Source organism: Sesamum indicum, linkage group LG3 (genome assembly GCF_026168435.1).
Source record: "Sesamum indicum cultivar Baizhima isolate 11 linkage group LG3, ASM2616843v1, whole genome shotgun sequence".
NCBI classification, from domain to species: Eukaryota; Viridiplantae; Streptophyta; class Magnoliopsida; order Lamiales; family Pedaliaceae; genus Sesamum; species Sesamum indicum.
In genome coordinates, this window is record NC_142659.1 from 3,707,318 (window position 1) to 3,847,955 (window position 140,638).

Genomic DNA, 140,638 nt, shown 5'->3' on the forward strand with positions numbered 1-140,638 from the left:
ACGTCTATATATGGATCAAGTCCAAATAAATAATGATCATTTCCTCCCAGCAGCACCATATGGTGCAACGTGGAACTGTAGGCACAACTTCACTCGGACAGTACAAATAACTGTCTAGGTCATAAGACATATATTGGATAATGTGCAGGATGATCAGGTATCTAATCTTAAAAAAATACATATAACTATACAAATATTAAAGACACATTACATCATTTCATTTATTACAGTTTATTTGACAACCATATGACATGGGCTTAGACAACATTATGGCCTACGTAACTGATTTTACCCCTGAGTTGTGAACGTCAACATGTCATCTAATTTTCTATGCCATTGTGGAAATGCATCATCCCGAGTGGGTCCTTCATCAATTGGGATGAGACAATATTCCCGAAATGCCAGATGCTCGGTACATGAACCTGCATCTCTCTCGTAAAGCGCATAGAGCACAAATTGGGGCTTACAATACATACTATACATTAGTAGATGGCAGAGTCGACACGACACAACTGTGCGTAGACCACCCATTTCCAACGGAAGACATACAAAACATGGATATCGAGAATGGTACAACAACATAACACATCGTTTCATTTCATCATCTACTAATAGGCATATGGAAAGTGAGTACCAACTTAGAGATGCATGCACGAGGAACATTGTGGTATGTTATATACTATAAAATACTTTATTTATATTCAAAGTTATACTAAAATTTATATTTTCTACATATTTCAGCCTCAATAGATATAATCATTTCGTCTAAGTACTCAACCTAAACCAACAGATGTTGAAGTTCTCAATAGGTTGCTGGACAAATACAGTGCTACATTAGACAATATTTGTGAGTTCACCATGCATTCAAAAGAAAATCCACCAACAAATAAAAATACTCCGTCCACGTCTACAAACAAAGGAGAAGTTGTAGTCAAATGTCTACTAGTTCAATTGAACTTGATAATGTTGGGGTGGATATAGTTGGTTGTTCTACAGCAAATACACTTCGAGATTACTATGTGCCTCAACCGACACAACAAGACGATTGGTTTCAATCAGCTCGATACATGCCATGTCATGCAGAATCTTATTCTGCACATGTTGATCTTGATCTTGGCATTAATCAATCATATACACCAAAATATAACGTTTCACTAATTTCATTTCCTCATTTAGTGCATATCGTGATCATGTGGAGTCGAGTTCTGTAACAACATCAAGTTAGTTGTATATTAATATCGATGATGATGATAATGAACAAAATGAGCCAACAGAGAATGTGATTGAGGAAATAAGGTGACCTCAACGCCACCGACGCAATTGTTGGACGGATGATCATTTTTAACATTATGTAATTATCATAATATATGTAACAGTTGACTGTATTTTTTTTTATTAATAAATTTTTAAAGTTATTATTAATTATAGTTCATAAATTAGTAAAATTAATAATTACAATAAATTTAATTATTATGTATTATAATTATTATGAGTTGGAGGGACAATGCTAAGGATACAGTTACCCCTACCGGAACCTCTTATGAGAACATCAATAAATTTATTCAAATATTATTCAAAGGTGCAAATACAGCAAATTTGACTTGTTAGTTAACAAATATTAGGAAATATTATGAATTTATAATCCCAATGTCATATATATATATATTTGAGAAAATCATCTTGTTTATTAATTATCATATATAACAATGTTCACTAATGAAATGAGTTTGATGATTTGACATTAGAGTTACATAGTTTAACACTGCATTTGAATGGAAGCATTTAAATTTTTACCAATGATTTAAAGAAAGGATTTAAAACAAATTCATAATAAAAGAATTTGAATTCATCAATTTTTTTTGTGAAATATGGTTTAAAATAAAAGTTGAAAGATTTTGAAATGCTTTGTAATATGAAATTATGTAAATAAATATGAAGAATTTGTTATTAAGGGGTTTAAAATCCTATATTCAAATGCGTCAATTCAAATACAGTATAAAAGATTAGTGCAGAGAGTGTTGTCTTTTTTACGTTGTTGTATTAAATTAGATTGGGTTTTTCATTTTATTTTATTTTTTTTACTTCATAAGTAAAAAGATGAAGCCTATAAAATATTTTCTTAAATATGAATCTAAGAACATAAATAGTACTTAAATCAATTTGAAAAAATTAAAATAAAAAATATTTCTTTGTGTTATTCATGTAAGTGGGCCTTAGCCCATTTTGTTAATATGTGGGCTTGAGAATCTCAAATACAAAATACAGCCCAATGAAGGGAATTAAAATGGGGTTGGGCCTGTTTGGATCGGGGATTTTTAACCCTTTTTGTCCGCTGCTTTACGAGATCTTCAAATTTATTTTAAAATTAAGAAATTTTGAAACATCTAATCATTTGCTTTACGAAAATTTTGAAGACAGTTTAAAAATTGATAAAACCCAGTCATATTTAGTCCTCTGTTTTACCAAATTTATGAAATTAAATGCATCGAGTTTTCTTAATTTTGAAATCATTTGAAAAATTCTATAAAATATAGAACTAAATATATTGAATTTTTTTAATTTTATAATTATTTAAAAATTTTCATAAGATAAAAAATTAAATATATTGAACCAATTCTATGAAATTAGAAGTGCAATTCGGTCTAAAATGGGCCTTCATAAAGGCCAAATAAAAAACCACAAGGTAAATTTGTTTTAATAAGTCAAGAAAACAAACAAAAAAGTCACAAATGAATAAAATATTTTAATTTCTAACACGTTCAAATTAACAAGATTTTAAATATCGAATATAATAAATTTATTTATTAATTATAGTGAAAAATGTTTTATGACTACTTAAGTCAAATTTCAATTTCTATGACTCTTTTTTTTTTTTTGAATGATTTAATGTTTTTAATTATCTTTTTTAGTTAAAAAATAATGAAGAAATTCCACTGCAATTGCTCATTCATTGCCAAGAAACACCACTTCATAAATTCAAAAATATTTTAATCATGAATGCATAGTATTCACATCATACAAATACAATATTTTTAGTTAAAATAAATATTATTTTTTAATTAAGAGGAGATAATTTTCATGGTATTCAGACATAATAGTAAGGACGTGATAAACTATTAGGCGTCAGAGACAACCACAGAAAATACTAAAAAAAAATTAATTACACAAGAAAAATAAATTTTTGGTCCCCCAACTTGATTGAAAAATGTACGAAAACCCTATTGTTAAAATACAATCTTTTTAAATTTAGACCAAAATCAACTTAACTTACCCTTAACTCGCCAATTGCAGTGCAGTTTGTGTTTGGTCCATTAATTGGGACTGTTCAAATGGTTCTCGTAAATATGATGTCTTCAAGTGAACATATTTTGGGTAGTAGAAATCGATGTCGATTGCGTCATGGGATGTTTGAGACATGTTTTTTGAAGCAGAAACTAATTGTATAGTCTCTATAAAAAAAAAAAAATTGGAAAAGACTACTTTATTTGATTTTTTTAAAAAATATTTAAAAATTATAAAATAATTCGAGGCCAGTAAAGTAAATAATCGTTCGGCATATTAGTTCTTAGAGTAATTTAAAAAATTTTAAAAAATATGTAAAATTATAATTTATAATTCATAAGTATTTTTTTTGCTGACCCACCACAAAAATTATATGAAAACTAATGAACAGACATTAAAATTAAGAATATTTGTGATTTTCTAAACGTCGATAAGATATTTATAATATGTCAAAACCCGAAAAAAATAGTTGTATTTTAACCTATTTGAAAAATGTTGATAACATACGAGATACTTGTTTCTTTGCAGTGCTGTAATGTAATTAAAGTTGTCATATGCATACCTGAATCAAAGCCATAGTTTTCTTCCACTGTTCTTAGTCATTCAGTCTCATCAAATTCCATTTTTTCTACCTAAAAAAGTGGGGAAAGTTCCTCTCTTTGATTGATTTGGGATGCTCAGGTTCATATTTATCCCAACAGAAGTCATTTTATCTCAACAAAAGTCATCGCGCTTACTTTCTTGGGCTGATTTGGTTCTTGATGTTTGCCGTAGCTGGGAAACTTTACAGGGAATCTGGCAGTATCCGAGGTATTTCCCCGAAACATTCGACAAGATTATCATCATTGACTTTGCAGGATCTGAGGTTTTCTTTGTTATATATATAAAGAGTTCATTTCGGCAATGTTGACTTCTATCCTTGGTGAAGAGAAAACAAGAACGAGACGATTGGGTAGTTGACTTCAACCCACAAAGTCAATCATACCAGAAGTTCAAGAACCAATGGATTTTGTAGGGTACGTACGTGACGACATGAGAACGTAGGACCAAGACCAAGATTGATGTCCTAGATGTGGGAGGGACGGTGTCGGCGGTGTTACAATCCACGTGATCCATTGGAGACCATTGGTGGGACGACACGTTTCTTCAGCGGGTCCATATGATTAAATACTCCAAGAATTTCGAGGAAGACGAAGCGGACTTCATAAATGTCCGAATGACCGGCCGACCCGTCATAATTGTTCCAATCTTTTCTCTAACATTTGCAATAGTTGGTAAATCAAGATTCTTGTTGTCAGTATGATGTGACCAAGTGTTTATGCTTCAAATGGTAACTCAAAATTTCCGTTTTATCTTGTTTTCATTTCTATTGAGTTCGTGGTAGTACTACAAACTATGCAATGATCACACAAAGTTTTTGCTTTTTTTGATGAGTATTCACTAAATATGTGGTGAAAGAAGATAAAGGTATAAATCCTCGTATGGGCTTGTCTTTTTTCTTTCTGTTCTTCTGCTTAGTTTCTCGTTAAGACGTTAACTATGGGAGAGATGGAACTGAAGTGATACTGATTAGTTCTTCAGGAAATTATATATGGTGTCTTTTCAGGAGCTAATGACAAGATTGCGGGTATATAAACAAAAAGTTGGATTAGTGTTGCTTGTGCAGTTCTGGGCTTCACTTGTTTCTTGAGCATTCTTGGAGATTTTGTCTGATTTTGTAGCATGGTTGACTTCCTGTAGATGAAAAGAGGATTTGTCTGTGCCCTTGTTCTGTTGGTTATTTTTCTGAGTGGTTTAGTTCTAAATTCTTTTTCATGTTCAGTTTTGATCTGGGGGACGGCAGGATGAGCTTGAAATGTGATGATCAATACAAAATAGTATCTATTGGCTTCTAAGAGCTAATAAACATGGATGAGTTGATCCACAAAATTGTAAGCTTTTTTCATGTATCTTTTGTATTTTTTGTATTTTTGAACTATTAAGGATGTCTTTTGCCTGTAAGGGTGCATGAATATGCTCTTTGGATATCTTCTTACAGTTTGAAGAGGAATTTGAATCCACAAAAAGGAGGATTTTGACTAGAATCAATAGGTGGGAGGCATTTGTTTCTCTTCACCAAGAACGTCCGCCGAATATTTATATCTTAAGAATTATTGTCTAACATCCTTAATTTTCAGGATTGTCAAAGATGGGAATCAGACTTCAGAGAGGAACATGAAACTGGAGTTCAGAAACAGGATTTCTGAAGTAATCTTGACTGGTGAGGAAATAAAAGGAGAAGGGGACACTTCTATTGAGGTGGTTATCGTTGATGAGTCTTCAGGACATGTTGTTGACGTTGGACCAGAAGCCTCTGCAAATGTTGGAATAGTTCTTCTTAAAGGAGAACCTGATGCTTTGGCAGGAGATGCTTGGACAGTTCAAGAATATAATGAAAATATTGTCCAAGAAATAGAAGGAAAGCAGCCTCTTCTTGCAGGAAAAGTACTGTTGAAACTACAAAAAGGCATCGGTTTTCTGGAGAACATTAAGTTAAGACATCATGCAAGCAAAATAAGGCCACCCGTGTTCAGACTAGGTGCAAGAGTCGTCGATACATTTGATGAGTCCCGTATAAAGGAAGCCAAGACAGTATCCTTTACTGTAAAGGATTTCCGCAACAAATGTAAGCCATCTCTGTATTTGCTCCATTGCTTTTCTCATTAGTGGTTGATGCTATAGTTTTACAATTCAAGTGAATTCCGAACAATAATATCTGTTGAAACATGCAGATTCTCAAACATCTGCATTTATAGACCTCCGAAGATGGGTAACTGTTATTAGCTTCCTTTGTTGAAGTATTACTTTGAGAAAAAAGGAAATTCTGCTTGAAATTTGGGTGCAATTGCGTCTTGTTATCATACTCGTCAGTTATAAAACATGTTTTGCTACTTCTTATCCATTTTAAGCTCTTTTCCTTTTCGTCTTTATGTCTTCAGATTACAAGAAGCATGAGACTCCGTCTCTGTCCGATGAAGTGTCCCGACTAGTCAATATCCGCAAAGGTGGTAAGATCAACAAACGTCTCCAAGATAATAAAATCTATACCGTGGAGGATTTCCTAATACGACTCCTGATAGATCCTGAAGAGCTCAGAAGCGTAACCTTTTCTCTTTTCATCTACCTTTTGACCATACCTCTGACTCATCTATGCTATTCACATTTTCAACTTTTAGCAATAAGTTATTCTGTTGCCATGTTTAAATATTTGATAAACTTGATTCTATCAGAATTAGTTAACAGTTTCATGATAAAAGGCCAAATTCAACTTCATCAGGAGAAACAGTCATAATTTCATTTTGGAGGCCATTTATGATTCGATATGCAAATCCAAATGATTTCTGTCCAAACTGGTTAGTTGGCAAGACAAGCTTCTGGCATCCCGTGACTCGGAGCTCCATATGCCAAAGGCATGTCGTCAACAAACTTGAGAATTATCATCAAATATCTTGAACGTTTAATAAAAAAAAAAAAAAAAAAGAAAATTACTAGAAGTTGCTGAGGATCGTATTTCCACAGTTTTTGGACTCTGAAGTATTAGTTTGCTGCTTTCTTGTAGATCGTTAATTTGGGGCCAAAGAAGTGGGAGCTGACAGTCAATAATGCTCGAGCAAGCCTAAGTGACAAAAGGATGTACTGTTATGTAAATTCTGAGCAGAAGATGGGGATCGTTTTCAATGTTCTTGGACAGGTTCTAGGATTGTATTTGAAAAACCAGTATGTTCCGACCAATATTTTGTCCGAGAACAACAAGGCATGCTTCAGATACACTTTTTCTCTTTCATTCTTACTCTCCACTTTCACAAGATTGTTTTCAACCAATCTTAATTGACTTTTACAACAGGCTAGTGTTCAGGAGTTGTTAGCATCTGCTTATGCACACTGGGGAAATGTAAAGCCCTTTGATGATGAGAATTCTCTTCGGCAATACTTCACTGGCTTCACTACATCCATGGACCCTCCAGATCATCTCAACCCCAATTATCGTGGTGGTGGCCGTGAAAACCCAGAAACCTCTGAAATGATAGGAGAATCCAGCAGCAGATCCTGCTTTTCGTATCAGAGCATAAGCTCAGCAATGAATTATATTACAGAAACTGAAGGTGGAGATTTCGGGTCCTTCAGTACTAATGATGTGGAGATTATTCATGATATTCCCTTGCAGCGTAGTCCTGACTGGACTTTCAATCCAGACACCATGTTTCAAGATTTTGATGAATTCCTCCACCAAAAAGATAGCTTTGACTGGCAGGTCAACTGTCCTGTAAACGAGCCAAATGCTGAAGAACAAATTGCTGAAACAGCAGTTGCATTTGCTGATACTTACATCAGTAATCCACCAAACAGGTGGAGAAAATTGTTCTGTGTATCAAGATGGTTCTCAATCAGAAAAAGGGTATCTATGGCAGGTATCCATAACCGAAAGAAGCGGAAAGTTCATTAACGAGCTGTACGTCTATGTACATGAATGGAAGTCCGACATCATTGATTTGGTGATATACTAAATTATAGAAATCTACAAAGTTTCTTGATAGACATCGGCACTCTTGTTCTGGTTTCCCTTTCTCTATGTATAGTTTCCACTTACTCTGGTTCATTTTCGATTGTCTTATTCAACATCCCAGTTATATTTTCTGAACTTGTTATTGAAACCTTGTGAAGTCTATGCTGATTACTGTTTTTTTCCTGTCTTATTTTGCTATAGTTACTACAGTGAATAAGAACTAAAAAAAAAAATTCCATCTATTATTTCCTACTTTTCATGCCTTCCCGTCACAAATGGTTATCAGTTCAAAGCATCCTTTCTACCTTTGCTTAATGCCACCAAATCAAAAGCACGTAGTTTTCTCCGAACCTGCATCTTTTCCTTCTTGTTCTCCGCTAACTATGTAATTACAGGGATTTATGGAGGTGGTATTATTTTAGTGATCTGATGTTTGGTGAAGGGAGATGCGGTTGATGTAGTGCTGGGCAAAAGATTTATCCACCACCTTCAATTGATGAATGAGTCTTGCAAATTTTGGCAGAGGCCATTGCTGTAAAAGTCACTGGAAGGGATAGACGAAGATCGGTTGTGTTCTTAGGTGGTTATGCAGAAGAGGATTTTCTTCCAATTCCAGAAGGAACCACATATTGTGTAAACATGTTGATTCTTCTGTTTGTATCAGTCCCGACAATATTTACATAAGTGCCTGTTTATGTTTTCAACTAATATTGTTACATAATCTGCAGTTCGGTTCTTGCACAGATTTCTTTTCTTTCTATTAATGCTAAACGTTGCAATTTTCCAGTTAACTTACAAATCAGAATTCGCGCGTTTGCTTTAGTTCATGTCTTACGTTCTACCATTTTTTCATTTTGAAACCGGACATTTATGCAAGAAAATGGTCCTTCCAAAGAAGGAAGTCAGAACGGCTGCTAGCTATGCTGAGTTCAACATGAGGCCTATGATTCAAGAACCAAGCGTCCTTATGCCTTATTTTCTAAAAACTCATAATAACTCTTCGACAGTACAATGCATCTAATGCTCGTTACTTTGATAGGATCAGATGTTCTTGTTCTTCATGAAGTAGAATATTACACATGAACTCTAATGTTAGATGAACATCATGGCACAAAAAAATAGTTGAAATTTGACCATCTCTTGATTGTTTCTGTCTCTTTGAATCACCATGTCAGTGTGAATGATTTTCAAGAATCCCCGGGCGTGTTTACTAACGAGTATTAGGCGGGATATACAGCGTAATCCTGGTCAGTTAGCCGTTTACTTGCTAATGAGGCGGCCTGTTACTACTCACCAAAGCCCGGGCCATGGTGTGATTAAACGGCTGATTAGAATCCAGCCAATTTGGGTGGGATTCAAACTATCCCGACGCGGCATCCTTGTCGATTTGACATTATTACCCTCAAATTAACACTTGAAATGACTTCGTTGTCCTCGTAGTCACTCCCACCGCCTCACTTCGCTTTCGGTTTTTCATTTCAAACCCTTTTTTTCCTCGAGTACTGCAAAATCCCGCTTGTACGCAAACTTGTAGCAGGTACCCACCATCATCATCGCTTAAAGGTGAGTTCGTGGTCGTCGGACAGCGTGGGTTCGTTACAATCGTTGTTGTTTGTGGGCAGCACTATCATCGTTCTCGATCTTAAGGTTGGTTTCTTTCAACCCATTACTTTCTCAGTGGAAGGTGTTTCAGTAGTGTTGTTCCTTATACTCTTTACTATCTTAAAATTTTCTATTCTGTACCTTGGTTGGTTGTTAAGAATATGCCGTTTTACTCTGTTTTGATCTGTTGTGACTTAATGTTTGGTGATTTGCACTCCTCCTTGGTTTTGCATTCGTCCAAACTACTGCCATCATCAATAAAAGTGTTTTTCATATTTAGGATGAGGTCATTTCAAAGAGTTACTCTGGCTTTAATAATTTTACAACAAATCGTCGACGAGCTTACAGTCGCTCTCACGTTGTTCACTTCTGTTACAAAACACCTGAACGCACGTAAACCTCATCGTCCCCGGACGGGACCTCCGAGATTCTTAACCAATTTTCGGGTACCAGAACAGCTTACTCACCTGCACCGGCTAGTTTCAATTAGCGATGAGTCGTGCCTTCGCAACTTACGTATGGACCGTAATGCATTCGGTCGGCTGTGCTATTTGCTCCAACATGCCGGTGGAGTTTCAGAAAGCAGGGCTTGTACCGTACCCGAGCAAGTCGCTATTTTTCTTAGTGTTGTGGCCCATCATAAAAAGATTTGTGTGGTGAAGCATGATTTCTTACGTTCCGGCCGCACGATCCACAAACATTTCCATCGGGTCCTTAGAGCAGTTATCAAACTGTACAACATACTCCTAGTCCGATCTACCCCAATTACTGACGATTGCGTCGACCCATGGTGGAAATGGTTTAAGGTACCAGTACAGAATATTACCCTTTTACTAGATTTAAGAAAGTTTGCAATAGCACCAGTCAGTTGATTGCATACATTACTACGTACATATACCTTACACTTGTGATTGACTTAATGCATCGCAGGGTTGTCTCGGGGCGTTGGATGGAACCTTCATTGACGTCCGAGTACCTGAGGCTGAGAAGGGACGGTATAGAACCCGCAAAGGCCACGTCGCTGTGAATGTACTTGGTGTGTGCAACCCTAATATGCAATTCATATACGTTCTTTCTGGTTGGGAGGGGAGTGCAGCGGATAGCCGTGTTTTGCGTGATGCAGTTCACAGACAGGGTCGACTAAGAATTCCTACAGGTTCCAACTCACCGCTATACAATATACCCATAGCTCATGAGATTACGACCTTCTCCGATCCTACATAAGGATAGTTAAAGTTGATGCGTTTAACAACACATTGTGCAGGACAATACTACTTGTGTGACAATGGCTACGCCAATGCTGAAGGTTTCTTGACGCCTTACTGAGGTGTAAGGTACCACTTATGCGAATGGGACAGCGGAGCTGGTGGCCCCCAAGATAAATTTGAATTTTTCAACTTGAAGCACTCTTCCGCCCGGAATGTAATTGAGCGTACTTTTGGTCTACTGAAAATGCGATGGGGAATTCTAAGGAGTCCATCATTCTACCCCATTAAGGTGCAAAACAGGATCATCTTGGTTTGTTGCTTGTTGCACAACTTTTTAAGGACCGAAATGCCTGATGATCCGCTTGTGAACGAGTTGCCCAGTGATGGAGCTGAAGGCGCTGATGCAGACGCCGATTGCGTGTGGAACATTGAGAGCAACCCTTCATGGAATTCATGGAGGGATGCAATGGCGACGACTATGTACAACGAGTGGACGAGTTGCTCTTGACGTAGTTTGTCCAATATAATGGCTGCATCTTCCATCATTCATAAATCTTGTTCCGTGAAGGATTAAAGTTCGGTTGTAATACCAACTGCTCTATCCCCAATGTTATGTTGGCATCTTAGCTCTGGGTGACGGTGCTGTTAATGAGGGTTTTCTACTTGTTGTTGTTTGGAACATTTATGCTACTCTTCCTCGCTTCAATTCTATTATTGCTTTTTAATGGGACGTTGTGTTGCGATGTATTCTCTGGCTACGTGTTTTTACTCATTGGTTTCCTGCTAATTGCTCTCTGATTAATATAGCCCGAAAGTTGTATGAGCCTTTTAATGTCTCATTCATTTCTTTGGTGCAGGCATCGACGAATGTGACGACGGTACTACCAGGCCTTGTGATCCGATTTGGTAAAGCTTGCTATCATGGACTTGGGATCCGACGAAGGTACTAGCAGGCCTCGACGACGCGGGCAGAAGAGAGACAAGCCGCAACATCGACGAATGTGGACGACTCTCGAAGAGGAATGCTTGGTGGCTGGACTTAGGAATCTGTTGGTGACAGGTTGGAAATGCGAAAATGGGTTTAGGAATGGTTATCTAGGCCAACTGGAGGCTTACATTGCAAGGAGCTTTCCGAACGCTGACATCAAGGCTGACCCACACATTACCTCGAAGTTGCATGTGTGGAAGAGCAGTACTCGACGCTATCAACGTTGCTCACGCGTTCAGGTTTGGGTTGGGATGAACAACGGAATATGGTCACGGTGGAAGACGACAACGCTTAGAACGATTACGTCAAGGTAATAAAACATTTGATAGCATGCATTCGTTTTCTTCTTTAACCACAAGATGTAGCCGTACTTCTATACCTATTTTAAGAGGTGACGTTATTTGATGGGTCAGATGGATCCTCACGCAAAGGGAATGCGGTACAAGACATGGCCTCTTTTCAATGCATGGCGAGAAATATTTGGTAAAGACCGTGCTACCGGTGAGCGCAGTGCAGATCCATTCAAGGATGCGAACGAAGTCAGAGATGAGGAGATTGCCGACACGCAAGACTGCAACAATCTGACTGCCGAATGGAATGCAGACGCAGGTCTACCCGGCTTCGACGAGGACCTGCCCTCTCATACGATGCGAACGTCGAATACGTTACTAATTCCTCGACTGGTGCAAAACCGTCGGGTAGCACATCATCAGGAAAATGCAAGAGAAGGGACGTCGGGAACGACATTCCCAAGTTAATTGAAATGGTATCTACATTTTGCGAGACAGCAAACACGCGTTTGGCATCTCTGACGAGGGTTCTCGAAAGCGAATTTGGTCAGCCCGAACATCGCGCGATGATCCTGGCACAGGTTAAGGAGCTTGACTTCTTGGACGAGAATGAACATATAATTGTTGCAAACAGGCTCGTTAATCACCCAAAGGAAATGGAGCTTTTCCTCGCGATGTCGGCAGAGTCTAGGGTGAAGATGGCTCGTCTCATGCTATCAGGAAGGATTTAAGTGTCAAGCTTATTTGAAAAGGTGTAGGCTTTTTTGCGTATTCGTATGTCAATGTGAAAATCTGGAAACATTTGCAGCGTTTTGTATGTAATACTTGTGTACCGGTTTTTGAGCGTATCTTTGGTCTGTAGAACATCTTGGACCAGACGCAGGTCCCTAGACCATCGCCGTTTTGCACTTATGGTGTTGCGATGACGTTTATATTTCTGTATGTAATGTACGTCGTATGTAATGAAGGCTGGTTTTAACCTGTTTCGAATGATATATCATGTCTTATTATACATTGAAATTACACATGAAAATACTGGCGTAATATAATGTTTGGTAAATTTATAAGGTTTGAAGAACATTAAATTAAATTTTGTAGGGACAAACACCATGTTCGCCTATATGAAGTCCAACATTAAGCCACACATATGTAATTCAAACCTTAAGCATCGTACAAAGTATAAAAATACTTGCCAATGTGAGCATGGTCCACTACAAAACTACCGACGTTCTCTACCCGGCTTCGAATACATTTCCTACCACCCAAAATCTTACTTGCAAGACTGGCCAATATTAGGCTACCTTCATTTGCCTTAAGAGATCACATCCCATTTGCGGTGCCGTCTGAGGATTCCGCGGTGGAGTCGTACAGTCGGGATGTATCCTCACTGGACGAAAGTATAGAATTACCTCCGAAAATTTCCTTCATTTGTTCCCACTTGCGTTCGCCACAATAGTAGTACGCCTTGGCAAAAGGCCTTTCCTGCGATAACAATGTCATTAATTTATTGTAAAGAAAGTTGATAAATTGTGCACAAACAATATCTGTAAAAAATAATTGCCGGAATGATGACCCATACTTATGTAGAGAGGGGAAGAAGACAAGTGAGTACAAGTAAGTGGTACCCGGATAATTCTGGTCCATTCCTCCCACGGCCCGCGCATCCTATTCGTGTTCTCGTTCCAAGAGATGGAACGATGTGCGATAACTTTACGGAATGTGTGATACCGAACCCTTAAGAGACACAATTTTCGTTTGATGAAATGCCCGTGCCAATTTCTACCTGCGTAAGTGTTTACCTTATCTAAGGCGAAGTTCAGCGACGGCAGATCAGCCATTCGTCGATTTGACTGGTTTCTTCCCTTCATCGCCATGAAGGAGAGGGCGTCTATAAACACATCATCCACAACTTTTGTCCAAGTTCGGGTGTAGAAGTATCGTCCCTGACCCATGGGTCTTTTCCTCCTCGGTATTTACTCCGACTGGATCGGTATTGAAGGAATGAAAACTGTGTTTGCCGTTCTGGTCGTGTGTGTAGGGAATAACCGTCGTTTATGGTAAGACTTAGTGGGTGAGTTAAAGGGACACGCCGCACGTTCGTAATTCACTAATGTCGATTCAAATGCAGTGCAAGCGTGTTCTCGGAAAGGAGCGGATTGTTTGGACATTTATTACGCATTAATGGAGTGTAAGTGTTGGCTTGTGTGATATGTGAAAAATTTAAATATAGCCCTCATGCGCCAACTCAGCTGTTCGTTTTCATGCGGGTTACAGATATGTTGGAAAAAAAGAAAACGAAGGACATAATGCAAAGTACATTTGGAGTTTGTTAGTCGCATTGCAGTATGAGTACATTATTAACTGTGTTAAATAATTTCAATCGGTTTATGTTATCATAAATTAAGCATAATTACTCATTTACTCCGTTGTTCTAAGTGGTAATAGACAAACTGTCGCGGAGGTTAAGGGATATAGAAGGTATTAGAATGCAGAGTATGGCATGAAAACGTTAACCTAATCATAACCAACATCCATTCATCATTCGATTACTACAGCCCAAAACAGTTTTTAACAAAAAAAGACAAAAAGAAAAAGGAAAGCATCATATTGTTGGTCCTGCGTCGATGCGATTTTTTTTGGCAGATTCTCCTTCTTCCCAACGACCCAAAATGCACCATCAGTTTTCATCTTCGGTAGTGACGAGATCAATCACCTCTGGCTCCTCATCCTGTTTCCAACCCAAGAACTGCACATCTGAGTTAATGGACCCATCCAGACTGAAGTCTCCCACATCCTTGCTCGTATTGGTGTCCTGCACATTGTGTTCACCACCGAATATCTCCTGAAGCTGCTCCCATTTCGGCTCCCCGAAATAGTAATACGCCTTAGCGAAGGGATGCACCTGAAAACAACATTCATCTGAGCGTGCAAATGCAAAGAGGTCTGTGAAACATATGAACAAATTTATTAGGAAAAACATACCCGTATGATTCTGCGCCAATCTTCTCCGCTGCCAGACATCCGGTTGGAATTTTGGTTCCACTTTATATTAGGTTCCTTCAGTAGAAGAGAGAAAGTATCGTACCTCAGCCCTAAAATGTGCAGTCTGGATAGGAAGAAACCGTAGGACCAGTTCCGCTTGGCGTAGTCATTGAGGGCATCACAGGCGTTTAAGAACGCAGGGTTCATCGGATGTCGTGGGTTCGTCTGAGGATTGCCCATTATGGCATGGACGTGGAGGAAGGTACAGAATGCAGCGTCCACCTTCTTCGTCCAGGTAGGAGTGTAGAAATAGCGCGACTGACCCATTGGAAATTTCCTCCGAGGCATTTCGACGATGTGCAGTGGTGAGCCGGGTAAAGACGAAGACTAGGGTTTGTGAGTAGAGTTTTGAGATTATTTCACAGTCTGGGACCAAGAAGTCCATTTATATACAGGCGGACTTCAAACGCTTTATATTTTCCAATTGATGTCAGACTCTGCATCTTTCCATCATTTGCCCGCCCTCATTAATGCAACATGCTTGGGAAAGGAGCGGATTATGTGGCGTTTGGCTCAACATATTTCTGGTTAATGCACACTTAAGATGAAAAGACGCTCTGCACTTTCATGTCCGGGCATTTACAAAGCCACTGGCACGGATTAGCCTTGTAAATGTCGATTGAAGTTCAAGAGGTAAAACACCCAGTTAAGAATTCTGTTTGGGTTTGAGGCATTAAACAAAAAAATTTTCGACAAACAAATAACTCAATATTGTGAAAAACAATAAGATAAAGAAAATGAAATGAAGCGACAATAGGTGGCAAATACGACACTACTTACTTTACTTCATTCATTACATAAACTACAGTACGCCTGCCGGGAATAACAGTTGCAAGTGGTCCAAAGAACGTATACAACCCATGCAATCATATACGAAAATACAAAAGGACCTGCAACTGTCGTGAACAGACATTCGTACCCTGATACGCATTAATGCACTATAGGCCTACTAAAAAAGGAAAGTACATTAACATGCATTTCATGCTGGTTGTGCTGCAACATACAACAATATGCCCGACAAAATTCCGCATTTTTGTAGTACATGATAAGAAAAAAATATCTACATATATATATATAGTCCGATACAACATAATATATTGCATCATAACGTCCGCATCTGAGAAAAACATTGTAGCCGACCATCTTCCTACAAACTTTGAAAACCACCTTTGACGACATGACACCTAGCATCGAACCAACATCTACTGCCTCAATCTTCCTTCTTTACCGGAGTGCGGTTTGATGCCGAGGAACTGGCTTGTGATGGAGTCTTTGCAGCAACTGGGCTGTCACAACACTTACTTATGGATTTCTGTGCAGGCATAGGCACTCCAGGGAGTGGCTGCATGGAATCGGCATCATCCTCACAACCGTAGAAATCGTCCATGAAATTCCAAAGGGAAGAGCTCGAGGTCGGACTATCTGAGATATACCCGTAAGGACACGGGTCTGTAAGTGGACCGCCCGGAGAATCGATTGCTTCGGCATCGCCATCATGAGCAGGCTGTTTGGTGGACTCATTTTCTTTAGTGTCTTGTGCATCTTCATCGCCGACAGAGACAGTATCAGAGTCAACAGGTTGAGCGAACAGCTTACATAACTCAGCCCACATGTCTTCGTACGCATTCATATAACATTTGCCTATGCGAGATTCCTGCAACGGACACGGAAATGTATCATCAAAGACAGTGGTAAAATTGCCCACACTTGTATGTAATAGAGTAATATAAGACCACAATAGACAAACATTAAAATCCACAAATCACCTTGCAGAATTCCTTCCACGTTGCGTCGGCTGCAGTTACGAATCGAAGCCTAGTGTTATGGATTACATCCCGACGGGCAATCAGCTTCCCAAACACCTCATGCCTCTCGCGGAGGAAGTTAAGGACATATTTACCCCAGCCGAAATCAATCTTGCCTCCGTGACATTTTTGCACCTCTTCCAACGCATCAGTTATTGCGAACTTGTTCTCACGATCAGGGTGAAATCGTCCTTTCTTGGCATGATACAACAATCTACTGACAAAAGTTTTTTCCATATCTTTGGTACACTTGGTACAATAAAACATGTACCGTTGATAGTAGAATCCATCCGGCCACATCATTAAATAGAGTTGGGAAATACAAGATGTTTGGGCATAAAAGCTGAAGTTGTTTGAGCAAAAAAGGAACTTTCTGATAGTTTGATGAACTGGGTTCAGCAAAAAGCTCACATTTATACTGCAAAGTTATGCATCGTGATTTGATGCGGTGGCCAATAAAATGCGAAGACTGTACATGTATTGATGACTCTTAGTAGGTCCATATACTTTGAAATGCAATATACCTATTGCATTCAATAAGGGTAGGTGGCTTAAATTAACACAAAATTCCGTCACAATCAGCAGATGTATTACACCTTAGTGGTAAATGCATATCTTGTCAATGAAACTAAGGGAGCCCGCCGCCACTTTCTTAAAACAGCATCAAATTGAAGACCCACCTCAGGTCCACAATCAATGTAAAAAGTTATGTATCTAAAGCGAAGTAGTTGGAGGATGGGCAGTTGGAGAAGTAATGAATGTAAAGACATTAAATCCGGATAGAGTGAATGGAAGGGTTGATCAGGAAAGTTAATATGCTGCTACTTTTATTAGGAAGGAGGGTAATGTCATGTCGCTCTCACCTTAAATCATTGTGGGCCATTTTTCAGTGGCAATTCCAGTAATGCAATATAGAATATAGCCATAACACAAAACTTATATGAAGAACGGTAAACATAAGCGTGTCACAATACACTAATGAATGAGTGTACTAACGCTATGGTATTCATTTTAGAGGATGCACAGTACAAACGGAAATCGGTAAACAAACTTACAACTGGCCGGGTTAGGAGAACTTACATTGTCAGATTTGCGCATGGGACAATCAACAGTGCGTCAACGAAAGGGTAGATGCCTACTGACATTAACATACGAAAAATACACACTACGTCGATTTAAGCAAGGTTAGACAAAAAAGACAATACAAGTAGTCATCAACCACACAAATATCACGACATATAAATAATTTCTTAATGTAGTACGACGCATCTCCTCTGCATGTAGAAGTTCATTTAAACTTTTAATCTGACTTTCATATTCGGAAATCATGTTCAACAGTCCAGGAATAATCTCCTTAGACCTGCGGCACATTGGGGGGTCAACCCATTGGAATGTACCGCAGTATTGTCCCTGCCAGATAAGAACAATATGTCACGTCGTGTATTTTCCAATTCATCATAAGAAGAAATACGATTGTAGCGAGAGTAAGTGTGTATGGTCTAAAGCGTAGACGAATTATCCACGTAACAAGTTTTGCCACAGTTTAAATACTGAATTTATTGATTAACAAACCTCATTGCCCGGGCACCCGCGAAACCTTCTATCCGGATTATGGGAGGTCCATGAAGTGCGTACGAGCGCATCCTTACCACAATAGCAAAAACGAAGAAGTTGGTCATTTGTGGCAGAGGAACGGTGCCTACTACCGGTTCTAGCATCGGATTCGTTACTACTGTAATCGTGTTTTGAAGCAGGGGTCTCCATGTATGTTGTCCTATAAAAGCAAAATGTAAGGATCAGAAGGGATGGTAGAAGGAACTGAATATTACTATAACATTAACGTAATAGTAACACATATTATTCACAGATTTGGCGAGATGACATTCACGGCAATAATCAAATTCGTTAACTACTTACAGTCACTTCAACTACAAGCAATAGAGAAATTGAACTAGATGTATGACGTTACACCTTAACCAGTTGTAATACGGGAAAAAATAAGACGATGTAGGCAATTAAAATGTAGAATTTTCAATGCAACGACAGCTCGAAAGTAAGGTATGCGAAATTGTAGCAGTAAATTTTAACAAATATAAAGGGGAAAACTTATTCCGAATGAGAACAGAAGACGGAAAGAAGCATAAAGAACTTGAAGACGGGGGTACAAGCTGCTTTGACAGAAATTGTTAACCTCAAACTATTGTGTGCGGAAGCGTTTAGGAACGTACCAGATTAGCCTCCTGCACAATAGGATCGGTCACTTGAGAAACCCTAGAACAACAAAATACGAAATCATCGATACATTTCACGCGATACAAAAAATGCGTACCAGGACGCGGAAGATATGGGGGTGACGATGAACTTACCCAAAATATGGAGGTTGCTGTGCTCGTTCGGAGGATTTCGGCCGGAATAGCGTGTTTTGCCAAAAAACGTCTACAAGTCGGACGCAAGGGAAAAGGGGGAGAGAGAAATGAAGAATGGATTACATGAACAAGTAATTTCTGTCTGTTGATGGGGACAAAAAAGTAAATTTATTACGAAGTATGTGTGTGAAATCACTACTAGTAAACACTTTTAGTAGGATATCTTCGCAATATTGTCATGTGTAGTAAACGCACCATTTCATTATCCAGTAATAGACAATTCCAGTACAAATCCCAAATCAATCTCGCGGCCAGATTGCGAATCCATTTGGGTAAACACGCCCTTGAAGTATTGATTTCCACAATCATGTGATTAGAATCTATGATATAGCCGGCGTCAACGAAGCATCCCATCAGTTTCCTCAGCTGTCTTTTGTCAAAAACAAGGAAACTTCCACCATTTTTCTTTGTCTGTCATGCAATAATCTGAAGTATGTAAGGTCTTTTCATGTGATAATTGGGTGGTCCTTGGCTCTTTCTTCTTTTGGGCTTACACACTATGAATCTATGTGGAATTCAGGCAGGATCCTAGGTATTTCTAGGAAACATAACCATTACATCATCTTTGAATATAGAACCACATAAACAATCATTTTTGTGTAGTTCAAAGATTCTGTGCAGCGTCATTCCACCTTTTGCATCTGCTAAGAAGGGGCCATGTCTGAAAATGGTGTTGAACTTTCCTCTCTTCACATAAAAAAGCTGGGAATAAAGAAGGAATTGCATTATTAAAAATGACAGTAGAGTCGTTGAGAGAAGCAAATAACTGCCATTAACAGAAAAAATCTTAAATCCAAAGAATCATTTTTTTTCCCCTTAACGTACGGAATTTTGAAGTCAAACAAAGATGTTGTGTGAAGTCGGTGCTGTCTTTCCTCTACATCCCATTACTCCTTTTCTTGCACCCACAGAGACCATAGGAAAGATGGTCCTGTAAGAAAGCAGCGGAATATATCTATATATTCCCAGGCATAGATTTGAATGTACTACAGAGATTAAAACCCTTTACAATTTTAGACATACCCTTTTCAAGATTCTCAAACAGAAAGTTCAAGAATCTTGTCCTGGGGTAAGCTGTCTAATATACCCTAGATTTTGCTAAAGGCACCATACAATGATCAGCAGAAGTTGGAATTTCATGGGCTTTTGTCAGTTTGAGAATATTGTTACTCGAAATGGTTTCTTTTTTGTATTTTAGGCCCTTCCACACTTTGCTGATTATATCTGTTTGCTTTCCTTTGGTTTTTTATGTCAAAATATCAGTAACTGAAGATGAACTTGAGGGAGCAATGTCCAGTTTCCCTGCAATTTGCTGCTGTCAACGAGCTAACCATCAATGATTTGATAGATAGAATCGTGAGTATATTCACCCATGTTAAATACTCGCATTTTTTTGTTGCAAGAACTATAGTTTCACCTTCAGCTCTATGAAATTGTTGACTTAAATGTGTATTTGTGTGCGTCCTTGCGTCTATCTAATGGTTGTATGTAAAGAGCAGATGTACATTTGTGTTTTAATATCCCCCTCAGACTGTTTGATGATTACTGCAGTTGATTCTTGGCAAAAATTCTTAACCAAGAAACGATCGGTCGGATCTGGAATTTTCAAGGTTCTGTTGCCATTGAGAATCCTTTAACTTAATCTATATGTTGTACGAAGCTGAACGTCTTGGTTCCCACTATAGTCAAATTCCTGAACAATGGCTAAAAGCAGTAGCCTTCTTAGTTGGACACATATATGACCGCCAATCTCACCATTGAAAATGTTGTCCTTAAAATAATCTATGAACATTGATCGATGTTGATAAATCATCTTTTATCCTTGCACAACCATGTTTCATGAAATGTTTGTTTCTTAGTTTCTAAATTTAGATCGAATATATAGCACGTACTAAGATTTTTTCATTGAGTGTTTTATCTTCTTGAATCTATATAAAAATATTAACACGGGATGGTCGCTGTCATCATATCTCTGTGTCTCTCTCTGTTGAATTTTAGTTTGAGTTGGTTGAAAAGTTTGACCATAGAAAATGTACCTGCTTGTATCTTGAACTTGGTCCAGAAAAACAATAGTAGCAGTTGAATATCCGTAGTTTCACTAATCTGCATGACCTTTTCTTTTGTCTGATTCCTTACAGGAGGAGCAAGTGAAGTCTGGAAATAGAATGGTGGAAGAAGAAATGAGATCAACAAATACAAGAGTACAAGAACTGCAGCAGACAAAGACCAGAACTGATGAGGAACTGAGGTTAACGGAGGCAAGAATAGATGAACTAAATCTGATAAAGAAGAGGGTGGAAGAGAAATGGAAAATGACAAAGACAAGGCATTTCGCAAGACTCAAGAGGTGAATGTGGTGAAAAATACTTCTTCAAATCAACCTTTTTTTCATTAACAACTTTTTATTCTCATGTACAGAATTTTTGAAGCTGGGAACTGTACTTCAGCTCAGAGAAACTTGAGGCTAGAGTTCAGGCACAAAATTTCTCAACCAATCTTGACAGGTGAGGAAATAAAAGGAGATGGGAACACTTTTATTGAAGTGGCCCTCATTGATGCCAAGGGAAATGTCGTGGATACTGATCCAGAAGCCTCGGTGGACGTGGAAATTGTTGTTCTTAATGGAAAAGCTGATTCTTGGAGAGCGGATGATTCAACAGTTGGAGAATTCAAGGATAAGATTGTCCAAGAAATGGAAGGAAAGAAGCCTTTTCTGGCAGGAAATGTGTGCCTAAAGCTACAAAGAGGTGTTGCTGTCCTAAACAATGTTAAGTTCAGAAATCATACGATCAAAATGAAGCCACCATTATTCAGATTAGGAGCCAGAGTTGTTGATAAGATCTTTGATGGGGTTCATGTAAAAGAAGCAGAGACAGAATCTTTTACTGTCGAGGGTTACCGCAAGAAATGTAAGCCCTCTCTCTGTTTGATCCATCATTTCCTTATTAAATCGATATTTATATATATATATATATATATATATATAACAACTGGAATTTTCATCAATACGCACACCAACAGACACATGTATGTATATATATGATTATGTGATTATCTCAAATTCTTGGTAAACTAATGGCAGCTGGGATTTCGTTGTGATTGCTGAAGTAGAGGTTATATAATTTTTATCAATCTCCATTCCATGTATTTTTAGTTTTCAACTTCATTTGTGCATCAGAGGACAAGTGACCTTAAACTTTTTTTGCTAAAAAAGTTTTCTGGATATTCCATAAACCTTTTGCGATTATGATAAAGATATGAGCTGATGATAGAAAAGTGTCCTGCACCTGTCTGGCACGTATGAAAGCATAAAGATGTAGAGCTACTAAAGGGATAAACGAAAAACTTGTGAACTCTTGGTTTTTGATCTTCAGATTACAGGAAGCACAAGACTCCATCTCTGTCCGATGAAGTATCCCGACTGATTAATATAGGCAGAGGTGGTGAGATTGAGAAACGTCTCCAAGAAAAGAACATATACACCGTGGAGGATTTCCTAATTCAACTCCTGATAAATCCTGAAGGGCTCAAACGTGTAATGTTTTTTACTCTTCATTATATAATGTTTTGAGGAACTGTATAAAGTCTGAAAGCAACTATTTGTTGGTTAACTACAGATTGTTAACGTAAGGGGAAAGAAGTGGGATACCACAGTGAAAAATGCTCGAGCATGCCAAAATAGCAAGAGGATGTATTGTTACATCAATCATCAGCTGAACATCGGCGTTGTTTTCAGTGTTCTTGGAGAGGTTTCAGGACTGTACTTGAAAACCCAGTATGTTCCTACTACTTTGTTGTCTGACAACCACAAGGCATGCTTCAGTTACACTTCTTCTCTTTTGTTCTTTCCGTTGCTTTCACCTACTTAAGAAATTGTTCAAAACAAATCAAAATTGAATCTTTTCTATGACAGCTTGATGCTGAAGAGTTGTTAGCATCTGCTTATAAACACTGGCGAGATGTAATGTCCTTTGACGATGAAAACTCTCTTCTGCAATACTTCACTGGTTTAAGTACATTTATGGACCCTCTGAATTCACTCAAGCCTCATCGTCATCATGGTGGTTGTGAAATGATCAGAGGGTCCAGCAGTAGATCGAACTTCTTGTTCCAGAGCATAACCTCAGCAACGAACTCGACTAGAAAAACTGGTGCAGAAGATTTCTGCTCCTTCAGTACTGATGATGTGGAGACTATTTTTGATGCTCCCGTGCAACTTAGTCCTCAGTTGCCTTTCTATCCAGAAACCATGTTATCAGATTTGGATGAATTCTTCCACCAAAACGACGATTCCAACTGGCAGGTTAACAGCCCCGTAAATGAGCCAAACCGTGCTGAACAAGTTGCTGAAACTGCTGTTGCATTTGATGATACTCACATCAGAAATCCACCGAACAGGTGGAGAAAATTGTTCTGTGTATCAAGATGGTTCTCAATCAGAAAAAGCATATCTATGGCAGGTATCCATAACCGTAAGAAGCAGAAACTTTATTAACCACAGGACAACCCATGTGCGTTGGAAGTCCAACATCATTGATTTGGTGATATACTGATTACAGGAACCGACAAAGTTGCTTGACAGAACTCGACATTTATGTGCGTTTCTCTTCTTTATGTATATTTTGGACTTCCTCTGGTTCATTTTCAATTGTTGTATAAGACTGCTGATTCTTCAGTTTGATAAATCTCATATAATATTTTATGCAAATGTCTGTTTATGTTATGAACTAATATGTGAACTATACCAAGACTCTACAGGACAACCGAGATAGTCTGCATTCGGTTCTTACGAGTTCTACATATTTAGTCTATGCTGTTGCAGATTTCCTTTCTTTCTTTTACAGCTACACACTGGAAGTTTAGAATTATCTTACACATTAAAGTTCATGTATTCTGCTTACCATTTTTTCATATGGAATCTGGGCATTAATGCTGGAAGCTATTCTTCTAAATATACATTCTATGGATGGACGGAATGATACACCTAGCAATTGTCGTTACTGTGTTGGGATAAGATATTCTTGTTCTTCATCAAGTGGAAGTTTATCAATAGCTCGTATGCTAGTTGAACACATATGCTTCCTTTAAAAATAGTTGAATTTGAATCTCTTGATTGTTTCTGTCTCTTTTAGTCATCAAACAGTGTGCATGACCTTCGACCAATCCTTGAAGCATTAATTCCCTCAATCATGTGCTCAGAATTTATCATATAGCCAGCATCGATGAAGCATCCCATGCCATCATTTTTCTTTACCTGTTCTCCAGTAATCACCTGTTGTCTTTTCATTTGATGATGGGGTGGCCATGGCCCTTTCTTTTGTGGGCTAACACCCTATGAATCTATGTGAAATTCAGGCAGGATCCTAGGTATTTCTAGGAAACATAACCATTAGATCATCATCGAGTATAGAGCCTCATGAACAATTTATTTTTATGTAGTTCAAAGATTACAGTGTTATTTCCACCTTATTATCCGGTTAGAAGGGCCCACGTCCGAAAATGTTGTTGCACTTTCCTCTGTTCACAGAAAGCTGGGAATAACGAAAGAATTGCAGTATTAAAAATGAACAGTTGAGTCGTTGACAGAAGCAAAAAACTGCTATTAACAAATATTTTTTTAATTGTTTCTTGTTTGACATAAGGAACACAGACAAGTTAAAGTCCAACAAAGATGTTGTGAAGTCAATGCTGTCTTTCCTCGACATCCCTTTTTCAGACTCTCTTCTTGCACCCACATAGACCATAGGAAAGATGGTCTGCAAAAAAGTAGCGGAATATATCTGTGTATTCCTAGGCATAGATTTGAATGCACTACTCAGAAATGAACACCCTTCACAATTTTTGCTACACCCTTTTCAAGATTCTTGACAGAAAGTTCAAGAATCTTGTCCTGAGGTGAGCTGGCTGATATACCTTACTAAGGTCCTATACAATGATTAGCAAAAGTTGGAATCTGCTGGGCTTTTGTCAGATTGAGATCAGATTCATGAACACCAGCAAAGAGCCGTAGCCTTCTTAGTTGGAAACTATACGACAACAAACTCACCATTGAAAATGTTGTCCTTAATGTAATTCAGGAACATAGAAGTCTTTGCTTTATCCATGCACAGCCGTGTTTCATGATGTGTTTTTTGCTGTATTGCAGCTCTTATTAGCATCTAGTGTTTCCTTTTTCTACATCTACGTTGAACTTATAACTACTACTATTTCTGTGATTGAGTTAGTTTTTTCTTCTTCGATCTATGTAGAAATATCAACATAGTATAATCCACGTCTTTGTATTTCTGTCTCTCCGTGAAATTTTCCTTTGGGTGATTGCTTACAGGTGGAACAAGTGAAGTCGGGAAATAGGATGGTGTAAGAAGTAAGATCGACAAATACAAGAATAGAAGAACTGAAGCTGACAGAGACTAGAATAAATGAGGAACTGACGTTAATGGAGGCCAGAATAGACGGACCGAATCTGACAACAAAGAGAGTAGAAGAGAAATGGAAATTGACAAAGACAAGGCATTTTGCAAGAGTGGCTCATATACCAGAAAAATGACAGATGCTGGAGCGGATTGTCCTTGTGTCCTTTATTCTTATGATCATTAGCGTTAATTTCTCAACAAAGACTAAAGAGGTAAATGTGACTAAAAAAATGCTTGATGTATTCTTCTGTAAAGGATTTTTGAAGATGGAAATTGTAGTTCAGCTCGCAGAAAGCTTGAGGCTTTAGTTCAGGCACAAAATCTCTATACTGATCCTGACGGGAACGCTTGTATTGAAGTGGCCCTAGTTGATGCCAGAGAAAGCGTCGTGGATACCAGGCCAGAAGCCTCAGCTGATGTGGAAAAAGTTGTTCTTAATGGAAAAGCTGATTCTTCTGGAGCCTTTTTCTGGCAGGAAGTGTATGCCTAAAGCTTCAAAGAGGTGTAGCTGTCCTAGACAACGTCAAGTTCAGACATCATAAGATCAAAATGATGATGAGAGTTCTCTTCTGCAATACTTCACTGGTTTAAATACATTTATGGACCTTCTGAATCCACTCAAGCCTCATTATCCTCGTGGGGCTATGAAATGATCAGAGGATCCAGCAGCAGATTGAACTTCTTGTTCCAGAGCACAACCTCAGCAACGAACTCAACTAGAAAAACTGGCGAAGAAGATTTCTGCTCCTTCAGTACTGCATGATGTGGAGACTATTTATGGTACTCCGCTCCCTCACTCGACTCTCAATCAAGAAACCATGTTCTCAGATTTTGATGAATTCCTCCACCAAAACGATAATTTCAACCGGCCGGTTAACGGCCCTGTAAACAAGCCAAATGCTGACAAACAGACGGCTGCAGCTGCCGATGCATTTGCTGAATCTAAGCCACCAAAAATATGGAGAAAACTGTTGCGTGTATGAAGATGGCTCTCAGTCAGAAAAGGGGTGTTTGTCGAACGTAATCATAACCGAAAAAAGCAGAAAGTTCGTCGACGAGCCATCACATAGAGAACTGCAGAATGAAGAAACACTGGGAGCAGATACTACACCCTGGAACTGATCTTGTGTTTTCTCACTTGTCTATGTATAATTTGCACTTGTTCTGCTTTCATTTTTTGTTATCATACATTGAAATTCCATTTACACTTTCTCAATATCAAGATGATGGAAATCAGAAGAACGTTGATGAAAATTGCTAGCATCACATATGGTTATGGTATATGATCTGCCCCTAGCAATCAAACGTTTGCTCTCGGCTAGGGATGTGCACAATTTGATTTACTGATCGAACCGAATCAAAATCGAAATTGTTAAGAAAAGAGACTCCGAAGCTTGTAAGCTGCACAACTCTCTCATTTGCTATCGATGTGCGACGGGAGTCAGTACCGTCCAGCATCTTCAACCCCTCAAACAAAGACTAGTCTAAACATAGCGTATGGTATTATCCCCACAGATGACATAATTACGGTACGCGGGCGCATACCATATCAGTATATTTCAAAGTTATATAAGCTTTCAATGTTTCAAATCGTAAAAATTTTTACATATAATTACACCAAATCTTATATGCGTGAGTATAATATTATTTACAGAAAATACTAAAAATATGGTCATTTTATGTAAAAATAAATATGTTTGAACGTATTTTAGTCAATATTTATTTTTCCAATAAAATTAAATTAATCTAATTTTCTCCCACTTAATAAATCGTATAGATAAATTAATCATTTTAACTTTTGACGCGTCGATTTTTTATTTTTTAATTAATTTCAAAGGAGGGTGGGGTCAGCGGCCAAAAAGTCCACGGTCACGTGCATGTTGTCAGTCAAAGTCGTTGATTAATTGCTAAAGTACGTCTTTTGTTGTACAAGTAATCATCTGTCAGGAGCTGCTTCCGCCTCCCGAGTAATAGCACTCATGATTGAAATTCTCTAAATTATAACACTATGATTGTCATTTTCTTACTCTATTTTTATATACTTATCATTTATAACTAATTTATTACACTACTACAAAATATCGAGTGACAATTTTACAATTATCGATAAATATATGAATTAAATGATGATAACTTTCATTCTATATAATTATTAGTGCGTAAAATTGTCATTATAGATAATTAGTGGCATATCTATAGAGACAGCACAATATCGATGATAATAATTATTTAGTATTATTAGTTCGTCATTGTACATATGTCACTAATTGTTTTTAATGACAACTTTTTATCACTAGTTCTTATTAATAAAAACTTTTACGGAATAATAAAAATCCTTAAAAAATTAACTGCAATAATTATTATTATAATTATTCTTAATTAGTTAAAATATTTAATTATTATAATTATTTAAAATCTTCTTAGTTAACTAAAATATATTTCAATTGATATAATTAAAATTAATTAAAAAAAAGAAAAAATGGAACGGCTTTCGCCCCTTTTCCACCGGATGAGTTTCCGACGGTCAATAGTACCATTCGAATCCTCTCTTCAAGACGGACATTTTTATACATTCAATTTGAGTTTTCGTCAATTGGAGAGTCTGGGCTCAAGCCACGGTCATCGAACATGTTTTCCATCAATTCTTCGTCGTTCGGTCGAATCTCAGTCTCGAACCACCACCATCAAACTCGTCTTTTCAAAATGATTCTAACAAGACCGACCTCACTCATTTTGGTAAAGTATTTACGGAGATATGACGATTTTAAGAATTCGGCCCTCCGCGACAGAGATGGTGGTGGGGTGGGGGGACAGCGGGACTCTGGGGTGGGGTAGTTAGTTTTTTTTTTAAATATATAATAATAATATATCTTTTTAATGTTAAATTATTTATATATAATATAAGTTAAATAATTTATTGATCTAGATCTTTTACTTTCTTAAAATCTAACAGTTGAGATTAATTGATTAAATTAAACGATCGATATTTGATTAAAGAAGATCCAACGGTCATTAAAATAAGAAATAATTTTAAGCAAGTAAGGATATAACTGTTATTTTATAAAAAAATAAATTTAACATCGTTAGTTGGATTTGACGAAAATGAACAATTGAGCTGAATTTTACGAAACAAATGAGCGTTTTAACCTATTTTTAAAATAAAAATGAGTTTTTAGCTAATTTTTTAAAACACAGTACCATCTGCACCCTGTGTATGTGCCTAAATTCTACATTTAAAATTATAAAATAATTATTAAAATCTATTATGCATCATTTATAGTGGGAAGAGGGAAAGGGTGGGGGGAAGGGAGTTAGAGAGAAACTAATTTGAAAATTTTTTTTTTATACACTAAAACTTATATAAATTAATAACTTTGGGACCATAAAATTTTATTAATTTAGAAAGATATTAATTTATTGATAAATTAATATTTTATTAATTAAAAAAGATACTTTTTAAATTCAGCAAATTTAGTATATATGTATTGAAAATAAATGAATTCATATATGTTTCATTGATTATATTCATGCATCAATCAATTCTTTGTAAATACATTTATGTATAATATCACTTCATTGTATACAATTAACTGTTATATTCATAGACGCATGTATCAATTTATTGAAATTACTTAAATATACACGTTTACATTAATTCATTGCACTTAAATAACTATTAAAGCCAATTAAATATATTCATGCATGATGAATGAAACATATACTATATAAATCTCAATTTGAAAATAAAATAATTCATAACACCCAATCATATTTTCTCATCTAAAAGACACCGCAACATCATCCATGAATGATCAAATGCGTAAAGCATTACAGATTTCATATTTTAGCAAATTACTATAATATTTATAATTGTAATATTCATGAATTATTAATTAAGAGTTTTAATGGGACCTAGTATTTATAAAAGATTTTTCAAAAAATTATTATCTTATTATCTTATCGAATTTGATGATTTTTTACAAAGACCCAAGTCAGGACCGAAAATTTTATTATTTTAGAAAGTTTATTAATTTATAGAGGTTTTACTGTATAAGGGTAGTTTTGTCAATTTATTAAAAAATATAGTAATAGGTAAAAAAAAATATTACTATGTTTTAATTCAAAAAATAGTTTCCTAAAATATCCAAAAAAATAGAAATAATTTGTATAAATAAGTTATAGATCAGGGAACGTAAATATAATTAGGATTATTTCCATTTCGCCATCCGAACTATGATCATTTTTACACTTTGGCATATAAATCTTTTTTCGTGTCAACTTACCATCACAACTTTACGAAATTTTGCATTTTATCATTTACAACTATTTTCCACCAAGTTTTTTGTCAAAAAAATGTCACATACAGCGCACGTGTGATATTTGAGGGCTATGCTATATTTTTCACATATGTACAGAATGTGATGTGTTTCCGATAAAAAATTCAACAAAAACATGATTATATATGATAAAACGCAAATTTTTCGCAAAAATAAAATGACAAATTAACACAAAAAATAATCTAAATACCAAAAAATAAAAATAGACATCATTCCAATGACAAAATATAAATTTACCCATATAATCATGGCTAGTCTTTAATCGTAGTGTCAATAGTTGATCAGATCAACGCGGCGGGACATCAATTTTTGGAGGCCAAAAATCGCGGGGACACGCCCACAAAAACATGTCATTGACTCTTAATGTGTTTAAGTCTTTAAGTTATGTTAAATTTTTTTACTTAATTTAATTTGCACTTAAATAATTAAAAATAGTCTACAAATGAAGTGTGAGGTGGCAGTTTTTGTTTGAAATTGTCAACATTTTAATGCTGGGATCGATTTTTCAAATACCAATTTGATTAATTAACTTATAAGAGAAATTATATAGAATAAAGTCATTAATTTGTGATTAAAAAGGGGTATCTCTATCTCTAGTTTATGCCTAAGATTTGAGTCTTCTTGTTTATTTTTTTGGTATTTTAATCATTGATTGTTGTTTATTGATTTTGATTTTTTTTACCGATTAACGAGGCTTTCAAGTTATTAAATCACATAAGTTATCAGGTATACTGATGTGGTTTTGTAATTCAATTTGTGTTCCGTTGCATAAGGTATTATCCGCTCTGACTTCGTATAAGCCTCATGGATTTGTCTTGAAAGGCGTCTCGTTAGGGAGAGGAGATAAATTATTTTAATAATGCAAGAAAAATAAAAGAATTATCAAAATGAAATGGTTTATAAAATTTTACAAATCTAGGTAGACCTGTCGTTTGTGACAATGGTTCTTGTCTTAAAAAAAATGGCCAAGCACCTGTAAAAATGCTTTTGGTCTGACTTGCTGAGAACCGCGAGGAGAGAAATTTGTTCTTTTGAGAATCGATGTCCTCTTGAGCAACCATGCGGATGATTTTGCATGCATGGAAGATTTATTGAATTTTATGGTATTAATATTCTGCTTCGTGCTCATTGTTCTTGTGTGAATATATTTACTTGAAGTAATAAAATTCAGTAAATTTTGCACGAATACAAAATCATCTGCCTGGTTGTCTGCCGAGGAGGACATCGATTCTGAAGAGACTTGCTCAGCAAACACCTGCTAATCTTGAAAATACACGTCAAAAAAATAATATGCAAACATGTGGGAAGACTAAATTATTTTTTAAATAAATATGTTACAAAATTGGATATATATTTAGACAAAATTAAATAAATTTTCTTTTCCATTCAAAATATTTTGACAAAAATGTTAATTTTTCCTATGCAAAATTATGTACAAGGGACTAATTTGCAATGAAAATTTAAAAATGAGAAACCAAATATAATTTATGTAAAAAATGTAAAACTTTTAGAAAGATAATTCAGAAAATCCACATTATTTGATGCAAGAAATAATGCTGAAATTCATAGAAAGGGTTTGAATTGAACTCAATTATAAAAATGGGGATGATTTTGCAAATAGGATAAGAAGTCATTTGTAAATTCACACATTCAAACCCAACATTCATTCCTTCTTTCTTCCCTTTTTTTATAATATCATGCTATCCATTATGCCATTCGATATATTTTCAAATTTAAAAATTAATTTTATACATTAATAATTCAAATCAATTAATTGTTCAAATAAAAAAATAAAATACTAATCTACTATTAAAATAAACATACATTCAAATTTGTGTGACTTATAAAATCACATGCTCAAACCTAACATTTCAAAGCAAAAAGACTTGAAAATCACTAGAAAAAAGTCGCTCAAGGGAGAGAGAGAACAAAAGAATTAGAAATAATTATATTATTTTTCTAACTTATATTTTATTTATACAAATTATTTTTACTTTTGAATAATTACTCATACATTTATCAAAAATATCAATATTATTTGTACAAATTATTTTTTTTTTTGAAAAATTATTCATACATCGCCCAAAAATATCAATATCATTACATAAACTACTCATATATTTCGACTGTCAGTGATAATTCTTATAATTATGTGAAAAACAAAAATAATTTATACAGTGAAACTATAGGTAATGGCCTATATATACCAAAGGATTAGTACAAAGATTCAAAAAGTTCAAAAAATTCAAGACCGCTAAATCCAGATGAACCTTGTACTAAATCTTGACTATATTTGTCAAGAATCTCGACATGGCAACTCCGTAACTGCCCTTAACCTTTAACCAATTTTCAGGGTATAATTGGACAATATGTTCTACTCAACAATGTCAGTGTTGGGGTGTGTATCAGTGTCTAACTACGCATCCTTTTTTCCACCAACACGCTTTTTCCTGGACCCACTATCCTCAGATATCTCTATATATACCAATGATGACTCTCCCTAGACAAATGTGAGCATTTGTAGGTTGAATATTCTTCAAAAGATTTGTGGGCTGGGCGGGGGAAAATGGAGGTTAATATGCAGATGGAGGGTGTCAATAATGGTGGATCAGAACAAGCCAGCAGTTCAGATGATGGGCAGCTTGTTGTAGCTTTAAGGGAGTAAGTCAATGTTGGAACTGGGAGTAGATGGATAAAAGTTCTCTTTTTGGGGAGTCTTTTATGATTTGTTGAAATGTGATTTTCTTAGCTGAATTTGGATTGTGAAGTTCAGAACTGAAATGGGTTGTGCTTATTTGCTCATTTATTGCTTCTTGATCTTGATTTTTACTTTTGGTGATCAATTTTTGCTCTTTGTTGTCTTGGTTTAAATTTGAGGTGTGTTTTTGTTGTTTAGCTTGATTTGGAATGTTTAGTTGAGAACTGAAACGGGTTGTGCTCATTTACTCTGAATTGTAGCTGGAATCACTTTAAACTTTTTTTTCCCTTTTGTTGATTCTTAATCTTGATATGGCTCTGAATTTCCTTTTCCCATTTTTGAAGGATGATGAGAAAGGAAATTGAGGTGACGGTGATCCGGACTGTTAAGCGAGTGATTGTGCCGCTTGTGGAGGATTTGATTCGTAAAGTTGTGAGTGCCTTTTTAAGGATTTGATTCTTCGTGTACGGATGTATGAAGCTTCATTCATATGAATATATATGCATAGATGTTGATAGGTTAGCATGTGACTACGTATATGTCAATATGCGAGGAAGCATGCAAATATGCCAATAATTAAGCTCCGCATGAGTATAATGAAAATTGTGACTGTTGAACTTGAAGATTAGCTTTCTTGAAATCCTAAATTGTTGTGGAGATCTTCTATAGATACGTGTTCTTATATTTCTGTCTCTAGATGTTGGGTTGACCACTGAGTCCCGAAATTCTTGTGGGCTATTGGTTTATATATCCTCAGTACATTCTTTTTTTAGGTAAAAGAGGAAATTCAATCAGCTCAAGAGAAGTTTTTGATTGGTGGAAAGCGGTGAGAATTTTGTATATGGTTCTTCATTTTCCTTCCTATTACAATGAGAAAGTGTCTGACATAAGTACAAAGGAGTAACAAAATGTGAAACTCTATAAATAGATACAAACGTATCTACAATGCACATGTGCGGTTGTCAGAATTCTGCTAATGCATTCTTCTATGCCTTATTCAGGAGCCATGCAAATGAGATGGCCATGTCAAAGGAAAGAAGTTTACATCTTACGTTCTTAGATGAAGTGTCTGGTCCAGTTCTTACCGGCAAGGCAATTGAAGGAAAAGGAGGTACCCCAATGAGAGTGGGTCTTGTTGACAAGATAACCGGGCAGGTCGTTGACTGTGGGCCTGAATCTTCTGCCAAGGTGGAGATAGTAGTTCTTGAGGCTGGTGACAATGATAATGAACAGAACTTGAGTCTTGAAAATTTTAACGATAGGATTATTAGGGAAAGTGATAAGAAGAAGCCTCACTTTCCAAAAAGTAACTATATATATCTTAAGGAAGGTGTCGGCATTTTATGTAATGTCAAGCTGGGACATGATTCAAGATGGATGAAGAGCTGCAAGTGCCGGCTGGGGGCAAGAATTGTGGAGAATTTTGGTGCTATTAAAGTTCAAGCAGCATGGACAGAGTCATTTATGGTCTCAGATAGCCGCAGCAAGTGTAAGTAGTTCTTCGATGCATTTTCTTCCTTACTCTCCATCTTTCAAGCGAAGCATATCTGTGGTTGGTACATGAAATAGCGATGCAGCATCAACTATGCTTTAGAGCTATTATGTGGTTAATGTAATACTTCATGCAAAAAGATTTAAATCTTTAGTTATTTGCATTTGGTGAGGATCTCTGCCTGTTATAGTAGTAATATGCTCAGAGAACCTTGAAGTATTAGGTCTTAATCTTCTCCTGTCATGGTCTGTACTACCGTAGTGCTTCTGGTTTTGATAGATAGTCCCGTCCGGAGATGAATAATATCCGATGAAGAAGGTAGATCATCAAAAACTCAAGGTTGTTTGATTAACATTTCAGGTACTCAGAGTGTAACGAAACTACCATGTAACTGTTGTTTTCTGTTTGCAGTGTATGAGAAACACTACCCTCCATCGCTTTTGGATCCTGTTTGGAGATTGGATAACATCGGGAAAGATGGCGCCCGATGTCGGCGGTTGAACAAGAACAAGGTTTTGACTGTCCAAGATTTTCTGTTTTTGCACTCTATCCATCCCGAGAGGCTCCAAAATGTAATAAGCATTGCCTTATCCTCCTCTAGTTATACATTTTCAGGATTGTTGCGATCAACTTTAGCTTCCTTCATTCCATATGATGAGCAAAACCACGCTTTATTTGCTTATGTTTGTTTCTCATTGAACATTAAACTTCTCAAACTTGCTTGTAACTTTCAGTTTGTTTTGTAGAAGCAAGCAGTCAACTTGGTTATTTGGTGCAAAATGAAATTTATCCCATAACATGGCTCTATGTGGCTCATGTTTTACTAATTTGACATGATTAAATCTGTACATTTGAACATTTGAGCAGTATATATATTCTTAATCAGTTTGAGAAGTAGGATTTTATGCCTACTCCACGAAAGGCCACCTCTCGTGATCTAAAGTAATGGACATGGATAAAGTTGATTGAAGCTTACTGATGTTTAGTTATATTCCCTGTCCATTTTATGAGCTTCAATAAATTCTTGTGTTCAAATTGCAGTTAGAGGGTGACTCGTTAGTATTTCTACCATAAAATGAAATTTACGGGACTCGAAGTTTGGACTGTTTAACTAAATTAGCTTCATCTCAATCCTTCTTTTTAATACCTCAATAGTATGAAATGCAAATTCTTGTAAGATGTCTACAGATAGTCGGTGTTGGTGCTGAGATCTTGAAGGCGACACTGGATCATGCTCGGACCTGCAATATTGATGACAAAAGGATATACTTATACTATCCTTCCTCGGAACTGAAAATGGGCGTGGCTTTTGACGTTGTTGGAGGACTAAAGGGGGTGGTAATCCATGACTCGCACTATATTCCAAATAATCTTCTATCTGAAAATGAAAAGGTTTGTTTTTCAAGAATGAATTATGTTCCTCTTCTTAGGATGAATCCCCTAACTTCTCGTGTTCTTCTTTTAACCAAGCAATAATTGTCTTCTGATAGGATTGTGCACACAACCTACTACTGTCCGCATTTGAAAATCGGCAGGATATAACTTACTTTAACGATGAAACAGCCCTTCTGCACCAATTTCCACATAGATCAAGTTACATCGGTGCAGCCTCACACTCCTCCATCGAGGATGGTCTCCATGACCAGCATCTCACCATCTCTAAAAGCACTAACGGGTATGATCCCACCGAGCCAGGTACCTCATCTCAGAGCATTAGTCCATCTGTCAGACCATATGGTAATCCAAACACTAACCATCATTTTGGCTCTCTTGGATCAACAACCATGGGACAACTACATGACCCCTATTTGGGTGTCCCCAACCAGAGCCCAACTTCCTCGTTTTGTGATCTTAATTGTCTTTTAGAAAATTTTGGAGACAATGAGAATCTAATGTCTCTAATTTTTCCTGAGAGGAACAACTCCTCCGAGTCCCTCAGGGCTGAATCACATTCTCGTCAACAAAGTAATGCTGGCAGCATCCACTTAGTTATGGCTATTATGCTTTGGATGTTTCGAGCGAGAAAGAGAGTTATGGCTTTGGGAGGTGTTCATGTTCAGAAACGGCGCAGAATTTAACAGGTTCTGCATGCAGAATGGTTTAACATGGGTTCTTATTTTCTTATGTCCTTTTGCTGTTGCACCAGAAGTTACCTAAGAAGCACAGAGAACATCAAACTTGCATCATATAAGACTTAAATGTCCATCCAGTCAGTGCAGTCAAATTTATACATTCTTGTCTTTAGTTTCTTATTACAGTTGGTTCCCTAGACCTTAAATTTGCAGATCTTGGTAAAAGTTGCATTTTCTTCCTTCTAAATTTATGTAGTTACTCATATATATGTTTCTGGTATATGGAAATGATTCTGAGACAGTTGCAGTGGACTGAAAATGGAACTCTGTGTGTGTGTGTGTACATACATACATATACAAAAAACTGCAGGAATGCTATCAGTGGATGTTGGGGAAATTTTAGCCCGGATCAGGTTTGGTTAAATGCAAGCCAATCACATGCGTGTAAATGACACTTGCATGTTGTTGGTGTACACATGAACAGGACCAACCACAATGCAAGTGCAATAGTACTTGCAATGTGATTGGTTGGTGGTGTGTCCAAGCTTGGTTCTGGCAAGAATTTCCATGAACAGCCTGTCTAGCACCTTTCATCTCCAACTGCTACAAATTTGAATACATTTCCTTTCATCAGGTGCAGTATATAGTCAATATCTCACAACAGGAAAGTGCAATTTGGTTTGGAAAATGCAGTGGCAGACTTATATATTCTTTTCTTTAGTTTCTTATTACAGTTGGCACTAGCATTTATACATGCATATCCCCGTGAAACTTGCACGTATTATTTCCTTCTAAATTAATGTAGTTACTGATACGTATGCTGATATACAGAAATGATTCTGAATTTCTCAATTTCTGAGACATTTGCTGTGGACTGAAAATGGAACTATCTGTGCGTGTGTGTAGATACCTATACATACAAGGAAACAACTGTTAGAATGCTGTCAATGGAAGTTGGGGAAATTCCATCCTGGATGGGGTTTGGTTAAATCCAAGCTGATCACATGGCGAGTACATTGCACCTGTCACATTGGTGTACAATTTAAGAGAACGGCCAAAATGTGATTGGTTGGGTGTGCCAACCTGGTTCCTTGGTGGATTTGAGAAGGCAGCTTGGCTAGCGCCTGCGGATCTCCAACTGCTCCAAATCTTAATACATTTAATTCCGTCAATGGAGCCTGTGGTCTGAGATCGTTATTACATTTCATGCATGCTAAGTGTACAAGGAAGGGGAAAGAATGGATCTCCGTTATGCACTCAAGAACACTACAGCATAACTTCATTACCTCTCGGCTGCTGATTGTGAAACTTGAACTTGTGAAATACGGTTAAGCGTTGCACTTGAGACTGTCTATGAGAAGCATCATGCAAACTAGTCAAACACCCTTTGTAGAGACCATCTCCCAGAAGTGATGCTTCTGAAGAGTTTCCTGTTTGTGTTTGATGACGGGCGGTTTTGTATACAATCCTACATTTCACAAGACTTCTTGCATGTGGGATGCAGTTTGAAGATGCATTTGCAGGAATTACCCGGACCAAAGAGAGACGTGAAGAGTGTGCAGGATGCAGTTTTACATGGAACGGCTGAAGCGTTCTTGAACTGAAAGACGGAAACCGGCTGCAGAAAGAGCTTCAGGGTATGTTTTATGCTATCCATCTTTGAGTCCGGAGAACAAGAAGCTGCAAACTTCTTGTCTTATTGGTAATATGACATTTAGACATAGTGAAAACCAATGTTAGTTTCTCTTTCAAAGACTTGTTTGAATGTTGAAATATGTAAGCAAGGACCTGAGTTTGCTTAGAAGCCAGTTACAGCATTCTTTCTTTGAACTCCAGCTTTATGGTATTTCGGAAACTTGTTTGTTGGGCAACCAAACATGGTATTAAGAGGAAATTAACATACTGGTCCGAACCTATGTTTAACCCGATCAAATATCTTTGCAGGATTGACCAAAAAGAGTATAAGAGGGTGTTTGGAATTAACTTATTTAAAGTTGCACTTGGATTGAATGATTTGCAATTATAATATTTATTTGGATAATTCTAAATTTAAAAAATTTCAAATATTTTGAACTATGCTTTATTGATGGATTTCAAATTATTTTCAATTCGAGTAATTTTGAAATCATTTCTCCAAATTTTTCCCTCAAATCCAAATCTATCAACACAAAAAAATTTTCGTATCAATTTTTAAATATTTCAATTTATCCTTTAGTTTAATTATTCTTTAAAGAAATAGTCATAATAATAATTTTAATATTTTCACAATTATAATTTTTTTCTCTGAATGACTTCTTTTTATCCCCTCAAACCGTGAATTTTTTTTTAACAAATTTATTTTTTTTTCTCTTTTTTTACATACCATAATTTTTTTTATATATTCATGACGATGATTTTTTTTATTTGCTCGTGGGACGAAGACTAATTATGAGTAGTGCAAATCTAATTAGCAAAAGTTTTAAATAAAAATTAAAAAAAATAGAGCATAATTGGATTTGGATGGAAATCTATAAAAATGACAAAACAATCCCTTCATATTCATGCTGGCGTAATTTTTTGGAAACAAAAGTCACTGGCCAAGAGTACATGAATGTTGAAATTGAAGGGTGTCAAGTTCTATTTTTATAAGTTTTGGTAAATTACGTTGGCACCCCCTTCTTTTTATAATATTATAAATATACCATCTCTTTTTATAAAATTATAAACACTCTCTCCAAAGTTATAATTGTAATACAACTACATTTCTTGAAACAAATCTTGCACGATTGATCCTGAAAATATTACACTGATCTAGCTGTAATTTTACAAAATGCATGATGTATTTGTATATTTTAACTTAATCTGAAGAATATTAATATAATTTAGAAATAATTACACTCCCATTTCCTGAGGTTTGATGTAATTACACGTAGACTTCTTGTAGTTTGGGAAATTACACCTAGTACTACTGAAGTTTGCTTCGGTCTAACAAACAAGTCCATCCGTTAGTTAAGATTCACCTAATTTGCTGATATCAACAAAAAATCTATATTAACTACTGATCGACTTATTACTGATTTATTGCAAATCAAATAAATCTTTTTATGACCAAATTACCCTCATACATGTTCAAGTATTAATGCATATGATGAGGTATATTTTCACCGTTAGAAGGGTAGTTTAGTTCAAAAAAATTATTTAACCATTAGTCAATCTAGGGTAAGTATTAATTTTTATTTAGTTTTTTATTAAAATCGACAAATTCAATTAATTTTAATTAACTGATGGATTTATTTATTAGGCGAAAATAAACTCCAGAAATATTAGCTATAACTGATGAATCTATGTATAATTATATGAAATTTGAGAGGGGAAAGTGTAACTATCTTGTAATTTATCCCATAATTTAAGATTGATTTGTACGAATACATTATAATTTCAGGTTGTAAACCCCCAATTTTCCCCTCCCATGCTCTAATAATTTCAGGAAAAAGTCTCACGCTGCCATCTAGTTCTGTGAATTCATCTCAATACATTTTCTGTGACCTTTGTGTGTAAAGAAATGGCCTTTTTACTCAATAAAACTGCTCTATCCGCTCTCAGGCTCCGTTCCCAGGTACGCCATTTATACTGTTATGTCTACTTATTGTTTTTTCCTATTTTTGCTTTGGTTAAATGTGGATTTGGGCTGTGAAAATTGATGGGTTTTTGTGTGAATCTTGATTTACTGCAGAAGGCTGACGATTCGTTAATGCTATCAAGGCGTGGATTTCATGTCGAGCCTGGCGCTCGGGAGAAGGCTGTGAGTATTTATTTGATTTTCCCTTTTTCTCTTTATTTACGGTTTTTTGGGTATTAACTTCAATATGATTTTTGGATCTTTTTTGATCGATTTTAGTTAGAATTATATTGATGATTAGGTTCTGAATGCGTATGTGCGTTGAGCAAAGAATTTGTTTTGATGGTCAGGTTTGAAGTGTTAAAATCAGGACAGAAAGCTAAGAGAGTAGATGATGTTTCGAGGTTACCTTTTTGCCTATCACTCCATGTCCTGAATTAGTGTCCCATTCTTGAGGCTGGCCAATCAATTTGATTAATTGTGGATTGAAATGGGGAATGATTTAGTGAATTTACTTAAAAAAGTACTCTTAGTAATATTAACAACGTTAAAAGTTATTAATTAAGAATTTTCAATATCAAAATTGAAAATTCTTGACTAATAAACGTATTAAGTTGATCAAGCGATGAGATAATTTGATTTTGTGTTTTGTAAACAAAAGCAGTAAACTTGGGACTCATGGATTTTCTGCTGGTTGATGTCATGTTTGCGGTGAGTAACTTCATTGGCAATGGTTGTTTGCGCAGGCAATGAAACAGCCAACATACACAGTATTATATTTTTCGCCTTCCATTTTGATCTGCTTATGGCAGTTTCTCTGGTTATGAGTCTGAAATAATTTCAGATGCATGAATTCAATGCAAACGGAGTTTAAAGATCTCGTGATAAAATTGGAATCTTGATTTAAATTTACATCTGAATTTGAGTTAATAAAGTTCTCTGTCAATGATCCAAGTATCATGACTGTGATTCTGAATTCAAGTTGGAGCTCGACAGTTCCACTCCTGAATTATTTCTGTCATTTTTGTATACAATCTGATTGTTGTAGGCTAACACTTGAAGACAGGAACCATGATATTGAAAGTAAATGATATCTTTATTGTGAGAGAGTGGATAAGAAACACCATTCATATGGTTAGGACCACTTATAAGAGGATTACCAAATTCTTTTCAAAATATCCTTGTATGATGCTTTTGATATGCTTCTTTCTTCCTTTCATAACTTAAATGGATGCATATTGAGTATAGTATTCTGTGGCCTCAAGGTTCCTATGTTGGAGCACATGCTTATTTTTAAACTCGTGTGTGCATCACTTACATCAACTACATTGTTATTTTGCTTGGTACATGGAATGTCCTAGCAGTCATATCACAACTTGTAAAATTTTGGCAGTCCGACATGTAATTCACCATACAATGTGATTGAGTTGGTTTTATTGTTTTTCAGCTCTTGGCGGAGGATCCATCTCTAAAACGCTTCAAATCACATAAGAAAAGTCTGAGGAGTCTCAAAATGGTGGGAGATGTTCTTACCATTGTGGTGGTAGCTGGTATGCTTATCTTTTCACCAAAAATTGAGTTATCCGTTTCTAGGTTGTATGGATGTTGTTAACAACCGCTGTCCTAAAAGCATTTGATTAACTTGTAACATGCTTTTCCAGATGATATATTAAAGCAGATAAACTTAAAAGCTAGTATAGGATAACTTTGATACTTACAACTCTATTTTATCTGAACCTAAATCAAGTGGAGTTGCAGCAATATGTAGGAGGTTCCTGGAACTTGTCGTATTCTTATTGACCAGTTATTATCATATTTTTTCTGACTGAAGTTAGAGGTTATATGTAAAGTTGCACGAGCTTCTCGTGATTCTTTTGCCACTGGTCGAAGAAAATAAAAAAGGTATACACAACTTAACCTTTATTGAAGTTGAAATCAGTATAAATTTAGTGGTGTCACCTACTGGTCCTGGAAACAGGTTCTCAAACCACTCAAACTGAACATCAAGAGTGGTATGTCTAGACACAATTTGAAAATGCAAATCTGGCTCAAAAAGATCCCTTTGTTGTCTTTGATTGAAGGCAAACTTGCACCACCAAATACATACACACACACACATATATATATCTTCTTTAGAAAACAATTGCTGATACTCTGACCATTTTTACACTTTGGCATCTGTACCTTTTTTTTCGTCAACTTGCCATTTCAACTTTACGAAGTTTTGCATTTTGCAATTTATAACTGTTTTTCAACCAAGTTTTTTGTTAAAAAAAATCACATGCAATGCACATGTAATGTTTAAAAGTTATGTGATGTGATATTTTTCACATATGCACATTTGATGTTTTTCCGGCAAAAAATCAACAAAAAATCCCTCATATATGGCAAAGTGCAAATTTCGTATAGTTGAGATGACAAGTTGATACAAAAAAAGTTTAGATGCCAAAGTGTACAAATGGGCATAGTTCAGATGGCAAAACATAGTTTACCCTTTAAAATATACGTTGTATTTGTATAAACACCATTGTAAAATATACAAGTTTATAATATAATTAATCTATAATATTTTATATCTTTTTCGAGTAATGATATGATGTATTAATCTTGAACATAAATAATTTACTATATAATATATATTTTTATATATCGAGCTTGTAAATATTTTTGTATTACATAATTTGTAAAGGGTTATAAATTTTAAATATCTGCAATTAAAACTGCTGCGGACCTCTCTTGTTAGTTGAACAAACATGCTACTGGGAAATGAATTTGACAGTTCAATCTTTTTTTTTCTTTTTTAATAATTTGGGTTTGTTAAAAGCAACCCCACACATGATCTGATAAATGCTGCTTCAGTATTATTTGGCCCAAGGAAATCTTATTTGCATATGCAGAGCCATTTATATAGTCAATTGAACTTCTGTGGAACACTACATCATAACAATAAGCTTCAAAAGGCAATTCTTGATTACTCTTTGTATTATTTTAATTGTTTATTCGAATGCTTTCGAGTCTTGTACAACCATGATACTGTTGCTTACAGGATGCTGCTACGAGATCTACGTTAGAGCAGTCATGCGAGAAGAAGCCCGGAAAGAAAAATCGAGTGCATAGGGGTAGAAGCTATCCACATGAATGCAGGATTGAGGGCAGGAAAACACTTGAAATTTCTGGTGCAGCAGAACTATGTTTGAACTGACTTGGTCATGTGTTGGAATAAAGTAATCCAATATACTTCACATATTTCAAATGTCAAAAATCCCTGGACATCCCTGTGGAATGTATCATGCACTAGTTTCTTGATTTTACTTAATTTTATTAGATTGAAGTGCCAAAATTTGTTTATGGGCTCTTCAGATTGTGAATCTCTGATGCTTCATTTTTGGCAGAAAGTGTGTTTTGGTTCAATCTCTCTGTCTCTGCCCCCATTCCCCCAAAGGTGTGAAGGTAGGTGATGCCTTTACAACATTTTCTTTTGTTCAAAATTTGAAAAGAGTATATGATTATTAGTTGAGAGAAGAATATGAGTTGTACATTAATAATGCATCTGTCTCACATTATATAATGCCAAAAGGAAAAAGAAAATAAGTTAAATGAAAGCACACCTAATGATGATTTTGATTTTGAGTTGTGGCCCCACTCCCAACTTTAAACATGATCATCAATGTTATTTTTATTTATTTCTTGGGTTAATTACAACATTCTCCTTTAAAGTTTGTATCCTACTTATAAATAGGGATAATGATTCTACCATCTTCTGCAATTTGATGTTATTACACATAGACATCTTGTAATTTAGAATATTATATTTAGTACCTTTGATGTTTGCTTCTATTTAACAAATAAATATTTTTATTAATCAAAATTCTTCGAATTTGATGATGTTAATAAAAGGAACCTCGATAAATATATTTAGCATCGATTGACTTATAATTGATTATTGTAGGTCAAACCAATATTTTTTATAACTAAATTATACTTATACATCTTCATTTATTAACGTAAGTGAGAAAGTATATATTCACCGTCATAGGGGTATTTTAGTTACAAACAATTTATTTGACCTTCAATGAGTTACTCTTCAGTAATAAGTCAATGAAAGGTAAATATTGATTTCCATTCAATTTGTTTTTACATATCAATAAATTTAAGAGGTGAGGTAAGAGATTATTGGTGAATACTGAGTAATTCAATAGCATCAACCAAGCAAATTATAATTTTGTTAGCAAAGTAAAACAGAATTGACAAACAAATACCACCAAATTTGGATTGCTTTAATTTGAAAGGATATTTTAGTGTCACTACTATATAAATAATTTAATTGATGATGAGTTCAATATATTAAATTCCAACATTAAAATACCATGCCCCTCCTATAGACAGCTACATACAATGCATGCATAATTTCATACTTTGTCAAAAAGCCCAGCACTGCTGTACACATGGTAACGCTCCACCAGCCGACCTGTACAAATAAATATATACATACATATATACAGACATATATATATATAGAGAGAGAGAGAGCGCTCTATGAGACAGAAGTTTGTTGTGTTGATTTCTTGAAGTGGTGTGTTTTGAAGTTTCTTGGGGTGGTGGTACAGAATTGAACATCTGAGTATTATTAAGAAGGTGAAGATTGAAGAATATGGCAAGTTTTGCAGGGACAACACAGAAATGTAAGGCCTGTGAAAAGACTGTATACTTAGTGGATCAACTCACTGCTGACACCAAGGTTTATCACAAGACCTGTTTTAGATGCCACCACTGCAAAGGGACTCTCAAGGTCTGATTTTTGTTTTTTTTTGTTTTTGTTTTTGTTTTAGCCCTTTTGCTATTTTTTTTTTCTCGTGATTTGCTTGATATGTGCAAGAAAGGTGGTGTTCCTAAAGCCCTTTTGCTGCTGTAATGTATAGTTCTTGTGTGTGTGTTTATTTGCTATATTCAAGAAAATTGTTTGTTTCTTGGACCCAGAATTTTCTTGTTCTGATATGAGTTTCCTGTAAATGCTTGTTCTAAGATCATGGGTTCAAATCCGACCAAACGGGTGGGTATTTGTGAGGTATTGCAATTTGTTTGCAGTCATATTGATGTAGTAGTTGAATCGAAACTTATTATAATTTTTTGGTAATTTATATTAGTATATTGATGTAATGTTTGAATCGATTTAACATTCAAAAAATTTAAGAGTCTACTTGTATTTTCAATTTCAAAAAAAGATATTAACATTTGTTATTATGAAAGCTTTCTTGATTCTTGATTGGATCTGCCTGATGAAAGTTTGGCTGTTTGATTGGATGATAGTTTGGCTGAGATCATCTGAATTTCCAGTCCTATTCCAGCCATGAAGATTTAGTTATATTTTTCAAAATTCCAACTGTTAAGGCCATAGTTTATGTTTATTTTGAGTGAATGTTATGTGCTATAGCTGCAAATTTGGCTCAATGATGTCAAGTTTCTTGTTATTCTCTGAATGTCATCTATACTTCAGTGACTTGCTTTAAAAAATTAGGATTACCAGAAGCTTAAAAGAGTATCCAAATGGTCATCTTACATGTTTGATAGATCAAGAACCTAATCCATCAGATGTGAGCCGGTTACTTATATATGCATTCGTCATACCCATGAGTTGCGAATGAAGTTGCAAATGTTGAGTACAAATTACCGCGATGCTGATTAGTGTCCGAAAACCATTTTATTGCATCTTTTTGCCTCGGAGCATTGAAGAATGTAAACGATGTTATCTGGCTAGAATCATTAGATACTTCAACATTTTCTTGTTCTTGATCTCAGAGTCTGTTAATATTCATGTTGTTTCACTCACTTTCCAGTAGTTGTTCAAGTATGGAGGTTTATGATTTCAAACTTCCTTGTTTGATCTTCTTTGTCCTAAGTCGAGATTCTCATGACACGTTTTCTGTCTCTGCTTTTTCAGCTCTATATGCATTTCTTATGGAGATGGCTAATATGTCAAGTTTTGCTCTGCAGCTGAGTAATTACTGTTCCTATGAAGGGGTCCTGTACTGCAAACCACATTTTAATCAGCTATTCAAGATGACTGGGAGCTTGGACAAGAGCTTCGAAGGTTGTAGCACGATTTGAGTTGATTCTCACTCTCTGCAGCTCATCGTTTTCTCTAGCTTATCTGATTTCCTTTCTCATTCACAGGCGCCCCAAGAACTGCTAGAGCCGATAGGTCCACCGAGCAGGCCCCAACATATAGCAAATTTTCGAGTTTGTTTGCAGGAACTCAGGATAAATGCGTTGCTTGCAACAAAAAAGTTTACCCCCTTGAAAAGGTACTCAAGAATTTCAAGGAACTCAATCCGAACTCAAATTCCCCAATGAGATTTCATCTCACTCTGCTAATGGCAAAATACTACAGGTAGCAGTTGATGGCTCGTCGTATCATAGAACTTGTTTCAAGTGCAGTCACAGTGGCTGCGTGATAAGCCCGTCAAATTACATTGCCCACGAGCACCGGCTCTATTGCAGGCATCATCACACTCAGCTCTTCAAACAAAAAGGTAACTTCAGCCAACTAGACAAAGTAAACGGAACAGCCTGAATCGACGTTAGCAAGTTCGACAAATGTGAAAAATACGCCATATCAGATTTAGACACTTCAGCATTCTGAGCTGCAGGTGCATGCAGCTCCTATGTCTATATTACAGAAGTTAAAACTGGATGATTCATTCTGTTACTTGGTGACATTCTATGCATATCTTCTTTTCAAATGCTTGTTGATGCTTAAGAAGGGATTTCTGATACGGGCCAACGAGCTTTTCTTGTTTCGAGTTTGCTTCTCGTGTCGATTCTTTTTCGACTGTCATGTACTGCTTGCATTCATGCTATATAGTTCTTCTTTCATTTTCTTGATCCAGATTAGAGCCAACATGTTATGTAAGCTGAAAGTTTGTTTAATTGATTACTCCCTTTGGTTTTATTGATGATCACGTTTGTTAACAACTACGGGTGATGCTTTCGAGTCGGAAGTAATTGTGTTATTGTCATGTTTTACATTACAAATTCTTCCTCTGAAGATTTGATCATTAGGCGGATTGGATTTTCTGTTACAAATCGTATTCCATCGCCTACTCCATTCAACATACATACACCACGTGTATAAAAAAACATTTAAGTAAAAGACATGATGTCATCTTTATACACATGACTTGCATATATTGAATGAAGTAGGAGATGTAATACGGTTTACAGTAGAAAATTCAACCATAATATTATGTAGAGTTCAACACACAAAAGTATGAAAAAAAGGAAGGTAAAAAACACAAGGTTTTTTCAGTTGAAAAAGGATAATTGTTCATGTTTCTCTTAAATAATTTTTAGGATAAATGAAATCAACACTCCCTGAAATTTAATATAATTATAAATACATTCTTGTTTGATCAAAATTACATTTATTCTCCTTGAGGTTTGTTCAATTTATATTTGACTCCTTTCCAGTAAATTTATCACATATTATTTTCAAAATATCCCTGATAAAAAGTTTGATATGATTTGACCAACTGAAAATGCCCGTTGAACCAAATTGTAATGTTTTAAAATATTGAGGGGGTTAAAATGTTATGCTCTCACATACTTTGTACTTAACTGTAATATTTTTTTTGTTTTGTTTTGCTAAGCTAACCATTTTTTATCCATTAAATATTGTGGAATTATTTTATATATTAGGGTAAATTACATCCACACCCCCTAAAATTTAGTATAATTACAATTATATTCTTATTAGATAGAAAATAAGTGTGCAAATGCAAAAAACCCCTTTATTTTTCTGACAAAAAATAGTGTGTATGTAATTTTCAATAATAAGGATGTATTTGTAATTATACTAAACTTTAGGGGATGTAAATGTAATTAACCATAATATATAAGATAATCCTCACGATATTAATAGACAACAATGGCTAGTTTAGCAAAAAAAAATTATTACATTTAAGTATAAAGTATGTGAGATTATAGCATTTTAACCCCCTCAATATTTTAAAACATTACAATTTGGTTCAAAGGGCATTTTCGTTTGAAAAGTTGGTTAAATCATAGTCAAACTTTTTATCAAGGGTATTCGGGAATAACATATGATAAATTCACCGAAACCCCACCAGTGGAGTTAAACGTAAGACGGAACAAACCTTAAGGAGGATAAATGTAATCTTTTTTATTTAAAAGGAATGTATTTGTAATTATGTCAAATATCAGAAGGTGTTGGTGTAATTTACCCTTTTAAATAAGGAGCCATATATTGCCTGATGATATGACATCGTCTGAATTTCGACTCAATTTATGTAAAAAAAGTCTTTTTTTCTCGACCTAACATGCTTATTTAGATATTTTTATGTGTTCTGATCCTCTATCTAATAATGTGAGAAAAATGTAAGAGTTTTGTTTCAAAATTTTAAATAAATTTTGATTGCACCATTGTCTTCTGATATTTGATGTAATTATACGTAAATCGACTGTAGTATGAAAAATTACATCTACTACCTCTAATGTTTATTTCCATTTAACAAAATTGATCCATCCGTTAGTCAAAATTAATCGAATTTATTGATATTAGCAAAAACATTCAATGAGAATTCATATTTACTTCAATTCACTTAGTACTGACTTATTTGGAGGTCAAACAATTTTTTATTATTATAAGGATAACAATTAGCCCAAATTCATTAGCTTCAGTTAAATTTTCGTCCATTTTTTATAGTGATATGACCAAAATGTATTATTGAATTAGAATTTTGCTTATTTACTTATGAAGTAAGTGGATAATTTATTTTTATCATTTTTGGAAATTTTTCATCCATGTTGTCCAATTCTTTTATATTTTTAAGAAGAAAAATAAACAATAACAGTATAGTCGACAATTCTTAACTTCCGTACAAGAATTACACAATTTGATCAAATATAAGACGTATTTGTAATTTTTTTAGATAATGATTAATATTTGTAATTAGGACAAATTTATTAAATAAAAAAAACTTATTCTAATTTATCTTTTATCGTCCCTTCTAAAAGAGGAAATTCATTTCAAGTCCCCGAATTCAACCTCCCACACTCAGGGGGAAGATCCAACCTTTTCCCGCCATTACCAAAACCATCCAATGCAACCCCATGTCTGCGGAAGATCGCTCTCTCAACTCCTTAGCAGACGCCCTCCAATCTCCCAGATCAAGCAAATTCACGCGCAGATCATCGCTAGGTCACTCGCATTATCACGTTGTTCTCTGACTGACTCACTCATCCACTGCTACCTTCACTCCAAGAACCTCAGTGTTGCGAGGACCTTATTCGACTATTATCCTTCGCCTTCACCGCCAACTCTGTTATGGAATCTCATGATTCGGGCCTACTCAAAACTCCAGTATTGTTCAGAGGCCATCAGTCTTTTTCGCCAGATGCTCACTGCTCGATCTGTACCTGATGAGTATACCTTCACTTTTGTGATCACTTCCTGTGCTCACCAAGAACTGGCTGTACATGGGCAGACTGTTCACGGGATGGTGATAAAAAATGGGTCTTTGTTGAATTTGTACGTGGCTAATTCTGTGATCAGTGTGTACAGTGTTTTCGGTATGGTGGATGATGCGTACAGCGTGTTTGACGAAATGACTGAGCGAGACGTGTTTTCATGGACTAGTTTAGTGTCTGCGTATGCTAAGAATGGGAATATGCGACGAGCAGGTGAATTTTTTTGGGAAATGCCGGTGAGAAATGATGTATCTTGGGCTGTGATGATTTCGGGTTTTGTTAGTTGTGGGAGGTACACTGATGCCCTTAGATATTTTCATGATATGTCTTGCGAACTGAAGCCTAATGAGGCTGTTCTTGTTTGTGCGCTCTCTGCGTGTGCTAAGCTCGGATCGTTGGACCAGGGAAACTGGATTCACGTTTACATGGATAAAAATTGTATTTCAGAAACTTCTAATATTATGACTGCGCTTATTGATATGTATGCCAAGTGTGGGAGGATCGACTGTGCATATCGTGTTTTTGACAAGATTCCGAGACGAGATGTTCACAATTTTACTAGTATGATATCCGGGTTAGCAATTCATGGACTTGGTGAAGAAGCTATACGTGTGTTTCAGCAAATGTTAACTGACAAATTAATCCCTAATGATATTACTATTCTGGGGGTTCTAAATGGATGTAGCCATTCTGGTCTTGTGCAGCAGGGCTCTTCAATTTTCTATAACATGGAGATTTTGTGGGGAATTGTGACTAAGATCGAGCACTATGGTTGTTATGTTGATTTGCTCGGCCGTGCTGGCTATTTGGCAAAGGCATTTGGAATAGTCAAAACCATGCCCCTTAATCCAGATATAGTTGTATGGAGGGCTTTGCTTAGTGCTTGCAGAATTCATCGTGATGCTGATTTTGGGGAACGCATAATTAATCGTTTAGAGCAACTTGACCCTCAGAGTTGTGCTGGAGCTGATGTGCTGCTTTCCAACTTGTATGCTTCGCTAGGAAAATGGGAAAAAGTTGCTCTTCTTAGGAAAACGATGGACAAGCAGAAGAACCAATCAGATATTGGATGTAGTTGGATAGAGGTAAATGGTGCTGTTCATGAGTTTCGAGTTGCAGATTTGCTCCATCCACAGATAAGAGACATTAGACAGAAGTTAAGTGAAATACTGAAGAGAGTTGGGCTAGTTGGCTATGCTGCTGATGCCACACATGTATCATTTGATTTGAGTGAAGAAGATAGAGAGCAAGCAGTAGCTTGGCATAGCGAAAAGCTAGCAATTGCTTTTGGGATCATGAATACTCCGCCTAGGACTTCTATAAGAATAGTAAAAAATCTAAGAACATGTGAGGACTGTCACACTGCTCTGAAGGCCATTTCCAAAGTTTACGACAGAGAAATTGTTGTTAGAGATCGTTCTCGTTTCCACACTTTTAAAGAAGGAAAGTGTTCGTGTAAGGATTATTGGTAGTGGTCAGTTCCCAAACATGACCAAGGAGAATTGGTGCACACTGTATATTCAGCTTCATTTGGTTGCTATTCCTCAGTGGTCAAGTGGATCTCGGTTTAACACAAGTTTGAACTGTCTGGCAAAAGTAGTATTGCAGAGCTGTCTGGGGCCGAAAAGTTTGTAGAACCCATCAAGAAGAATCTATTGCAGACACTGCATCATGAAAGTTGCACGGCAGATCTACTACTGCTCCACTGATTAGGTAATAAGTTTTGGGTTGTAATAAAACTTCCATCTTGAATAGTAGTTCACTATTCATGACAATCTGCAATTTTGCAGCTTGTTTATGCTAACAGGACAAATATTTGTGTTGTGTAACTCATCCTTCTCCAACTTCAGACATCTTTGAGCTACTTCACAGGTAATCTTTTCTCCATTTGGCTCTAACCTTTTCTTAATACACTACTTTATGGTATGCGTATTATGGTCTCTCCTTGATGTCTTTCAGATTCACTTTGGAATATTCAAACTGTCTTGCTGTAATATGCTCAATTTTCATCATTTGGACAGGAAAGGTTGGCACTATTATGTCTCAATACCAGGTGGGATCTTGAATCCTTTGCCGTTTCACTGAAGACTGGAAACGAGAGAACTAGTAAGCCCGACTAAACCTCACATCAGCCATTCAAGAACTTGAAGTCAAAACTTTCCCAGATGTATGACACCATATCTTTTGGCTATTTTACAACGTGCTTTGTTAAGGGATCAATCTGCTCACTCAGTTCTGTTGAAGCTCAGGTAAATGTTGTATCCTTCGTCTCTTCGACTTGATGTTTTATTAATTCATTTCTCTTATTGATAAACTCAGCGTAGATAAATCATTTATCGCAGATTTAAGGCCTATCGATTTCTTCTGAAAGAATTGGATACGAAGATTATTAATTTCTTACATTAGCATATAATTTTAAGATTTGTACCTAAAAGTTTCATTTAATTTAGGTACATAGTTCAATCAAATGAGACTTTGACTCACTATTGAAACATATATATTCATCACAATCAGATGTTTACAAGATTTCTGACTTGTATTATTATTTTGGCTTCCAAAAGAACTGCAAACTGATGCTACATTAGTGCTAACTTAAAAGGGTTGGTGGAACCCTTTGGTTATTTTTTCATTTTCAGTTTTTGATTTTCGAAACAGTAATTAAAGTGAAAATATGTTTGTTTATACATATATAATATTAATTTGACATTACAGTCTAATATAAAACACAATTTCATTGATAATCCAAATATATTTTTATTTTCACACGATAACCTATACAAAATAAAAGACCATATTTTCCACTTAAAATTAAAATATAATATAGTGAAGGTGAACTTGAACTTAAAACATTGACATTACATTTCAATAACATAGGGATCATTACAAAAAGAAATTATTATAGTTTAATGTTTATGTTGGAATATATATATATATATGTATATATATAAATTGAGAAAAAAATGAAGGATAATTATTATAAGATTGACTATATATTTAATGATTCCCGAATAATATAATTCACATTAGTTCAAGAGTTAAATATATGTTTCCATAAATGTAGTGATGTAAAAGTTTTAATATTTCTTTTAATCAAGCTTGAATTTGAATTGAGTAGTGGGGTAGAGGTCTCCCAGCCACCAGGTCGTAAGTTCTCGAGTCACACGGATGTGGGTATGTTGTCTATTTTTTTTATAGTAGTCTCGTCTTTTTGTTTGCGTTAAATAGGTTTATTGATTTATATATTTCGATATATTAGATTTGTATTTGAATTTAAATATTATCAAATAATATAATAATGAATCTTATTGCCATTTATCAAAACAACTGCAAAATGATCATAATTATAGATTTAAGTACAAATTTAAGCGTTGGATTGATGCATTAATAATGTAATTTATACGATCATTAATTAACATACACATTTATTAGGGAAGATTAAAAGAAAAAACAAATGTAACGTATTAGAAGGTGCCTATAAATTAGAAATTCAGCCAAGAGAATAATCACAAAAAAGAAAAAGAATATAAAACAAATAAGAAGAAGAAAATGAGTTTCTCCAAATTTGTGCCTCTTATCCTCCTCATCACTCTAATTCTCCCCATTGAAGCTGCTTGGTGGAACCCTTTTGAGAGATGGGGTACCATTCATTCTCTCTCTCTCTCTCTCTCTCTCTCCCTCCCTCCCTCCCTCCCTCTCTCTCTCTCTCTGTATATATAAATAGTATTAGATAAATTCACAACTCGAGTATGCGTCGACTGTTAGTTTATATATATTTAATTAGCTGTCGGAGTATATTCGATGCATGTGTATAATTTAATTTATTTATTTTTTTGTACTGTTTAGCCGCTTTTCCCCAAAATCACTTTTTGGCGAAAATCGTATTTTGATAAAAGCTAGAATTTGTAGCATCTTTTAATCGCATCGCAATTATTATTTAATCCGATTGCATTTTATACTCATTAATTTATTACTTGGTGGAATTCTTGACATAAGAATGATGTTAGTTTTGAAATTTAACTCCAGTAGGCCGTTTATAATCAATTATGAATAGAAACCTCATAACTCGTTTTTCAAAAATCAATTATGACTATTTGAGTTCGGGGCATTTAATATTAGATGTAATTTCCAATGGGTCGTGTTTGATTGGTAAGGTCGAAGTCCACAACTAAAAAATTGTGAATTTAAGTTCTAAGAATGTGAGTTTATGTCTATTTTTATAGTCGTTTATTGTTTATTCGTCTCAGTCGAATATTCAACTTTGAATATTGATGTCTTTAAATCAATTATTAAATTAAAATATATTGAATAATATAATAAATTGAGATAATTGACAGGAAAAAAGCATATATACACGGAAGAAGTAAAATGCTCGCACGCATGGGGAACGGTGGATTGGCTGAACAGAGGGGACGCGTGGTGCAAAGATAAGTGCAACGACTACGGTGCGATTGGGATATGCGTTTGGGACGCCACCCAATTGTTTTTGGAGGGAGATTGTGAATGTTGGAAATAGGGTTTTTTAATTGCTAATAATAATAATAATCTCATTATTATTATTAAGAAATATTTCTCAGAATTATTTTACTAATTTACTCTCTCATTTCGTTGGAAAAATAATGAATTTTTATATTTATTTATTGTTCGATCGCGTATTCACACACTCGCGATGTATTTACGTGTTATATTAAAACATAAGATATAATAAAGTTTTATACGTTTGTAAAATATAAACGAGGTCGTTGTGAAATGAGGGTCGTTTTTGTACAAGTCATGCAAATATTATAAAGAAATGAAGTACTTTTTTGAATTTTATTTACAATGGTGTTTGATCTGTTTACACAAATTATTCTTATATTTTGAATAACTAAACACATCCATAAAAATGTTAATAATATTTCCATAAATCATTCTTATCTTTTAGAAAATTACATATACTTTTCCAATAAACAGCGACATTATTACATAGATTATTAATATTCTCGATTTTATAATTGTGCAACAGATATGGGTGGTTTGTGTATTAATCTCCCTATTATAAATGACCGAGCTTAAAAATCGTTGCAAAATTAATATTATCCACCATGATTATATGAAATCAATATGAAAATTTTGATAACAGTTGATGAACATTTACATTAATTTTTAGTTCTGACTCATATTTTGATCTAATTTTATAAAAACAACGGCTAATACTCATGTACGACCGTAGTTAATCAATTTGAATTTAATCAAATGACCTAAGAATTTGGAACTAACGAGTACTAAGAGAAATCTTGATAGTCTTTGGAGACGAGGGGTATAATTTGTGGATAAGTACATGATGTAGTAGTTAATGAGGCTTAACTCAGTTGGCGAAGTTGAGACCCCATGATTTTAGATGTCGTGGGTTGGAACTTGGAACCTCGCCATGTACGTGAGATATTGTCTACTGCATAGTGGAAGTTGCTGTCTATTGTCTTTGTTAGATATATTAATGTCGATATGAATAATTGTAATTATAATCGATTTATTTCAAAAAAAAAAAAAATACATGATGTAGTAAACTTACACGTGCTCAACCAACCATGGGATGCTTATGCGCTTCTTTTTTTTTTTTTGTAAAAAAAAAACATAATGATGCAATTATATGAATATTTTAATAAATTAACAATATATCAATTCAACAATACATCAATAAACTACAATTTGTAGGTCTTTTAATATGTGAATTTAAAAATGTCAATGTATTGAATTAATCTTTAAATTTTAATATAATGAATGATGTTTTTTAACGAATCGAATCTTGTTCAAACAATAAAAAAACTCAACGTCGAAATACAACCCTATACATTAAGGTTGCATTTGGACGGAGATTTCAAATCCTTGGTAACAGATTCTCCGAATTTGTTTAGATAATTCTAAAAATTTTAAAAATTTCAAAATCCCCCCACTTTAATTTCGAACTATATTTTATTAAATATTAATAAACTTTTAAATTTTTTTTAAATTGAGTCATTTGAAATATTTTTTTCAAATCTTACTAAGATTCCAAAAGGGTGTCATCTCTGCTTTTCGATTTTTGTGATCGCCCTCGTACCAAAAAAGGAAAAAAAATAAAATAAAATAAAAGACCAACAGTAAGAGATGATAAAAGTTATCTCTGGTTTGCATTACACTATGAAAATGTTGTCCAAAATAGGATCTGCATTTCTCTGATAAAATTTAGACAATTATCCATATGTTTCAAGGACACCTCAAATAAAATTTAAAAAAAAAAAAAAGAAAAAAGGTCAGGTTCCAGCTTCAGAGATGCTGTTTAATGATGGCTGCCAGCCCCTGGATTTGGACACACCTGAATTTACTGCTCTATTCTTTCTTGACCTCTGCCTTTCCTCCTTTACCTGAATTTCAAGAATCACATATTAAATAAATTACAACCACTCTTATAATATTTATCGTAATTATAAATATTTCTCGTGGAATTAATACCACTGTAATGAGCCGTTACGAGCGGTATTTGTTAGACGACTTTATTTCTAAGGGGTTGTTTGTAATTTTTTAAATAATAATCAGGTATTTATTTTTTTGACAAATTTTAAAAGAAACCGTTGTACTGGTGCACGTTCCGTGCACGTGCTTTTTATTATATTTATATAAAAATAAAGAGAAGAAAAATAAACTAAAGAATTGGGGTGGAGTGATAATTTCTTTAAATATATTTTTTAATGTGCATGAATAAAATATGATTGGTGGAAAGAGATGATAAAATTCAGATATTTTAATAATTATTTAGTAGAAGCATAAAAAAAATAATAATTATGTTGAGATGTTGATAATCACTTTGTTGAACTGTATTTTGTACTATTTTTGGCTTTCTTTAATTACTTTATAATAATTGAAGCAAGAATGATTTTGAGATCTGCTGCTGATTCTTAATCCAACTCATTAATTAATTAATTAATTATTCTTATAATTCTTGTAATTAATTAACCAAAAAAATTAATTAATTAATCTTGAAAAAGAAATTGTGAAAAAAAAATAAAGAAATATTCACCTGCTTGCTCTTCATCTCCACATCATTTTTCCTAATTACTGCTTCAAAATCTGGATTTATTAGTGTTTCGACGGCCGTGATCTTTCCGTACTTGTCAGGAATCAATCCCGGCCGTTGCTGCTTCATCTTCGCCTGCTTTTTTGCCCACAACCCTTTCATTACTTCTGCAAGAAATTAAAAACCCATTTCAAAAATGAGTTTTTTTAAATAAAAAAAGACATTTTTTTTGTACCCAAAATTAAATAAATAAAAAAAATGAAGAAACCTTGAGATGTGAGGAGTCTGTAGACATGGCCAAGAAGAAGAGTATCAGTTGGGCGGAGGAGTTTAATCCTGGTTATGCGAAGTGGGGTGGTGTTATTATTGCCGTTCTTGGCGGCGGCGGCGGTGGAGGAGTAGAGGGTGGTGGTGAGGAGGAGGGCGACGTAGTGGCCGGGATTCATCTTCATGATTTCGCTGGCGGCGACGGGCCAGTAGAGCTTGTCGGCTTTGCCGTTGGGGTGTTGGATTACCAGAGTTGCACTGTCAATGGCTTGGCAGTTGCCCATTTCTTCAAATCTCTCTCTGTGTGTTTGTGTGCGTGAATGAGTGTGTGTTTATGGTGTGAGGAAGAGAAGAAATCCGGAGGAAAGTAGGAGGAAGAGAGGAGACTGCAGTTGTCTGTGTTTTGGCAGAGTCTTTATAGCCACACCCCCCACCACCTCAACTCAACCCTCTATTTATTAATCCAACCCCCCCCCCCCCACCCCCACCCCAACCACTAAAAAAGGAAAAATATTTACTGAAGAAAAAAAATCCCAGCATTTTGAAAATTTATACTAAAATCTTTTGTAGTTATAATTTATATTAGGGTAAATTACACCGAGTTCTCTTGAAATATATCATAATTATAAATACATTTTTGTTATTTCAGAATAATAAATACCCCTATAATTAACGATCATCTATTTGCTAGGCGATCGTTTTTTTTAGAGGATATTTATAATTTTTTAAATAACAAAATAAAATATTTGTAATTACGGAAAATACCAGAGGATGCGTTGTAACTTATCCTATATATTTTAAATTTCACCTACCCCAGAAAAAAGTAATTACATAAATATCTCCAAATATCTTCGTAGAATTCAAAAAAAAAAGAATATTAAAAATATATAATGATATTTTCGACAGTCATGTTTTACATTCCTAATATTTGGTATAATTAAAAAAAATAGCGTTTTCAATATTTATAATAATATTATTTATAATTATATTTTACATATAAATTTCTCCTTGTTAAGTGGAGATATTCTTCTTTTTATCATTTTTTTTAAAAAATAGTAATCCAACTATGGATATATAAATTAAAAGGGGTTCTTATCTAATTTTTATCAAATTTAAATAGTTTGTAATTAATATAATTTTTTTAAACTAAGAATTCTTGCTAATATACTTAAACTTTAGATAGAATTAACTCAATCATTTCTAAATAAAATAATATCAAATTAAAAAAAAAGAATACATGTTTATTTAAAAAAAAATCAGATTGAGGTGCGATAATTCTAATTCAAATCAGATTCGATTAAAATTTGAACTAATTGTATAATAATTATAATATTTTGTCGTGTAATACATTTCTGAAGAGTATCTGGTATTTTTAGAATATTGGAATAATTTATATAAAAAATATCAATATTTGCTTATGATTATATGCATAATTTTTTAAAAAATATATTTATTCCGTACATTATTTATATGTATATATATATGTGTGTGTGTGTGTGTTTACCAACATTCTAAGTAAGAATTACTTTGAGTCAAAAGTTCACGTGGGGTTGATGATGCAATAAAATTGGTGTGGGGAGAGAGAGAGAGAGAGAGATTTCTCGTTGCTCACCAAACCAAGCGTGAAATCCCATACAACACACTCCCAACATTTTGTCCAAAGGACCACACTCTATTTATTTAAATCAAATTTGGCCAATTTAATAATTATATAATTAATTTATATATATAAAATACATAATCAAAATGTAATAAGAATGGTAATAAAAATATATAAAATAATTGGGTATCACTTGTAATATATTCGGGGTGTTTGTGCAAAATTTCACTGTAAATCAAGGACGTACTTGTAATTATAATTACAATATCAAGGATGCACTCGTAATTTTATAAATAATCGAAAATTTTTATATAATTAGATGTAATTTCAAGGGTGTCAGCATAATTTACTATAATTACTATATATATATATAGAGAGAGAGAGAGAGGAGAGAGAAGTGCAATAAGTGAGTGTGGCATGTGAAGGTTTTGAGCACTCATTCAGCTGTGTGGGTTGAAAATAAAAAAGAAAAGAGGAAAGCAGGTTTTGTCCAATTGCATGCTTTCTTTACCAAACATTTCTGCCAATTTCAGGACTCCCATTTCCCAGAATTACTAACAATTCTCTGACTCCACTCCTAATCTTGTTTCCCAAACAAGGAACAACCTCCCTCTTTCTTTTTTAACTATAACTGACGCACATTTTCATCTCCTTTTACTTTGTAATAAAAAAACTTTGCGTTTGGATTTAGGGCGTTGTTTGGGTGAGGACACAGATTTTTTGCACACCTATTGTTGGACAATTCATTATTGCTCATGCTCCAATGTGTGGTGGTGTGTGATATGATGACCATCATCTCTTTTTTTACTTGAATTATTTTTTCAAGAATTCTTTATCAATTTTTATTTTTTTATACTTTGTGTGTGCCCATTTTTTAAATATCGATGAGTTATAAATATTGAAATTATTTAAATCAAAATATCGTCTGGTTCAGCTAAAAGGAGTTGTGATGTCATACACAAAACTATCAAAACATGTACGGATCGACGAACGAGTCCCATTGAAACGGAAAAATGTGAAGCACTGTAAAGAAAAAAAAATTCAAAAAATTATTGAAAATAACTTTAAATTTAAGGGGTAAATAATAAACGGGTCACAAATAATTTCTGTAATTATACAAAAATAATAATAATAAGAATAATTTTATATAAACACATAATAAATTAAGGATATAAATATAATTATTCTAAAAGAAATTTAGGCATAAGTCAACACCAAATGAAGATGCAATGAATTGAAAGGCCTAAATAGGTCAAATGGACCTATCATCAATAGGTCCCAATTAAATTAGATATTATTGGAATTGAATTATTGTGAATGTGAGCTCTATTAATTAATTATATATGAATCAATACATACATACATATATATATATAGGGCCATGCTTATATTTAAAGCATTCACATATGAAAATGCATGTGTAACTCCATCCATTTTCCTTTTCTTGAAAGAAATTCATCCTACCATTCATCAAAACACTAGTTATAATCATCCTATAATTAGATTGATTGATTCAACATTTGAATCCTCTCCGTGAATATATGGAGAAAATGCAAGCAACCCTCTTGTGATATTACAAAACGAGTAAATTATCCCCTTATAAAAAGACAAATAGCAATTTACCTCCCTGTATTTTTGAAATACAATAATTTACCGCCCTATGATTTTTAAAATGAAGCAATTTACCTCCCTATTTAGGGAGGTAAATTGCTTCATTTTAAAGAGTACAGGGGTAAATTGTTATATTTTTTTTCATAGTGGGATAATGTGCTCATTTTTAATATTACAGAAGAGTAAATTGCTATTCATCCATATATATATATATATATATATATATATGTGTGTGTGTGTGTTTGGCATTTGCAAGAAATTATTGATACATTCAATTGGTGAAGTTGAGGTCCCATAATTTTAAAGTCATGGATTCGAACTTCACTAACATGTAGGATGTTATTGTACTCTAATAATAGGTGTCGTTATACTTTAATACTAGTCGTCAATTAGATATAATTATCTTATATAGATTATCAGTGTATAATTGTTATAATTGTTGATAGTTGTTATATATATAATATTGTAATTCTGATCGATTAATTAAAAAATAATAATTCATCACTCTCACTTTAAAAAAAATAAAAAGGAAGAATTTTGAAAATTCATAATTCAATATATATATGACAAGGATCCATTTGAAAAGACAATTAATGGTATGAAAGAGAACACATGGCATCTTCAATATAATTTAATTTAATTTGACTATATCTACATCTATATATATATATATGTGGTACGGATAAGTACTTTTGTCTTTTGTTTTTATAATGAGAGATAGTGAAGGGTGTTTTTATAAAGAATAACTAAAGGGTACCTCAATAAATAAATACCTTTATTTTTTTATTTTTAATAAATAATATAAATTATTGATGAAATACGTTAACAATATCTGAGATTAGGTCTAATTATACAAACAATCAGTGTCCTTTGCAAAACTACAAATGCGTTCCTTGAAGTTGTAACTATAATTACAAGTATACATCTTATTCAATGACGAAATTTTACACAAAAACGCTCCCTGAAATACGTTAAATGGCTAAGACCCTCTCAAATATTTTATCCGTAATTTTAGAAAAGATATGGAGTATATCTATACTGGTCCCGTAACAAGCATTTTTTGAGTGCATATAATAAATAATCTTTTATACTTTAAAATATACTATAAAATACAAGAATAGAAAATATAAACCAACAAACAGATCTCAAAAAACAAAAAGGACAGAAAAGAAACAAACAAAGGAAAATCAACTTAACATATTATCGATACAACGAAAGAATTGATGTGGTGGTGTTAAAATTACAGGGAGTCGCTTTTATATACATAAAAAAAAAAGTAATACAATTAATTTTAAAATCATCTAATTAAGGTTTATTGTCCTACCTAAAAAATTATGCGACGGTATCAGTAACCATCGTTTGCTAGTGTAAAAAAATCTTATTTTTTTCTTTTTCCCAACCTCGCATTCTCTCTCTCAACTTCCACGTTTCTTTTTCTTCTGCCATTTTTTTTTTTCTAAATAATTTCTCGCAACTTTTATCTTTTTACTATTTTATGTTTATTTAAATAAAATATATATTTGAAAAAATAATAATTATATTATTTAAAATTTAAATTAATTGCGCATACACTAGAATAAATTATTCAAAAGGGGAGTGTGAAAATGATAATTATTGGTATATTTCAAAAAAATAAAAATATAAAAAAAACAAGAGGAACAGATGAAGAGGCTTCCTTTCACACCCAAAATTGAGAACAAGAAAATCAAATAGGGTGGGGCCAGTTCCACTGTAACGTTTTGCTGTCCTCAAATCGGACGAATGACAATTCATAGTGGTCCACTTTCTTTCATCTGATTTTCTGTCATTTAGCAGCAAAGTGTGTTTATTTATTTGGAAATAAGATCGCAAAGTAGTAGAAAAAAATCTCTTGAATCTGTGTGTTTCTGTACTTGTACCACTTTTCAGTTTAATGGCTCTGATTTTCTCAGACAAAGCTGCACAATTGCATCTTCTTTTCTTGATGCAATGTATTTTGGTAGGATAATTATTTATTTGGATAATAATAATAATAATAATAATAATAATAAATTTTAAAGGCACAGTACATTGACATCCGTTGAAATTAAATTTAAATAAAAAAATATTTGGTTATTTTTACTTTAGTCCTATATTTTCAATTGATTTTCTAAATTGTTCTATTTTGTTTTTTTGTAACTATTTTTCAATCTCGTCTTTTCTGGTAAAAAATTGGTTTTTTTGTAAAAAAAAAAATGCACCTAAAATAATAGAAAATACCGTGTTATTTTTAGTTTAGTCCCTGAGTTTTCAATTAATTTTGAAAATCATTCTATTTTTTTTTCAATCTCATCCTTTCGACAGAATTCCGATCACTTTTCTAGCAAAAAATGATCTTTATCAAAAATGATACCCCTTTGAATAAAATGATACGTACATTTGAGTAAAGTGATATGTCGTTTGGGTGAAATGATGTGTCTATTCAGACGAAATGTTATAACCTTTTGAAGGCATCTTTTCTGATCGGATATGATCATTCAATGATACTTTTCCAACTTCTATAAATAGGCCCTCCCATTTCATTTCATTGACTCAATTCATTCGATATCATTCTTAAACAATAAAAGCATTATGCAAGTATAGTTTTAGTAAGAGAGTTCGAAAATATTTTTTGGTTCGTTGTTCACAAAGTTTTTAGTGCTACTACTTTGAGATTTTAAGTCGTATCTTGGGAGACAAATTGCTATTTCCGTGAGCATCAGAGCAGGACAATAATTGTCTTAAAGATAAAGAGTCTAACTCTTGCCTCGACTTTATAATACACAAATCCCACATATCCTTATTTTTAGGGACATTAATTTTTACAAAGATCAATATTTTGCCAGAAAAGTGGTCGGAATTTTGCCGAAACAACGAAATTGAAAAATTAAAAAAAAAAAAAAAGGGATTTGTACGATTCTAAAACTTTTCCAATCGAATAGGGGTGGTGAATTTGTAATTATAATTACAACCTTAAAAGGTGTATTTATAATTTTGTAAACGGCGTGGAGTATTTGTTCATTTACAGCTACCTCAAGAAGTGTCAATGTAATTTACCCCGACTTTATATTTCATATTATTTCGCAAGTGAATTTTAATATTTAGGTTAGATTATTTAAATTTGAAATCCAAATGTACGTTTCATTCACAAAGTCGATTAAAAAACGGAAATATGTATGATTTTTTCCTAATTTATTAGAAAAATACTTAAATAATTTCAAAACTCGAAATAAGTTTAATCAATCGATCAGATTTTAACCTAACAGTTGAGATTGGTTCTATAATATAAAATGGATTCAAATTCCACCCAACATGTAATATTTATCGCGCTATATTTAAATTTTATTATAAATTTATTAATAATATCATTATTATTTGTATTAAATAAAAACAGAAAAATGACGTTAAAGAAGCTGGTAAATGGATAACACAAACACTTGAAAACAAGGTAGAATGGCCAAATTCTTGATCCTGCAGCCCTTCTGCCTGAAACAGTTATGGACAAATACAACAAAATAAATAAGTAAAGTACATATGATTCTGTCAGAAAATCCAAAGCCCATCATCCTTCATCCCTTTCAATCCTTTCCACGACCATTGTCGACGTCGTTCACTTGATTTTGTAATCACATCAGATATGGATCGTTACATTGCAAATGTGTTAAATGTATTTTACCTCTTTATATGTGAAATAAATAAATATTTTTTTAAAAAATTTAATAAAGTATCCGTTTTATTTATCAAAATAAAGCAAATTGCATTCCTATTAATGGTTTGATATAGGGGTAATTTGCTTTCTTTCTTTCTTTTTTTTTTTTTTCAAAATATAGGGAATAATTTGCTATTTTATTTTTTATAGGGAGTCTTTTACTCATTTATCGTATCACAATGGGGTAAATTGTATTTTTTTTTTTCTATCGCAAATAATATCATTATTATGTGTTTATTCGACGATCCATGGCTCATGTAGCATCAAATTTTCTGCCACGGATCATCAATTTGGATGTTTTATTACAATATGACATTGGATCATAATTATACACGTTACGTGTGTATAAGGAATAGAACCGCCCCCGCCCCCCCCCCCCCCCTAAAAAAATATTAATAAGGTAAATCAAAATGAGTTCATGGCATAATTATGAATGTTCCTTCATTAATGAATAGAACCGTCCCCGCCCCCACCGTCCCTAAAAAAATATTAATATGGTAAATCAAAATGAGTTCATGGCATAATTATGAATGTTCCTTCATTATTTGAAAAATTACAAATACCTCCAAACATTTAATGAAATTATGTGATCCTTGGATGACGCTTGTAATTGTCAATTTTGTCCTTATTGTATTGTTTAAAAAATATAAAATATTATAAAAAGTTCAAACGAGATGGATGAAAAAATTTAAAAAATTGCAAAAAATAAAAAATAAAAAATCCACTTAGTACATAAAAATTATAATAAATTAATATTATTTACCACGTCCAAATAAAATCAACACGAAAGCTTGAGTTTTGACAAGAATTATTGAGCTTTCGGTAGATGTTATCTATAACAAAAATATTTTACCATAAATTTTAATTGTAGCTAATGTTTTCCCTTCACCTAAAAAAATGATAATTACATTTATACTCCTTGATCTATGGTTTGTTTACACAAATCATCCATATCTTTTAGATAATTACACATACATCTACTAAAATATTATTATCACTTACACAAACCACTCCTTACTTTTTGAAAAATTACATATAGGTCCCATAAAAGTTTTAGCATCATTACATAAACTACCTCTATTTTTTTACTGTCAGTGATAGTTTCTATAGTTATCGAAAAAATATGAATAATTTATATAAATATATAAACCATGGATTAAAAAACAATGACCAGTAATGGTTGTGTGAACTTAAGAGAGTTGGTAGAGTAAGAGAAGAGGAATGAGGAGGACAAGGACTAAAATTGTAGCCACAAAAAGGGAGTTCAAACTGGAATTATTAGGGTTTAAGAATGATGCAATAATAGGAGTGGTTGACCGGCCAAGAACACCTGCAAGAATTCTTTAACATAAATGAACAAGTGATCATCTGGATGGATGTTCCCTTTTTCTTACATAATATAATATATGATATTGATATGATGATGATGATGCATACACAGCATGCTTGTTTTTTAGTTCAAAATACATGCCCCTCTAAGTTTCTAACATCATCATCATTCATTGCAACAACATCAAACATCATGCATGCATGCTATTGCAGCTGGAAAGGTATCAGCCACCAACTCTTACATCATGTGGATCATCACACTTTGGGCATTATAAGTCAGCAGATGATTGAGAAGAATCATCACAAAACTCCTTCCCTTTTCCATGCATTAGGTCCCAATATCACCGGCAACGGCTGATATGTGTGGGTATTAGTCTATTTTAATAGTAGTTGTTTGTCCTTTTCGATAGCGTTCGCTGGTTACTGTATGTAGATATCATTAGATAGTGATAATGATATGATCATTGATACAGTTGTTAATGATTGAGATTTATGCTATTACTGCAACCGACTCGTTTAAAAAGAAAAAATTATCTCCACCAAATTGCATCTAATTAGTGGGAGGGTTATCAGGGTCAGGTAAATCGGGCTCACGCCCTGAATGGGATGGATTCGGGGTTGAATAATGGGTATAAAGATGGGTTTTTTAGTTGGATCAGACCTACTGCATATTCGTTATTATCATAACACTGATATATATTACACCTACGTATGCATATATTGTATGCAACTCGGCTTTAAATTATGATATAATATAATTATAATTTTTAGTTTGAAAAAGAACATGTATCAATCTTAGGATAACAGTAATATATGTGGGATACGAAAGTATGATAAAAAATACACAATATTACAGCATTGTGGCATTCACATTTCTAACCACCTCCCCCCTCCCCACCCCTGAAAGAAGAAAACAGAAAAGCTAACAAGAAGAGTGTGGGATTCTGTGAGGGGCAAAGAGGCAATAAACCTCATGCTTTGGCCATTTGAACCTTTCAAGAGGGACAAGACAATCTTGAGACATACCCTGAGGTTATCTTGTTCGTCTCAAGTGTAGACAAGATATATTAGGTTGTTTGAATAGAAGATATGGGGGTTAAGGATTTCTATTTCATAATAACAAAGTTGTTGGACTTGTTTGAATAGTTTTAGATTACAATGAATTTCAAGTTTCTCAGTACTAGTGATCACATGGTTCTCGGTGGGCATTAGGAGAGGGTGTCGGGTCGGATTTTGCGGTTCTGATAATTCGGGTTTGGTACCCGTAAATTTTAGTGATCATAATAGGATAAGTAAAATAATTTATGAAATTTTAAATACCCGATTTAAATTATCCATACCTGCAAAATCCAACCCGACACTCACCCCTAGTGGGGCATATAAGAATGTAGGTTAGTAAGTTCACAGTCTACAATGAATGAGAAAATTGGTCTACTCTATACTTTTTAAATGGACCAAATTTTCTGTTTTAAAACCTATTACATTTTCTATTTCATTTAATATATATACGTGATTTAGTTTTTGTAAATATGATCTGTGTATTAAATAGAACAGTTGATGGAAATATGATCTGAAATATAAAATTTGAATCCACTTTTCAGGACATGGAAGATGGTGTACAACCTTAACCCACCTTAAAGGGCCAAATGTTTCTAAATCTTTCCAAAATCACGTCCCAACATCTTGAAAAATTGCTATGATAAGAAATATAATCTGGTATTAAAAAAATCACAAGATGACAATTTTTTTCTGGGCAAAGTGAAAACCATGTGGTTTTAATCAATATAGAGACTAAAAATGCAAATGTCGAAAAAATTATTTTTTAAACACGTTAATATAAAACTTTGATTATTATTTTTTAGATTTCAGACTTAATAGGCTAATATAGACCCAAGCCAAAGCCATACCCCGTTGGCCGCTAGGGCTCGACGGGGCTTGGCTCCGTCCCTGCATATATATGCACATAAACACGACCCAATAGTATAATGCAAGCCACGTCGGTTCAATATAAATAAGGGCTGTTGATGTAGTCTAATTTTTTACAATTTAATATTTTCACACTTGATACATATAAGTGATTCTTGCTTCTTACACATTCACATACATATATATACGATCAAACAGTGAGAATCAAATCACGTCATTACAATATAAATACATATTAGTGATTCTTGACTTCTCACACAATCGTATGCATGTGTACACAAACACGACCAAATAGTCGAGCCACGTTAGTACAATATAAGTAAGGCTGCTGAAGTAGCCGACTTCTTACCATTTGATGTTTTTACACTCGACGCACATAAATAAAAACCCATTTTTCAATATATTTAGCTCATGTATGTCTTGATATGTGATAAACCAAAAGCAGCAAACTTGCCTCATTGCTGCTAAATTTATATAACCAGCAAAGTTTACATCAAACAACAAAGAGACACTAACAAATAATCCAAGGCATCTTTGGGGCTATTTTTATATTTCTATTGCCACATAGCAAAATGCAAGTCAAAGAACAGCCAATGAGGCACATACTTAAGTTTTTTCAGAGCTACTCAATGAGCAAGAATTGAGGAAAACTCCCTCTTGTCCTTTCAAACATAGAAGAATTACACAGATGGGAAGTACTTGTTGAGGTTGAAGGGAAGGGAGTAGAATTCCTCGCTTCTTGTATCGGTCTTGAACGAACGGAACTTGTCCCACCAGTGCTTGCCTCTGTCTTTCCTTATCTGTGGGTCCTTCTTGTCGAGGGTGTTGTCGAAGAAAAACGCCAGTATACCGGCCACGAAAGCTTCTGACGAGAAGGGGACGTTTACTATGTCGTTAAACTGCAAGAAAAGATTCGAATCAAGACAGCAGTTTTGTAAGCCAGTAGTTAAAAGAAACATATTCGATTGAGAATCTTGTAAGAGATTCAGAAGTTTGTGATTTGTTTGTTTACCCATCGGGCATGTGTGTGGGCTGGACCGTATCCATTTATAGCTGTGTACTCGTTGAAGTACTGAGGCACTGACAAGCCCAGAAAGATAGAAACGGCTAATATGAATTTGTTTCGAAAACTGTTCAGCTGGCAGAACTGGAGAAAGCTTAAACCACCAACACCTGCGTATGCGATGAGAAAAACAAGTCATGTTATGAATCAGTTGTAAAAGGGTTGTTTCTCTCAGTGGATTTTTCTAGTATTATACACATACCGACGTAGGCGAAGAAGACACAGTACAATGCAGCTGTGATGGATGGTGGGATTGAAGCAAAAACAGCCCCAAATTTCCCTAGGAAGACATACTTTGTTGTTAAAGATGAGATTTGCAACACAAATTCGGTGACAAGAATGGAAGTGGAGAATAGTTTTTACCAAGAACAGAAAAGAAGAGCATGAATCCAGCAGATATCTGCACGACTCTTCGACTGCCGACGCGCGTTAGTCCCAATAGGCCAGCATTCTCACTGCATGGGACCGGAGAATCGACTTGTATTGTAAGTGAATTCTGAATTGATTACAACAAATAATCATGTGGAAATGAATAGTGGAAAGTCTTACATAGATACTGACGATCCGTTCGCAGTTCCAAACAATCCAGACAACAAGATTCCGACACCCTGGCATACGTAGGCAGTTCAGAAAAGAACAATCACATCTTAACCTAAGATTGCAAGCTCTTTCGTGCTTAATATTTGAAACTGTTGGCTGTTACGATAGGTAATATCCTAATCTCAGGAAAGAGGAAGATTTGAACATCACTATCATAAATGTCGAACACTTTGTCGCTGCGTAGAAGCATATATTTCATTATATAAATATTATGACAAATGTGACATCACATATAATTTGTTATCGCTCGGCTCCTGGTGGAGCTCGAGCGGTTAAGTCTTAGTCTTAGCAAAGTGGTGATTTCATAAAGCTGCGTGCCTTGTTCACACATTTCAAGAACTCATTTGCCTTCTGTGTTTCTGCTAACAAGATACAAGTGTTTACCTGCCAACCTACACCACGGCTGAGGATCGATGGTGGTAACGGGGTTGCACTGGCATGTCTGGAAGCACCAATCAGGGCACCAGTTGACTGCAAGTACCGTTGCAAAATGCACAGAGAAAACATTAGAACAATCAATAAATTTGTAGGTTGAATATAAGCGGTTTTGGTTTAAGTCTTTTTGGTGCATGTGTGTGTGGCAGGCGAAAGGTGGCGGCTCATATTTATGCACTTGAGTACAACTGATCAATATATATATATGTATAAAAATGTCTGTGTGTGTGTGTCATCTGAGATCTTGTATGTAATTTGATCTAATGGTTTAGAAAGTATGATAGAAACACGGAAACAACCTCTACAAGAGCAACAAAAGCAGCCATCATCATAGCAAATGCTTCACCGGCATCAAACGAAGGTGCTCCCCATTGGAAGGGATATGGGATTCTTATCCTGCACGGCAAACCCATAAAACTCGAGTAATTTTTTCAGAACGAAAAATTTATAGCTATTAAATATAGTAAATGCATTTAAAGCGACAACCCATGCAGCCGCTAACTAATATGTATATCCGTATGCTGAAGATCAAACTACATACATTAAATTCAATTGCATTATGACCAAATCTAAGTGCAAGAAAATCCACTAAGTGCAAAATATTATTACAACAATATAAACATTAATGATCTCTCTTCATTATCTTAATACAAAACTGGATTATATCTTTGAAGCTCGTTATCTAATGAAAAAGGTAAGCAGAAATCTGAACTCACCATGGAGCAGCATCAATAAGTCCAGCACGATCAGTTCTGCAGCTTGTTTGCGTCTTTAGGGACCTTCCATTGTAGGCTCCACCAACAGTAAGTAAATGGGCGTAAATCCACACAATCACCACAGTGATAATAACTGCAAACCGGTCAAAGATATGCTTTCCGGGGCGTATCAAGTGTGGCAGATACTGCAGTAAACAATATATTAATTTTACCCAAAGTTCCAGTTGAAGCTAAAACTGAGCTGATACCTTCACTTTCAGCATTTTACCGGGCCATGTGGAGTAAGTCCTTTATAAATGAGAAAAACACACAAAATGGACTGCAATTTAAACTGTTACCTGAGAAAAGAAAACCAGAAGCACGAGCTCCGGCAACCCAATCTCCACACATTTGGCAACCTAAAGAACCACGGGAAGAGATCAAATCCAATGGTCTGTAAAATCCAGGAGAGTTGTATACAGGAGGATCCAAGTGAATAGCTGCACATACCCCAGGAAAACCGAATTCGTAGAGCCCAAAACCAGCAAGCGCGACCAAAGGAACAGCTGAAATAGGACTGAGAAACCTGTTTGTTACACATTGTGGATTAGTACTAGAAGAAAACACCAGCCACATATTAAATGCTTGCATGAGAAATGACTTGCATAAGTCAAACGGCATAATAAATGACTATAACTTGAGGAGACACATGTATAAACCTTGCAATATTGCGCCAAAGACCGCTGAAACCAAGCACTATTTGAATGGTTGACGCAACAATAAGTGCACCCTGAGTGGCTCGCATCGTCTTCTTGAACCTCTACATGGTTATTTACAGATAGGTATGTGTAAGACAAGAAGTTCAGTAAAATTAATAAATATTATTTATACACTTATATGTCGTGTAGCAGAAATTTAATGCATGGTAACTGGCTGGTCAGGTTGTGTGATGATCGTAATCCTATGTAAAACAAGCACTTGGAACACAAGGTTAAACAGCAATAGGATCTCGATCACAAACCGATATAGGATCCGGGTCATTCCATCTACCCGACAGGATAATTGAAATTGTTGGCGCGACAAAAGTGTATGAACCTCCTATCACAACTGGTAATCTGGTTCCAAACCATGTTTGCAACAGAGTGTTCAACCCGGCAACGAACAGCAGAGTCTGAATAACTTGTGCTTTCTCCTCCTGGAAGAAGTGCAAGCAGGTAGAAGGAGTTGGTAAAGGAATGATAAATCATATAAAATCGGTATTCAGATACTGAACTGCATATGAGCACTTACGTTTCCTCCTCCCATTTGAGGAACGAGCGCGGTGGGTATGATTACCGTTGTGCCAAGCATTACCAGATAATGTTGGAACCCCAGAAGGATAGCCTCAGCTGCAAAATCGAAACACCAAACCGTTGAAACAACTCCTTCCTAGACCATTTCTCATGCAAACGTGCATGAGGAGACATTAAGAAGATGTTAAATGCGAAAACATCCAAAGTTAATAAATTCAAATAAAAACACAAGACAAATTTCTTTAAAGTACAGTATACCTCAATTATGGAAAGTATTTCCTGGAAGTTCATACCAGATGATACGAGGTTTATCTTATATTGAACATAACGGAAAATCTGAATTAGGACATGAATAAATGAACAACAATAACTAAATCCAAACAGACCCAACGACCGATCAAACTAACAAAAGAGAAACAAAACAACAATTTATCTTAGGTCACTGTCTGACGTTATCTTATTCGATGTTCATATAGCCAGAAACGAATACTAGAGCCCAAGAAATCCACAGCAGACATGCTATCAATGAATCATAATGCATACAGTGGGTACAAGTATTAGTTTAAAGAAAGTTGGATTGAAGTTCAATAACACAATATTCCAATGTAAAGCAGACAGAACAAGAATCACAAAAAGGTAAATATAAAAACAGAACAACGACGACAAAGGGCCAAAAGGAATAGGTATCCAAAAGAATCAAAACACATTAGTAATAAGCTGACTACTCAAGGATATGCATTAACAGAAAACACAGACTTCAAACAACCGGCTTCAGCAAATATTCTCCCACACCAAGAACACAATTAACCCAAAAACTCCAAGTACATGCACAAAATCCACAAAACAAATGAAATAAAAAAGAATTAAACTTTAATTACTTCACCATCTTAAAATGAGAAAAAACAACATGGCTCAAGGAATCCACCAAAAGTTTACACTAAAATTTAAAAAACAAACACCAGAATATACTAAATACTGAAATTAACATTAACAAATTTCATGAGGTACTGACGCCATGGAGGAGGACTAGTAATGCAGTAATGAACATTGGGAAGCTGATCTTTAGGTTGGTGTGGCGGCGGGTCATCCTTTGATACAGCAGCTCCACCTCCTGCCATCTCTTACTCTTCCTGTTTCCCTTCAATCCCTGCAAAGAATTAGTGAAGAAAAAACAAAAAAAAGAAAAATTCAAGAACTGTTCTCACTGTACTTCTTGTGAAGCAAAAACGCAAAAAACCCGGTACCCAAAACAATGCAGATCAGAAATCATTCAGAAAACGTTGGAAAGACAACAGAAATGTGAACAAAACAACAACTTTATGAGTAGCCCAGAAAGACAAGATTCAAGAGAAATGCTCATACGATGAATGAAACCCCAAATAACAACAGCTCACATGTAAGTGTGCACCATAACCACCCCGACCTCACCTTTTTTGCAAACAGTAAAAAGAAGTAAAGAACAGAAACTCAGGGGAAATGAGGGAAGCTATACAAAATGAAACAGTAGGCTAAGAACTCTGTGTGTGTGTGTGTGTGTGTGTGCGCTTGGGAAGTGTCATTACTTCAAGAAAATTAAAACTATATAAAAACAGCAGCCCAGAAAACAAAAGGATGAAAGGAAAAAAAATAAAATAAAACAAGGTACCCAGATGAGAAATGAAGAAGCTTTTTAAGAATCAAAAACCAAGAATGTTAAGTTAAACCAAAAGAAACCAAAGACCCCACCTCAAGAAAGGTTTCAGGGAGAGAGGGAAAAGGAAAAAGATGAAAACTTTATAGAGAGGGTACAAATGGTAACGGCAATGGGGTAATTGGTATATATTTTTCCGCACAAAGGGCAAGAAAAAGAGGTGTTGGATTTTTATTACAGCATTTAATGTCACCTTCACGCGTGTATTATATATAATCTTATTTTCAAATTATTATTCAAAAAGAACTAATTATATGTTAATATTTCATTAAAATATAACATGAAAATATGATAAAAGATTAGCATTCCGCGTAAGAAAAAGTATACAAAAAAGTTGGAAGCAGAATGTGAAGATAAAAAGATAGAGAAACTGGACCATGTTTCTAGTTTAATACTCTCTCTCTCTCTCTCTCTCTCTCTCTCTGAAATTCTTGAGAAAAACGGACACATATACTGAAGAGAATCTTGAACAAGGTAGAGTTAAATACTACGTTGTAATGTTTCCTTGCGCTGATTGTTTCCTTACTGCACTCACTCACAAACACATATGCGCTCCAGATAATATAAAATAATTAAGAAAAAAATACTGCCAAGAATTCTTTAGTAAGTATGATTTAATATTTTATTACTTAGGTAATCTTTTTATACTTTTTTCCAGAATTTGTGAGTACTAATAATGGCTGAGAGCAAATTCAGGCAACCTGGTTTGAAACTAGTTGGCAGTATTAATGCACTTCACCTAGTCTTTTTTCTATGGTGATTGGCTGATTTACCCTTCAAAACTACAGCACATAGAGATGACATTTTGAAAACATTTTTGTGCTAAAAAATCTTGCTTAGTTGGCGATGTAATAGCCACGAGTTTGAATTCCATCAATGCATGTGTTAGGCTATTTTAATAATAATTATTACTTAGTTATAAATATTTAATATTGATATCTGATGGGCAATTTTTCGCTAATAAATAAAAAACAATTATTTGCATTGTCATATTAAAATATTACTTAATAATTTAATATACTTATAAATAATTATCAAAACAAAAATAATTTAATATACTTCTAACTCAAGTCATGAATTATCATTATATTAATGGATAATTTGTAAGCATTTCTATTAGTGACTTTATAGTTTTCTAATTTATACTAATATGTAACGACGACTAGAGTCGAAATTACCTATTTTTGTATGCACCATCAGTTGTATTCAAATTCATAATTTAAAAAAAAAAAAAGAAACAAAAAATAAAGAATATAATAAGTGTCCGACATTGATTGCAAACGAGAAGTATGAATGATTTATAAGCCCCAGGACTTCTCTCCCAAGCGAAGCACCTTTTCGACACTGATCGAATCTAGCAAAATGATGTGGATTGCGACTTGATCAATACCCCATTGTACAAAGTATATTGTTTGCCCCAATTTCGTATGGGCCTCACAATTTTGTTATGAAAAGGCGCCTCGCCATGGAGAAAATTTTGAAACTTATAAGTCATGCAAATACTTTATTTGCAACTAATGTAAAACACTTGCCTACGTTAGCGAGTAAACTCCAATTTTTGTTTAATTACTATCTCAAAGGGAAATGGATTTCAAGAATCACAAATTAAAATGAGTAAAATTCATTTTAATCCCCCACATTTGATTTCAACTTCAAAATAGTTCATATCTTTTCAACTAACTTCAAATTAGTCTCTCTAGTAGTTAATTATTCCATATTACCCTTATCAAACTTTTTTTTTTAAATAAAAATTATTTTAGTGCGTCATTTTTCATTTCTTTATTGCAAGTTGGTCTCTTATACATTAACTTAGAAAATATAATTATTTTAATTGAAAAATGTTATCATTAAAAGTTTATTCAAATGTTTGTGTACATTCAATTTTAAACATTTTAGATATTACTTATTTTTTTAGAAATATATATGTTAATTGAATAAATAAAAAGTATTAAAAAGTAGAAGAAAGTTATGAAAAATTATTGAAAAAAAGAAAAATTGAGAAGAATAAAACACAAATTAATAAAATATTTTTAAAAATAAAAAATGACAAACAAAAAAAATTGAAGATAATAAAATGTTGATATTTAATTATATAAAAGTACAGATAATAATTTAATCAATGACATATGAACATAATTGTCATGAATTTATTAAACTTCTAAAATTTTCATATAAAAGAATATTGCCGGAATGAAATAAGGAGTTTTATATACCCCATTCTGAAGAATATTTATATTTATATTTAAGTTTTAACTGATATATTTATATTCTTAATTTTTTCCTCTAATTTTAAAAGTTTTTTATTTTTAAATATTTTTTATCTATTTTTTAATTAAACTATATTTTCCAATTTATTTATTTAATTATTTTTATTCGAAAAAATCAATAAGTTCATTAATTCACAATAATCATATTAATTTATCATTAGATAAATTATTATTTGAGGGCCAACAATAAATTATTTCAATTAAAACGAGTTTTATTATTCTAAGTTTAAAAAATAGAAGTTCCAAATTGTAATTAAAAAATAAAAAGTTAAAGCATGATAAAAAAAAAAAAGAGTTTCATAAGGGTAATATAGGAAAACCACGTATTGGAGTGACTAATTTAGAGTGAATTGAAAAAAATAAGATCTATTTTGAAATTAAAATCAAAAGTCAGGGATTAAAATTAAAATTAAAAAATCCTTATCTCACATTAAGAATAAAATTAAATTTATTTGGGATAGGAACGAAAAAATCAAATCTTTCCCAAATAATATGACTTTGGGTTTTCAAAAATACGACTCAAAATTCAGCTCATTTACCACTGAAACAATAATTTATAGCTATAAAAGGAATATTGGGATGTCAAAAATGTTAATCGGACTTTGGGATAGCAAACAAAATCACCGACACATTATTTTTATACCATAATAACAATTCAAATTTCTTATTTATTAATTTTATTTAACTATTTTATGGTCAGTATAATTACAATTTATTTATTTACTTATTTGGTCGAATCCATACTTAATTATAATTTAATTACATTTTTCTATATGGGCCTTTCATATTCACTTTCCTATTCTAACTCAACTCAATTTTTTACTAAATTATGATATTATTATTTTTATTATATTTCATATACTATATATTATATAATTTCACATGAATCATATACACGAAAATAATCGAATAATCACGATAAATCCATACATATAATATTATATCTTATACTGACCCAAATTGTGCAGCACGAGTCTAGAGATGTCTGTATTTTAAATTTGAAAATTGGGACGTATGTCTTGAAACGATCTTTAGGAGATCTTTCTGCATCAATTATAAACTTAAATTTTCAATGCGTATATAGAGTTTGACACTTTATGTGAGATTTTATAATGTTCAAGACAATAAATGAACACCTTTTATTTTAAATAATCTTTGTTTCGCCTTAAATTTTTTAAGTTTTTCAGACAACGAGTATATTATATTAGTTAATTAAATGTAAATTAGATAAAAGTTTTAATTTTATGAGCAATTAATTAGTATTATTTGAACTACAAGAAAACAGGGTATTGGAAATGAAATTCTTTATTAATAATATATATTGCATTTTTCTATGTAATTTTCAAGAAGATGTATTAATTAAAATTCTTAAGAAAAATGTAATAATCGGATTAATTATTTTTTTATTATAAAAAAATAAACTAATAAAACATATAATATTAATATAGCAAGTCGAGGATTATCACTCCCGGACAGTGTCTTCAACAGTTGAGTAGACTTGTTATATTAATATTATTTAAATATATTTTTTATTATTTTATTTTTTTAATAATAAATAATAATTAAGCCTGTAATAATTGGGCTTTAATTTTACTATTTCAAATTGTAGTAGTAAAATAAATAGTGAGCATCCAGCATAGAACATGATGAATTTGATGGATTTGATGAAGTCGCGTTTCCCAAACATCACTTTTCAGCATCTTCAAGCTTCATTCTTGGATTTCCAACCTTTTCTAACTGCCACATCAAGGGAATGCCAGCAAGAGTTTTCGAGATAAGTATTTTTCAGCTTATAAATTCCACAAAACACTTTTAAAATATTTAAAATATCATCTTTTTTTTTATAAAAATGTTAAAATAAATATTTGAAATAATTACGTCTTCCTCTCTTAAAATTTAGTGTAATTACACTTAGACCTTGTTGGTTTAGGAAATTACTTCTAGTACCCCTAATGTTTAGTTCCATCTAACAAATAAATCTCTCGATTAGTCGAAATTCACCGAATTTGCTGATATTAATAAAAAATAAAAAAAAATCTATATATGCCCACGTTTGACTTTTACTGACTTATTATAAATCAAATAAATCTTCTTATCATCACATTACCCCCTACGTCTTCGCTCATTAATGCATATGAGGGGGTAGATCTTCAGCGTTATAAGGTTGTTTAATCTAAAAAAATTATTTGACCTGCAATAAGTCATTAATAAGTTAATTGAGGGTAAATATCAATTTTCATTCAGTTTTTTCGTTAATACAACAAATTCAGTGAATTTTAACTAACGGAGGGACTTATTTGTTTAAGTGAAGCAAACCTCAAGGGTGTTAGATGTAATTTATCAAATCACGTGGAGTCTACATATATTACACCAAACCTCAGAAAAGATGAGTGCAATTATCCCTAAATATCTTTATCAAAAGCTAAAAGCACTTTGAAATGTGTTTTTAGCTGCTTTGAATTTTTTTGTAAACAAATTCAACTTTTCTTTGGATTACTTCACTGCCATTCTTATAATTTGATTCGAATTTATCCTTTTTAATCTATTTTTAAATTTCGAATCTAATTAAAGTTGATATAAGAGTTTTTAAATAATTTAAATAATTTAACATAATATTAAATCTATATTCTCACATATTTAATATTTTAGAATTTTTATATTTCAATTGGTATATTAAATGATCTTATTCCAATGTCATAGAAAAAAATATAAATTAAATTTATATAATTAATTAATAAAAATATATTTTGACAATCATGCAAATCTATTTATTATTTATGAATGGCCAATTATATTAGTTAGAGGGAGAATTATTGAATTAAAGATTTCAATATATAAATGACAAATATTTTTGTAAAAAAACTAAACATGAAATAAAATATATTATTTTTTTAGAAAAAAATAATTATTATTAACAAAAGAGAAATGCAAATATTCAAGAAAATAATTTTTTTTTCATATGGGGACAAAACGTCTTTAAACCATTTTTTCCCAAACACTATCCAATTTAGCTTCTATCTGCTTTTTAATTTTTTTACAAATACCACCCACTTTTAATTCTTCTACAACTTTCAACTTTTTCGACAAAAATTAATTTTGTAAACATATAAGTTTTCAAGCAAATAAATTAATAACACACCCAACTTTTTTATCAAACATTTTTGTATCACTATTTTCCTATTTTTAAATTAATATTTTTCAAACACTTTTCTATTTACATCTTCTTTTTTTAACTTTTTCTAAAAATGGTCTCTTTTTGAAAAAATAAATTGATTTGCAAACACTCCCAATTTTTCACCATGCCACTAATGAACAAAAAGAGCCAATTAATCATGATGGAAACTTAATTTTCAGCTGCTAATTATTTGATTAGTGTCACTAATCACATTTTCCTTGGTGCGGAAACATGTGATATATAGGGGAAAAGTATTATTTTAGTTCGCTAAATATGTTTAATTTTAATTTTAATTCGATAATTATGTTCATTTTTATTTAGGTCCAGTAACTTACGAAATTGCTTACTTTTAGTCATTTGGCAGATTTTCGGATAATTTTACCCCTATACTACTTTTGAAAGGCAGTTTTAGTCCATATGCACTCATAGGGGTAATATTGTCCGAAAATCTGCCAGAGGATTAAAAGTAAGTAATTTCTTAAGTTACTGAACCTAAACAAAAACTGACATAGTTATCGAACTAAAATTAAAATTAGGCATATTTAGCAAACTAAAATAATACTTTTCCCTGATATATAGGTCATAATTTCAAAAACTCAATTATCGCAGGTATATCACCTCAAAGTAAATTTTTTTCCAAATTTAAATTTAAATTAATCATATGGCAAGAACTTTTGTATTTGACAAATGATTAATTACTTATTTTAAATTATATATTAATCACGTGACAATTATAATATACTTATTATATAATGGTCTAAGTTCGACATAGTCCAATTCAAATCAAAACCCCACCCGATTTCTATAAACTACATTTCGACTGATTTTTCGAGTCGAAGGAATAATTTGAAAAAAAAATAGAAATTTTAAATAATTTTATATTAATTTTGAAGAATTTCAGGTAAATATCTTTGTTTTTGGATTGTAGATAGTTAGCTTAATTTAAGTTGCTCAATTGCAAAGGCCACACATAGAGCAACTTATCCTCTCCATAGCATGGTGGGAAAATGGGGCTACTTTGAAATTTTGTCCCTTTCTTTCTTTTTTAGATCCCTTGGTGATATATATATATATATGTATGTATATGTAGGAAAGATTTTTATTCCAAAATGATCAAAAGGTGAAAATAAGATAATTTTTCAAACTGGCATAAGAAATTGTGTCAATTCATATTTGTGAAATTACTTAAAGAGGGTGTTTGGGCGAGCTGATAAATATTTTAAAATATTATTTTATAAAATATTTGACAGTTTATAATATTCGATAATAATATTTCTTATTTAATAACTTATTTAAAAAGATAATGGACCAAATCACGACTTTTCTTAAAGGGTAAAAAACGCCATACATGTATAATTATATGAACAAAATTACAATATAGCCAACATATTCGTTTGCAATACAGTTCGTGTAATAATATTCGCGCTTGAAAGGAGAGAATTACAATAAAAATATAATATCAGGGCTGCAATATCATTTACAGATTTCAACCGGATCAATGCTATCAATTATAGCTTTTAACATAACAAAAGATGTCCACTCTTGGCAATTGGTATTGGAGCTATAACCGTCAGTACCCATGACACTATATAAAGCAACCAACCGAGAGAAAATTATTAGCCTGTGTGATAATAACTGCTCTCGTCATAAAAAGACAATTAAAACTCGAGAAGAGATTGATAAGTTGTACGAGAACATATCGCTCGCATAACGGAACCACAATCCAAACTCATCTCTTGAACTAGTGTACAGTTTAGATTTTTTAACTTGCGGTTGTTATCGTCAACTGTAACTTTTGACACAACAACAAACGTCGAACGCGACGTAATACAATTGTATGCTCATCCAACAATTAGTAAATTCAATTTTAATAATACAACAACAAATAGCCTGGAATTTTCCATAATGGGGTTTATATATGAGTTGAGGTTATAAGAAACACATGAAAAGTAAGAGATAAGAGTAGATGGAGAAAGAAAAAAAGAAAATGTCAAAGAACATAACATGGGAGTTGCTTTGGATCTTTTTTAATTATTCTATGGGTATAAATAGATATACCAAAAAGGTGGGGGGCCACTTTGCAACTCACAAATTCCCTACTTTTGAATATCTTCCTTTCTTTTCTTCTCACTTTCCCTAAAAGCATGCAGAGACAAAAAGTTTGTAGACCTATTCCAACTTTATTTCTCTCAATTTTTAAGTAAATAAATATATTTTTTTCTTTGAAAAAATACTCTTCTTTTGGTAACATGTTTTGAGGGGTGTTTGCAAAAGTTTATCCTTTTTAAAAAGTGTTTAATTAAAAAAAAAAAATCAAAAGTGGATAAAGAAAAATTCTTGTTCGAATCAGGTCTTCCCGAATCAATCCAACCATAGAGCAAGTGTGGTACACTTGTCATGTGATTGGTCGATTTTATGAACTACACAACATTCATACTACAAGTGTATTATATTTGCCATATAATTGGTTCAGGTCCGATCAAAACCAGTATGGATTAGAATTTCTCGATGAATAAATGGTGAAAATGTAAAAGTTGGGAGTGTTTGACATTATATTTTCAAACACCTTCATTTAGGGAGTGTTTGTGAAAATTTCTGCTTTCAGAGAATTAAATTTTATAGAAAAAATTAAAAGTTGTAACAAAATCAAAAGTGGGCTGTGCTTGTAAAAAAAAATAAAACATAAATAAAAGTTAAATTGGGCAGTGTTGGGGAAAAAACACTTCCAAAATAAGCTTAATTGGATAAAGATCGTTTTGTTTTCATGTATTAAAAGAATACTGTTTCTACTTAATATTTGCACTTGTCTTTTGTTAATAATAAATTATTTTTCTCGAAAAATAAGACATTTTATTTCAATTATTATATTTCGTATTAATAAAATAAATATTTATCATTTATACAAGATAAATACTTGCATGATTGCAAAAAAATATTTTTTTATTAATTAATCATGCCAAAATTTATATTTTCTATGATATATGAATAATATAAATTTAGAAATAAAATTTAAAAATTGTAAAATAATGAATATGTGAAAGCAAACATTTTATTAGCTTTAAATTATTGAAATTATTTGAGAACTCTAATATTGACTTTAGATGTGCATTTTTTTTAATATAAATTAAAATTAAAATTATTATAATAAAGATGAAGTAGTCCGAAAAAAGTTAAATTTATTTACGGAAAAACCAAAGTAGCTAAAAGCACCCACCAAAATTCTTCTAAATTTCGACTCAAAAGTACTTTTTTTAGCAGTTTTAGAAGCAGAAACTGGTAATCCAAACATCTAAAAAATTCTTTAATTTTGTCAATAAATTACAAAAAGTTGCTGGAAATAAGGTTATAATGTTTGGCTCCAAGGTGCAATTTAAATTGTAAATAAAAAACTTCAAAAAGCTGATAAATCAGTTATATTAAACTACTGCAAATACCCCTTTAAAATATTTCTAGTTAATAATCCAAAATTTATTTACAGACAGTTTCTAATTTTTTTCCTACTTTTTTACTAAAAACTCCCAAACTTTAGATTTTTATTCCTCACTGCTTATTTCAAAATATTTTCTAATTTTACTTTTGCTTCAAAAATTAATTTTATCTTTTTTCTTTTCTTTTAATTACAACTGGAGTGGGGATAGGAATGACAATTGGCCCCAAAAAATTGGGGCCCTAACCCAAACCCACCCCACGTGGGATGGGTTTGGGATGTATTTTCCCAGATCGGGGTGGGTTCAGGGCTTTTTGGGTGTGAACCGACTAGGTCCGGAGCGATGTACAGGTCTTGTCCTAAACCCGCGCGTAGGCCAAGGCCCCGCCCCCGCCTGTGTAATAAATTTTGTATTTTGTATTATTTATTATTAATATATAATATATTATTAATAAAATAGTATAGTATTATATATAAATTCTAAATAATTTTTGCATATACCCAACTCTATATAAGAAATACAAAAAATAAAAAAATAGTTGATAAGAAAATTAATAATTTAGATGAAAGTATTCTTGTCTTATACAATTCATTTTAGATTGAAAACTATATTAAAGTGTTTTAATTTGAACTGATATTATTTATTAAAATATTAATTGAATATATTCTTTGTATAATATATTTTAAATCGTAAAATTATATTAGTTGATGAAAAAATTAATAATTTAGTTGAACGTAGTTTTTATCTTATACAATTTATTTTAGATTGAAACTATATTAAGGTATTTAAATTTAAACTGATATTATTTATTAAAAAATAATATATTAGTTGAATGGATTCTTTGTATAATATAATTCATTGTAAATCGTAAAATGATATTAGTTGATGAGAAAATTAATAGTATAGTTGAATGTATTCTTTGTCTTAAATTTTGTATTTTCATTTTCAATAATAATTATTTTTTCACAAAAAAATAATAATTTTATTTTGATTAGTATATTTCATATTTGATCTTTTTTTATATATTTATAAAGAACTTAATGTTTAATTTAATAATACTCCCACTAAGTAATATAATTGTTGATTCATACACAATAATTAGATGATTTGTATGATTGCAAAAAAAATATTTTTTATTAATTAATTATAGCCACTTAATTTATAATTTTTAAATACGTGCACGTGTAAATTTGATTATTATTAAATTATTTAAAAATTTTAATACCAGCTTTAAACATACAATTTTAAAAATAAAATAAAAAAATAATAAAGTATTATTAAGATTATCATAATGAGACTAAAGTATAAAACAAAATGAATTTATTTAAAAAAAAAAGACAAAACAACTAGAAACACTCTGGTCTAAAATACTTTTCTTAGCAATTTAAGAAGCGGACGTTGTCATCTCAAATATTATAAAAATAATCTTTTTAAAACCATAAACTAAAAAATACTTTTTCGAAAACTCTCGCAAACACTCCCTCAACCTCAATATTAATGGTAAAATTGTAATTTTATCCCAATTCTCCCAAAGTAGTTCTTACAAACACTCCTCCACTTTGAATTCATCTCCACCTACCAATGGGCCGACATGGGCCATGGGACAGCTCAAATACAACACAAAAAATTGGAAACCTGTTATTGGGCTCGCCCAAGTTCGGCCCAAATTAGAGAAAAATGGCCCGTCAGCCCAAATTAGAGAAAAATGTACCTATCATAATATTTTATAAAAAAAAGAAGATTTTTTTTACTAAAAAATGACTATTTGTAATATTATTGTATTAATTTTTTAATATATATACAAAAGAACCAATTTCGATTAATGAAAAAAGAACCAATTTGGATTAAACCTTATTCCAACTTTGTTGGAAAAACATCTCATGCTCTCCGTCTCCCCGGCCCTCCGGCTCGTGAGCTTTTTTTGTTTTTAAAAAAAGTGTATAATTTTTATTTTTAAAATTTTTATATTTTTAATTTCATATATAATATTTTTCAATTTTATACTCAAAATTGAATGTATATTAAAATTATTAATCAATACCATATATTTTAATTTTATATAATAATAAACTATAGTATTTTTATTTATACATTTAATCTTTATACAAAAATAAGTTTAATCAACAATTTAGTAAGTTCTAATTTTTTCAATTAATTATTCCATATGACACATATAAATTTTGTGTTATATTTTAGTATCTATTTGTAATCTCTTATATTTTTTTAAACTGACAAGTCCGAACAATTAACTTATAATTTTTATATCTATTTGTGAGTTTTATATTTCTATCAAGATATATAGCATGCATTTTTTTTACACTTATAAATTTATGTCTAAATTTCGTGATTCCGATGAATTAATCTAAAGATGATGATAATGATAATAATAATAATAATAATAATAATAATAATAATAATTGATGTGTATAAAAAGCCCAAAGAGGCCCAATGAGAGGTCTGTAACATCTTAGAAGGTACAAAAGAACCTGACGGGTGCCCCCAAAGAACAAATTGGCGAAGGGAAGACGCCTAGAACATCCCCTACTCGAACCATGATCAAAGCTCAACAAAACATTCGGCCCAAAAGACCCCTATGGCTACCCATACTCCACCATGGCATCCAGTTGACTTAGATATCAATAGCCACCTTGAAACCACTTCACTCTAATAAGGAATGACTCCCTCCAATTAGGACTTCCTGACGGTTGCGACTCCTTGCAAACTAGGGTAGTCCCCTCAAAGCCCTCCACTCTTTAGTGGATAGGACTCTTTAGCAGTTAAGAGTCCTTGCTAATAAAGGGTACTCCAACTCAAAGATAAACATTCAACAGTAAAATTAATAGAAGATAAGAACATATTATGACTTATCGAAACGGCTCTTATCCATTTCTCACACCTTTAACGGAAACACTCCTTAACGTCTCACACACTTTCTTGACACCTTTCTCACTCTCAGAACGTTTTCTTTATGTTTCTCTTACTTTCTAAATCACTTCTCTTACTCTCTAAATCACTTCTCTCACTCTCTAAGCACTCTACTTATCATGTGTTCTTACACTTTTCATCGAGTTCATTCACCATATTTTGGTTTCAATTACATTTAATTACTTTTTAACTTTATTCAATCTCGAATCAAATACTAAATTGGACGTTGGAGTATTAATGCTTTTTTTTATAGGTCCCCCTTTAGGATTTGCATTCGCTTTGGCCCAAGTATCGAACTGTAATTCATATCCATTGGACCCGTGTGTTTTTTGAATGCATCAATAATAATAATAATAATAATAATAATGACGTTGATGATGATGGTTGAATAATTTTAACTATTATTTTATTATATAATGAAATTAATCACTATTTTGTATTTTGATTTAAAAAATTCATCTTTTTTTTTTTGTATATAATAAGATCAACAAGTTCTAAAAAATAATTTATGTTTAATTTTTTTATTACTATTAATGACTATACAAAATTATATATAAGTATTTTTATAATTTGATAAATATATATTTTTAAACTTTTATAAATTATATTAGTACTAAACTAATTAATAAGTTATATTTATAAAAATAAATTAAAATATTATACCATATATTTAATACTTTTTATTTAATATAATAATATGTAATATTATTTATAAACCCAACAATTTTAATATCACCAACAATTTTATTAAAAAAATATTCATTCTCTCTTTCTCTTTCTTTCCCACTCTTTTTTTTCTGTTCTTTCTTCCCAATTTCCAAATCTAAATCCTAAAAGGCTAAAACCCTAGCCCTAAACCAACGATTGCAAGCCCCAATCCATCTACTACGGCAACGAGGAAGCCGATTGCTGTTGTGTTGGCCAAGCAAGAAGCTCGAACAGGTTTGCCATTACATCTCATAGTCTTGGTCTCACCGTTGGGTTCTGTGTGTGTGGGCGGCGCCTATGAGGAGAAAATGGTTCTTTAATTTTTGTGTTGTTGTTCTAGTCTTTTTATACTTGTTAATACTTTTGTTTGCAATCAGCACTAATTCATATTATTGAATTCTCCAAAAATCTCCAATTGCATTTCGAGCTATTATGGAGAAACCCTTTTGGGTGTTCGCAAGAATAAAAATAAACTCTACAATCAGCACCTTTTTTTGGGTTTTGAACATATATTTAAAGTTTATCATTGTTAAATCTTTGTTATTGGAGATATATGTAATTCTTGAATGCTAGAATATTATTTTTATACACCAATTTGAATTTTCTGTGTTGGTTTGGTGCTTCAAGAAATGAAAATGGATACTGAACTGATTTGGTATGTGAAGGAGAGACTGTTGGGATGTATGCTGGGCTCGAACTAAACAATTTGCTGAGCTCGATTTCGAGCTCAAGCTCAAGCTCGTCAGATTGAGCTCGAAGTTGAGGTCTAGCTCGAACCATAAGAGCTCGTCGTGCTCGAGTTCCATGAAAAATAAAATCAAGCTCAAGCTCGAGCCAATAAAAAATGGTTGAGCTCGGCTCGAGCTCAACTCGTTTACACCCTAATAAACCTTATATCAAATTAGTTGGAAAAACATTTCACGCTCTCTGTCTTCCCCTTCCATTCCTGTGCGGCGCCCATCTCCGGTCAGCCTTCTTGCTCTCAATCGCCATCTCCGGCGAGCATTTTTCATTCTTGTGATCGTCTATAATAGTAGTTTCATGTATAATTTACACGTGTTTCTATGTTCATGTATTGGGGAGTGTGAAAAAGGAGAATTGGAGAGAAGGATTTTAGTGGGATTTAAGCACACCACTTGCCATTTTTGGTTAAGATAGAGACACCCATTTTGTATTTTCGGGCAAGGAGCGATGGTTCGTTCAGAAACATTTATCTTTGTTTCATTTTCGGACAGTTTTGGTTTATTGTAAAGTACGTTTGAGTAATGTTCATTTCAGTTGTTCAAAAGGGTTTTAGGGTTTGTGTCTTTTATTTATTTGAGGTGGTGATTTTATTATTTCCATTCTTTCTTGTTTGGTGCAGAAAGGTTTTAGCTTGGATGTGATGTTTTTGACAAGGATTTTTGGGAGGACACTCTTTGCTGCGGCCAAATCCGAGGCTGCAGCTGCAGCTGCTTCTTCTATGACTCGGCGTAACCCACTGGAGGAGTTCTTTGAAGCTGATAGAAACCCAGAGGATGAGAAGCCTGTTGTCTATGGTACAAATGTTGCCTTGTCTTTCCATTCACTATTAAGGTTGTTTTTTTCTATTGTTTACTGTGATTTTCTTATCGCCCAGGATTCTTGGATTAACTGAGAGAGCATGGGTTCTTTCTAATGGAAAAAACATTCATTGTGTTAAGCAGTTGAATGAGTTCAAATTTACTCTCACAAACTTCTTAGCTGGGTTTAGGATTAAGGCATAGGTATTTTGAATTTTCACTTAGATGAGGTGATTGTGTTGGTAATAGTTGGTTGTTCTCTAATTGGTGGATGTATTAGTGTTGTAAATAAGATGGGAGAGAGTTGCCTGAGCCCACTGGTTTGTTTAGATGGTGTGAAACTTTTGAATCCAGCCTGCAGCAAGTTATTAGAAAGTTTTTATATGTTTTGGATGCTTCAATTATGAAATTTGATATGACTATGTTCTTTTGTGTGTATTTGATGGATATTCTTCGGGAAGAGTTGCATCATTCACTTTCTCAAATAAGATATCGTTAATTGGATATTTGATTTTAATTCAGGTAGGAGTTGGAAGGCATCTGAACTGCGACTCAAGTCTTGGGATGACCTTCACAAGCTCTGGTATGTTCTTCTTAAGGAAAAGAACATGTTGATGACTCAGCGCCAGATGCTGCATGCTCAAAACCTACGTTTCCCCAATCCAGAGCGTGTTCCCAAGGTATAGCTTTGTTACTCTGTTTACGTTCGTCTGGACATTTTGATGTGTTTCTGCTTCACACGCTCTGAAAAAGGAAAAGCATCGTCCACGGCTGTGCCTGATTGCATGTTGGCAGATTCTTGCATGTTTGTGGTGAATGTAGAATGTGATACCTGGTACAGTATCATTGCAAGGTCCCCTAATTAACAGAATAGCTAAAGTAAATGGGTTTTTCCCATTGTTAATATTCTGAAAGATCCATCTATTTTCCTGGACTGAGCATGCACACAGTTAAAAAGAAAATCAAAAGTAGATAAAAATGTTCAGACTGTTCAGTCTCTACCCAATTTACATATTTAAGTACGTCAATGTCTGATATTGACTTGGAAACTTCATTGATTTTGTTTTAGATGCTTGTTATTTTATGATGCCATTTATTCATGTTGACAGACTCTGATAACAATTTTGGTCTTGCTCTCTCTTTGTGAGAAACATTAGAAAACTGGTTGATTCAGTTTTCCTGAAACATTATAGTGACCTATTTGATTAAGGAAATTAAACACTGGATCTGTTAAAAGTGTTCAATGGATTTGGTGAGTGGAAGGAAAAGGGAAGTGAAAGGAGGGTGCGCAACGGATATGTTGATATGATGAGGGGAAAAAATAAAAGAAATAAAATCATTAGATATCATGGATTTCAACCCTATTTCATTCCCTCTAAAATTTGAGGATAAGGAAGGGAATGCAATTACTTCTATTTAAATGTATCGACGTCCAATTTATGCTACCATTGATCTTCTCCATAGTCTTAATAATATAAAACAAGTGTGACAAATGATCTAATAATAATGCATGCTAGGTTCACGTAGGTGAATATGAATTGTTGCTTTCTGAGATCTAGTAATGCAAATAAGATAAGAGGATGGACATTATGCCTTTTCAATAACTTATATCTTAACACCTGACGCTATAGAAATTTGTCCTCCTTTCCATACTTCACAAAGTAAAGTTAGTTTTATGATTGTAAGTTTAAGGATTTACCAAAGTGTGATTATAGATGTTTATGTTGTATTGATATTTTTCTCCACCTATGTATTATGGGATAAAAGCATAAGTGGAGAAGATTGCTTTCAGTAAACAGAAAGTTGACATGACTTTTATGTGAAATATACAGCCACCTTTTCGACAAAGGTATATCTAGGTTCAATCTTATTAACTTTCTTTCGATGATTCTGGTATTGTGATCAGTTCTTCTGAACTGACCATTAACCTCATAACTTCGACTCATGAAATAACAAGCTGTGGTTTATGGTGTTAAATTTTCACACGACACTCTGTCAGACAGCAAAAGGCATACTAGAACTTGCCCAGTTTCTTCATTATAATGGGCCTGAAACATCAGAAAAAATTATGTTAACATGGTCATTCCATCTTTAACTTTTCATACCGTGTATTGCTATGTAGCCCTGAATTATCCTCTCCACATTCACTTTCCCTTATACCGGCATTATAATGACTGAACAGGTGCGGAAATCAATGTGTCGAATCAAACACGTGCTAACTGAGAGAGCGATGGAGGAACCAGACCCCCGGAGGTCTGCTGAGATGAAAAGGATGATAAACGCCTTATAATTTTCTGGACTTCAGTCTTTACACCAGAGCTGGATGACTATTGTTGCCGTGCTTCTTTCCATCTTTCCTCTTTTCTTTTCATTAGGCTGCTCTTGTCACCTCGACCCCGTTTTGTGACACAAAGAGTGTAATTGATACCAGTTGATCTATGCTTTCGACAAAAGAACGTTTTCAACCTTCTTGAGGAGGTGAATGGAAACATGAAAACAGATTTGATCTGAAGGCACATGACAGAGTTGTGAACTTTATGAAGTTTACCATTGGTTTACGATGTTTAGTATTCTTACACTTACTACAAGTTCTCAGAGAATATTTATCAATAACATCGTATTAAATACTATTCATATGTCAAGAAAAATACGTACAAATACACATTAGAAACATAGAATGAGAGCAAAAGCTTAAAGGGTTTAAAGCAAGACCGTAGATATGGACCTACCCCTTCTGTAGATGTTTTGATTATGTTGTTTGGAAACATTGTAATGATTGTTTTATAACTTACAAAAATCCAAAAATTTATAAGAATCAATTTCAATATCCAATTCTAGTTAAGTTCAAATTATCTTAATAATTTACTAACAAAATGCTTTACAAATTTATATCTATATACAACAGAATGATGGTTGATCAAAATTATGTAGTTTTGATTGAATATTAATGTTTGATGATTTTGAATTTTTTTTTATTGTTAAGAAAAAAATTTATTGGCTACAGACATTATCTATTTAAATATATTAGATACTTACTTTGCATTTATTCGTGACTTTATCTCAAAAATTATAATTGAATTTTTTAGTTGTCAAAAAAAACTTTATTGGTTAAAAATATTATCTATTTTAAATATTTACTTTGTATCTATCCGAAATCTTATCTCCAATATTATAATAGAATTTAAATTATAAATAAAACATCAGTTAGAAACATCACGTATTTTAAGTATTTTGATATTCTTTGGTATTTATCTGAAATTTTATCATCAATATTATAATTGAATTTTTTAATTGACTAAAAAATTCTTATTTGTTGGAAATATCATATGTTTTAAATATAGTAAATATTTATTTTGTATTTATCCAAAACTATTATCTTCAAGATTAAAATACTAATTGAATTGTAGTGTAGTTTATCTTAAATAACATTAAGTTTTATTTGATATTAATTCACTATGTATTTATGTTGTTTATGATTAAATTTTATTTAGTAACAATAAAAATGTCCAAATCAAATAAAAAATTTTAAAATATATTATTTATGTGTATCCAAACTCGAGGTGCAATTTGAGCGGAGCCAGCTCACGAGCATTCGAGCTCGAACTCTACAGTTTATGTTCTTGAGCTTGCGAGCTTGCCCCCTTTTTTGTTTTTTTATAAATATTATTTAAGTGCATATTCGATATTATATCAAGTTTATATTCAAAATTCACCACATATTAAAATTATTAGTCAATATATCTCTTATTTTAATTTTATATAATAATAAAATACAAAATTTTTATTTCAATTGTTTAAAAATAAGCTTAAGTAATAATTTAGTAACTTTTGATACTTTTTTTGTAAATAAATATTAAAAATTCACAATCAATTAAAATTATTAGTTAATATCTCATATTTTAGTTTTAGATGATATTGAAATATGGTATTTTGGTTTATATTAAAAACAAGCTTAATAGGCAATTTAGTATGTTTTGATAATTGTTTTGTATATGCATATAAATATTCTCGTTTCAATTTCAATCTATTACAACAAAATGCATTTATTCACTATATATTAGAATTATTAGTCCATATCTCATGTTTTAGTTTTAGATGATATTAAAATATAATCTTTTAGTTTATATTATCTAAAAAAAGATTAATCAATAATTTAGTACATTTTTATAAATTTTTTGTAAAATAAATATTTAATACAATACATATGAATTTTATCGTTATAATTTCAATATCGACTACAACAAAATGCGTTTATTTTAAAAATTCACCATATATTAGAATTGCTAGTCAATATATCATATTTTAGTTTTAGATGATATTAAAATATAGTCTTTTTATTTATATTATCTAAAAATAAGCTTAATCAACAATTTAATACGTTTAGATAATCTTTTAATAAATAAGTATTTAATATAACATATACATTTTATCGTTACAATTTCAATTCATTACAACAAAATGCATTTATTCACCACATATTAAAACTATTAGTCCATATCACATTTTAGTTTTAGATGATATTAAAATATGGTATTTTAATTTATATTATCTAAAAAAAGCTTTGTACATTTTGATAATTTTTCTGTAAATAATATATATGAATTTTATCGTTAAAATTTTAAAATCTACTACAACAAAATGCATTTATTTTTAAAATTCACCAAAAATTAGAATTATTAGTCAATATATCATATTTTAGTTTTAAATAATATTAAAATATGATAATTTGGGTTGTATTATCTAAAAAGAAGCTTAATCAATAATTTAATATGTTTTGATGATTTTTTTGTAAATAAATATTTAATATAATATATATGAATTTTACTGTTCTATTTAATATCCACCACAATAAAATATATTTGTTATTAATTATTTTAATTCTATATTTATTTAATGTATATAAATAAATATATTAGTTATTTCTATATTTATTAAATAAATAATTCAATCAAAAAATTCATTAAATAAAATTAGAAATAAAAAACAAAAGCTGAAAAGGTAGTAAATGTAATGTGAGAAACTGAGAAATGAGAATTGCCTATTGAGAAATGAGAACGCTCTCTCTCGCTCTCTCTGGCGCCAAGTGAAGAAAAAATTGCAGAACTCGAGAATTCTATCTTCACGTCCACGAGTCCATCCGCACATCCCACACCTTCGCTCCGGCTCCACCATTAACAGGTGGGTTTTCTTTTTTGTAGATTTCTTTTAGAGTTTGCGGAAGAAATTTTCTGAGCAAGTATTGCTTTCAAGGTGTTTGATAAAATGCAATTTTGTTGGCTTTGTTTGATTGTGCTTGGACTTTGGCTGGAATTTTGTTATCGTTCTTGGTTTCAGAATCCCGACTCCAAGTCGGGAAATTTTGCATTTTTTGGCTAATATTTAATTACGAGTCGCGATTTGAAATCGCGACTCAGTCGTGTTTTTGTTATATATTTAAAAATAATTATGATAAAATAATTTTTTTTTATAATAAAAAAATAATTAACTCAACTAATAATTAGTTTTTATTTATGTTTAAATATTTATCCTTTTTTATTTTTATAAACTTTTTTTATATATATAATTTTGTTCATTAAATTTTTATTTTATAATTTAATTTTTTTGTTCTTATTTATATTTTTCATCTGTTTTGTTTTTGTTTTGCAACCAAAAGGAATAAAATCATTTAGTGCTAATAGGTATATATTCTATTTAATATTATTTTGTATAATTCTACTCAAACTATCATTTATTTTTTTTTATTTTTGTTTAAATATTTCTTCCTTTATATGTTTTCTACACTATTTTTTTTTATGTATTATAGTTTAATCCATAAATTTTTATTTTTGTAGTTTAATTCTTTTGTTTTTTTTTTACAGATTTCTTTTCTTTTTTATTTTTGATTTTTTAAACAAAAGAAACAAAATTATTTAGTGCTTATAGGTACATATTTATTTAATATTTATTTGTATGTATGATTCTACTTAATCTGGTATTTAATTTTATTTTTATTTAAACTTTTACCATTTTTTTAATCTTTTTATACACCTATTTTTTTAACATATTATAGTTTCATCCATTAAGTTTTTAATTTATGGTTTAATTTGTTGTTCCTTCTCAAATTTAATTATTATTAGTATTTATTTGTCTTCACATGATGTTGTACAAGATGGAAGTAATCACCGGATATCATTTTACATATAATTTATTTCTTGAGCTATCTAAATATGATTAAACTAAACTTATGATCATATATACTTCTTAATTCTTACACTTACATGTATATATATATATATATATTTATGTATGTATAGTTCAAGTTAGTTTTTGAAAAAATCTTGTTCGTGAAAATCTTATTTTATGCCGTTGAAAGACCTTTTCTTCTTCATGACCAGTGATAATATTGTTATATTTATAATTTAATTGAACTTAGTAATTTTAATTTTTATTTATACTCGTTTTATTTTTCTTATTTCATGATAATATACGCCTTTTTTTATTCAAATTGATGAAATAATATTGAGATTTAAAATTATTTTCTTAATAGTCCATCTTTCTCTATTTTATTTTTTTTTCAGTTGTCTTTCTTATAACTTATTAAAAGTAAGTTTCTATTCATTTTTATATTTTATTTTATTTTTTACAAAGTAAAATCATTTTAGATTTATGTATTTTTGTATAGATTTTGTGGGAATATTAATTATAACAAACAATGCATTTAACTAATTTTTTATTTTTTATATTTTTCTATAGAGTTGGACTTTAATTTGTAAAATAAGTAATGTACATATTTAATAGAATGTCATAAATTTTATGAAAGTAATCCTCATAAAATACAAATGTTGGTTATGAAAATATATTGTATGTGTAGGAAAATATCATTTTCGATAATAATCAAAATAGATTAATAATTCACAACTCCTATGTTTTTCTTATTAAGCAATATATTATAAAAGATTTTATTTAATAATTTTTTTAAAAAAATTATATAACTATACTAAGAAAAAATTTCATTGATTAAAAAATCTAATTTTTTTTAACTTAATAATTTAATTTGTATTTATCTACAAAATCATGTACACAATATTTTAATTGTCGAGAAAAAATCTATGGGTTAGAAATATCATCTATTTTAAAATATTTAATATTTATTTTATATTTATCCTAAATCTTATCTTCAATATTGTATTTGAATTATTTAATTATCGAGAAAAATATTTAATTGGTTCGAAATGTTATCTATATTTTAAAATATTAATATTTATTTTATATTTATTCGAAATCTTATCTTCAATATTGTATTTGGATTATTTAGTTGTCGAAAAAAATATTTAATTGGTTATAAAGATGATCTATTTTAAATATATTAAATATTTATTTTGTATTTATCCAAAATTTATCTCCAACATTATAATTAATTTTATTTTATATTAAATAATTACCTAATAATATTTTAAATGTAAAGTATTTATGTTGTATACACCAAAATCTTATACGAATATAATAACTAATTTAATTTGTATTTATTCTACTTAATGATCATGGACCAAAATCTTATACCAACATTATAACTAATTTAATTTATATTTATCCTACCTAATGATCATTGTCTCTAGAAATATGATCTATTTTAAATATATCATACATTTATTTTGTATTTATTGAAAATTTTATTTGTAAGATTATAATTAAATTGTTTAATTATAAGAAAAATCTTATTGGTTAGAAAAATAATCTATTTTAAATATACTAAATATTTCTTCCTCATTTATCCACAATCTTATTTTCAAGATAGGATACTAATTTAATTTGAATTTATCTTAAATAATTACCTAATAATCATGGACTCCATCAGGTGTGTATTTAAACATAACGAAATCTATGCTGTCAAATTTTATTTCTCCATTAAACAGTTTCAAAACTTAACATTCTATGCTGCAGTGAGCATCTTACTATTTTTCATGATATTTTTTTTCATGGTTATTGAAGTTATTCAATTAGTAATCTCCATATTTTAATTTTTTTTATTTTATGTTTTACACTCATCTCAGGTGTGGCTAGACTATTTTTTTGTTGTTTTATCATGATGTTATTTCATATTTTATATATTATTTTTCATGATACTTGAAAGTTATTGAGGTAATAGTCTCTGCAATTTTAATTATGTTTTCTTTATTAAATTGTAATATTTGTTTCTCTTATGGAGTTAGTTTTTTAATTTTTGTACCAGATGAAATAGATTTATTTGGTGTTAATAGATTTATATTTTACTTTAATATTTATTTGTTTAATTCTACTTAAAATTTCATTTAGTATCTGCTCGTGTTTAAAAGATATTTACTCTTTTGTATCTTTAAAGACTAATTTATTTTTTATATCTTATAGTTTCATCTATCAATATTTTTTTATAGTTTAATTTATTTGTCTTTTCATATTTTATTATTTTTATTTTTTTATAGAAAGAAACATTTATTTAGTTTTCTTAACATGTTTATTTAATATTAATAGGTGCATATCACACTTAACATTTATTTTTATGATTATTTTTCATTCTCCATTGAATAATTTTAAAACTTCATACTCTATATGGTTATTCTCATTATTTTTCTATGCTGTAGTGGGTATCTTATATTTTTCTATGATACTTTTTTTCATGTTGTTGAAGTTAATAATCTCTATCCTTATTAAATTTTATGACTTATTTATGTTTTACACTCATCTTTAGTGTGGCTAGACTATTATTTTTCTATTTATCATGATATTATTTTATTTTTTTTGTATATTACTTTTCATGAAATCTGAAAATTATTGAGGTAATAACCTCTACCATTTTCTTATATTTTTTTATTAAATTTTAATATTTATTTCTCTTATGGTGTTAGTTTTTTTTTAATATATATAATATATATATATATATTTCTATGATGGTTGCTTGATTTAATTTTTGTACAAGAAGAAATGGATTTATTTGGTGTTTAATTCTACTTAATATTTTATTTTATATTTATTTATTTTTGAATACGTACTCTTTCATATTTTTGTACACTAATTTTTTTCTATATATTTTAGTTTAGAAAAAAAAGCAATTCCCCCCCCCCCCCCCCCCCTTAACATCCTCAAATCGTAATACATAATTATCAATTATTCGCATAATGTTATGGATAAGTGGTGTGATGATGTATATCATATTTTGTGTGTGAAATTAGAAATTTCTATTGGCATGATAAATTCTTGAAGGTGAGTAAAAAATTGAAAAAATGAAATTGTGGGAAGTAAAAAGGGATATTGTAAATATGGGCGGAAATAAGTAAAGTCTTAAAATAATATAAAGAGATACGAGAACTAGATAATAATAATATATATATATATATATAGTATACAACAAAAGAGATCATCCTTATCAATATTATTTTATAATATATTATATTAATACATATAGATACATACCCACTTGTATATATATATACATAGACATTTATACTTATATATATATACAGAAATATTAGCATTAGAAGGATATAGAACCCACAATAAATAAAGAAAAACAAAAAGAAAAAGAGAGGAGTGAGGCGGTGGAGAGGTGTATATAAACATCAAGTTGTCTTTGTTCTTTCTTTAGCAAAACATCACTCTAGCACCTCTTTGAAGAATCACTCTATAGTTGAATTTGGTAAGTTTTGTTCATTTTCCATTTTTAAATTCGTATAGGAGCTGATATTAGTTGAAATTGAAGCAATAACCAATTGAGATGGAAGGAAAACACCAGGAGAGGCTCCGTCCGAACAATCTATGTAAAAATGGATTCTCTAGAGTTACACCGGTCTAAATCTAGTGAATTTTGAATCTGTGGAAACTTTGAGATGTGTACTAAAACTTTGTAGTTTTCGGCCGAATCTAAATCAGTCGTTAGCATGGGTAAAAATAAGAAAATATTATGTTTCTCTGTTCCTGCTGGAAATCTGACAAAGTTTATTTAAACCCTTGTAACTTGAGCTCCACTGGTTCAATTTGCATGATTCTTTTGTAAAATGAAAATAGACAGATAGGAGATTATATTCCGAAAATATGGTGATTTTTGGAAGAGTCTGATTTTTTAGAGAATTTTAAAGTAATAGATTAATATCTGTTCAAATCTAACCAGGCTGTACTAATAACTCTTACATAGAGATCCAAGTTGTAGATTCTTGTTGTAAATAAAACTAGACATAAATAAGAATATTTGGAGTGAAAAATGAAGCCTGTATTAGCTATATTTTGGTCAGGGAAGAATTTGTAAGTAAAACAGAGTTGCTATAAAAAAGTGTGCAAAAAAGATTAAGGAAAAATAGAGAGATAAATATTTATATTTCATTCTTATTTGCTAAAAGTGTGAATTTTAAAATAAATATATATGAAATATTATTAGGAGCTGAACCAATTGAGAAAAAGCTCACAACGAACTAAGACCATCTACGATATATATATATATATATATATAAGGTAAGTAAACGATTGACGTCGTCTATATGTACTGTTTTATCTTGATATTACCTTTATGAAAATCTATGATTTGATTTGCTAATAATGATGAAAGGCTATACTTGATGCATTGTTAAGTTGGATGATTATGTGGGAAGTAAGGTAAGTAACAATTATAATCATCTATATATATGTGCTCCATTTTCCTTTTTAGTAAACATATGATTTGTGTTGCTAATACTTGGAAAGAAGGTATATTTGATGGATGGTTTAAAGTTGAATGATTGATTGATTATATGCTCCACTGTGAATGTTGATATCGTGGAAGTATGATATGAAGTGTATTTTTCATGCCCCAAGAGTGTATGGTTGTAACCATATGAATGTGATTGAAGAGATGTGATGATGTGTGGTTTTACGTTACTAGTTGCTTACAAGAACGGTAATATGGGGACATGAGTGAGTAATGAAAACTGAATATAATGATTATGTGGATACTTCTTTGATAATCAACTCTAGCCTGTGTGGCAACTCTAGCTTGTGTTGCACTCAAGGGGATTACTTAAATATAAAATATAGAAAAGTGAGGATGAGTTGGTGGAGAAAGACCCTATATCACCATCTTGTAAGTATACTAGAAAGGGAGAAGCTTGATTGATTATCTTGTTGTGAGATGTTTGCCTCATTAGTCAAATGAGATGTGATGGAATCTAATTGGTGATATGTGTTATTTGTTGCTACTGTTGTCTTGTTGAACTAAAGATAAAATTTTATGTATAGTTGGGAGAAATTATTTACTAATTGAGTCGCAGGCTCAATCATCTGCAATATTTTTCAGGTATAGACCTTGGGGGTGTTCACTCTTGAAGAATAGGTCCACGTTGTTCATACGAAGTCTTGTCGGGCCAGCATGCAGTGTTCCGCTCACAAGTTAATAAAATTAGAAGTTTTGAATTTGGGAATGTTAATGATATACTAATATAGAGGATATTCTGCGAATAAGAGTAATAGTTTTGTCTTGCTATATGTGACTAGCAAAACTTTTACAATTTTCTTGAATTTTAACACTTTTGTTTATTTATTTTGATTAGCATGATCATTCAAAAAAGTAAAAGTGTTTATAATAATATAATTTATTTTCCACCAAAAATCAAAAAATTATTTTTCTATAAATAACATTGCTAGTTAATTTTGATGAATTTTCATATATAAAATTAAAATCTTGAAAAGTGATATTTGTTTGAATATTTTGGAATATATTGTATTAGTAGTGACAATTTAATTATTTAGTAGAATGAACTATTCAAAAGATTAAGTATCTCAAAGTTCAAATTTTGTTTTATAAAAATTATGCTACAAAATAATAAATATAGTCAAATAATTAATTAACAAAATTAAATTAAGAAATTGAATTAACCTTTGTATTTAATCTTAATTTAACACATGTCTATAAAATATTCAATTAAATTAAAGTACACAAAAGAAGAAAATAAAATTCAAACAACTGTGCGTGGATTTTTCTGGAAACGAGCTCGAATTACACACACATTAAAATACATATGCTTGCATGTAAATATATTACAAAACATATATTGATCATTAAATTTTGTATAATTATATTAAGATACTTTAAGAAACTAATTACAGAAAAGCTAAAATGTAGTTATTCTTTTCATCTTGTAAAACATCATTAGTACACAAAAACAGAAATCTAAAAATTAAACTATAAAATAAAAATTTAAAAGATAAAACTATAATGTGTAAAAAAAATGGTGTGTAAAAAAATACAAAAGGATACATATTTAAACAGAAAAAAAAACTAAATGACAAGTTAAGTATGATCATACAAATAAATATTAGACAAAATGTGTACATATTTAGAGTTAATAAATGTGTTTCTTATTGTAGGAAAATAAAAAAATAACAATAAAATTAAACTATAAATTTATAATTTAAAAGATGAAACTATAATATATACACACATAAAATGGCGTAAGATGCAAACGGATAAACTTTTAAAATAAAATATAAAAAGCAGATTAAATAGAATCATACAAATAAATGTTAAACATGATATGTAGTTATTGATATTAAATAAGTATGTTAAAAACTAAATAAACATGTTTCTTTTTGTAGGAAAATATAAATAATAATAAAATATGAGAAAAGACCAATAAATTAAACTAAAAAAAATAGTTATGATGAAAATATGAGAAAAGACCAATAAATTAAACTAAAAAAAATAGTTATGATGAAATTAAAATAGGTTAAATGCAATTTTTTCCTCATGCGTTATGTAAAATGAGAGTATTTCCCTTGTGAAAAACGAAGTAAATTACCCCATGTGTTTCAAAAAATAAAGCAAATTACTCCCTCTTCCCTATCAATGGTTTAGATATGGGGGTAATTTGCTATCAATAAGGACAAAATGCATAAAATCTCCCTGTGTTTTAAAAAGTCTGCAAAAAAACCCCCAATATTTTCAGAATAGGTTAAAAGCTCCCATGTGTTTTGTAAAACTCAGCTCAATCACCCCATCTCCGTTAAATCAAACTAACGGTGTTAATTTTTTAAAAAATAATTGTTATACCCTTACTTAATATATATTATTTCTTAGTGTAATGACCGTTGGATCTTTTTTGATCAAATATTGATCGTTATATCTAATTAAATAATCTCAACCGTTAGATTCAACAAATTATTTAACTTATATTATATATAAATAATTTAAAATTTAAAAAATATATTATTATTATATATTAAAAAAATTAACTATCCCACCTACCCCCTTACCCCCCACTGCCTCCCGCCCCCCCACCTCCACCCCCTTACCCCCGACTTCCCCCCCCCCCCCCTCCCCCCATCTCGTTGCCGGCAATGAGATTTTGTTAAAATTTTCATATCTTCGTAAATTCTTTACCAAATTGAGTGAGGCCGGTCTTATTAGAATCATCTTGAAAAGATAAGTCTGATGGTGGTGGTCTGAGGCCGAGATTCAACCGGACGGAGACAAATTGACAGCAAACATGTTCGACAGTTATTGCTTGAGCCCACTCTCTATGATTGATGAAAACTCAAATTAAATGTATGAAAATGTTCATCTTGAAGAGAGGATTCGAATGGTACCATTGACCGTTGGAAATTCGTCCGAACGACGCCGGAAACTTAGAAACAAGTTTCCAACGAAAAAAGGGCGAAATCGTAGTTTTTCTTTCTTTTTTTAATTAATTTTAATTATATTAATTAAAATATATTTTAGTTAATTAAGAACATTTTAAATAATTATAATAATTAAATATTTTTGGCTATTTAATAATAATTATTGTAATTAAAAGTAATTTTAGATTTAATAATTAACAATTATAAAATTATTTGAATTTAAATATAATTTAATTTAATATTTAATGTTAAATAAATTAAATATAATCTACTATGACAAAATTTAATACTTATGTTTTAGGGTTTGAAATGACAAAAGAAAGACAGAAAACAAGTCAAAAAGCCCTTTGTATGTTATATAGACCAATAGAGGGGTATTTTAGTCCAAAGTGTCATTAAATATGAATCTAAACCGCATAAAATGACTACTAAACGCAGCAGACACACGTCTCCTCCACTTCCCGTTAGTTGCTAACAAAATGGGATTTTTTTGCTGACTAAATCAAAATAGGAGGGGATTTTTAGCCTATTCTAAAAACACGGGGTGTTTTTTGCATACTTTTTAAGACACATGGGGGTTTCATGCATTTTATCCCTTATTTTTTACAGAGGATTTTCTGCTCATTTCTTATATCACAGGTGTGATGCTCCCCAGTGGTAATACTGTTTTATGCTAGTTAAGTACCCCACATAATTAAATTTAATTATAAAGATAATGTAGAAAGAGTGTGAGTGCGCAGAGAAGCCATAGATTCAAGAAAGCAAAAAATTCAAGTATATTGAAAATTAGTGTGTTACAGAGGTGGAAGACGAAGTCTTCCTTTTATACTGTGGTGTTCTGCAGTTAACTAACCTAACTACCTCTCATTAACAGATTAACTAATAAACTAACAAGGTGTTAATTTGCAAAGGGAAAAAGCGTACGAGTGCTTTTATAAGTGAAATAGCAACATTCCTTAACGACTATAAAAAGGCATGAAAATACGACAAACAAAAAACGTGAGAACAAAATGCGATGGCAAGAGTTCTTCTATTCTTCTGTAGATCATCTTCTCCTTCTTCGCTGGGACTCCCTCACTTTCATCTCTTCTGTCAAGGCAGTGTTTCTGCAGGTAAGAACTTCCATCACTTCTGTAGTTTTACAGATAATATAAGCATGTAGTCAGTTATATCACATACTCTGTCAATACTACCAGTAGGAGTATCACCTCATTCACAATCTTTAAATTAATAAGTATGTGATTTAATGAAAATTGATCAAGGTTTTTTGTCCTAAAATATGGCAAGAATTAACAGTTGAAAATGAAAATTTGACCAATGATTCTTTTAAATCTAAGTTTAATTTATAAAGTTCTCTAAATATATAATAATATATCTCTGTGATTTCCTTTTATTAAAAAAAAATATATGATCTAAATATTAGTAAGTTATTATGTTTAAATCTTTTAGTTCACTTGAAAAATGAGCCATTCATTAAAGTTTTTTATGGAGACAAAGTTTTATATTTTGTCCTTTAAAAGTCACTATGAGTTATATCTCCATGTATATTTTACAGTGTCATATTGCTCTAAAAAATTATATTAAAAATAATATACTTTACAATTTGTTGTAAGCTTATATAGCATATCACCACCGTCCCCTTTTTTTTAATAATTAAAATGTAGTCGTTATTGTCTAATTATACATTTCAATATATTTTGTATTCAAAACTTTTGCATACTTTATCTTTTTATTATTATGATTTTTATTTTCTTTTCTATGGCTAACCCTTTTTATCAATGCGTTCAGGCTTTTAGAGAAATGTATGATAAATATTTGTTATTTTAATACTAATTGGTTTATGTTTTTCCAATTCATTCATTTGTTTGCTCATTAAACTTTCATCTTTTTAAATTTCTTTTTGTGATAAAAGTTGTTTATTTTTTCATCACTGACGATAACGTTGATATATTTATAATTTAACTGAACTTAATTATTTTATTTGTATTTGTATGAGGAAAATGAATTATATAAATAAAAAATGCATTTAAGTAATACTTTCTTTTTATTTTTATATAGGGTTAAATATACGTAAAAGTTAACCTATCTATTTAAAACTACTATATTTTAACCATTGAAAATGAAAGTTTTATTTTGTGTAAAAGATTCATTTATTGCATCATATATTATTATTTTTTATTAAATTTTTTAAAAAATATAACGGTGCATAGTACGAGTTCCAGACTAGTATACAATTATATGATGAACATATGAGGGTTAAAATTAGTAATTTTTTCCACATTTATTATTTGGTAATAGAAATTTGGGGTTGACAATTTCTCTCTCTCTCTCTCTCTCTCTTTTTTTTTTTTTTTAAAAAAAGGAAATACCAAATGGAAATGAGGTCAACAATTTCTTTATGATGTGGTGATGGTAACTGCAGGGGCTGAAATGAGATTTTGCAAAGTGAAAGGACATGTTCATAATTATATCGAAATTACATGCGCTCAGAGTGAGAAAATAAAACTGCGTCGTCCTCTTGCCGTCTGCTCATTTATCAAAATTTCGCTTTTATCTGTCTGCGGATTCATCAAATCCCTAAGGCCTACTGCCCTTAGTCTCTCTGTAGATTCGGCAAATCCCCGGAAATTGCTCCTTTATGTATGCAATTGAATTCTTGTGTAAACTTTAAATCATTTGTTTAGCTTTATATATTACATGTCCGATTGGATCGGAAGGTTGTGTGACGTTGTAAATTTTGTGTTTTGCAGATCGCAGAATTGAAGCCCCTTGTGGACTTCAGAGGTTGAGGCTGTTAGTTATCAATAATTTTGAGGGATATAGGGTTTTTTTTTTTCGATTTGGTGATTGGGGATTTCTAGGGTTTTTGTGAAGAGGTTGAATTGGTGGTTTATTAGGGTTTTTTTCCAGTTTGTGAGAAGCGGAAAAGGTGAAAGTTGGAGGGAATTGATGGTTGAAGCTAGGGTTTTTAGTTGTTCAAAGTTTGGGAAAAATGCAAAGAAGGGAGTTTTATTATGCATGGGAGGGTTCAGACGGAAGGTGAGGGGAGTTGGACAAGTCCACAAAGGAGTATCCGTTGGCATATGCACCCTACTGTAATAGCTGCGGATTCAAATTCATTCTGTAAGGTGGGCATTTTGTTCTTCTTCCTTGTCTTCTCTCTCTCTCTCTCTCTCTCTCTCTCTCTCTGTCTGTCTCTCTTTCTCAGACTTCTGAGTTTTTACCCGGGTTAGCTGATTATTTTGAGTAAAATAAAGTTTTGATGAATTAGTTGATCTCATTGGTAACCTGTGGTTCCATGCTGCTGATGTTGTTGAATGCTGGATATGTTGGGTGGCAATTTATTTAATGGGAATGTATTATATTAAATGGAAATTATGCTATGTGTTTATGTATGTATATATGCATGTCCAACATGGTCTTTCACAGGAATACTTGATTTGTTTGCCTTGTTATGGATTTAGTAAATAACTAGTGTTTCAATTGTTGTGATGCATATACATTCTATTCAATTATGTGAAATGTCTTCCCAAACTCTCCAATTGTATGTGCTGTAAATGATTTAAGGATTTTGGTGGAATTTTATCACCGTAATACTATTGTAAATTCTTAATTCCAGACAATTGAATATTAGGTAGGCTCTCTGCTTCATATGTGTTTCACTTGGAGTTCTTCCCTTTGCTTTCTTGGGCATGTGTGTGTGCGCGAGCTTGCGCATGTGGAAGGTAAACACCACTCATTTCCCCCAATTACCTAGTAAACCTAAATATTTATTATAAAGGGTTGCTCAAAATTTAATACCTAACACTCCCTTTATTAATTTCCTCTGAACTTCACCACAATCAACGACAGAGAAAATCAAGGGTGTTCAGGAACCTTGTTTTGATGATCATGTATGTGATTGGTAAACATGGTCTTTAAGTGGGCTTTGTGCTTGTTTTTTGACAACCCTGACATTAGTTTCTTTGATGGCAGTCATTACCTGTTTTATGAATTAAATGAAGGGGCTTACTGGCTTGTAGCAGGAATAAGTGAAGTTGTCTAGCATGCTGGAAATGTTTTATTTGCATGCATGTATGTACATGTTGATACACTAAACACCTTGCTATATCCATAGATATCTGTGTCTGATACAAATTCTTATGCATTGGGAAATTCAGTTAATCACCAATAGATCTCATTATACTTGATTTTGGAAGCTTACCAAATATGTTCCTATTATGGTGATGCTTTTGTGCACTGTTCTAAGAAAAAAGCATTACTTTGGGACTAAGTATAGTGCTGCTGAACTATCAAACCAAAGAAAGTCACAAAACCTGTTTCAGTAAAATTAAGAACTTGTCAACTTCAGGTCTTTTGTAACTGAAAAGATTCTTGATCTTAATTCTTTAATTTCATGGGCAATCAAGTTTTTCTTCTTCTTGCAGGATGGACGGAAAATCAGTGTTGGTGATTGTGCTCTTTTCAAACCTCCTCGGGATTCTCCACCTTTCATTGGTTTAATTCGCTGTTTGACATTAAGAAAAGATAATAACTTGCAGTTAGGAGTCAATTGGCTTTATCGACCAGCTGAACTAAAGCTTGGGAAAGGCGCTTTGTTGGACAGTGCACCAAACGAGATATTCTATTCATTTCACAAGGACGAGATACCTGCTGCCTCTCTGTTTCATCCGTGTAAAGTTGCATTTCTTCCTAGAGGTGCAGAACTTCCCACAGGGACATCCTCCTTTGTTTGTCGACGTGTCTATGACATTGAGAACAAGTGTTTATGGTGGCTAACAGATCAAGACTACGTTAATGTTAGTGGTCTTTGTCAACGAATTTCTCTACATTTGTAGTTCTTTGATTTTTTGCCTAATGGAGAGGGTTGTGGGTAAGGTGGGCTTGAATCTTTTATATTCATAATTGTTTCCAGGATAATCATTTGCACTAAATGATTTTACAGGAGCGACAGGAAGAAGTAGACCAGCTTTTATACAAAACGAGAATAGAAATGCATGAAACGTCGCATCCAGGTGGTCGGTCTCCGAAACTAATTATTGGCCCAACTTCGGTTTCACAATTGAAACCTGGGTCAGATAATGTTCAAAATAGTGGGACTTCCTTTCCTTCTCAAGGAAAGGGCAAAAAGAGGGAAAGAGGGGACCATACTGCCGATCCTGTCAAACGAGAACGTTTTTCAAGGACAGATGAAGGTGATTCTGCTCAGTACAAAGCTGAAAGTAGCTTGAAATCTGATATTGCAAGAATAACGGAGAAAGGAGGAGTTGTGGATTTGGAAGGGGTAGAGAAGCTTGTCCAATTAATACAGCCAGATAGAATCGAGAGAAAAATGGATTGGATTAGTCGTTCCATGCTTGTTGGTGTAATTGCTGCCACTGAGAAGGTCGAGTGCCTTAATCGTTTTGTTCAGCTCAGAGGTTTACCTGTCTTGGACGAGTGGCTCCAGGACATCCACAAAGGGAGAGGTGGTGGTAATAGTTCCAAGGATGGTGATAAATCTTTAGAGGACTTCCTTTTGGTTTTACTTCGTGCACTTGATAAACTTCCAGTGAATCTTCATGCCCTACAAACTTGCAACATTGGCAGATCTGTGAATCATTTACGATCACATAAAAATGTAGAAATCCAGAGAAAGGCACGGAGTTTAGTTGACACATGGAAGAAACGTGTAGAAGCAGAAATGATTAGTATTGATGCAAAATCTGGTTCAACCCAAGCTACATCTGTGTGGTCATCCAAATCACGCCTTCCAGAGGCTTCCCATGGTGGAAAAACAACAAGCGGGTCTGATGTGGCCATAAAAAGCTCAATCACTCAGCATTCTGCATCTAAAACTACTTCAGTAAAGTCCTCCCATGGGGAAAGTATTGCGAAGTCTGCATCTTCATCTCCTGGGCCAGTGAAACCAGCATCACCCCGTGCATCTGGCAAGGAGAGCCAACCTGGGATTTCTGTTGGTGGCACTCTTGATGCACCTCTAATTAGGGAGGATATGAGTAGTAGTTCTAACCGGTCTCATAGTCATAGTCAGTCAATCTCCGGGAAGGAGGAGGGAAAGAGTTGCACTGCAGCTTCTGTGGGTGCTAGTAAGATATCAAGCAGTAGCTCTCGCAATCGTAAAGGTAGTGGGTTTCTCTCAGTAACTGCAGGTCAGAAAGAAAACAGTTCAGGCAGAAGTTCTTTAGCACAAAGAAATACTGCTTCAGATAAGTTATCGCAGTCTGCTGTAATAAGTGAAAGGGTTGCTGAGGGACCTGTTGTTGAAGCATGCAGTCATAAGCTTATAGTTAAGATACCAAACCAAGTTCGGAGTCCCACACCAGGTGCCAGTGGAGTATCCCTTGAAGATCCTTCTATTATGAGCAGCCGAACTTCTTCTCCAGGTCTTCCAGATAAACTAGAGCAGTTTGACAATAATCCGAAGGAGAAGAGTGATGCATATCAATCTGACATGAATACTGCTTCTTGTCAAATCAGTGATAGAAAAGATGCATTGACTGGATCTCGTGATGGTGCTGGCTCTCCTGCAGCCCTTCCTGATGAAGAGAAAAATATGATAACTGAAGCCTCCAGAAGATTAATTGAAGTCCGCAAGAAGAACCAAGTGAAGTCTGGAAAGTTGCATGATACGTCTTTCAGCCCCATGAATGCTTTAATTGAGAGCTGTGTTAAATATTCAGAAGCACATTCTTCATTGTCCCTCGAGGATGATGTCGGAATGAACTTACTTGCTAGTGTGGCAACTGGGGAGATGTCCAAATCTGAATTGGTTTCACCAACTGATTCTACAGAAAGAAGCACCCCTGCAGTTCAGGAAGCTTGCTTCGGTGATGAGGCAAGATCAAAGTGTTCTCCTGATCCAGGAAGTCGAAGTCAGTTTGTCAATGATGCTGAAAGTGATGGTAAGAAACAGGCTGTTTTAGATGGTAGTTCACGGTCTGAAGATGGATTAGATATGCCCAGACAAGCATCACTTACATGTTCGTATGATGGAATCTCTGCTCGAACCTATACTTCTGCAGATATACCAGTTGGAGAGGCCAATAAACCTTTTGAATCTGTTTGCACTGATTTGAGAAGCACTTGTGATCCTATGAGGGAGGTTGAGAAGTTGAAACAGAATACAGATGCTGGTGATGGGATAAGAGATGGTGAAGTGAATAAAGAACTTCAGGAGGAAAAGGCTCCATCAAGTAATGTCAGCGCTGATAACATTCTAAACTGTAAAAGTGATGGAACTATTGTTGCTGGTACTGCTGACCAGGCTGATATGGATCCTTTAGATACAGATAAGGTGAAATTAATGGTTGAAGTTGCATCATCAAATCAATCATGTGATGAGGACTGTACGGCTGATGTGAAGCAAGGATTGGAAATGGGTACTAACCCACAGCAGAAATTTACTGCTCCAATTGTAAATTCTGAATATGCTGAAAGAGCTAATAATGAAAAGCCACAACAGACTGCTCCTGGCCAAAGTCCAGTGTCTGAAGCCAGTCATGAAGTCAAAATTAGTGAAAAGGGTGAATTGGATACCAAGAGGCATATTACCGAGGCTGAAAGAGAGAAATTAGATAGGACCGTGGACAAAAACACAGCTGTTGCTGGCCATAGTCTAGATGATTCATGTTCCCGTAGCAATGAACTCAGGAGTCAAAATTCGGAGCCCTATGTGGAAAAGAAAGAGATTCCTGAAAATAATTCAGTCCCTGAGGGAGGATTGCCTGCACCTGTGGCCCATGAAGCACAGAAAAAAGATGAGCTGAGAGGATCAAAGTCTGCTAGAATCGAAGTGGCTGAAGTGGCATCTGCTTTGACTGTTGCAGAGGCTTCAACTTCTGCTATCACAGCTTCAGGGCCAGATACAAAAATAAAGTTCGACTTAAATGAAGGTTTTATGTTTGATGATGCAAAATACGGGGAGCCAGTTGGTTTAATAATGTCTGGTTCAACAAATGGTCTGGTGTCATTTTCTGTAGATTCTGTTCCCAGTAGTCATCCTTCCTCCGTTACAGTGGCTGCCGCTGCTAAAGGCCCCTTTGTTCCTCCGGAAGACCTATTGAGAAGTAAAGGGGAGCTTGGATGGAAGGGCTCTGCTGCCACTAGTGCATTTCGTCCAGCTGAACCCAGAAAAGTTCTTGAAATGCCATTGTCTTCAACAAATTTCTTATATGATGCTTCAACCAGTAAAAATGGCCGGACTCTGTTGGACATAGATCTGAACGTGCCGGATGAAAGAGTTATTGAGGAAATGGCTTCTCGAGATTCTGCTTTGAGTCTTGGTATCAAAACTGATTTGGTAAATAATCATGCTGCATTGCTGAGTGAGAGCTCAGGTTCTGTGCCAGTTCTTGGCTGTGGGGGCCTGGATCTTGATTTGAATAGAGTTGATGAAGCAAATGAGATTGGCCAATGCTCCACCAGCTGCAACCTTAACGGAAAGGATTCCATGGTGCTTGTAAAACCATTAAGTGGTTTACCTTCTACTGATGTTCAGAGGGACTTTGATCTCAATGATGGGCCTGGGGTTGATGAGTCTAGTGCGGAGCACTTAACGATCAGCCAGCAAGTCAAGGTTCATATACCACCGCAGTTGCCTTCTGCTGGCGCTAGAATGAATAATCCTGTTCTGGGGAGTTTCTCGTCTTGGTTCCCACCGGGGAATACATACTCAACTGTGGCAATTCCGTCTATAAGACCTGATCGTGCCGATCAGCCCTTTCCCATCATTCCACCCGGAGCGCCCCAGAGATCATTCGGGGCTGCTGGATTAACTCCATTTACTCCTGATGTTTATCGGGGATCAATATTGTCATCATCTCCTGCAGTGTCATTTCCGTCAAGTCCTTTCCAGTTCCCCGTGTTTCCTTTTGGGCCCACTTTTCCTCTTCCATCTGCCAGTTTTCCAGTTGGAGCAACCTCCTATGCTGATCCCTCATCTGGCACGAGGCTGTTTGCACCTCCTGTAAATTCTCAGTTGTTTGGATCAGTTGGTGCAATCTCATCCCAATTTCAGAGACCATATGTGGTTAGCCTTCCGGACAGTAGCAGTAATGGGGGGTTGGAGAATAACAGAAAGTGGGGTAGACAGGGTCTAGATCTCAATGCTGGCCCTGGAGCCATTGAAAGTGAGGTCAAGGAGGATATGTTGCCTCTGTCATCAAGCCAACATTCTGTTGCCAGTTCACAACCTCTAACAGAGGAGCAAGCTAGGATATATTCAGTGTCGGGTAGTATTTTGAAGAGGAAGGAGGCTGAGGGAGGGTGGGATAGTGAAAGCTTCAGATATAAGCAGTCTTCATGGCAGTAGGATTGTGAACTGCTGGACTGCAGCATGCTTGTAAGTCCTGTAAGTTCTTTTCCCCATGTAATGCGTAATACAATGCTCAGAGGTGTTGGATTTTTATGACAATAAAATCATTTGTTGTGATGCAAACTATTCAGTTTGGAAAATGAACTCTGACAATTTGATTTCTGAAATGAAGATTTTGCATGTGCTTATATATGAACAGTGGATACTGTTTAACTTGCTTGTTTTAACTGGCAATTTAAATTGAGCGTAAAAAATCTATTAAGACACTTCCTATATGGTCAGAGTTTTTAATGGGATGTTTACTGACACTAGACCAGTGTCCGCCTTCGATTTGGATCTCATGTATGCCGTATACTTGCTGGACAAAAGTAGAGTTAAACATGTTATTTCAATAAGTAAGAAGAGCTTTGTCCAGATTTTTGCAGAAATCTTCTTGTCCCAGACCAATTTGTCCCCATTGGCCTATGGGCCTGCTCTGGGATGTGAATCTCTGGGTCAAACATGCCTCTTTGACGTTATTGTGCCTTCTAATCCTTCATGTCTGAGGAATGTGTTATATAACTCGCAGAACCACCATGATATTCTACTATACTGATGATGCCAAAAATACTTTTTCTGCAACATTATCTCCAGATGCTTTTAGTTTTTACTTAAACTCTGTATATTGCATGGAAACAGCTTTTTCATATTTTGCAGCCTGTTGACTCATGCACGGAGATAATATTCACTTTACTTGAAAAAGGGGGAAAAGTTCTTGTTCTTCACTTTTTATAAGCAATGCTACACATCTTAGTGCACTATCAGAGGTTTTAGTTTCCAAACACCCAGCACTTGACTGTTATGCAGAAGGTGAATGTTTAGCGGCGTATAATCTTTTTTATTAAGTTGTCTTACTGCTGTGCATATCTTTATTAAGTTTTTATTATTATGGAAATGGACTCTGCAGTGTAGAGGAGCAGAATTATCTTGTTCTATGCAAATCTTGTTTATGTGATTGTCCATGACTGATGCAGCTTGATTTTATACTGCAATGAAGGAATAAGGCATCCAGGATTCTGAGATGAACACATGTGGCGAGATTTGTGTATAATTTGTCACCTGCTTTACCGTGAGATGGTAAGGTTTTCTCTTACTAGGCTAAAAGAGAATAATTGTTATAGGTAATGACAGTAACAGTTGCCTGGATATCAAAATACCCGGGCTGAATTGGCGTGACAACTACGATGTAGAATATATGATGGGCATAAACAACTGGATCATAATTTCAGGTTCAGTTGGTTTTCAATTTTAGCACTTTGACGAAAATTCTTACCTGTAACTGGATGTTTTTGCGAGTGATGGTGATGGCACATTGTTATTGACCCCTATCCTGTTGAAGTGACATGGTCCTCTTTTTGTGTGGAACACCCAGTTTAAGGGAGTGGTTTCCTTTTTACTCTTTTACAGGAAATAGTAACTTGAAGGAATGTTAAGCTATTATTTTTGTGGGAGATAAAAATTCAGTAATGAGAAAGTTGAATTATTCAACTAGAATTACTTTGGAAGGAAGCAGACTGTCCTATTTCCACTGTAACATCTTCTTGTAATATATCCCTCTTTAGTTCTTGCATTTGGGGGAGTAGATGTCAAAGTTTCACAGCAAGTGTAAACGAGATCCCAAACTTTTCCTTCAATGGTTTGAACTATTGCTACACTTTGACTTATCCATTTCATGTTCAGCAGTCAGTCTACGAATCTTTGTTCTTTGGCAAAATGATTTATCTGTCTCCTGTTCCGGTTGGCTGTCCACAAACTTTATTTTAGGTCTTTGCTTCAGCCACACGGTCACTTTCATTGTGATATTGCTGAAAACTTCTTCCTATATGCTTTATATTTTTTGTTTCTTATGCAGGTGTATTGGACTTTCTTTACTATGGTTCTAACTTAAATAATTGCTTTTCCTAGTTTGGAGCAAATCTTGAACCATCTACGTGCTGGGATACTCTGTTCAGACCATGGGTTGTTCTTTGCAAGTAGATTGTTTACATGTCCTTTTCTGATGTGCCTCTCTTCTGCACATCTAGTTATATGATAAAGCCATCTGATGTATATGCATTTGAACTATCCTGTGTTGAAAAGACATTCTTATGCACCTGTATATAGTTTAATTGTCGGAAAGCTTGAACCTCTTGCACTTGCATACTGAAGTTGATTTGCATAGCGGTTTCTGCAACGTCTTTGGCCGACCATTCTGAGGAGGCTGGATCTTGAATTTGTTGAAGCCGCTCTGGACTTGAGGTGGCTGTTCATCACCATCATCCTTTGTGCTTCATACATCATGGTTATTTTCAGATACATACTTAGAAGCAGGTCTCTGCTGAGCTTTGATGTAAAGCCTTCCATCATGCATGATTTGGTTGGCACGGCCAGTGTTGCACTTCTAATCATTCTGATGTTAAACCAAGATTGAATTTTCTATTACAAATTCCTATGGTACCTTGTGTTCTGTTGAACATAATAAATGCCACATTATATCATTTGTATATATAGGGCGGAATACGAGATGCAATAGGAATTTGCAATAGAAATCTGATGTGGTTTCAGCCTCAAGATTAGATTTATATAAAGATGATGTCGATGTAATCTGATCCCTCTTAAATCTTTCTCAAGCATACTGCTGCTTCTCATGTGGGTGAGTTGTCGAATGTTGGAACTGATGTATATCCTGTTGAGCATATAGATATGTTAGTATATCCTGTTGAGCATAGAATCTTATTTTCAAGATTAGGTCGAATGATTACCAGTTTGACAAAATATGTTGCATCTTATTCCGAATTATAGGTAACAATGATGTAACGGCGACATTAGACAAGATCCTAAGTTGATATCTTGTTTTTCGCCCTGCAGCTTGCTTAAGTCCAAAGGGTAAAGGAGTCAGTTTCCGACCTTTAAATTCTAGTTTGTAATAAAAATTATTTTAATTAATATATGAAGAAAATAATACATTAGCTATATAAATCACCAGTCCCACGTGGTTTCTCAAACTTATCTACCCGCGTGCATTATAACGAAAATGGAAGATGAATTACGAGCTGCCATATCCTACCACTTTGTTGCTATTATGCGTGAACCTCTTGGCTCACAAGCTCCAGCTCATCTGCCAGAAAGTATAGCACATCAAATCCTAGCATGAATCGTGATGGTACAAATCTGACTAGACATGGTGAATCTCAATCATAAGCGAGCTCAAGCTCGAGCTCATCAGCCAACAAGAGTATAGCTAGACATGATGCATCTCAATCATCAGCAAGCGCCACATCGGGATGTACAAACAGAACTTCAGCTATAGCAAATAACGTATCATTTGCACGGAATAAAAGGACAAATTACAATTATTCTCAGGAAGTTGCTCGAATCTTACTTATCGAACAGATGCAGGTGACAAGAAACCGATTGTTAAGGTGAAAAAAAATCATGCCATGCGTACTTTATGGTCTCTCGTGACACTGATGGAACAGACATTTAATTACCACAATCCTACAAAAAAAAGCCAGTGAAGATTATGAAGAAAAACGTTCATCTTTATGGCATGAGCACCTAGATGACTGATACAAATTTTCTACATCTTGCTCTCTTCAACACCACCAAGTTGCTGGAGGACTGGTTAAATAATGTACAATGATGGCGGCAGATGTCATGGTGCATGAGAAGCAGCCATTTGCTTTTCTTTGTTGCAAAAGTCATAAAAATATACAATAGCATGCCGAGGATCTTTGTAATACATTTAATAATGCAGGGGAAACACAAAAGTATAGTCTGCACATAAAAAGGCCTAAAAACAATTATATCATCATTGCTATGTGAACCTGATCTTGAGTTGTGGATTAACACTTGGCAATGAACCTGCAACGGTAGTAAGACAGTCAAAACAAACTAAAACTTACAAAGAGGCCATAAAAACTAAACCATGCGAGATGAAAAGCCTTAGTATCAAAACTCGGTAGAAATCTAATTATAAATATGTTTGCGAGAAATAAGGAAATTATAAAGAGCAAAAGATGATGAACAGCAAGTTCAAATTCAGAAGGGCTTCTATAAATTCAAGATCCAGCCTCCTCAGAATGGTTAGACAGAAAATGTTGCAGAAACTGTTATGCACATCCATCTTCAGTATCCAGGTGCCAGAAGTTCGAGCTTCCCGGCAGTTAAAATATATACAGGTGGATAAGGATCTCTGTCCTCCCAATACAGTTTGTAAAGCATACACATTGAATGCTTCAGCATATAGCTCGATGCCCAAAAGAGATGAACATTGGGAAGCGGACATGTAAAAATCTACTTGATAACCACCCATTGGTTGAGGGAGTATCCCAGCAGGATGATGATTCAGTAATTACTCCAAAAACTAAGAAAAGCAAAATATAAAAGTTAGGTCCATGTTAACGAGTCAATTTTAACTAGAAAATACAAACTGAAACAGAAGAAGTTTTCAGCAATATCAGAATTAAGCTGAAGTAAACACCAAAATTAAGATTTGACATATTGGACAGACAACAGGGAGAAGACAGATTTTCCACTGAGTTCAACCTTGTTCTACATACCATTATACAATAAGCTAAACCAAACACCAAAAATAAAAAATTAACATGGTTGGACAGACAACAGGGAGGAAACAGATTTTTCACTGCTTTCAACTCCTGTTCTACAAACCCTTATACAATAAGCTGATACTTCCCCTGTCACATCACACGTCATTCAATTACCCAAAACTACGATCGAGGTGTTTTTGCTTATCATATATTTTAAATCCTAATTATTACACCAATTCAGCCTAGATACTTCAAATCAAGGGAATTCTAACCATATTTTAACTCCTAATCATCACACAATTCAGACTAGAGACTTTAAATCTATGGACTTGTTATTGTCATTGCCTATAACAATTATTCTGTTGCAGGCAAGAGAAGACCATACCATCTTCAAGGCAGCTGTGAATCTATACACAAATCTTGCATATGTAGTCTCATAATGTTGGATGCCTGATCCCTTTCACTACGATTGACATTAATTAAAAAAAGCAACAAATCAGTGCCAGGCAAGTTTTACAAACAAGATTTTTGTATGACAAGATTATTCTGTTTTCTGAACTGCAGAGTGCATTTTTCATAAACAAGTAGTTTTACATAATCATAGACCTGATTGAAGATTGCACAGCAATAGGAACAAAACATTATGAAAAAAGTCAAAAGCAGTTGAATGTTAACCTTCAACGACGCGATCAACTGTGGTATTCGAGAACAAGAAAGTCCCATTGTGCATTAAGTAAAATTGCTAACAAATGTCAAGTATAGGTGAATTTTTCCTTCCCCGAGTAAATTACATGTTATTCAGTGCATAATTTAACAGGATGCAAAATGAACATGCTACTTGCGCAATATACACAGTTTAAACAAAAGCATCTGGAACTCAAGTTGCAGAAGGAGTATGTTTGGCATCAATCAGAACAGTGGCATATCATGCATTCCTCACTAAGGACAGAAGCATTAATGTCAAAGACGGATATCCAATTCTGACCTAGAAGTACAAATCCTATACAGGTTTATACTCGATGGGATTGTCTGACTGGGAATATAGAAGATTTCCCTGAACTTTTGACAAAGCCATTGTTAACTGTAGCACTTCAAAGTCTCTCTCCAACTTTTATCCAGTGAGTATTTCAGAGATTCAAGAAGAAATCACAAAATGTTCTAGTGTCTGCCACCCTCGTTATGAAGGCTGGCCTAAACTACTGTGCTAGTATCAGCTTAGAACAACACATTCCTTAAATAAGTCTAAGAGACTCTGAGCATATAGCATAGCATTTCAAGTCTTTATCGACTAACCAATCATTTTATCGGAAAATCTAGATCAAAATCAAGTAGAAAGATGAATTTTCATTCTTCAAACTGAACATCATTCATCCAGAAAACAGATGACTTATGGCAATAAAAAGTGTAACATTACCAAATATCATAGTCCACATTAAATGGGGGAAAAGACTTACAGGACTTACAAGAATGCTGCAGTAGAGCAGTGTACAGTTCCTACTGCCATGAAGACTGCTTATATCTGAAGCTTTCATTATCCCACCCTCCCTCTGGCTCCTTCCTCTTCAAAATACTACCTGACATTGAGTAAATCCTAGCTTGGTCCTCTGTTAGAGCTTGTGAACTGGCAACTGAATGTTGACTTGATGGTGGAGGCAACATGTCCTCCCTGACTTCACTTTCAACGGCTCCAGGGCCTGCATTGAGGTCTAGACCCTGTCTACCCCACTTTCTGTTATTCTCCAATCCACCATAACTGCTGCTGTCCGGAAGACTAACCATAAAAGGTCTCTGAAATTGGGATGAGATTGCACCAACTGAGCCCAACAACTGAGAATTCACAGGAGGAGCAAACAGCTTTGCTCCTGAAGAGGAATCAGCATAAGACGTTGCTCCAACAGGAAAAGTGGCAGATGGAAGAGGAAAACTAGGCCCAAATGGAAACACAGGGAACTGGAAAGGACTAGATGGGAATGAAACTGCAGGAGATGATGACAAGACTGATCCCCTGTAAACATCAGGATTGAACTGAGCAATACCAGCGGAGCCAAATGTTCTCTGTGGTGCTCCAGGTGGAATAACTGGAAAGGGCTGGTCAGCACGATCAGGAATTATTGTTGGAATTGCCACAGTTGAGTTAGTATACCCAGGGGGAAACCAAGATGTGAAACTCCCAAGCCCAGGATTACTCATTCTAGGGCTAGCAGAAGGCAGCTGAGATGGTATATGAACCCTGACTTGTTGATTGATGGATAAATGCTCCATACTAGCATCATCAACCCCTGGCCCATCATTGAGATCAAAATCCCTCTGAACATCAGTAGTAGGTAGACCACTTAAAGGTTTCAGATGCACCATGGAACTCTCTCCAATACGGTTACTGCTGGTGGAGCATTGGCCAGTCTCAGTCTCAGTTGCTTCATCGATTCTATTCAAATCCAGATCCAGCCCTCCGGAGCTGAGAACTGGTATAGACCCTGAGCTTTCTTTCAGCAATGTGGAGAATTTATTTACGGAATCAGTTGCCATACCAAGGGCCAATGCAGAGTCTCTAGAAGCAATTTCCTGAAGAACTCTTTCATCTGGCACATTCAAATCTATGTCCAACAGAGTGCGACCATGTTTGCTGGTAGAAGCATCACATGACAAACTTGTGGAAGTCAACGCCATTTCAATAACTTTTCTAGGTTCAGCTGGCCGAAATGCGCTAGTTGCAGCAGAACCCTTCCACCCGAGTTCCACTTTACTTCTCAATAAGTCCGCTGGAGGAACAAAGGGACCTTTGGCAGCAGCAGCCACCGTAATGGAACCAGGATGGCAACTAGGGATGGGATCTACAGAAAATGGGGGAGCGTTAATCATCGAACCACTGGTTGAATCAGTAGCTATTACACTGAAAGGCTCCTCATATTTCCCATCATCAAAGATGAGACCTTCATTTAAGTCAAACTTTATTTTTGAATCTTGAGCAGATGCGGGTGCAGCAGAAGAAGCCTCTCCAACAGTGGAAGCAGACTCCGCTTCATCCACTTCAACTCCAGCAGCCTTCGATCCTCTCAACTCATCATTCTTTTGTGCTTCATGGACCACAGGCACAGGAAATCCTCCCTCAGGGAGTGAATGATCAGCAATCTCTTCCTTATCAATGTTGACCTCCATATCATGACGCTTGAGATCATTACTACTGAAACACGAATCAGCAACACTATTGCCTTCAGTAGCTGTGTTTCTGTCAACTGGCCTACCAAAGTTCTCTCTTTCAGCACTGGTCATGGGACTCCTTGAATCCATTTCATCCATTTCTCTAACTTTGACTTCATTGCTAGCTTCAGACACTAGACTCTGGACAGCTGCAGTTTGTTGTAGCTTTTCATTACTAGCTTTCTGTGTAGCAGTAAATTTCTGCTGAGAGTGGGTTCCCATCTCCAATCCTTCATTTACATCATTCTTGCAGTCCTCAACACACGATTGATTTAACAATGCAACTTTAACCATTAAGCTCACGTTGTCTGTATCTAAAAGATCTTTACCAGCCTTGTGCTCAGTGTCAGTAGCATTAGTTCCATCACCTTTACAGTTTAGAATATTATCAGCACTAACATTATTTGGCGGGGCCTTTTCCTCCGGAATTCCTTTATTTCCCTCACCACCACTTATCTTGTCATTGGGGTCTGTATTTTGATTTGACCTCTCTGTAGTGGGGAACACAGGGTCCATGGTGCTTCCCAAGTATGTACTGACAGAGTCAAGAGGTTTATTGCGCTCTTTAACAGGTAGATCTGCAGAAGTATGGGCTGGACCATAAATTATATCAGTAGAACACACAAGTGATACTTGTTTAGGCAAATTCGAACCGTCTTCACACCCTAAACTACCATCTAAAGCAGCTTGCTTCTTGTCGTGACTTTCAGCATTATTGACAAGCTGATTTTGAAATCCTTGAACCTGATCTTCAGGTGACGACTTTGATTTTGCACTAAAGGAGACTTCCTGGACTGCAGGGGTGCTTCTTTCTGTTGAATCAGTTGGTGAAACTAATTCGGATCTGGACATTTCCCCAGTTGCCACACTAGCAAGTAAGTTCATTCCAACATCATCCTCAAGGGACAATGAAGAATGTGCTTCAGAATATTTAGCGCAGCTCTCAATTAAAGCATTCATGGGGCTGAAAGAAGCTTCATGCAACTTTGCTGACTTCACATCATTCTTCTTCGGGCCTTCAATTAATAAACTCCTGGAGTCCTCATTTGACATACTTTTCTCATCATCACGAAGACCTGCAGGTGATGCAGCACCATTACGAGATGCATCTTTTCGGTCATTGCTTTGACAAGAATCCACATTGATGTCAGATCGATATGCATCACTTTTCTCCTTCGGAGTAGTATCAAACTGCTCGACTTTGTCAGAAAGACCGGGAGAAGAAGTTCGGCTGCTCATAATAGAAGGATCCTCAGGACCACTGACACCTTGTGTGGGACTCCGCACCAGGTTTGGTATCTTAACAACAAGCTTATGATGGCAAGCTTCACTGGTGGGTCCCTCAAGAACCCTTTCACTTGTTAAAGCAGACTGCGATAACTTATCTGAAGCAGTACTTCTGTGTGCTAAAGAACTTCTGCTTGAACTGTTTTCTTTCTGACCAGAATTTACCGCTGCAAAACCACTGCCTTTTCGGTTACGAGAACTACTGCTTGATATCCTACCAGCAATGGCTGAAACTGCAGTGGAACTCCTGCCCTCCTCCTTAATAGAGATTGACTGACTATAACTATGAGACTGGTTAGAACTACTGCTCCTATCTTCCCTAGTTATAGGGGCATCAGGACTGCCACCAACAGAAATTCCAGGTTGGCTCTCCTTGCCAGATGTATGTGGTGATGCAGGCTTCACTGGCCCAGGAGATGAAGATGCAGATTTTGTGATATTTTCCCCATGCGAGGACTTTATAGAATTAGCTTTAGATGCGAACTGCTGTGTAATTGAGCTTTTCATGGCAACATCAGACCCAGTTGGAGTTTTCACGGCATGGGATGCCTCGGTAAGGCGTGATTTTGAAGACCACACAGATGTCCCTTGGGTTGAACCAGACTTTGCATCAATACTAATCATTTCTGCTTCAACACCTTTCTTCCATGTGTCAACTAAACTCCGTGCCTTCCTTTGAATTTCCACGTTTTTATTTGAACGTAGATGATTCACAGATCTGCCAATATTGCACATTTGAAGGGCATGAAGATTCACTGGAAGTTTATCAAGTGCACGAAGTAAAACCAAAAGAAATTCCTCAACAGATATATCACAATCCTTTGAACTATTACCACTGCCAACTTTTCCTTTATGGATGTCCTGGAGCCACTCATCCAATACAGGTAAACCTCTGAGCTGAACAAATCGCTGAAGGCACTCAACCTTCTCAGTGGCAGCTATTACACCGGCAAGCATCAAACGACTAGTCAAATCCATTTTTCTCTCCGCTCTATCAGATTGCATTAATTGGACAAGCTTCTCAATCCCTTCCAAATCCACAACTCCACCATTTTCTGTTATTCTTGCAATATCAGATTTCAAACTACTTTCAGCTTTGTACTGAGCAGAACCGCTGTCTTCTGTCCTTGAAGAACGATCTCGTTTGACAGGATCAGCTGAATGATCTCCTCTTTCCCTCTTTTTTCCCTTAACTTGAGAAGGAAAGGAAGTACCACTATTTTGAACATGATCAGACCCAGGTTTCAATTGTGAGAGTGAATTCGGGCCATTAACTTGTTTTGGAGAACGACCACCAGGCTGCAACATACCATGCATTTCTGACCTTGTTTTGTATAAGAGCTGGTCTACTTCTTCCTGTAGCTCCTGTGAAATCATTTAGTACAAATGAGAATTCTGAAAAAATTATGAACATCAACCATATTGCTCACCCACTTATTCCCACCTTTGCCATCACGGAAAAAACAAAAAACTACCAATTGAGAAAAAAATTGCAAATGACAACTAACATTAATGTAATCTTGATCTGTTAGCCACCATAAACACTTGTTCTCAATGTCATAGACGCGCCGGCAAACAAAAGAGGATGTCCCTGTGGGAAGTTCTGCACCTCTAGGAAGAAATGCAACTTTACACGGATGAAGTACTGAGGCAGCAGGTATCTCGTCCTTGTGAAATGAATAAAAGATTTCGTTCGGAGCACTGTCCAGCAGAGAGCCTTTTCCAAGCCTTAGCTCAGCTGGTCGATAAAGCCAATTGACTCCTAAATGTAAGTTATTGTCTTTCTTTGAAGTCAACCAGCGAATTAGACCAATGAAAGGTGGAGAATCCTGAGGAGGTTTGAAAAGTGCACAATCACCAACACTGATTTTGCGACCATCCTGCAAGAAGATTACAAACTTGATTGTCCTCGACATTAGAGAATAAAGATTTAAGTTTTCAGTTATAAGACAAGTGAGGTTGACAAGTTACTAAGATTACTGAAAAATGCATATGAGGTTTCTTTGGTTTTCATACGTCAGTATATTGTTTTGCACTTAACTAAGTCACAAAGTAACACATTCTTCTTCAAGCAATTTCCTAAATATCCGAATCCTGACAGGTTCCCTAAATAATTATCATTTGAGATTGATTGGTAATAAACTGCATTTCCCAAAATAAGAATTAGTATCAGACACAGATATCATATGGATATGATCAGATGGTTGGCGTAGTAAATTTTATACATTCGTGCAAACAAAAACACTCATTTACAGCACTTAGACAAGCAAACTTATTCCTAGTACAAAACAGAAAGGCCCTACATCTAGTTCACAAAACAATGAATGACTATCATCAAAGAAAATATTATGAATTACTGATCATATAAAAAACACAAAGCCCACATAAGGACCATGCAATTTTAGTTGCATGATTGTCTAAGATATTTCTTAAGACCCTTTCTTTTCTAAATCATTGGTTGTGGTGAAGTTGTAGGGAACTTTGAGGATGGCAGTGTTAGATATTATTTTACCAGCAACTTTCTAAATATAAAGGTCCACTCCATAGTTAAGGAACTGAGAACAGTTGGTTCCATCCTCATGTGTTCTGGTAAGGATTTTAATGCTAAGCGGTAATGATATCATTCAGTTGGATTATTGTTGCCTTGGGTTATCTTGGTTTGCAATTTTGGCCAGGGTGGTGCCGATGGGCAAATGAGCCACTGACAAAGGAAAGTGCAGAAAGAGCAACTTGGCAGGGACCCAAAAGGGGACTAATAAATCATCGGCAATTTGCACAAGACTAGTAGCTGTGCACAGAGAAATACATAGTGAAACACATATGAAGCAGAGGAAGTCAGGAACACTTGAAGTTTAACTGCATAGGATTAAAAATTTACACTTGGTCTGGTCAGAAAGCAAAAATGATGAATTCGGGAAGACACTTCACATGATTGGGTAGAATCTACATACATCATCAACACTAGAACACTTATTGATGCCAAATCACAAATCAACAAGGCAAATAAATCTTCTGAAGAACTACACAGGCATTCATATGAACAATCATAAAATACATACATATAATAGATATTTAATATAATAACTCCAAATGAATTAAAGTTTCCACGTGGTATATGCAACATTTTACAAACAGCGGATGCATAACAACCACAAGTTATCAATGGAATCAACTAGTTCATCGGATTCTAATGTATTTATTCTAAAACAACACGAAAAAAATAAAAAACCCGAGAGACATAGATAGAGAGAAAATGGGGGAGAAGACAAAAAATACCCACCTTAAAGAACGAAGTTGAATCCGCAGCAATTACAGTTGGGTGCATATGCCAACTGCTACTGCTTTGTGAACTTCTACAACTCCCCTCACCTTCCGTCTGAACCCTCCCATGCATAATAAAAACTCCTCCTTTGCATTTTTCCCAATTTGTAAACAACTAAAAACCCTAGCTTCAACCATCAATCCCGGGAATTTTCACCGTTTCCGCTTCTCACATACCCAAAAACCCTAATAACCACCAATTCAACCTCTTCCCATAAACCCTAGAAATCCCCAATCACCAACTCGAAAAACCCTGGATCACCCGAAATTACTGATTACAAACAGCTTCAATCACCGAAATTCTCAAGCGCCTTCAATCCTGCGATCTGCACAACACAAACTACTTACTCACATAACCTTCCGATCCAATCGAACATGCAATATGTACATAAAACTGCTAAATGAATGAATTGACGTTTAGACACGAATTCAATTGCATACATAACGGAGCAATTCTGCGGGATTCGCTGAATCTACAGAGAGATTAGAGGCAGTCCTTAGGGATTTGATGAATCTGCAGACAGATAAAAGAGGGAAAATTTTCAGAAATGAGCAGATGGCGAGAGGAAACACCGCAGTTTTTATTTTCTCACTGGGAACACGGAACTTTGGTATAATTATAATTGCGCCCCTCTTATTTCCCTAAGATCGCGTTATCACCCCTGCAGTTACAGTCATTACAAAGAAATTATTTGACTTTTTCTTTCTCTTTTTTGCATTTTCTTGAATAAAACTAACTATTAACCTCTATTTATTGGAATTGAATTTTCCATTTCAAACTATATTACATATTTTGATCTAATTATTATATCATCAACAATACAAAAATACTTTATTTTATGAACTTTTCATTTTAAAATACTAATTGTTGTGACACGTTATTTCTGTATGTATATTTTAAATAATTTATTATATTTATTATAAATAAATACGTTACGTTAAAAGAAACAAAGAAAATAAGACTAAATTATCAATATGTAGAATTTAAAAAGTCGAATAAGTTGGTTATTTTACCGGCTCATGGTGTCCTAGAAGAAGCTTGGGGCTCTTTAGCTATCTATAAGGCAGCCAAGAAGACTCTTATAGGACAGATAAAGCTCTTTAAGCAGGAACTCAATAGCTCAATAACTCATAAGACTAGCTCCTAACTCATAGCAGCCAACTCACACATACGAACTCAGAACTCCTAGCTACTAGTCCAAGAGGGATAGAGTCAGTTGAAATACATTTTTGTTTAAAAAAAAAAAGGTGCAACAATGTCATTAACCGCCTTTGTGGTAAGTTGTTTCTGCATCATATAATAAATAATATTTCACGCTTTAAATATATTACATATAAGAGTAAAATATATAAATCATATTATATTTTTTTTAAAAAAAGAAGATAAAACTAATTTATCAATTAATATAAATTTTAAAAAATTTAATAAATTAATTATCTTATTAGTTGAAAGGTATTTTTTTATTAAAAAAAAATGGAGCGGTAATTTTGCGATTGTGGAGTGCCTTTCTTATTTAGTATAGATTCAATAATTAACTTTTATCCCCAACACCTGCAAATACAATGAATTGTCCATAACTTCTTAAATTAAAGAATTTAAATTTATTCACTTTTTTCTATATATAATTTTTCCTTGGGTTTTTCAATTTAATAATTGTACGAAAACATTAGAGTTAAAAATAAATTTATAATTGAAAAAATTCTATCTTTTAGAAAATAAATAAATAAACTAAACAATGTTAAGATCACGTTTGTTGTATCCCGTGCGTACCAGCTTGTACTGAAATGTAGTACATGTTGCATATGTATGACACACGTAACTCATAAATTAGGTGAATTTTTATAATTTTATTGTCGTTTATTATTATAAATTATGCAATTATCTTAGGGTTCAACGTTTTTTTTTTTTTTTTTGTAAATGTTGGTATTACTATTAAGACTAAGATTGTAGAACTTATTATGCCAATTTATCGAAAAATAACGTAATACAATCAGTTGAGTATTTGCCCTTCAGCGGAAGCACGAGAAATCCTAACTCAACTATTACAAATTTATGGATTTTGAATCCTTAAATAATACAACTAGATTTACAACAAATAAATTACTTACAGAAGTGTTAAATAATGAAAGAATGCAGTAGATAAATATATAGGCTCAGGGAGCCAAAGATCCGGAGGGGTCAAATACACGGCTACGAGAAGGCTAGTAACCCGACACTCACGGTTGCTCTATTTCTCATCAAGAGAAACCCCACAAGTTCACTCAGGACCAGCCACAAAGAGGATTAAACCAACCACTACGGATTTTCACGAAGAAAACTCACGAACTCAAGGTATTTTTGTGCTATTGTGTTTAGATAATTATCGACAAAAAAAGGGGAATATTTATGCTAATGAAGAAGACGATGTAAGGGGAAGAATGGCGGTGGAGGATATTCCCAACACCCTAGAGAAGGCTCCATTGAAGAACTAGAGGATGAGGGGAAGACTAAGAGGTGAGTGAAGAAGGAGAGAGGGGACGATCGGCTGTTGTAAAAAAAAGAGGAGAGAAATTAGTGAGTAATATTTTAGGGTTAGGTTTTGGGGGTTAAAAGCTAACCGGGTCGGGTTATGGGCATGGGTTAATGGGTTATGGGTTGAGTAAGTGAGTTGGGCTCGGTGGAAGAAATAGAACCATCCAGTAAGTGTCTTTCGGCCTCCGTCAATTGGTCATGGGCTAAAATTATTTCACATTCTCTATCTTGGATCAGGACCCAATTGAGAATCTGACCCAAAGCCGGATCTTTGGCGTTCATCATATCCGAGAACTTTTACCTACGAAAGAGATGTTAGTAACATGATATCACAAGATATAGCACATAGCTCATTTTGTAATTAGCACTAAGCACTTTTAACAATCTACAATAATTAACACTAAGTTAATTTATAAGTAAAAAAAAAAACCAAGCTACAGCATATTGTCACCGAGGCACATTCAAAGACTCAACAAGCCACCAAGGCTACATCAAATAAAGATTTAGGCTCTTTCAGCCTCTTAGGCTAATCCATGCAGCTGCATAAGATAAAACTGTCACTAAGATATATAAAGACTCAACTAGCCACTTAGGCACACACATATGGTCACTAAGGCACAATCACACAACCACATAGGCAAAATTAAATATCCACATAGGCTCATTTTTAAGGACATTTAGCCACTTAGGCTAATCACACAAAGGCTTACTTTATTCACGAAGGAACATTGCACTTAACAAAAAAATTACACAAAGTGATCATAAGACGAAGAATTATAGATTGATACAAAATCAATAAACACTTAATTCTTCTTCTTCAAGCACTAAGTTTGTTTCTTCTTTATTTTTATTATTGTTAAACCTTTTTTGTCTTTTATAATTTTTTATGAAGTGGCCCTTTTTGCCATAATTGTAGCATCTCCTATCTTTATTTCTTTCTTCCTTAGCTTCTTCTTCGTTATCACTAGGCTCAGAATTTCTGTATTTTGTTTTTTCTGTAACAAAATTTACCTCATTTTGTTCCATATACGGTTTATTAGTCTTTAGATCAATTTCTTTACTCTTTAAACCGTTGATAACGGTTTCAAGACTAATATTATCTCAATTGTATTTAATAGCAGCTTTAACATCGCTATAATTATCAAGGATTGCATTTAACAAAACAATGGCAGAATAATCATCAGTATTTTTATCACCTGTTAATTTAATATCTTGAATCAATTTTGTGAAATCATCTATATTTTTGGACGAATCCAACTTATAACGAAAAGCTTTTCAAGTAAAAATAATTTACTTGGCAAGGATGTTTTCGTATATAATTTCTCTAATTTTTTCCACAAATCTTTTGTCGAAACTTGTTTTCCAACTTTTCTTAAAACAGTGTCAGATAAATTCAAAATAATGGAAGAATATGTATACTCGTCAATTTCTAATTTCTTTTCTTCATAAATATTTTCAGAGTATTTTCCTGCCATATTTTAAAACAATTTATTAATAATTTTAGAAACTTTATTTTAAAGATTTTTACTGTTAAAAAAAAATCTTCAGAAAAAACCGCTAAAAAATCGAAAACAGTTTTTACAAAAAAGTGATAGCTTCAATTTTTTTTTTTTTTAAATTTTGGTTTCTTCAAAAACAGTTTCCAAAAGTTTGAAAATTTTTGACAAGAAAATACAAACAAAATTCAACACAATTGCACACAAGAAATTCAAAGGCAGTAAATGGGTTTAAGCCAAAAAATTCAACCAAGCAAAAATGCTTATTCACAATAACAACAACAATACTCAGTATACAAAAAATAAATTATTCACAACAAATTCCCGAGAAAAATTACAGAATTTCCGGACTTCAAAAAAATCGAGGCCTTCCAGCCTAATTCTCGACTAGATACCTGGAGACCTCAAGGGTCCGGCCAGGTGGGAGAATAGGGGAATTAAACCGCGGTTAAGAGTAATAACAATAATAAAATTTCAACAAGATAATAGCACAAAGCAGAGAATAATTTCCAACAACTATAGAGGATATTTTTCAAAAATTTTGCACAAAAAGCAGCCAGAAATAGCAGCAAATTTCAACAGAAAACGTGGCAGAATTTTCAGATAATTATCGCCTAAAAATCGATAATAATAGCAGTCAAAAAATATCGGCAAAAGACAGATATCATCGGTAAGCAAGAAATCACCCAAAAATAGTCAATAGATCAACAGTAATATTTTGCGAAAAAAGTAAAGAAGGAGTTTAGAGAAGATTACCACCATTGAGGCGAAGAATCAGAGACGAGGCTTTGATACCACATTTGGGTCGGGCACAGGTGTTCCATGACTGGTACAAAGCCCATACCTTATGACATTCCAGCTTGTGAAAGGGTTTCGGGGCTTTGCTGTGCTCCCTGAGCCTCTTGCTGGACTTGATTTGGAATGGTCCTATCCAGTTGGGGCTTCGACTCGAATCTTCTCGGCTTAGGTTGAGGCCCTATGGAACCCGAAGACCCGTTATGAGTGGCTTGGAATACCTTCCACTCCTCAGGAGATCGACATTTCTATTCAAATGGAAAAATAATTTAAAAAAAAAAAGAATTTGAATTTTTTATTGCAATTTAATATTTCATCATTACAAGAAATAGAATATTTAATTATAATTAATTATCATTTATATAATTTTTGTATCAAAAGAACCCAAAAGTTAAATTTCGATCAACCCTGGATCACTCTAATTTCATCAAAACCTTGATTTTTCCTTCTGGCTCCTATTCTCCCATCAAAAACTTACAAAGATTGAAACAGTATGATCGAATCATTCAACACTATCAATCAAATATACATCCGCACATGCGCGAAAAAGAACTCCCGTCTATTTAGTTGCATACACAGAGAGGATTAGAAAGATAAAGGGGGGGGGGGAGAGAGAAGGAATGACTGGTAGAGAGAGAAAGTGGTGACTCATTGTTGGTGTAGATAGAGAAAATAGGGAAAGAAGAATATCGTCTGACTAGTGAAAAGACCACTTGGAGGGGGGGCAGATGGGGCAAAGAACGAGCATCATCAACAATCTCATACCCAAAGGCAGGGAAAAGCAACATAATGCGATCGTAGTGAAAAGTGTAGCAAGTTGACCGCATGGATTGGGGAATTTTCTACTCTAGGGACTTGTTCTTGTCAGCAATAGATAAGGTTTGGGCCTCCTCCAAGGGCGATTTTGGAATTACGACCACGATTCAAGAAAACATGAGACCCACTGTGGGGTTGGGGGTGGGCATGCGACAGGGCATTAAGGCTATTCCCCAAAATCCGAGGTGAAGTAGGTCATATAATTTTCTGCACATGAATTGCTTGAAAAAAGGGTGGCAGAAGATGTCGTTGTTTGTTTCATTTACTAGGCATCAAGGCATCATTTGATGTGGGGAGAGGGGGGGGGGGGGAGGCATCAAGTGGGCTGGCGGGCAGGGTGCATATGTTTCAAAACAGAAATAAAGAGGTATGTGGGCTACATTAGACTAAAGATATGTAGTTAGTGTAACAACTTCTTCAAGTCCTCTTGGCATTATTTTATTTCATTGCATTAACCTATATTTATGCTATCAACATTTGTTTTCTATCTGCATTGCTTTTTTCTTTTTTGAGCAAAAAACTTTATTACAATATGTCAATTATAAAAAAAATGACCATCATGAAACAATTTTCGTTGAATCAAACATTGTTAACCGGCAACTCAATTTTTACTAGTTAATTGCTATTAGTCCATACTAGCATTGGCATAGAAACTAAATATTTGACCATTAAATCACAATACTGGAGGTAGATATACCTATTATGAGATTAAAACGATAAAACAAAGATGACCAGAATCACTTGAATGTACAGTTGCCATTGCAACAACAACTGAACCCTTGAAGATTTCTCCTTCAATGCTTTTATCATACGTTATAGAGATATATGGAACTTTGCTAGGCAATTTCTATTATAGCGCATAAAAAATCAATACTCTTAAACTAAATGGAGGGTCTTTGGAATCCATTCCACATGGATAATGCGCATAAGTATATATAGTGCATAAAAAAAGACTAACTAAACATACAATATCATATTGTTGCTGGTGAATCTAAACTCGGAGAAACATGCACATCAATATTCAGTATCCAGGCGCGCCAAGTTTCATGCTTTCCGACAGTTAAAGTATGTATAGATGGTTAAGGATCTTTGTCCTCCCAGTACGGTTGAAACAACATACACAGAATGAAGCATCATAAGGTTTGATGTGCATCAGAGACTGGACATATAAATCTACTCGAGAACCATCCACGGCTTGAAGAGTATATCAACAAGGTGATGGTTTTGGATTTGCTCCAAAACTTGGAAAACCATACACTAGAAAGTAAGACGAAAAGCAGTTGAATGTTTAACTCCCATAAGAACATTCCCCAGTGGATATCCAAGAACTCAAGCGTGTCTGGTAATGCTTTAGAGCATACAGGCTTGCTTATAAATGTCACATTGAAATATATCCCTCCTTTTAAGTACGTCGGATGTCATTTCAGTGCATAAATCAATAGGCAAAAAAATGTGAATATCCTATTATTAAGTTATATTAAAAGCCATGTAGCTTTAACATTTGTGGCAACTATTTTAACTAGTAGAATATCACAGCGATATTATGCATTCCTCACACAAAACAATATTGTCAAGCTCTTACTATCTACAATAATACAAAATCAAACTCTTAACTTCTATGCAGTGTGGTTGTTGAATGTTGGAACTGGAGCAGCATCCTATTGAGCATAGATATCTTAATTTCAAGATTAGGTCGAATTTGACAAAATATGTTGTTTCTTATTTTGAATTATAGGTAACGATGACGTAACCGCAACATTAGACAAGATTTGAAGTTGATATCTTGTTTTCCGCCCTGCAGCTTGCTGACGTCCAAAGGGTAAAGGAATCAGTTTCTGACCTTTAAATTCTAGTTTGTAATAAAAATTATTTTAATTAATATATGAAGAAAATAACACATTAGTTATATAAATCACCCCTCCCTCATATGGTTTCTCAAACTCGACTCCCCGCGTGCATTATAACGGAAGATGAATTACGTGCTCCCACATATTCTACTATTTTGTTGCTGTTGATATCGCTCAACTGGTTGGTTCTCATCAGACAGCAAGTATAGCACATCAAATCCTTGCAAGAATCATGTCGATACACATCCAACTAGACTTGATGCATCTCAATCATGAGTGAGCTCGAGCTCAGCCAGCAAGTGTAGCTAGACATGATGCGCCTCAATCATGAGCAAAACGCTACAACATCGGGTTGTATGAAGAGAACTTCGGCTATAGCAGATAACATATCACTTGTGCTGACTAAAAGGAAAAATTACAATTATTCTCAGGAAGTTGCTCAAATCTTACATATAGAAAGATGCAGGTGACGCTGATGTCGCTAGAAACCAATTATTAAGGTCCCAAAAAATCACACCTTGCGCACTCTATGGTCTATCGTGCATCGGTGTCAACCAATGGAAGACATTTAATTACCACAATCATACACAAAAAAGTCAGTGAAGATTACAAAGATAAACGTTCACTGTTATGGCACCGAACACCTAGCAGAATTGATGACTTATAAATTCTCTACATCTTGCTCTTTTCAGCAACACCAAATTGCTCAAGGACTGGTTAAATGGTACAATGATGGAATTTAATAACCTTATGCTGGCAGATATCAAGATGCTTGAGAAGCAGTCGATTTGCTTTTCTTTGTTGCAAAGGTCAGATAAAAATATACAACAGCATGGGGAGGATCTTTGTAATACATTTCAAGAATGAGAGGGGGAAAGACTTGACCAAGGACATAGGTTCGTCTCCATAATGCAGGGGAAACACAAAAGTATAGTCTGCACATAAAAAGGCCTAAAAACAATTATATCATCATTGCTATGTGAATCTGATCTTGAGCTGTGGATTTAACATTAGGCAATGAACCTGCAAAGGTAGTAAGACAGTCAAGACCAACTAAAACTTACAAGAGAGGCCATAACAACTAAAACATGTGAGATGAAAAGCCTTAGTATCAAAACTCGGTAGAAATCTACTTATAAATATGTTTGCGAGAAATAAGGAAATTATAAAGAGCAAAGGATGATGAACAGCAGGTTCAAATTCAGAAGGGCTTCTATAAATTCAAGATCCAGCCTCCTCAGAATGGTTAGCCAGAAAATGTTGCAGAAACTGTTATGCACATCCATCTTCAGTATCCAGGTGCCAGATGTTCGAGCTTTCCGGCAGTTAAAATATATACAGGTGGATAAGGATCTCTGTCCTCCCAGTACAGTTTGTAAAGCATACACATTGAATGCTTCAGCATATAGTTTGATGCCCAAAAGAGATGAGCATCGGGAACCGGACATGTAAAAATCTACTTGATAAACCACCCATGGATTGAGGGAGTATCCCAGCAGGATGATGATCCAGTAATTGCTCCAAAAACTAAGAAATGCAAAATATAAAAGTTAGGTCCATATTAACAAGGCAATTTTAACGAGAAAATACAAACTGATACAGAAAAGTAGTTTTCAGCAATATCACAATTAAGCTGAAGTAGACACCAAAATTAAGATTGACATATTGGACTACACAACAGGGAGAAGCCGGATTTTCAACTGAGTTCACCCTTGTTCTACATACCAATGTACAATAATCTAAACCAAACACCGAAAATCAAATATTAACACGGTTGGACAGACAACATGGAGGAGACGCATTTTTCACTGCTTCCACTCTTGTTCTATAAACCCTTATACAGCAAGCAGATACTCCGGTCATATCGCACGTCATTCAATTACCCAAAATTATGATCGAGTAGCTTTTGCCCATCAGATATTTTAATTCCTAATTATCACGCCAATTCAGCCTAGATACTTTAAATCAAGGGAATTCTTACTATATTTTAACTCCTAATCATCATAACAATTCAGCCTAGAAACTTTAAATCAAGGGACTTCTTACTGTCATTGCCTATAACAATTATTCTGTTTCAGGCAAGTAAGAGAAGACCTTACCATCTTCTAGGCAGGTGTGAATCTATACACAATTCTTGCCATATGTAGTCTCCTAATGTTGGATGCCTTATCCCTTTCACTAAGATTGACATGAATATAAAGAAAAGCAACAAATCAGTGACAAGCAAGTTTATAAACAAGATTTTTGTATGACAAAGATTATTCTGTTTTCTGCACTGCAGAGTGCATTTTTCATAAACAAGTAGTTTTACATATTGATAGGCCTTACTGAAGATTGCACAGCAATAAGAACAAAACATTATGAAATAAGTCAAAAGCAGTTAACTGTTCACCTTCAACAACGACGATCAACTGTGATATTTGAGAACGAGAAGGTCCCATTGTGCATTAAGTAGAATTGCTAACAAATGTCAAGTATAGGTGAATTTTTCCTTTCCTGAGTAAATTGCATGTTATTCAGTGCATAATTTAACAGGCTGCAAAATGAACGTGCTACTTGAGGGTTTAAACGAAAGCATCTGGAGCTGATGTTGCAGGAGTATGTTTGGCATCAATCAGAACAGTGGCATATCATAGTGCTTTAGTGAATTATATTATAAATTCCTCACTAAGGATGGAGGCACAATAATGTCAAACATGCATATCCAAGTCCGACCTAGAACTACAAATCCTATACAGGTTCACACTCGGTGGGATTGTCTGACTGGGAACATAGAAGATTTCCCTGAAATTTTGACAAAGCTATTGTTAACTGTAGCACTTCAAAGTCTATCTCTAACTATTATCCAGCGAGTATTTCCAGAGAATCAAGAAGAATCACAAAATGTTCTAGTGCCTGCAACCCTCAAAATGAAAGATGCCCAAACTACTGTGCTAGTATCAGTTCAAAACAACACATTCCTTAAATAAGTCTGAGAGACTCTGAGCATATAGCATAGCATTTCAAGTCTTTATTGACTAACCAATCATTTTCTTGGAAAATCATCATCAAAATCAATTAGGAATTTTCATTTTTCAAGCTGATCACCTTTCATCCAGAAAACAGAAGACTTATAAAAGTGTAATATTACCAAACGTCATAGTAAACATTACTTGGGGGAAAAGAACTTACAGGACTTACAAGAATGCTGCAGTATGGAGCCGTCTACAGTTCCTACTGCCATGAAGACTGCTTATATCTGAAGCTTTCATTATCCCACCCTCCATCTGGCTCCTTCCTCTTCAAAATACTACCTGACATTGAGTACATCCTAGCTTGGTCCTCTGTTAGAGCTTGTGAACTGGCAACTGAATGTTGACTTGACGGTGGAGGCAACATATCCTCCCTGACTTCGCTTTCAATGGCTCCAGGGCCTGCGTTGAGGTCTAGACCCTGTCTACCCCACTTTCTGTTATTCTCCAACCCACCATTACTGCTGCTGTCCGGAAGACTAACCATATAAGGTCTCTGAAATTGGGATGAGATTGCACCAACTGAGCCCAACAACTGAGAATTCACAGGAGGAGCAAACAGCTTTGCTCCTGAAGAGGAATCAGCATATGACGTTGCTCCAACAGGAAAAGTGGCAGATGGAAGAGGAAAACTAGGCCCAAATGGAAACACAGGGAACTGGAAAGGACTAGATGGGAATGAAACTGCAGGAGATGATGACAAGACTGATCCTCTGTAAACATCAGGATTGAATTGAGCTATACCAGCAGGGCCAAATGTTCTCTGTGCTGCTCCAGGTGGAATAACTGGAAAGGGCTGGTCAGCACGATCCGGGATTATTGTTGGAATTGCCAAAGTTGAGTTAGTATACCCAGGGGGAAACCAAGATGTGAAACTCCCAAGCCCAGGATTACTCATTCTAGGGCTAACAGAAGGCAGCTGAGATGGTATATGAACCCTGACTTGTTGATTGATCGATAAATGCTCCATACTAGCATCATCAACCCCAGGCCCATCATTGAGATCAAAATCCCTCTGAACATCAGTAGTAGGTAGACCACTTAACGGTTTCACATGCACCCTGGAACCCTCTCCAATACGGTTGCTGCTGCTGGAGCATTGGCCAACCTCAGATGCTTCATCGACTCTATTCAAATCCAGATCCAGTCCTCCGGAGCTAAGAACTGGGATAGACCCTGAGTTTTCTTTCAGCAATGTGGAGAATTTATTTACGGAATCACTTGCCATACCAAGGGCCAATGCAGAGTCTCGAGAAGCAATTTCCTCAAGAACTCTTTCATCTGGCACATTCAAATCTATGTCCAACAGAGTGCGACCATTTTTGCTGGTAGAAGCATCACATGACAAACTTGTGGAAGGCAACGCCATTTCAATAACTTTTCTGGGTTCAGCTGGCCGAAATGCGCTAGTTGCAGCAGACCCCTTCCACCCGAGTTCCACTTTACTTCTCAATAAGTCCGCTGGAGGAACAAAGGGACCTTTGGCAGCAGCAGCCACCGTAATGGAACCAGGATGGCAACTAGGGATGGGATCTACAGAAAATGGGAGAGTGTTAATCATCGGACCACTGGTTGAATCAGTAGCTATTAAACTGACAGGCTCGCCATATTTCCCATCATCAAAGATGAGACCTTCATTTAAGTCAAACTTTATTTTTGAATCTTGAACAGATGCTGGTGCAGCAGAAGAAGCCTCTCCAACAGTGGAAGCAGACTCCGCTTCATCCACTTCAACTCCAGCAGTCTTCGATCCTCTCAACTCATGATTCTTCTGAGCTTCATGGACCACAGGCACAGGAAATCCTCCCTCAGCGAGTGAACAATCAGCAGTCTCTTTCTTATCAATGTTGACCTCCATATCACGACGCTTGAGGTCATTACTACTAAGAAACGAATCAGCAACACTATTACCTTCTGTAGCTGTGTTTCTGTCAACTGGCCAACCAAAGTTCTCTCTTTCAGCATTAGTCATGGGAGTCTTTGAATCCATTTCTCTAACTTTGACTTCATTGCTAGTTTCAGACACTAGGCTCTGGACAGGTGCAGTTTGCTGCAGCTTTTCATTACTAGCTTTCTCTGCAGTAGTAAAGTTCTGCTGAGAGTTAGTTCCCATCTCCAATCCTTCATTTACATCATGCTTGCAGTCCTCAACACACGATTTATTTAACAATGCAACTTTACCAATTAAGTTCACGTTGTCTGTATCTAAAAGATCTTTACCAGCCTTGTCCTCAGTGTCAGCAGCATTAGTTTCATCACCCTTACAATTTAGTATACTATCAGCATTAACATCATTTGACGGGGCCTTTTCCTCCTGAATTCCTTTATTTCCCTCACCACCACTTATCTTGTCATTGGTGTCTGCATCTTGATTTGACGTCTCTGTAGTGGAGAACACAGGGTCGATGGTGCTTCTCAAGAATGAACTGACAGAGTCAAGAGGTTTATTGCGCTCTTTAACAGGTAGATCTGCAGAAGTATGGGCTGGACCACGAATTACATCAACAGAACACATAAGTGATGCTTGTTTAGGCAAATTTGAACTGTCTTCAGACCCTGAACTACTATCTAAAGCAGCTTGTTTCTTGTCGTCACTTTCAGCATCATTCACAAACTGACTTTGACATCCTTGAACCTGATCTTCAGGTGAAGACTTTGATTTTGCACTAAAGGAGACTTCCTGGACTGCAGGGGTGCTTCTTTCTGTTGAATCAGTTGGTGAAACCAATTCAGATCGGGACATTTCCCCAGTTGCCACACTAGCAAGTAAGTTCATTCCAATATCATCCTCAAGGGACAATGAAGAATGTGCTTCAGAATATTTAGCGCAGCTCTCAATTAAAGCATTCATGGGGCTGAAAGAAGCTTCATGCAACTTTGTTGACTTCACATCATTCTTCTTCGGGCCTTCAATTAATAATCTCCTGGAGTCCACAATTGACGTACTTTTCTCATCATCAGGAACACCTGCAGGTGATGCGGCACCATCACGAGATGCATCCTTTCTGTCATTGCTTTGACAAGAATCCAAATTGATGTCAGATCGAGATGCATCACTTTTCTCCTTTGGAATCGTGTCAAGCTGCTCGACTTTGTCAGAAAGACCGGGAGAAGAAGTTTGGCTGCTCATAATAGAAGGGTCATCAAGACCACTGACACCTCGTGTGGGACTTCGCACCAGGTTTGGTATCTTAACAACAAGCTTATGATTGCAAGCTTCACTGGTGGGTCCATCAAGGACTCTTTCACTTGTTAAAGCAGACTGCGATAACTTATCTGAAGCAGTACTTCTGTGCACTAAAGAACTTCTGCTTGAACTGTTTTCTTTCTGACCTGCATTTACCACTGGAAAACCACTGCCTTTTCGGTTACGAGAACTACTACTTGATATCTTACCAGCAATGGCTGAAACTGTAGGGGAACTCCTCCCCTCCTCCTTAACAGAGATTGACTGACTGTAACTATGAGACTGGTTAGAACTACTGCTCCTATCCTCCCTAGTTATAGGGGCATCAGGACTGCCACCAACAGAAATTCCTGGTTGGCTTTCCTTGCCAGATGTATGTGGTGATGCAGGCTTCACTGGCCCAGGAGATGAAGATGCAGATTTTGTGATATTTTCCCCATGCGAGGACTTTATTGAAATAGTTTTAGATGCGGACTGCTGGGTAATTGAGCTTTTCATGGCAACATCAGACCCATTTGGAGTTTTCACAGCATGGGATGCCTCGGTAAGGCGTGATTTTGAAGACCACACAGATGTGCCTTGGGTTGAACCAGACTTTGCATCAATACTAATCATTTCTGCTTCAACACCTTTCTTCCATGTGTCAACTAAACTCCGTGCCTTCCTTTGAATTTCCATGTTTTTATTTGAACGTAGATGATTCACAGATCTGCCAATATTGCACATTTGAAGGGCATGAAGATTCACTGGAAGTTTATCCAGTGCACGAAGTAAAACCAAAAGAAATTCCTCAACAGATTTATCACAATCCTTTGAACTATTACCACTGCCAACTTTTCCTTTATGGATGTCCTGGAGCCACTCATCCAATACAGGTAAACCCCTGAGCTGAACAAATCGCTGAAGGCACTCAACCTTCTCAGTGGCAGCTATTACACCAGCAAGCATCAAACGACTAGTCAAATCCATTTTTCTCTCCGCTCTATCAGATTGCATTAATTGGATGAGCTTCTCAACACCTTCCAAATCCACGACTCCTCCTTTTTCAGTTATTCTTGCAATATCAGATTTCAAACTACTTTCAGCTTTGTACTGAGCAGAATCACCATCTTCTGTCCTTGAAGAACGATCCCGTTTGACAGGATCAGCTGTATGATCTCCTCTTTCCCTCTTTTTTCCCTTAACTTGGGAAGGAAAGGAAGTCCCACTATTTTGAACATGATCAGGCCCAGGTTTCAATTGGGAGACTGAATTCGGGCCATTAACTTGTTTTGGAGAACGACCACCAGGCTGCAACATACCATGCATTTCTGATCTTGTTTTGTATAAGAGCTGGTCTACTTCTTCCTGTAGCTCCTGGGAAATCATTTAGTGTAAATGAGAACCCTGAAAAAGATTATGACCAACAAAAATAATGCTCACCCACTTACTCCCACCCTTGCCAATCAAGTAAAAACAAAAAATTATAAACTGAGAAAAAAAATTGCAAATGATAACTAACATTAATGTAATCTTGATCTGTTAGCCACCATAAACACTTGTTCTCAATGTCATAGACGCGCCGGCAAACAAAAGAGGATGTCCCTGTGGGAAGTTCTGCACCTCTAGGAAGAAATGCAACTTTACACGGATGAAGTACTGAGGCAGCAGGTATCTCGTCCTTGTGAAATGAATAAAAGATTTCGTTCGGAGCACTGTCCAGCAGAGAGCCTTTTCCAAGCTTTAGCTCAGCCGGTCGATAAAGCCAATTGACTCCTAAATGCAAGTTATTGTCTTTCCTTGAAGTCAACCAGCGAATTAAACCAATGAAAGGAGGAGAATCCTGAGGAGGTTTGAAAAGTGCACAATCACCAACACTGATTTTGCGGCCATCCTGCAAGAAGATTACAAACTTGATTGTCCTCGGCATTAGAGAATAAAGATTTAAGTTTTCAGTTATAAAACACCTGAGGTTGACAAGTTACTAACATTACTGAAAAAGGCATCTGAGGTTTCTCTGGTTTTCATATTTCAGTATATTGTTTTTCACTTAGCTAAGTCACAAAGTAACATTTTTCTTCAAGCATTTTCCTAAAGTATCCGAACCATAACAGGTTATATGGATAAGGTTCCGTAAATAATTATCAATTGAGATTATTGGTAATAAACTGCATTTCCCGAAATAAGATTAGTATCAAACACAAGTATGATATGGATATGATAACATGGTTGGCGTATTATATTTTATACATTCATGCAAACAAAAACAATCATTTACAGCACTCTAGACAAGCAAACTTATCCCTGGTACAAACTGAAAAAGGCCCAAACATCTAGTTCATAAAACAATGAATGACTATCATTAAAGAAAATACTATGAATTACTGGTCATATAACACAAAGCCCACATAAGGACCATGCGATTTAGTTGCATGATTGTCATCGAGATCTCTTAAGACCCTTGCTTTTCTAAAACATTGGTTGTGGTGAAGTTGTAGGGAACTTTGAGGATGGGAGTCTTATATATTATTTTTTCAGAAACTCTCTAAGTATAGAGGTCGACTCTATAGTTAAGGAACTGAGCTCAGCTGGTTCCATCCTCAAGTGTGCAGGTAATGATTTTAATGCTAAGCGGTAATGATGCCATTCAGCTGGATTTATGTTGCCTTAGTTGTCTGGGTCTGCAATTTTGGCCAGGGTAGGGCAGGGTGGGCAAATGAGACACTGATAAAGGAAAGTGCAGAAAGACCAACGTGGCAAAGGACCCAAAAGGGGACTAACAAGTCATTGGAATATTGCAAAAGACTAGTAAACATGCCTGTGCACAGAGGAATTCATAGTGAAACACATATGAAGCAGAGGAAGTGAGGAACACTTGAAATTTAACTGCATAGAATTAAAATTTACAGTAGGTCTGGTCACAAAACCCATCAAAGTCTCAAATCATTTAAGACAAACAAAAATGATGAATTTGGGAAGACACTTCACATGATTGGGTAGAATCTACATACATCATCAACACTAGAACACTTATTGATGCCAAATAACAAATCAACATGGCAAATAAATCAAGCCTTCCGAAGAACTTCACAGGCATTATTATGAACAATCATAAAATACATACATATAATAGATATTTAATATAATAACTCCCAATGAATTAAAGTCTCCACGTGGTATATGCAACATTTTACAAACAGCGGATACATGACAACCACAAGTTATCAATGAAATCAACTAGTTCAGCGGATTTTAATGTATTTATTCAAAAACAACACGAAAAAATAAAAAAATCCGAGAGACATAGATAGAGGAAAAAGGGGGAGAAGACAAAAAATACCCACCTTAAAGAACGAATTTGAATCCGCAGCAATTACAGTTGGGTGCATATGCCAACTGCTACTGCTTTGTGAACTTCTACAACTGCCCTCACCTTCCGTCTGAACCCTCCCATGCATAATAAAAACCCCTCCTTTGCATTTTTCCCAATTTGTAAACAACTAAAAACCCTAGCTTCAACCATCAATCCCGGGAATTTTCACCGTTTCCGCTTCTCACATACCCAAAAACCCTAATAACCACCAATTCAACCTCTTCCCATAAACCCTAGAAATCCCCAATCACCAACTCGAAAAACCCTGGATCATTCAAAATTACTGATTACAAACAGCTTCAATCACCGAAATTCTCAAGCGCCTTCAATCCTGCGATCTGCACAACACAAATTACTTACTCACATAACCTTCCGATCCAATCGAACATGTAATATGGACATAAAACTGCTAAATGAATGAATTGACGTTTAGACACGAATTCAATTGCATACATAAAGGAGCAATTCTGCGGGATTTGCTGAATCTACAGAGAGATTGAAGGCAGGCCTAAGGGATTTGATGAATCTGCAGACAGATAAAAGAGGGAAATTTTTCAGAAATGAGCAGATGGCGAGAGGAAACACCGCAGTTTTTATTTTCTCAATGGGAACACGGAACTTTGGTATAATTATATTTGCGCCCCGCTTTTTTCGTAAAATCTCGTTATCACCCCTGCAGTTACAATCATCATAAAGAAATTACTTGACTTTTATTTTCTTTTTTAGATTTTCTTGAATAAAAGTAATTATTAACCTCTATTTATTGGAATTGAATTTTATATTTTAAATTATATTACGTATTTTCATCTAATTATTTTATCAGCAACAATACAATATATACCTTATTTTACGAATTTTTCATTTTGAAAGACTTAATCGTACAAAACTGAATTAAAAATATATTTATAATCAAAAAAATTTTATTTTTTAGAAAATAAATAAATAAACTAAATAATGACACAGTAATGTTTATTGCATCCCGTGTGTACGTGTGCTAGTGCTTGTAGTGAAGTATAGTACATATTGCCCGTGTTCGACACATCTAATTCTTAAAATTAGGTGAAATTTTATAATTTTATTGACGTTGATTATTACATCTATACAATTATTTGAGCATCCAACATTTTCTTGTAAATGTTGGTATTACTATTACGATCAAGATAGTTGAATTTATTACGCAAATTTATCGAAAAATAATAGAATATAATCGGATGATTATTTTAAAAATTGAAATATCAAGAATCCTACCGAATTTATTAAAGTATGGAGGATAAGCTTTATCAAAGTCCATATCTTCTCCCACAACTTCAAAAAGAGGATGTCACCAAAAAAAATTTTAAAAAACTATATAAAGTCATATATAAATTCACTTATAAACATATTTATTTTGATTATAAAAGTAAAACCTTGATTGTTTAGATAAAATAAAATAATATAACTTATGAAATGTGTAGAATAGTTATTTTGTTTTTAAAAATTTAATAAAACCTCTTTAATGAAGTCGTAATAGACGATATTTTTAAATAAAGTTCTTTTTCTGAAAATATATTACTAAACAATTTTCAATGTTTTATAAGATCTTATAATCATATTTTTAGAGAAAAAAGAAAATTTGAAGATTTAAAAACTCATCACCGGAAAACAATCTTGGGCTCATTTTACCCCCAATTTCCATATTGAAAAAGCCCAAAAATTTGAGTTTGAATGAACCCTAGATTAGTCCAATTTCATCGACACCCTGATTTTTTCTTCTTGATAGGATTCTG

The 140,638-nt window shown here is 34.0% G+C and overlaps 13 protein-coding genes, 1 long non-coding RNA gene and 1 pseudogene across 57 annotated transcripts; 10 read left to right on the forward strand and 5 right to left on the reverse strand.

Annotated features, from left to right (window-relative positions):
* Window positions 1-3,799: 3,799 nt before the first annotated feature.
* Window positions 3,800-8,008, forward strand: LOC105157172 (calmodulin-binding protein 60 A). Of its 6 annotated transcripts, none has more exons than XM_011073491.3 (8): window positions 3,800-4,092; window positions 4,172-4,612; window positions 5,105-5,213; window positions 5,321-5,373; window positions 5,460-5,947; window positions 6,261-6,421; window positions 6,881-7,075; window positions 7,166-8,008. In XM_011073491.3, the coding sequence occupies exons 3-8, from the start codon at window positions 5,190-5,192 to the stop codon at window positions 7,763-7,765; spliced, it is 1,521 nt and encodes a 506-aa protein (XP_011071793.1). In that variant the 5' UTR covers window positions 3,800-4,092; window positions 4,172-4,612; window positions 5,105-5,189; the 3' UTR covers window positions 7,766-8,008. The 6 variants fall into 6 exon arrangements, with proteins under 6 accessions (XP_011071793.1, XP_011071794.1, XP_088735365.1 ...); XM_011073492.3 differs by having other exon boundaries at window positions 4,211-4,612; XM_088879239.1 differs by having other exon boundaries at window positions 3,800-4,612.
* Window positions 8,009-11,556: 3,548 nt separating this feature from the next.
* On the forward strand, window positions 11,557-12,381 carry LOC148788595 (uncharacterized). The gene is made up of 2 exons (XM_088879095.1): window positions 11,557-11,862; window positions 12,037-12,381. The coding sequence occupies exons 1-2, from the start codon at window positions 11,557-11,559 to the stop codon at window positions 12,379-12,381; spliced, it is 651 nt and encodes a 216-aa protein (XP_088735221.1).
* Window positions 12,382-15,850: 3,469 nt separating this feature from the next.
* LOC148788596 (uncharacterized) lies at window positions 15,851-19,461 on the reverse strand. The gene is made up of 5 exons (XM_088879063.1): window positions 19,127-19,461; window positions 18,989-19,031; window positions 18,333-18,534; window positions 16,722-18,170; window positions 15,851-16,609 (listed from the first exon to the last, which is right to left on the reverse strand). The coding sequence occupies exons 4-5, from the start codon at window positions 17,061-17,063 to the stop codon at window positions 16,166-16,168; spliced, it is 786 nt and encodes a 261-aa protein (XP_088735189.1). The 5' UTR covers window positions 17,064-18,170; window positions 18,333-18,534; window positions 18,989-19,031; window positions 19,127-19,461; the 3' UTR covers window positions 15,851-16,165.
* A 451-nt stretch (window positions 19,462-19,912) lies between these two features.
* LOC105157394 (calmodulin-binding protein 60 D) lies at window positions 19,913-26,995 on the forward strand. Of its 4 annotated transcripts, XR_016064454.1 has the most exons (9): window positions 19,913-20,255; window positions 20,450-20,542; window positions 21,325-21,533; window positions 21,605-22,095; window positions 22,561-22,721; window positions 22,804-22,998; window positions 23,100-23,782; window positions 25,512-25,811; window positions 25,884-26,995. XR_016064454.1 is itself a non-coding variant. In XM_020692701.2 (7 exons), the coding sequence occupies exons 2-7, from the start codon at window positions 20,459-20,461 to the stop codon at window positions 23,119-23,121; spliced, it is 1,125 nt and encodes a 374-aa protein (XP_020548360.1). In that variant the 5' UTR covers window positions 19,913-20,255; window positions 20,450-20,458; the 3' UTR covers window positions 23,122-23,262. The 4 variants fall into 4 exon arrangements, 2 of the variants coding, with proteins under 2 accessions (XP_020548360.1, XP_020548359.1); XR_002286784.2 differs by having other exon boundaries at window positions 25,512-26,995; XM_020692701.2 differs by lacking the exons at window positions 25,512-25,811; window positions 25,884-26,995 and having other exon boundaries at window positions 22,804-22,961; window positions 23,100-23,262.
* Window positions 26,996-32,367: 5,372 nt separating this feature from the next.
* Window positions 32,368-38,028, forward strand: LOC105157173 (calmodulin-binding protein 60 A). Of its 3 annotated transcripts, XM_011073495.3 has the most exons (8): window positions 32,368-32,597; window positions 32,979-33,066; window positions 33,408-33,460; window positions 33,636-34,123; window positions 34,538-34,698; window positions 35,315-35,518; window positions 35,617-36,207; window positions 37,105-38,028. In XM_011073495.3, the coding sequence occupies exons 1-7, from the start codon at window positions 32,503-32,505 to the stop codon at window positions 36,202-36,204; spliced, it is 1,677 nt and encodes a 558-aa protein (XP_011071797.1). In that variant the 5' UTR covers window positions 32,368-32,502; the 3' UTR covers window positions 36,205-36,207; window positions 37,105-38,028. The 3 variants fall into 3 exon arrangements, with proteins under 3 accessions (XP_011071797.1, XP_020548364.1, XP_020548363.1); XM_020692705.2 differs by lacking the exon at window positions 33,408-33,460 and having other exon boundaries at window positions 32,545-32,597; window positions 35,617-38,028; XM_020692704.2 differs by lacking the exon at window positions 32,368-32,597 and having other exon boundaries at window positions 33,004-33,066; window positions 33,392-33,460; window positions 35,617-38,028.
* Window positions 38,029-39,603: 1,575 nt separating this feature from the next.
* On the forward strand, window positions 39,604-43,207 carry LOC105157174 (succinate dehydrogenase subunit 7A, mitochondrial). The gene is made up of 4 exons (XM_011073497.3): window positions 39,604-39,793; window positions 39,911-39,979; window positions 41,244-41,346; window positions 42,843-43,207. Exons 1-4 carry the CDS (start codon window positions 39,740-39,742, stop codon window positions 42,911-42,913), a joined length of 297 nt encoding a protein of 98 aa, XP_011071799.1. The 5' UTR covers window positions 39,604-39,739; the 3' UTR covers window positions 42,914-43,207.
* Window positions 43,208-43,960: 753 nt separating this feature from the next.
* Window positions 43,961-46,768, forward strand: LOC105157175 (LIM domain-containing protein WLIM1). 2 transcript variants are annotated; one of them, XM_011073499.3, is made up of 4 exons: window positions 43,961-44,585; window positions 45,735-45,884; window positions 45,968-46,098; window positions 46,185-46,768. In XM_011073499.3, exons 1-4 carry the CDS (start codon window positions 44,558-44,560, stop codon window positions 46,365-46,367), a joined length of 492 nt encoding a protein of 163 aa, XP_011071801.1. In that variant the 5' UTR covers window positions 43,961-44,557; the 3' UTR covers window positions 46,368-46,768. The 2 variants fall into 2 exon arrangements, with proteins under 2 accessions (XP_011071801.1, XP_011071800.1); XM_011073498.3 differs by having other exon boundaries at window positions 44,048-44,585; window positions 45,788-45,884.
* Window positions 46,769-48,840: 2,072 nt separating this feature from the next.
* Window positions 48,841-53,919, forward strand: LOC105157176 (pentatricopeptide repeat-containing protein At3g62890 pseudogene; annotated as a pseudogene). 2 transcript variants are annotated; one of them, XR_016064402.1, is made up of 5 exons: window positions 48,841-50,995; window positions 51,073-51,154; window positions 51,304-51,531; window positions 51,625-52,919; window positions 53,617-53,919. The product of XR_016064402.1 is annotated as a pentatricopeptide repeat-containing protein At3g62890 pseudogene, transcript variant X2 (transcript). The 2 variants fall into 2 exon arrangements; XR_016064401.1 differs by lacking the exon at window positions 51,625-52,919.
* Window positions 53,920-55,406: 1,487 nt separating this feature from the next.
* LOC105157396 (uncharacterized) lies at window positions 55,407-57,021 on the reverse strand. Its single transcript, XM_011073808.3, has 3 exons — window positions 56,581-57,021; window positions 56,316-56,479; window positions 55,407-55,662 (listed from the first exon to the last, which is right to left on the reverse strand). Exons 1-3 carry the CDS (start codon window positions 56,861-56,863, stop codon window positions 55,552-55,554), a joined length of 558 nt encoding a protein of 185 aa, XP_011072110.3. The 5' UTR covers window positions 56,864-57,021; the 3' UTR covers window positions 55,407-55,551.
* A 10,161-nt stretch (window positions 57,022-67,182) lies between these two features.
* On the reverse strand, window positions 67,183-72,715 carry LOC105157177 (nucleobase-ascorbate transporter 6). Of its 5 annotated transcripts, none has more exons than XM_011073503.3 (15): window positions 72,562-72,715; window positions 71,849-71,983; window positions 70,835-70,932; window positions 70,566-70,739; window positions 70,264-70,364; window positions 70,055-70,130; window positions 69,904-69,963; window positions 69,566-69,750; window positions 69,149-69,245; window positions 68,799-68,885; window positions 68,364-68,422; window positions 68,178-68,269; window positions 68,017-68,094; window positions 67,764-67,924; window positions 67,183-67,650 (listed from the first exon to the last, which is right to left on the reverse strand). In XM_011073503.3, the coding sequence occupies exons 2-15, from the start codon at window positions 71,952-71,954 to the stop codon at window positions 67,432-67,434; spliced, it is 1,593 nt and encodes a 530-aa protein (XP_011071805.1). In that variant the 5' UTR covers window positions 71,955-71,983; window positions 72,562-72,715; the 3' UTR covers window positions 67,183-67,431. The 5 variants fall into 5 exon arrangements, with proteins under 5 accessions (XP_011071805.1, XP_011071806.1, XP_088734913.1 ...); XM_011073504.3 differs by having other exon boundaries at window positions 72,482-72,610; XM_088878787.1 differs by lacking the exon at window positions 72,562-72,715 and adding an exon at window positions 72,199-72,473.
* Window positions 72,716-85,087: 12,372 nt separating this feature from the next.
* LOC105157178 (ribosomal protein L29 family protein) lies at window positions 85,088-89,128 on the forward strand. Of its 2 annotated transcripts, none has more exons than XM_011073507.3 (4): window positions 85,088-85,263; window positions 86,397-86,567; window positions 87,093-87,250; window positions 88,753-89,128. In XM_011073507.3, exons 2-4 carry the CDS (start codon window positions 86,414-86,416, stop codon window positions 88,858-88,860), a joined length of 420 nt encoding a protein of 139 aa, XP_011071809.1. In that variant the 5' UTR covers window positions 85,088-85,263; window positions 86,397-86,413; the 3' UTR covers window positions 88,861-89,128. The 2 variants fall into 2 exon arrangements, with proteins under 2 accessions (XP_011071809.1, XP_011071808.1); XM_011073506.3 differs by having other exon boundaries at window positions 85,090-85,263; window positions 86,393-86,567.
* A 2,450-nt stretch (window positions 89,129-91,578) lies between these two features.
* On the forward strand, window positions 91,579-98,088 carry LOC110011759 (uncharacterized). Its single transcript, XR_002286843.2, has 2 exons — window positions 91,579-91,748; window positions 97,846-98,088. It is a non-coding gene; the product is annotated as an uncharacterized LOC110011759 (long non-coding RNA).
* A 4,557-nt stretch (window positions 98,089-102,645) lies between these two features.
* Window positions 102,646-112,148, forward strand: LOC105157180 (uncharacterized). Of its 12 annotated transcripts, none has more exons than XR_016064695.1 (7): window positions 102,646-102,806; window positions 102,917-103,294; window positions 103,805-103,891; window positions 104,594-104,965; window positions 105,112-109,518; window positions 110,496-110,598; window positions 111,374-112,148. XR_016064695.1 is itself a non-coding variant. In XM_088878702.1 (6 exons), exons 2-5 carry the CDS (start codon window positions 103,181-103,183, stop codon window positions 109,477-109,479), a joined length of 4,941 nt encoding a protein of 1,646 aa, XP_088734828.1. In that variant the 5' UTR covers window positions 102,646-102,806; window positions 102,917-103,180; the 3' UTR covers window positions 109,480-109,518; window positions 110,496-112,148. The 12 variants fall into 12 exon arrangements, 6 of the variants coding, with proteins under 6 accessions (XP_088734828.1, XP_088734830.1, XP_088734829.1 ...); XR_016064694.1 differs by having other exon boundaries at window positions 111,427-112,148; XR_016064697.1 differs by having other exon boundaries at window positions 110,519-110,598; window positions 111,427-112,148.
* A 1,142-nt stretch (window positions 112,149-113,290) lies between these two features.
* Window positions 113,291-122,458, reverse strand: LOC105157397 (uncharacterized). Of its 6 annotated transcripts, none has more exons than XR_016064701.1 (6): window positions 122,298-122,458; window positions 121,816-122,182; window positions 120,044-120,433; window positions 115,514-119,900; window positions 114,436-114,513; window positions 113,291-113,866 (listed from the first exon to the last, which is right to left on the reverse strand). XR_016064701.1 is itself a non-coding variant. In XM_088878711.1 (5 exons), the coding sequence occupies exons 2-4, from the start codon at window positions 121,927-121,929 to the stop codon at window positions 115,545-115,547; spliced, it is 4,842 nt and encodes a 1,613-aa protein (XP_088734837.1). In that variant the 5' UTR covers window positions 121,930-122,182; window positions 122,298-122,458; the 3' UTR covers window positions 113,291-113,866; window positions 115,505-115,544. The 6 variants fall into 6 exon arrangements, 4 of the variants coding, with proteins under 4 accessions (XP_088734837.1, XP_088734836.1, XP_088734834.1 ...); XR_016064700.1 differs by having other exon boundaries at window positions 115,505-119,900; XM_088878711.1 differs by lacking the exon at window positions 114,436-114,513 and having other exon boundaries at window positions 115,505-119,900; window positions 120,044-120,415.
* A 7,633-nt stretch (window positions 122,459-130,091) lies between these two features.
* Window positions 130,092-139,460, reverse strand: LOC105157181 (uncharacterized). 10 transcript variants are annotated; one of them, XR_847426.3, is made up of 7 exons: window positions 139,326-139,460; window positions 138,844-139,210; window positions 137,022-137,393; window positions 132,503-136,876; window positions 131,715-131,818; window positions 131,422-131,500; window positions 130,092-130,849 (listed from the first exon to the last, which is right to left on the reverse strand). XR_847426.3 is itself a non-coding variant. In XM_088878485.1 (5 exons), exons 2-4 carry the CDS (start codon window positions 138,955-138,957, stop codon window positions 132,536-132,538), a joined length of 4,818 nt encoding a protein of 1,605 aa, XP_088734611.1. In that variant the 5' UTR covers window positions 138,958-139,210; window positions 139,326-139,460; the 3' UTR covers window positions 130,092-130,849; window positions 132,494-132,535. The 10 variants fall into 10 exon arrangements, 4 of the variants coding, with proteins under 4 accessions (XP_088734611.1, XP_011071813.2, XP_011071811.2 ...); XR_847424.3 differs by having other exon boundaries at window positions 132,494-136,876; XR_847428.3 differs by lacking the exon at window positions 131,715-131,818.
* Window positions 139,461-140,638: the final 1,178 nt, after the last annotated feature.

What these genes read in the sequence shown, in the direction of transcription:
- LOC105157172 (XM_088879240.1), top strand. Translation starts at nt 5,190, where the DNA reads ATGGATGAGTTGATCCACAAAATT. An exon ending in ATTTTGACTAGAATCAATAG is followed by an intron (nt 5,374 to 5,459) that starts GTGGGAGGCATT and finishes CTTAATTTTCAG; the next exon opens with GATTGTCAAAGATGGGAATC. An exon ending in TTTTGTCCGAGAACAACAAG is followed by an intron (nt 7,076 to 7,165) that starts GCATGCTTCAGA and finishes CTTTTACAACAG; the next exon opens with GCTAGTGTTCAGGAGTTGTT.
- LOC148788595 (XM_088879095.1), top strand. Translation starts at nt 11,557, where the DNA reads ATGGACTTGGGATCCGACGAAGGTACTAGCAGGCCTCGACGACGCGGG. An exon ending in AACGTTGCTCACGCGTTCAG is followed by an intron (nt 11,863 to 12,036) that starts GTTTGGGTTGGG and finishes TTGATGGGTCAG; the next exon opens with ATGGATCCTCACGCAAAGGG.
- LOC148788596 (XM_088879063.1), bottom strand. Translation starts at nt 17,063, where the DNA reads ATGATGTGGCCGGATGGATTCTACTATCAACGGTACATGTTTTATTGT. An exon ending in CGTGGAAGGAATTCTGCAAG is followed by an intron (nt 16,610 to 16,721) that starts GTGATTTGTGGA and finishes TGTCCGTTGCAG; the next exon opens with GAATCTCGCATAGGCAAATG.
- LOC105157394 (XM_020692700.2), top strand. Translation starts at nt 20,459, where the DNA reads ATGAACTTGAGGGAGCAATGTCCAGTTTCCCTGCAATTTGCTGCTGTC. An exon ending in ATGATTTGATAGATAGAATC is followed by an intron (nt 20,543 to 21,324) that starts GTGAGTATATTC and finishes GATTCCTTACAG; the next exon opens with GAGGAGCAAGTGAAGTCTGG. An exon ending in ATCCTGAAGGGCTCAAACGT is followed by an intron (nt 22,722 to 22,803) that starts GTAATGTTTTTT and finishes GGTTAACTACAG; the next exon opens with ATTGTTAACGTAAGGGGAAA.
- LOC105157173 (XM_011073495.3), top strand. Translation starts at nt 32,503, where the DNA reads ATGGAGGTTAATATGCAGATGGAGGGTGTCAATAATGGTGGATCAGAA. An exon ending in CTTGTTGTAGCTTTAAGGGA is followed by an intron (nt 32,598 to 32,978) that starts GTAAGTCAATGT and finishes CCATTTTTGAAG; the next exon opens with GATGATGAGAAAGGAAATTG. An exon ending in CTCAGATAGCCGCAGCAAGT is followed by an intron (nt 34,124 to 34,537) that starts GTAAGTAGTTCT and finishes TTCTGTTTGCAG; the next exon opens with TGTATGAGAAACACTACCCT.
- LOC105157174 (XM_011073497.3), top strand. Translation starts at nt 39,740, where the DNA reads ATGGCCTTTTTACTCAATAAAACTGCTCTATCCGCTCTCAGGCTCCGT. An exon ending in CTCTCAGGCTCCGTTCCCAG is followed by an intron (nt 39,794 to 39,910) that starts GTACGCCATTTA and finishes GATTTACTGCAG; the next exon opens with AAGGCTGACGATTCGTTAAT. An exon ending in CTGGCGCTCGGGAGAAGGCT is followed by an intron (nt 39,980 to 41,243) that starts GTGAGTATTTAT and finishes ATTGTTTTTCAG; the next exon opens with CTCTTGGCGGAGGATCCATC.
- LOC105157175 (XM_011073498.3), top strand. Translation starts at nt 44,448, where the DNA reads ATGGCAAGTTTTGCAGGGACAACACAGAAATGTAAGGCCTGTGAAAAG. An exon ending in ACTGCAAAGGGACTCTCAAG is followed by an intron (nt 44,586 to 45,787) that starts GTCTGATTTTTG and finishes TTTGCTCTGCAG; the next exon opens with CTGAGTAATTACTGTTCCTA. An exon ending in AAGTTTACCCCCTTGAAAAG is followed by an intron (nt 46,099 to 46,184) that starts GTACTCAAGAAT and finishes AAAATACTACAG; the next exon opens with GTAGCAGTTGATGGCTCGTC.
- LOC105157396 (XM_011073808.3), bottom strand. Translation starts at nt 56,863, where the DNA reads ATGGGCAACTGCCAAGCCATTGACAGTGCAACTCTGGTAATCCAACAC. An exon ending in CAGACTCCTCACATCTCAAG is followed by an intron (nt 56,480 to 56,580) that starts GTTTCTTCATTT and finishes AATTTCTTGCAG; the next exon opens with AAGTAATGAAAGGGTTGTGG. An exon ending in TGGAGATGAAGAGCAAGCAG is followed by an intron (nt 55,663 to 56,315) that starts GTGAATATTTCT and finishes CTTGAAATTCAG; the next exon opens with GTAAAGGAGGAAAGGCAGAG.
- LOC105157177 (XM_011073503.3), bottom strand. Translation starts at nt 71,954, where the DNA reads ATGGCAGGAGGTGGAGCTGCTGTATCAAAGGATGACCCGCCGCCACAC. An exon ending in CTTTTGTTGCTCTTGTAGAG is followed by an intron (nt 68,886 to 69,148) that starts GTTGTTTCCGTG and finishes CGGTACTTGCAG; the next exon opens with TCAACTGGTGCCCTGATTGG. An exon ending in GCTCTTCTTTTCTGTTCTTG is followed by an intron (nt 68,095 to 68,177) that starts GTAAAAACTATT and finishes ATGTCTTCCTAG; the next exon opens with GGAAATTTGGGGCTGTTTTT.
- LOC105157178 (XM_011073507.3), top strand. Translation starts at nt 86,414, where the DNA reads ATGTTTTTGACAAGGATTTTTGGGAGGACACTCTTTGCTGCGGCCAAA. An exon ending in TGAGAAGCCTGTTGTCTATG is followed by an intron (nt 86,568 to 87,092) that starts GTACAAATGTTG and finishes ATTTTAATTCAG; the next exon opens with GTAGGAGTTGGAAGGCATCT. An exon ending in ATCCAGAGCGTGTTCCCAAG is followed by an intron (nt 87,251 to 88,752) that starts GTATAGCTTTGT and finishes ATGACTGAACAG; the next exon opens with GTGCGGAAATCAATGTGTCG.
- LOC105157180 (XM_088878702.1), top strand. Translation starts at nt 103,181, where the DNA reads ATGCATGGGAGGGTTCAGACGGAAGGTGAGGGGAGTTGGACAAGTCCA. An exon ending in ATTCAAATTCATTCTGTAAG is followed by an intron (nt 103,295 to 103,804) that starts GTGGGCATTTTG and finishes AATATTAGGTAG; the next exon opens with GCTCTCTGCTTCATATGTGT. An exon ending in CAGATCAAGACTACGTTAAT is followed by an intron (nt 104,966 to 105,111) that starts GTTAGTGGTCTT and finishes ATGATTTTACAG; the next exon opens with GAGCGACAGGAAGAAGTAGA.
- LOC105157397 (XM_088878710.1), bottom strand. Translation starts at nt 121,929, where the DNA reads ATGCATGGGAGGGTTCAGACGGAAGGTGAGGGGAGTTGTAGAAGTTCA. An exon ending in ATTCAACTTCGTTCTTTAAG is followed by an intron (nt 120,434 to 121,815) that starts GTGGGTATTTTT and finishes AGGACAATCAAG; the next exon opens with TTTGTAATCTTCTTGCAGGA. An exon ending in CAGATCAAGATTACATTAAT is followed by an intron (nt 119,901 to 120,043) that starts GTTAGTTGTCAT and finishes ATGATTTCACAG; the next exon opens with GAGCTACAGGAAGAAGTAGA.
- LOC105157181 (XM_011073511.3), bottom strand. Translation starts at nt 138,957, where the DNA reads ATGCATGGGAGGGTTCAGACGGAAGGTGAGGGCAGTTGTAGAAGTTCA. An exon ending in ATTCAAATTCGTTCTTTAAG is followed by an intron (nt 137,394 to 138,843) that starts GTGGGTATTTTT and finishes ATCTTCTTGCAG; the next exon opens with GATGGCCGCAAAATCAGTGT. An exon ending in CAGATCAAGATTACATTAAT is followed by an intron (nt 136,877 to 137,021) that starts GTTAGTTATCAT and finishes ATGATTTCCCAG; the next exon opens with GAGCTACAGGAAGAAGTAGA.